The following is a 131,334-nucleotide window of genomic DNA, read 5'->3' as shown; positions in this document are numbered from 1 at the left end:
ACTTAAAAGGTTCATAAGCTGGTATTTGTTTTACTTACGCGTACACATTTTATAATCGATTGAAAGTTTTTTGCAGATTTATTTCAGTCATGGACCAGAGGTGAGTAGTACTAAACCAACAAGAACCAGTCATGTGTGAGAGCTTGAGTTGCTCAGATATAAGGAGAGCCCTAAAACTGTCATGACTGTGAGAGTGACATGGCATTCAAGATATACAGGACATGATGTTATACTCCATGCGAACATTGCAACGGCTGTACACGAAGACCCAGTCCACCCAACAACATGAAGCCACAGAGGACACCATCTAGCCTAGCCAATATATATCTCCATGACCCGAGACCAAGAAGATTAACTACCTTCTCCATCCCACCAACAAATCAAAGCAACAGGGTACCAACATGAGTATTTCGTTGAGGTTCTCAAGTGGGCACCTCCCTTCGTCGGTGTTTCATTGAATTAGGTCCACGACACCTCCAGAAGGCTCAACAGTGCCAAGAAGGCCACACCTTCTTAATCACTGCCAGCTGCTTCCCATTACTGGCCACCTGCCACTAATTTTCCACCATTATACATCTCCCTCCAACCTGCAACCCCACCTACGCTGCTCTCTTTTCAACCATAATCACTGACTTGCCTTTTCTGCTGCCTCACACAGCTCCTTCACCACCACCTTTAACGAATGTCCTCTAATATCAAATTCCCCCAACAATGATGTAACTGGTTTAGCCACAAACCCTCTAACACCAACCTCCGATCATCGTGGAGCTCTTGGCGGTCGAGGCGGACTCAAGTGCGAGTGGACTGCCAAGGGAACATGGCCGGTTGGTACCCTAGGAGGGACCGGAAGGGCGACATACCCATGGACAAGTGGGTCAAGAAATTATGGGCATATTTGTCCCACGGTAGGAAGCAAACCCATTGCTGTTGCTTCGAGGCACAGTAGCTGCGGAGATATCGTCCTATGTCTTGCTGTGGCCTCTCCACCTGGCCGTTGGCTTGTGGGTGGTAACCCAATGTAAAGCTGATGGATACTCCGAGGCGTCCCCAAAACGCCTTCCAAACTCGAGAGGTGAACTGGGGACCCCTGTTGGATAAAATGTCCTCGTGAAGCCCAAAGCACTGGAACACCTAGTGAAATAATACTTCTGCGGTTTGAAGTGCGGTTCGGAGTTTTGACGTGGGGATTAACCGACAGGATTTGGAGAATCGATCGATTAGGGAAATAATCACCGTCTTACCCTCTGAGGGGCGAAGGTCCACCAGGAAGTCCACCGCAACATGTGACCAGGGACGTGAGGGCACTGCCAGTGGCTCCAACAGTCCAGCAAGCCTCTGTGTCAGGGTTTTGGCCTAGGCACAGGTGATGCAGGCCTCCACGTATTTTTGGACATCCTTGCGCATCGAAGACCACCAGAACTGGCCCTGGAGTAGGGAGGGAGTATTGCGCGCCCCAGGATGGCCAGCCTCCGGGGTGTCATGAGCCCACCGCAGGATCGCCGGCCGAAGCCAGGTCGGCACATATTCTTTCCCAGGTGGCCGGTTTGAGGGCCCAGGTTCAGTGGCCTGAGTCTCCTGGAGTTCCTGAAAAAAACCCCACCTCACCGGAGCCACAATGCATTGCTGGGGTAGTATAGCGAGGGGTCTGGGCGCCAAAGGATGGGCGTCGAATTGAACCGCGCCTTGAGCTCCTCAAATGCTCGCTGGGCCTCCGTGGCTCATCTCAAGCATTGTCCTTTGCCCGCCGTGAGCACCATCAGGGGGGTGGTGACAGAACTGTAACCCAGAATGAACCGCCTATAAAAATTACCAAAACGCAAAAACCTTTGCACCTCCTTCACCGTCCTTGGTCGCGGCCACTCCATAACTGCCCAGACTTTATCCGGGTCCATCTCCATGCCTTGCCTGCTCAGAATGAAGGACTCTGAAGTCTGACGAAAAAGACATTTTTCCCCTTAATGTACCCCTGTAACGCCTCACATGCTGTTATGAGTTAGAGGAAGACACCAGGATATTGTCTAGATACAAATGAAATCCATTCATTAATCATATCCCCTAGCACATGGCTGACGAAAGCCTGAAAGACCGACAGCGCATTGGGAAGACCAAAGGGCATTACGAGATACTCGTAGTGTCTCTGAGTGGTGCTGAAGGCGGTCTTCCACTCATCTCGTTCCCGTATACAGATGAGATTTTACGCACTTTGGAGATCCAATTTTGTGAACCACGAGGAACCATGAACCTGTTCAAGTGCTGCTATGATCAGGGGTAAAGGGTGTAGGTAATAGACTGTAATCGCATTCAACCCCCAGTACTCTATACAGGGATATAACCCTCCCGTCCTTTTTTGCCACAAAAAAAAGAAAAAAAATCCAGCAGAAGCAGATGATGTGGAGGGCTAGATAATGCCAGCACTGAGAGCTTCCTTGATGTATGCCTCCATAGCTTTTTGCTCCAGCTAGTATAAGGGGTATACACAACCAGGCGGCGGCGTTGTGCCCAGCAGGAGGTCTATAGAGCAGTCCCAGCTACGATGTGGAGGAAGTTCCGCTGCGCAGGACTTACCGAAGGCTTCGCTCAGATCATGATACTCAGGGGGAATAGTCACGGGGTTCTTCACCTCCGGACTTTCTATCGAGGTTGGGTGGCAAGGTAATGTCAGACCGGTTGTAGCACACTGGGGTCCCCAGGCCACCAAGTCCCCAGTGCTCCACCAAAAAACGGGGTCATGTCATGCGAGCCAAGGGAAACCCAAAATAACCAGAGTGTCGGGGGATTAGATGATAAAAAAAAATCATCTCTTTCAGATGGTAAACCCCCACAGTCACCTTTAACAGCTCCGTACGGGAGCTCACCACCTCCGAACTGATAGGTTGTTCATTCAATGCACTGACCTGTAACGTTGTGTCACACTCCTGAACCGGGACCCCGTGGAGTCGCACAAACCTGCGCCCATAAAACTCTCTGCGGCACCTGAATTCACCATTGCAACCATGTGTACTCGCCCCTCCTCCCAGGCAAGTCTCACTGGCAAATCAAGCTGATAGCTGGACCGACGGGCACCACTCACCTAGGAGTCCAGAAGGGAGTCTCGGCCACACTGTTGTGGACCGTCCGTATGAAAAAGACCCGGTTCCCTGCCATGGACACAGGGTCTCTCCATGTCGGGGCATCTGCCTTCTGTGACTGAGAACTGGCTTTGGGCGATCTGTTCTGCCTCCGGACAGCCGTAGGCGGATTCTGGACCAGGAGTAGCCGGCCAAAGTCGGGGGAGGTGTTCCGGGGCTAGGTTATCGCTCCTGAAGGTGTTCTCCACGAATTGGTCCAGAGTCCAGTCCTCCCCACAAAACGCTAGTTCCGCTTGAATCCATGGCTGGAGGCCTGCCTGCAAACTCGCCAAGAGCCCCCGTAGCGTCTCTTCTATCTCGTGTAGAGATTGCTCCTGCCAACCCAGCATAACCCCTTTGGCAGAGACGACTCGGTGAAGGTGATCCAGTACTGCTGAATCCGGTATATAGGCAGAACCTTCTATCATGGTGGAACTCATGACAGTTGAGGCAGACTCAAGTGCGAGTGCTTTTCTTTGTGGGGAATACAGGAAGAATGGTCAGGGACAGGTAGGGGTCAGGCGATTCCTATTCATCATTAACAGGGATAGATAAGAGAAAGAGTCAAAACACAAGCAAGAAGTCAGGGAGCCGGGGTGGGATCTCAAACAGGGAACTAGGAGTAAGGAAAAAGGGAAAAAAAGGAGCAGGTTGAGAGCAGGGCACACAGCACAGGGTAGCAGTTGCTCATCGAAGTTCCGCAGTTTGCTTTGGCTCAGCTGGGTCCTTTTATGCTTCCTTCATATATCCTTTTACAAATAGTTTGTTAAACATAGCCCATCTTATCTGCAGTGATGCTCTTTTCTGTTTTGGCTGGCTGTTTTTGTTGTTTGGAATAAATAAATTCTTTGTCATGTCTGTCTATTGTACCACCTTCATTTACTCCAAGCAGTGTCAAAATACAGTTGTGTCCTTTGCCACTGTTTTCCCTGTGTCTTCTGCTACATCACATACATTATGTATTTAACAGAATTTCTGAGCTAATACATTTGTTGTTAACCACTTGTCATTGCAGGGTCATGGTGGTCCATAGCCTATCCCAGAAGCATCAGTTGTCAGACAGGGCAGTCAGTCACAAGGCCACACACTTTACTGGCAATTCAGAGTCACAAGCTCACCTAAAAGATGTCATTTTCCTGTGAGAGGAAACTTAGCTGAAGATGGAGAGAAGATGGAAGTGCCACACTGTCTGAGAGGGATTCAAACCCATGGCTGAATGCAGAGTCCAGGCACTGTGAAACACCAGCACTGCATGCTGTGCCACTATGTGGCCCTGGTGAAACGGAGTTTTGATTTATACACACAGGGTCCTCGCCTTAGAAACACACATAAGACTGGTAGTCTGTTACAATCAATAATAACTTAATAATACAGGAGTCTCTCGATTTTTTCACAGGTGTATTTCTGTGGAATTCTGAAGTTATACAGTCTTCCCCATCTTGTGAAACTAATATGCTTATGAAAAATGCATTGAGAGGTGAATTTCTCATAAATGGAAGACATAATAACCTTTATTTTCGGTAGTATTTCATGTGTTCTTGAGCCTCAAAACTGAGTAGATTGCCTTTAATACTGAAATATCACCAAATCCCTTTAAAATGAACTCCACTAGTTCAATAGTTAACATTAGTTTTTATAACACAGCATAACGATGCAGTTTCCCTTTATTTTTTACTCTATAATACTCCATGGTCATTACCTATGCCCCTTCAGCCCTTTCGTAACCATTATAAGCTCAACACTCAACAAGGTGTGTGTTTTTTCCAGGTGCCTCGTTTTCCCTGAAGTCCAAAAACAAGATTTTCAGTAGAGCCAGTGAGTCAAACTTCCACAGTGTGTGTGTGTGTGTGTGTGTGTGTGTGTGTGTGTGTGTGTGTGTGTGTGTGTGGTATTTCCCCATGTTTTAATAGTTTTCCTGTAAGTGCACCGGTTTCCATCAACAGACACAGTGAATACAGTGTATCAGACGACAGTCTCTTGCAGGACTTCAATTTCCTTCCGCAAATTTAAAACATTACAATTTGCACACATTAAAACAACCGAAAACATCAACTGTTGAGTCATTTGACATTGTCATCTTGTTACTGATCGTAAAAAATCAGGAGCACAAGAACCAAAATGTAAATATTGTACAATCAAACCATATTATCTGTGTTCCATTCTTATTCTTATGGATCTGTTCTGATTGGAGTCATGATACACTGACTCTGCAACAAACAATTTTTTACATAAATCTGAAGAAAGTACAGTCTAAAAAACTGAAAAATGTTTATATCAAAAAATGTTTCGGAAGTTATTAAATAGTAAATTACTACTTCGGGTTGATATTGTAACTTTTTGTCCTTGATCCGTATTTACTTGTGTCTGTATGTATTTGGATTTTCTTGGTTTACCAATTCAGTCTGTGTTGTTTTGACCCAGTTCTGTTCTGTTGTTAATTAAAATTGTGCAAAAATTTCCATCCATCCATCCATAAATAACTTCTTGTCCCAAGCGGGGTCGTGGTGAGCCGGAGCCATACCCAGCACCACAGGGTGCAAGGCCGAAGGGACACAATGAGGACAGGACACCAATATGTCGTCAGGCACCCCAAGCAGGGCTCGAACCCAATACATGTCACAAAGGCCATGCCATGCCACTCCACCATCCCCTGCTGGTGCAAAAATGTATTGTATAAATTAAATTTAACACAGGCTCCACATGTACTCCTGCATGATTCAGCACATTTTGCTTAGAAATGATACACTAGGGTGTAAGACATCCTCAGAAATATGAAACCTGCTCTTGTAAGCACAATGCTTTTATTATGATGACTGCCACTGAGTTGGAAGCTGCACATATTTTTGACGCCTGAACTTTCTCTCAGGACAAACTGTTAATATGTGAACACACTGTAAAACAGTAATGTTGCTGCTCTCTTGGATGACTTCATAAGGAACACACCATTTCTTCCACAATGATGGACCATGAACAATGCAGTCATCAAAGAAAGCATACACCCAGCTTCAGCTGTTGTGGCAACTAAGGATGTTAAGAGGAAGAAGGGCAAGAGGGAAATGTCTGCCACTTGAGTGTAATTAAACCTCAATCACTTCTTAGTGGACTAATGGCAGGTCTTGGGGCTTGCTGACCACTGGGAAATCAGTTGGGGTATAAGAAGGAACAATGCAAACTTTGGAGATCGAGGCAGCTGGAAACTGAGTATATAGCAGAACTGTCCTAACTACTGCTGGACATTAGCATCTGACAAGACATCACACCAAGGTAAGAGTTAATGGAGCTTGATCAACCACATTCAAGGCAGTTCAATGATTTGTATGATTTGATTCACATGAGCTCTAAACTGTAAATGAAGTAAATGTACCCTGAAGGGATTTTAGCTGTAACGGAAAGCAAAATTAGTTCAATACTTTAAACGAAAGATGAGGTATCAGCGAAATCCAGTTCAAAGTGCATTCAGTCGCTGTCAGTTTCTGAAACACACAGCAATGACCATATCTTAGGATCTAACAACAGATCTTCCCTGCAATGGTGAAGATATTTAATCTATTTGTTATGATTTACACGACATCAGACAAACATCTGAAATTTGCACTTTGCACAAATTTAGTTGTACTTGCTCGGTGTAAAATTATGTAAAAGCCAGTTTTAACTGATCTCTTGGAGAATCCTTTTAGAAATGTCTGAAAATAGTTAGATGAGTATAGACATTATTATTATTAAAAGTATGTCGCACTCTTAGATGTGACAGTTTTTGTCAAATGTGTCATTTTACTTTTTAAACACTGAAAGTTCTTAATATTTCTTCTCAAATAAAACTTGTAAAAGTATGATAATTAAGGTTTTGTAAATATAAACCTTTCTGAAAAGACTTGAGTGAACTGCTTTGATAAAGACATTGAAATGATCTAGATTGTGATCTGACTAGTGGTGTTGTACAAGTGTAACACATAGTTACAGATGTGTGACACTTAAGTACTATTGAGTAGCGCTGCTGTCTCACAGCGCCTGGGTAGTGTGAGAGGACGTGGGTTTGATTCCTGCTCAGTCTGTGTGGAGTTGGCATGTTCTTCCCTCGTCTGTGTGGGTGTACTCCGGGTGCTTTGGTTTCGTCCCACAGTCCAAAGACATCCTGTTTAGGTTCCCCATAGTGTATGAGTGACAGAGAGAGTGCGTTCCACTGGTGTATGGATGAGTGACCCATAGTAAGTCGTGTAGCAGTGTAAGTCACCTTGGTGAATAAGGTGTTTGGGCTGGTAACACTACATAGAGTTCTTTGGAAGTTGCTTTGGAGAAAAGCGTCTGCTAAATAAAAAAATGTATATGTATGTACAGTTAGTTTGTTTCTTTCACTAGATCCAACGACATTCATCACACAAGTAGCTGCATAAAACTCTTCCAGAATATCACCGATTTTTAACGATATTCCTAGTGGATTTTTTTTTGTGATACATGTAAACATTTTCTTAGTCTTTCAAAACAAAATGTTGAGCATGTACTTGCATACTATAATTGATTTAATTTGTGAGATATCTCTTTGTTTTTTAAAGGTGAAACGGATTTATCTAAAAGAAGCCATTGATGATGAACTACAGCCATCCCGGGACATCTCAAAACTTGCACTTCTGTTATGAATCCTCCAACAAGTCTTGTCCACAGCATATTTATTCCATGACAGTACGAGTTCCTCTCTACATTTTTTTTTCAGCTGCCATTCTCCTCACAGTCTTTGGAAACCTTCTCGTCATCATCGCAATAGCTCATTTCAAACAGCTCCACACTCCGACTAACTTCCTCGTCCTCTCCCTGGCCATCGCTGACTTCCTTCTTGGAGCCATCATCATGCCACCTAGCATAGTTCGTTCACTGGAGACCTGCTGGTATTTGGGAAATCTATTCTGTAAATTCCACAATAGTACAGCTGTCACTTTAAGCACTGCATCCATTGTAAACCTTTCCTTCATATCTATTGATCGATATTATGCTGTCTGTCAGCCCCTACAGTATCAGACAAAAATCACAAACTGTGTCACAATGGTAATGATCCTGATCTGCTGGAGCCTGTCTGTTGTTACTGGGTTTGGGATGATATTCCTAGAGCTGAATATCTTGGGCATTGAGGGCTTTTATTATGAAAACGTTGAATGTGTTGGAGGCTGTTTTTTGTTCCAAAGTTTTGCATCAAGTTTTACATCTTCCACTGTCTCATTTTACATCCCGGGATTCATTATGATTGGTATCTACCGGAAAATCTTCCTCATAGCAAAGAGACAGGCTCGATCTATTCACACCTCAGGCTATCACAATGAAAACTCTGAAAGGAGCAAAACTCAGAGCAAGATGGAACGGAAGTCTACCAAGACCCTTGCAATTGTTATGGGTGTTTTTCTGTCATGCTGGTCCCCCTTATTTCTGTGCAACATCATTGATCCAGTCATCGGCTATTCCACTCCACCATTACTGCTTGACACACTGGCTTGGATCGGCTATTTAAATTCAGCATTTAATCCCCTGATTTATGCATTCTTCTACAGTTGGTTCAGGAAAGCCTTCATAATGATAATATTTTGCAAAATATATAATCCCAATTCTTCAAGAACAAATTTATTTACTAACTAGAACAAAGCCGTTGTTTTATAACCAATCAATACATTGATGTAGCTGAGGTCTGTAAAAAAAAAAAAATCAATAAATGACAATTAAGTGACTTTAAATGTCACTTTATCCTCAAGATGCTATACTGAACAAAATCCTGTTTCAGGCGGCAAACTACACGAAACAGGAAAACTGCCTGGGAATGAAACAGTCTATGATAGACAAAAACTGTGCACATGTGTACATATAAAGAGTGAAAACAGCTGGAGTCAGACAGTGAGAACTGGACATAAAATTTCACTAAAAAACATTATAATAAGGCAAAAAATACTTTTCATAGATAGTACGTCAGCCTGTGTCATAGTTACCAAAATTGTTATCGGCTGAACTGTGTCGATGTTACTTGGATATTTCTGAATATGAACACTTTGGGCACTCAGCATATCTACAGTGAGTATTTCAGTTGTGAGGGCAATTGTCTTCTCTTTCAAATAAGGATAACCGCTTTCACTTAGTCTGTTCTTGCTTTCTTTTCCTCGGCCCTTCTTTTTAAAAGTGAAAAGAGAAACAGTTAAAAGGTTCATAAGCTGCTACTTGTTTTTCCTTAAGTGTACAAGTTTCATAATCAACTGAAAGTTTTTTGCAGATTTATTTCAGCCATGGAACAGAGGTGAGTTGTACCAAAATATGAACCAGTCATGTGTGAGAGCTTTGGAGTTGCCCAGATATAAGGATAGTTAGTCCTAATGCTGTCATGACTGTGAGAGTGACATGGATGGTAATTGTCCTGTTTTCTTCTGCAGACAACTGATAACATTCAGATTTTCCTTGGACCTGCTGAGAAGTACCTCTGTCTTTCTGAGAGAGCTTGGCATCTTGTTTTTAATGCTTTGGATCACTTGAAGAAATATTTTATTAAACACAGCCCATCTTATCTGCAGTGATGCTCTTTTCTGTTTTGGCTGGCTGTCACATTTTTGTTTGGAATAAATAATTTCTTTGTCATGTCTCTCTGTTGTACCACCTTCATTTACTCCACACAGTGTCGAAATACAGTTGAGTCCTTTGCCACTGTTTTCCCTCTGGCGTTTTATTGTTTTTGAGCATACGTGCAAAAAGAAAAGGACTTGATTATTAAATTTCTCTTTTTCTTTAATCATACAAAGTGTAGAAATAAAAATCTCACAATACCAAATATGATGAATTCTTTTAAGTGCACAATGTTTCCACTCTAACAGGTAGCCTAATCTAGAACAGGAAACAGGGTGAAACATTACATATACATATATGTATCAGCTGTCTGTTGTCAGCGTATGCATTCACTTTCAGAATACAGATTGTCGGTTCTTGCAAAGCATTCCCTTCTCCTGCGTTATTTTTAATGATGTCATCAACGTTTTTCTTTTTTTTTTTTTTAAATATATATTGCAAGTATTTATCTGACTTGTGTTCTGCTGCTGTAACATAATAATTTCCCTTGTGGGATCAATAAAGTATATCTATCTATCTATCTATCTATCTATCTATCTATCTATCTATCTATCTATCAGCGATTAGTCAATGTCGACTCGACTTTCATCACATAACTCTCAACTTTAAAAAATCTGAAATTCGGCAACCCCTATTATGTATTCAGCAGAACTTCTGAGTTGATACATTCGTTGTTAACCACTTATCATTGCACAGTCATGGTGGTCGATGGCCTATGCATCCCGTACTGGGTGTGTCCCCTCCCCCTCCAGCCTTGCACCCTGTGTTGCTGGGTTAGGCTCCGGCTCGCAGCGACCCGGCTCGGGACAAGCGGTTTCTGACAATGTGTGTCCGTGTGCGTGTGTCCGTGTGCGTGTGTCCGTGTGCGTGTGTCCGTGTGTGCGTGTGTCCGTGTGTGTGTGTGTGTGTGTGTGTGTGTGTATTGCTATTACTTGTAAATATTAAAAACGGAACTGTTAACAGACCAATATTCAAAGAATAAATATATTAATAAATCCCTCTCTAGTTTCTCCCCATGTTTTAATCACACACACGCACACACTTTCTGAACCACTTGTCCCATACGGGGTCGCAGGGAACCAGAGCCTAACCTGGCAACTCAGTGCGTGGGGGTGCACCAGTCCGTCACAAGCACCCCAACCCAGACTTGAACCCCACACCCACCGCAGAGAAGGACCTGCTCCAACCCACCGCGCCACTACAGCCCCTCGTGCTTTAGTTATTTCATAGCAACCAACTTCCAAATTCTGTATTCCTGAATGCAAAGAAATGCCATATAAATAAAGGTGAGGTTTTAAATAAATCTCTATTTAAAGCTGAATTCTGGTAACTTCAATCGTTGTCATCTCACAGTATGATTATAATGAATTAAAAATTTGCTGTCAGACTTCATTATTCCATTTTTATCATCCAGTCATCCTATTTAGGTTCTATGTGTTCCAGCAGAACAAAGAGCTTGAGGTTGGGAACACAGTGGATGGGACAACAGTCTGTTGTAAGACTTGAATTTTCTTCTGGGAACTTAAAACATTACAATTAAGATATTAAAATTACTGAAAATGTCAATTGCTCACTGTTTCAACATTGTCACCTTGTGACTGGTCATGAAAACTCAGGAAATCCAGACATAAAATGTGAACATTGTAGAAACATTAATTTTAATATTAAACCATATTAACTGTATCCCATTCTTACTCTTGTGAATTGGTTCTAGTTGGAGTCAGGCTGTAGTGACTCGGCAACAAACATGTTTTTTTTAAATACATCCGAAGAAAGTACAATCTAAATAAACTAAAAAATGTTTGTTTTTTTCTTCAGAAATGTGTCACTTGAATGTTTATAACATGTTTCCTCACCCAGAACCATCTCCTCAATGGATATCAGTCTGGATTCAAAGTTGGTCAGTCCACGAAGAGGGCGCTCCTGGCAGTGTCTGATGCTCTCCAGTCGGTCATTGCGGCCTCCTTCTCCTTGGTCCTCATCCTCCTTGACCTGTCTACAGCATTTTGACCTGTCAATCACCAGATTCTTCACTTCTTTCTTAGTCAGCTTGAGATCAAAGGAACAGCACTAAGATGGTTTGAGTCCTACCTATCTGACAGATCCTATTAAGTGGTCTGGCGGGGCTCCTGTTCTCCGCTGCCCCTCTCAACCGGTGTCCCACAGGGCTTGGTACTGGGTCCTCTGCTCTTCTCAATCTACACCTCCTCCCTCAGCACTGTCATTGCCTCCCATGGATTCAAATACCACTGCTACACTGATGATACCCAGTTCTTCCTTTCTTTTTCACGTGGTGCATCAGACATTTCCGTGTGCATTGTTGCCTGACTGTCGGGCATCTCTGCATGGATGTATGATCAACACCTACAAGTCAACCTCTCCAAAACAAAGGTCCTACACCTCCCAGCTGATCTGTCTTCCTGCCATGATCTCCCGATCAAACTGAACAACTCACTCATTTTGCCTACCACCTCGGCTAAGAGTCTGGGAGTGATTGACTGAAGTTTTGTGTAAGCAGCACAGTGGCACAATCAGTAGTTCTGCTGTTTCATGGTGCAAGAGAATGTGAGTTCAATCTCTGCTTGGTCTGGGTGGAGTTTGCATGTTCTTCCCATGTCTGGGTGGGTTTTCTCTGGGTGCTCTAGATTCCTCCCACAGTCCAAAGACATGCTGCTCATGTTCCTCCATAGTGTGTGAGTGACAGTGAGAGTATGTTCCATTGATGTGTGGATTAGTGACCCAGTGTAAGTAGTGTATCCAGCAGTGTAAGTCACCTTGGTGAATAAGGTGTGTGGGCTGATAACACTACATATTACCCATTGGAAGTTGCTTTGGAGAAATGCATCTAGTAAATATCTATCTTTCTCTCAGCACACTGAAGCCACAACCTGGACCTGCAGATACATCCTGCATAACATCTGCAGGATCTGTCCTAACCTCACAAGAGACTCTGCCCAACTACTTGTCCAGGACATGGTGACATCCCATCTGGACTACTGCAACTATCTCTTGTGTGGCCTTCCCACTACTGCCATCAAACCTCTACAGCTGATACAGAATGCTGCTGCCCGAGTTGTATTTGACTTGCCAAAGTGTTCACATGTATCTCCTGTACTCATTTCTCTGCACTGGCTTCCCATAACTACCCAGATCAAATTTAAGACCCTAGTTATGGCCTACAAATGCATCAATATAACTGCTTCCAGCTATCTACAAGACTTGATCATTCGCTACACGCCAACCAGACTGTTATGCTCTACCACTTCTGTCCACTTAGTGGTCCCATGCACAAAAGGTAAAGCGTGGAGATTCTCGGTTCTGGCTCCGCTGTGGTGGAACAACCTACCTCTCTTGTTCAGAACTGCTGAATCTCTGTTTACATTTGAAAGGGGTCTGAAAACTCATCTCTTCCGAACTCGCTTCGTCCATGATCTTTTAAGTTCATGTAACGTATACTTGTTCATGATCATTCTCGGATCAATCCTCTACAGAGCCACTCCTGCAATGTAACTTAAACGTCTAGAAAGGTGATTAGGAATGGATGATATTATGGTAAAGTTTTACACAGCTACTTGTGTGATGAACGTCGGTGCATATGGTGAAGGAAACAAATTGTACTTCTATGAGATTTACGTCACTTTGGAGAAAAGTGCCTGCTAAAGGAATGCAATGTGTGTTGTTTCACAAGTGTTGGGAGCCGTGGACATCAGGAGCAGAAATGAGGGATTGAGGAGAACAAGGGACTTGGAAGGACGGGTACGGTATCATGGGTTCACTCAAAAGCACTGGAGAGACGGGTTTCTCAAATGAGATTCCACAACCAGGGTTTGTAGGTGCAGCATCTTTATACCCTGCTGCTCTGATTTCGGGCAGATGTGGACGGTCGGGACGAGGTCTCTGGTCTACCTCGGGCCCACGCGCCCATGAGCCGACGAACCGCTGTAGACGTGCAATGTGTTGATATGTGTTGCAAAGTACTGCTCGTTTGTTATTACAGACCATTGTCTGTAACAACAATTTTTTTATATAATAGACTTTACGGGGGGTAGTTCGTTACTACGGGTTATACGCAACGTAATGCCTGTATTCTTGCCTGATTCATGGATTTTTGTTTGGAAATGACACAATACAGTGTAACACAACATGGGCAAAATGAAACCTGTGACCTGCGTAAGCAAAATGCTTTGATTAAGATGACCTCTGCTGTGTCAGAGGGTGTACATCAGCTCCTCAATTTGACATGAATGCCACCAGAAGTCTGTTTGTAAATTGATTTGTATGTAACTCTAAAGTCACATTTAACATTGAGACAAAATCAGTTATTTGAAGCAATTGTTTATATTGCTTAAAGATAAGGAACAATTAAGAAGCAATTTTACTGCTTACTGCTTTTAGTAAGGATAATGATCTAGACACCCTTTTCCAAAAGGTTACATACAGTTCCCAGAAAGCTACTGCCAGATACCCTTTAATATATGTAGTTTATTCTTTAAAACTGCCACGCCCACACCTCCGGGCCGACACGGAACACCTGGGACGCAACGCAGACTACAGCATAAAAGGCTGTGTCAGACCAGCAGCTGATGCGGAACCTTGATCTGCCTCCTCGTTAGCGACCTTCTCTAGACATTTCCTGTTCCCGAACGCCTTCCTTCCCCGAACCCGTCCCTTCTTCCCCCGATCTCCTGCCTCTTTCTGATCATCGACCTCTTGCCTGTGTACTGACCTCGCCTTTTGGATCCTCCCTGTTACGACGTTCGCACCTCGAAGACCCTTTGCCCGCTCTCTGACCTCCTCTCTTGGATTTCCCCGAAGACACCACGATTACTGCTCTGCACTTGGGTCCGCCGCTTCCTTCAAGACCCGACCATGACAAAAACACTGTCCTTAAAAGTTTAACACAGCATGTTTTTCCATAAATCAATGTCAGTGAAAGGCAGGCACCACTAAAGCATTTTATGTAAAAACTTGAAAATGATGACACTGTAGATTAGTGTTGCACCTTCCATATTACAGTCTGAAACCTTCTATAAATGTGATGCAGGATCCAACACACAATAGACTCTGAAAAGGTTGCTTCCTCATTTTTCTGATGTCTGAAGTTCCCTTTCAGTTCAAACCATTAAAATGTAAACACACTGTCAAAGGGTAGCTTTCCTGCTCTCTTGAATGACCTCACAAGAAACGCCCCATTGCTTCCTCTATAATGGACCATGAACAATGCAGTCATCAGACAAAACATACACCCAGCTTCAACTGTTGTAGCAACTAAGGATGTTAAGAGGAAGAAGGGCAAGAGGGAAATGTCTGCCACTTGAGTGTAATTAAACCTCGATCACTTCTTAGTGGACTAATGGCAGGTCTTGGGGCTTGCTGACCACTGGGAAATCACTTGGAGTATAAGAAGGAACGATGCAAACTTAGGAGACCAAGGCAGCTGGAAAGTGAGCTTATAACAGAACTATCCTGACTACTGCTGGACATTAGCATTCAACAAGACCAAGGTAAGAGTTAATAGAACTTATTCAACCGTATTCAACTCAGTTCAATGATTTATATGATTTGATTCACCATGAGCTCTACACTGTAAATGAACTAAGTGCACCCTGAAGGAACTTCAGCTGAAACAAAAAGTGAAAAATAATGACAGACGAGGTATGAGTGAAATTCAGTTCAAAGTGCAATCAGTTGCTGTCAGTTTCTGAAACACCCAGGAATGACAATGTCTTAGGATAGAAGAAAATTTTACTGCTATGATCAACATACTTATTTTTATTTGTTGTCATTTACAGGACTTCAGACACAGAGATTATTTGCACTTTCAACAAATGATGGTGTACCTGTTTGGTATAATATTCAAAGGATAGTTTTAAATGATCTGTTAGAGAGTCCTCTCAGAAGTGTTTGAAATTTAATTATATAGTCATTGGCTGTATATTAAAAATAATTCACACTTAGATATGACAGTTCAATTTATTTTTATAGCACGCTCTTCTCATACAGTGACACAGAGCGCTTGAACACAGGCGAGAGTTTGACAGTTCTGGTCAAAGGTGTAATTTTACTTTTGGAACACTGAAAGTTCTTAATATTTCTTCTCAACTTAAACTTGCAAAAGTATGATTATTAAGGCTTTGTAAATTTTCGCCTTCAGAAAAAGCCTTGAGTGAACTGCTTTGATAAAGACACTGAAATGATCTAGACTGTGATCTGACTAGTGGTGTTGTACAAGTGTAACATAACCTTACCAAAGACTTTGTTTCAGTGATTATTGTGAAGAACTTCTCGGCCCGTGTTTAAACCAACTCACTCCGGATTACCAGCCTTTTGCCTGTTTTTGTCTTGACTTTGATTCCTGTCTCATCCTCTCAATAACATTCGCCGATCGTCTGACCTTTGCCTGTCCCTTGACCATTCTCTTGCCTGCTTCCTGTTTTCCAAATAAAAGGAAAACTCAATCTGCGCTTGAGTCCGTCACCTTCCTGAGTCCCGTCGCCATGACAGTACATATATTACATTTATTATTAACTCAGGTGATACTTTTCTCCAAAGCAACTAACAACGTTAAGCTTATAACAACTATTTATCCATTTATACAGCTCAACATCTTTTTTTACTTGGGCAATTTAGACTAAGTACCTTGCTCTAAGGTAGTAGAGGTGGAGGTACTAGCTACAAATGCATTTAATTTGTAAGTAATCTCTTCCTTTGCCTTTTTTAGGTGAAATGGTTTTATCTAAAAGAAGCCATTGATGATGAACTACAGCCATCCCGGGACATATCAAAACTTACACTTCTGTTATGAATCCTCCAACAAGTCTTGTCCACAGTACATTTATTCATTGGCAGTACGGGTTCCCCTGTACATTTTTTTTGTAGCTGCCATTCTTCTCACAGTCTTTGGAAATCTTCTCATCATCATTGCAATAGCTCATTTCAAACAGCTCCACACACCAACTAACATCCTTGTCCTCTCCCTGGCCATCGCTGACTTCCTTCTTGGAGCAATCATCATGCCACCTAGCATGGTTCGTTCGCTGGAAACCTGCTGGTATTTGGGAAATCTGTTCTGTAAATTCCACAATAGTTCAGCCATCACATTTTGCACAGCATCAATTTTAAACCTTTCCTTCATATCTATTGATCGATATTATGCTGTCTGTCAGCCCCTACAGTATCAGACAAAAATCACAAACTGTGTCGCAATGGTCATGGTCCTGATCTGCTGGAGCCTGTCTGTTCTTACTGGGTTTGGGATGATATTCCTAGAGCTGAATATCTGGGGCATTGAGGACTTTTATTATGAAAACATTGATTGTGTTGGAGGCTGCACTCTGTTCCAAAGTTTTGCATCAAGTTTTATATCTTCTACTATCTCATTTTACATCCCTGGATTCATTATGATTGGTATCTACTGGAAAATCTTCCTCATAGCAAAGAGACAGGCTCGATCTATTCACAACTCAGGTTTTCAAAATGGCAACTTGGAAAGAATGAAAACATGTCAGACCAAAATGGAAAGGAAGTCCACCAAGACCCTCGCAATTGTTATGGGTGTTTTTCTGTCATGCTGGACCCCTTTTTTCCTGTGCAACATCATTGATCCAGTCATCAACTACTCCATTCCACCATTACTTCTTGATACACTTCTTTGGATCGGCTTTTTAAATTCAGCATTTAATCCCCTGATTTATGCATTCTTCTACAGTTGGTTCAGGAAAGCCTTCATAACGATAATATTTTGCGACATATATAGTCGGAACACTTCAAGAACAAATTTATTTACAAACTAGAGCACAACTTTTCTTTTATAGCAATGAATTGATGTACTTGCGGTATGTAATAAAATCACTGAATGACAATTTACTAACTTTAAATGAGCAGTTTATCCTCAACATGCTACACTGAACAAAATCCTGTTTCAGGCAGCAAGCAGCAAACATGGTTGGGCATGAAACAGTCTACAGCACACAAAAAATATGCACACATACAGAAACAGAACGAAAGAATTGGGGGGGTGAGACAATTGGGGCAGCACAGTGAATAGTGCTGCTGTCTCACAGTGCCTGGGTGGTACAAGAGGACATCTTTGCTCAGTCTGTGTGCAGTTTGCATGTTCTCCCCATGTCTGTTCATGTTCACCCGTAGTGTGTGAGTGATAGAATGAGTGTGTTCAACCAATGAATGGATGAATGACCCATTGTAAGTAATGTATCTGGCAGTGTAAGTCACCTTGGTGAATAAGGTGTGTGGACTGATAATACTACATAAAGTTCACTGGAGATCGCTTTCAAGGAAAGCGTCTGGTAAATAAATAGATGCGATGAAAAGAGGAGGAGACAGACAGTGACAAAAAAAAAGATATAAAATTTTACTAAAAAGCATTATAGTAAGGCAATAAATACGGTTCATAGATAGTACATCCACCTGCATCGTGGTTCCAATGAGTGTGATCAGCTGCACTGTGTTGGTAGTACATGGGTATATGATGGTATTTCTGAATCTGAACACTTCGCGCACTGAGAATTTTTCGAGTAAGCAATTCAGTTGTGAGCGAAATTTTCTTCTCTTTCAAATAAGGATAACCAGTTTCACTTACTCTATTCTTGCTTTCTTTACCTCGGCCCTTCTTATTAAAAGTGAAAAGAGAAACAGTTAAAAGGTTCATAAGCTGATATTTGTTTTACTTAAGTGTACAAGTTTAATATCAAATTGAAAGTTTTTCGCAGATTTATTTCAGCCATCCTGCTAGGGTTGCCCCGCGATGGACTGGCTTCCCGTCCTGCGTGTATCCCCTCTCCCTCCAGCCTTGCGCCCTGTGTTGCCGGGTTAGCCTCCAGTTCGCCGCAACCTCGCTTGGGACAATTAGTTTCAGACAATGTGTGTGTGTGTGTATGTATGTGTGGGTGGGTGGGTGTGTGGGTGTATTTCAGTCATGGACCAGAAGTGAGTAGTACCAAAAGGAGAACCAGTCATGTGTGATAGCTTTGAAGTTGCCCAGATTTAAGGACAGTCCGAAAGCTGTCATGACTGTGGGAGTGACATGGACGGTAATTGTTCTGTTTTCTTCTGCAGACAACTGATAACATTCAGTTTTTTCTTTGGTCTAGTAAGGAGCACCTCTGTCTTTCTGAGGGAGCTTGGCATCTTGTTTATAAAATTTAGGCTCACTCGAAGAAATAGTTTATTAAACATAGCCCATCTTTCCTGCAGTGATGCTCTTTTCTGTTTTGGTTGGCTGTGTCCTCTGCTACATCACATACATTATGTGTTCAACAGAACTTCGGAGCTGATACATTCGTTGTTAACCACCTGTCACTGCAGTGTCATGGTGGTCCACAGCCTATCCCAGAAGCATCGGGTGTCAGACAGGGTAGCCAGTCACAGGGCCACATATTAAACTGGCAATTCAGAGTCACAAACTCACTTAAAAGATGTCTTCTTGCTGTGGGAGGAAACTTACAGTAGCTGAAGATGGAGAGAACATGGAATCTCCGCACTGTCTGAGAGGGATTTAAACCCATGGCTGAATGCAGAGTCCAGGCACTGTGAGACACCAGCACCGCATGTTGTACCACTCTGGTAAAACAGAGATTTGATGTATACACACACGGGTCCTCACCTTAGAAACACAAATAAGACTGGTAGTCTGTTACAATCAATAATAACTTAATAATGCATGTGTGTGTATGGCATAAATGCAGAAGTCTGTTTGTATCTCGATTTGTTTGTAATGCTAAAGTGTCCTTTACCATTAAAACAAATATTTGAACCTCCTCGAGGATGTTAAATTCAACTCCCCGAAAGCTAGAGCTGTCACGCAGAACACAGGGAGCCGGGATGGCTGAACCCAAGTGCAGCCTTGTTTGTCCGGAGACGAGGGATGAGGCAAGTTTCCGGTATCGGGGACAGGTGAAGGGTCGGTCGATCGGCGATCAGGGTCAGAGCGAAGATCCATGGACGAGGTCGGGAGACGTAGCAAAGGGTTGGTTGAACGGCGAACAGGACAGGAACGAGGATCCGTGGACATGGTCGGGAAATGAAACACACACACATTTTCAGAACTGCTTGTCCCATACAGGGTCACGGGGAACCGGAGCCTACCTGGTAACACAGGGCATAAGGCCAGAAGGGGAGGGGACACACCCAGGATGGGACTCCAGTCCATCGCAAGGCACCCCAAGCAGGACTTGAACCCCAGACCCACTGGAGAGCAGGACTGTGGTCCAACCCACTGCGCCACTGCGCCACCACACCCCCGAGGAAATGAAACAAGAGTCAAAAACCGGAGGCCGTGAAACGAAGCAATGCCTGTGCAAGAAGTGTCATGGGAAAGGACAGTTGTCCCTGACGAGATTCCCCAGGGGTACGGGAGCTGAAGAGGATCTTTATACGGTGAGTGATTACGTGTAAGTTAGTGCGGAGTCAGGTGCTTGTGCTGTGGGCGTGGACGTGACAAGAGCCAGTCATTGTTAAATTTATGCAGTTTATTCTTTAAAAAGTTGTTGTCACACCTACAACATTGGATTGGACAAGCACACCTGCAATGCATCAGGGAGATGAAGCATAAAAGGGCTGCTCGGATGGACCGGATCACAGAACCTCACTCGAGCCACCACAATCCCAGCAAATACTCACCATGCTTCTGAACTCCCTGTCCTCCATTTCCTGTCTCTTTGTTCCTCTCTTGTACCCCTCGGATCGATATCTCTGTGGCTCCCTGTCTTTCGGTACTGTTTAACCGACTTTGTCTCTGGTTTGCCCTTGTTACTACCGCTGCGCCTCGGTGACCTCTGCCTGTCTTGACTTCGACTTTGCCTGTCCCTTGGATTTCAGCATTGCAATAGACACCTGCAATTGGGTCTGACTACTCCACTCTATGTGTTCAACCGTGACAGAAAGTTTTGCCTCACCATCAGAGCCAACAGTGTGGGATCGACTGCAATGCGCTGTCGCCGACCAAGGTTTTGCTACTGGAAACACATAACCAGACCCTGAACCAGCTTGCGGAATCATTCCAGGGTCTCATCCAGATGCTCCAAGGGTGTTTCACGCATCTGATGACGATGTTGCACATGGAGAGGCTTCGGCATCCCCCATCACCGCCCCGTGGGTTCCCGTCCAGAATCCCCACCTAACAACACCAGAATAGTATGACGGCACTCACCCATACATGTCAAGGTTTCAAAATACAGTGCGACCTTGTTTTCGCCAGCCTGCCTGATGTACATAATACGGAGGAGAGCAAGGTCACCTACCTCATTGTACTGCTGATGGGGCTTGCTCTGAAATGGGCCACGGACGGAAGACCCACACAAACACCACATATGAGGAATTTGAACAATGACTCAAAGTGGTTTTCGATCACTTGCTTTCGACCTGTGCTGCCAGTGACAGGCTGACGTGGATCCAGCAGGGAAATCTTTCGGTGGCCGATTACGCCCTTGAGTTCTGGACGCTGGCTAAGCAGAGGGGGTGGAACAATGTATCTCTCCTGGCCAGCTTCCGGCATGGGCTGAGTCCATGAATCCAAACCAAGCTGGCTTACAGAGGTGAGAAGTGGACCTTCGTCAAGTTTGTTGAGACAGCTATTACTATCGACAACCAGGCTCGAGAACAAACCCTGCAAACCCGCCTCACTCCAACACCCGTCATTGTCACAGAGGAGCCCATGCAGATCGAGCATGGCTGCCTGACGCCGGAGCAGAGGCGGCAGCGCCTTTGGGAAGGATTGTGCCTCTACTGTGAGGACCTCGGGCACTTCCGTGCAACCTGTTCTGTCCAGCCTGGACCAGAGGGAGCTCATTCCACACAAAAGGTTAGTGAACCCCGCCGTCTTGAGACACAACTGATGGTACCTGTAGTTCTGTCCTGGGGTGGAGAGCAAGCCAGCAAGTGTGCTTTGGTGGACTCGGTGGGTTGTTTCAAGGACATTGCCATCACGGAGGAACATAATATCCCACCAGGAGGTGCTAATGTTCTTTTCAATCCAGAATTCCAGATTCCCCGGTTATTCTGGGCTTCCCCTGGCTGGCCAGATATGACCCTGTGTTCACATGGAGCCAGGGAGAGCTTGTGTCCTGGGAATCCCAGTGCATCGAGTTGTGTTTATCCTTTCCCTGTAGTGCCACCTCAGTAAACAGCCCCAAAGTCACTGAACCAGTTTTGATCCCTGTAGAATTCCATGAGGCAAAAATCGGCCGCCCTGCCGCCCCATAGACCCTGGGACTGTGTCACAGATCTCCTTCCCAGGTCTACATCCCCCTGGGGGCGAGTAGATCCCTTGTCATTGCCAGAACAAAAAACCATGCACCAGTATATTTCTGAAGCTCTAACAGCCGAGATTATCAGGCCTTCGACCTCTCTGGTCTCCACGAAATTCTTTTCTATCGATAAGAAGGATGGGGCTCTATGTCCTTGCATTGACTGCCAGTGTTTGAATAGTATCACAGTGAAATATCCCCATCCATTGTTCTTGATCAACGCTGAATTAAAGCAGGTTCATGGTTTCTGCCATCCAAGAAACTCAGCCCCAGGTACATAGGCCCCTTCAAGGTCCTTCGTGCTGCTCTCTTGGATAACTTCATAAGGAGCGCACCACTGCTTCCTCTATGACGGACCATGAACAATGCAGTCATCAAAGAAAGCATACACCCAGCTTCAGCTGTTGTGGCAACTAAGGGTGTTAAGAGGAAGAAGGACAAGAGGGAAATGTCTGCCACTTGAGTGTAATTAAACCTCGATCACTTCTTAGTGGACTAATGGCAGGTCTTGGGGCTTGCTGACCACTGGGAAATCACTTGGAGTATAAGAAGGAACGATGCAAACATAGGAGACCAAGGCAGCTGGAAACTGAGTATATAGCAGAACTGTCCTGACTACTGCTGGGCAATAGCATCTGACAAGACATCGCACCAAGGTAGGCGCTAATGGAGCTTGATCAACCACATTCAGCGCAGTTCAGTGATTTGTATGATTTGAGTCACATGAGCTCTAAACTGTAAATTAAGTAAATGTACCCTGAAGGGATTTTAGCTGTAACGGAAAGGAAAATTAGCTCAATATTTTTAACAAAAGATGAGGTATCAGCGAAATTCAGTTCAAAGTGCATTCAGTCATTCTCGGTTTCTGAATCACACAGCAATGACAGTGTTTTAGGACGTAACAAATCATCCCTGGTATGATGAAGATGTTTAATCTATGTGTTATGATTTACAGGACATCAAACAAACATCTGAAACTCGCACTTTGAATAAATTTTGTTGTACTTGCTTGGTGTAAAATCATGTAAAAGTTGTTTTAGCTGATCTGTAGGAGAATCCTTTTAGAAATGTCTGAAAATAGTTATATGAGTATAGTCATTATTATTAAAAGTAATTCACACACTTAGATGTGACAGTTTCTGTCAAAGGTGTAATTTTACTTTTTAAACATTGAAAGTTCTTAATATTTCTTCTCAGCTTAAACTTGTAAAAGTATGATGTAAGAGACGAGGCAGGAAACAGGAGATGCAGTCGCCCGTAGCTGTGGGCTTTTATTTGCCTAGACAGCGGAGAAGGAAGGAGATGGGAAAGGGGGAGCAGGGAACAGGGAACAGGTAGGGAAAGGTTTCGTGCTGGCCGGGGGGGCTGGGAGAGTCGGGTCGATTGGGACGTGGGCTTCGTATCAGGGTTCGGGTCTGCAGTCGTCTCTGTCTGGTTCTCCTCCTCGGTCTCTTCCTTCTACTGCTGGGCACCGGGGAAGAAATAGGGGATGAAATCAGCCCCAGCTGTGGCTGCTTTAACCCCATCTCTGGCCCCTCCCCGGGCGTGTTACATATTATTATTAAGGTTTTGTAAATATTCACCTTTAGGAAAAGCCTTGACTGAACTGCTTTGATAAAGACATTGAAATGATCTAGACTGTGATCTGATTAGTGGTGTTATACAACTGTAACATAACCTTACCAAAGACTTTGTCTCAGTGAGTACTGTGTCTCAGCTGGTGAACTGAGCCAGATCAGTCACTTGCTTTCAGAGCTTGAAATTTTTCAAGTAACTCACTTGTTTAAAAATTTCATCTATACTGGTACATTATTACACACTGTGTGGTCTCGAAAATGCACTGCTGTTCACCTGATTCCATCAACAGTCCTGTAGATACATAGCTGGTGTAACTCCCTTGGAAGCTGAGTACAAAAGTTTACATTAGGACATATTAGGCCAGTTTCATGGCCAGGCTAGTGTGTGCTCTCACAGGCTCCCCACCACACTTGATTAGTATGGCAAGGTGGAAGTGCACCAATTTCCCACACTTCCTGTCTGCCATGGTCTTTTAATTCTTACTTTTTCACAATAACCAAATTCTAATTCTAATTTAGTACATACAGTACCTTTATTCATTCAAGTGGTGCTTTTCTTCAATGCAACTAACAATGTTAAGTTTCTAACAACTATTTAACAATTGATACAGCTGAACATTTTTTTACTGGACAAATTTGGGGTAAGTTCCTTGCTCAAAGGTAGCATAGCAGGAGGCTGAGATTAGAACCTGAACCTTTGGGTCCAAAGGCAGCTGCTCTAATCACTACAGTACCAGCTGCCCCTGCCAGTAGCTTGTTTATTACAGGTGCAGCGCACACACACACACACACACACACACACACACACACACACACACACACACACACACACACACACACACACACACACACACACACGCACGCACGCACACACACACACACACACACACTGTCCGAAGCCACTTGCCCCAATCAGGGTCGCGCTGAACCAGAACCTTACCCGGCAACACAGGGGGCAAGGCTGGAGGGGGAGGGGACACTCCCTGGACGGGATGCCAGTCCGTCGCAAGACACACCAAGCAAGACTTGAACCCCAGACTCCCCCAGAGAGCAGGACCCAGCCAAGCCCACTGCACCACCGCACCCAGGTGGAGCATGTTCTTGCATATGAACAAATTTGTAAACATTGTTGTGCTGTGTTTTTATAGGTGAAACTGTTTCATCTAAAAGAGCCCATTGATAATGAACTACAGCCACCCTGGGACATCTCAACACTTGCACTTCTGTTATGAATCCTCCAATAAGTCTTGTCCACAGTATATTTATTCATTGGCAGTACGGGTTCCTCTCTACATTTTTTTTGCAGCTGCTATTCTTCTCACAGTCTTTGGAAATCTTCTCGTCATCATTGCAATAGCTCATTTCAAACAGCTCCACACTCCAACTAACATCCTCATCCTCTCCCTGGCCATCGCTGACTTCCTTCTTGGAGCAATCATCATGCCACCTAGCATGGTTCGTTCACTGGAAACCTGCTGGTATTTGGGCAATCTGTTCTGTAAATTCCACAGTAGTTCAGCCGTCACATTATGTACCGCATCCATTGTAAACCTTTCCTTCATATCTATTGATCGATATTATGCTGTCTGTCAGCCCCTACAGTATCAGACAAAAATCACAAACTGTGTCACAGTGGTCATGGTCCTGATGTGCTGGAGCCTGTCTGTTGTTATTGGGTTTGGGATGGTATTCCTAGAGTTGAATATCTGGGGCATTGAGGACTTTTATTATGAAAACATTTATTGTGTTGGAGGCTGTTTTTTGTTCCAAAGTTTTGCATCAGGTTTTATATCTTCTACTATCTCATTTTACATCCCGGGATTCATTATGATTGGTATCTACTGGAAAATCTTTTTCATAGCAAAGAGACAGGCTCGATCTATTCACACCTCAGCTTTTCAAAATGGCAATTTACAAAGAATCAAAACATCTCAGACGAAGATGGAACGGAAGTCCACCAAGACCCTCGCAATTGTTATGGGTGTTTTTCTGTCATGCTGGACCCCCTTCTTTCTGTGCAACATCATTGATCCAGTTACCAACTATTCCATTCCGCAATTACCGCTTGAGACACTGGTTTGGATCGGCTATTTAAATTCAGCATTTAATCCCCTGATTTATGCATTCTTCTACAGTTGGTTCAGGAAAGCCTTCATAATGATAATATTTTGCAAAATATATAATCCCAATTCTTCAAGAACAAATTTATTTACACACTAGAACAAAGCCTTCCTTTTATAGACAATCAATAAATGTATGTACCTGAGGTCTGTAAAAAAATCTATGCATGAAAATTAAGTAACTTTTACTTAGCAGTATATCCTCAAGATGCTACACTGAACAAAATTCTGTTTCAGGCACCAAACAGCACAAAACAAGGAAACTGCCTGGGCATGAAACAGTGTACAGTACACAAAAAATGTGCACACGTACATATAAAGAGTGAAAACAGTTGGACATGGACAGTGAGAACTAGACATGAAATTGCACTAAAAGCATTATACTAATGCAAAAAATACAGTTCATAGATAGTACATACACCTGTGTCCTAGTTACCATGATTGTGATCAGCTGCACTGTGTTGGTATTACATGGGTCTGTGATGGTATTTTTGAATATGAACACTTCTGGCACTGAGAATATTTACAGTAAGCAAATCAGTTGTAAGGGCAATTGTCCGGGATATCCATTTTCGCTTAGTCTGTTCTTGCTTTCTTTACCCCGGCGCTTATTATTAAGAGTGAAAAGAGAAACAGTTAAACGGTTCATAAGCTGGTATTTGATTTACTTAAGTGTACACGTTTTTAATCAATTGAAAGTTTTTTGATGTTTTATTTCAGCCATGGACCACAGGTGAGTGGTACCAAACCAATGAGAACTAGTCGTGTGTGAGAGCTTTTGAGTTTCCCAGATATAAGGACAGTCCTAAAGCTGGCATGACTATGAGAGTGACATAGACGGTAATTGCCCTGTTTTCTTCTGCAGACAACTAATAACATTCAGATTTTCCTCGGGTCTGGTGAGGAGTACCTCTGTCTTTCTAAGAGCTTCACATCTTGTTTATAAAATTTAGGATCACTTGCAGAAATAGTTTCTGTTTTGTCTGGCTGTCACATTTTCGTTTGCAATAAATAAATTCTTTGTCATGTCTGTCTGTTTTACCACCTTCATTTACTCCAAACAGTGTCGAAATACAGTTGTGTCCATTGCCACTTTTTTCCTGTGTCCTCTGCTACATCATATACATTGTGCATTCAACAGAACTTTGGAGCTGATACATTTGTTGTTAACCATGTGTCATTGCAGGGTCATGGTGGACCATAGCCTACCCCAGAAGCATCGTGTGTCAGACAAAGCAGACTGTCAAAGGGCCACACACTTTACTAGCAATTCAGAGTCACAGTCGCACCTAAAAGTTGTCTTTTTCCTGTGAGAGGAAACTGAAGATAGAGAGAACATGGAAGCTCCACACTGTCTGAGAGGGATTCAAACCCATGGCTGAATGCAGAGTCCAGGCACTGTGAGACACCAGCCCTGCATGCTGAGCCCCTGTGTGGCCCTGGTGAAACAGAGTTTTGATTTATACACACAGGGTCCTCACCATAAAAATAGAAATAAGGCTGGTAGTCTGTTACAATCACACACACACACATTTTCCAAGCTGCTTGTCCCATATGCGGTCGCGGGGAACCGGAGCCTAACCCGGCAACTGAGGGCATAAGGCCGGAGGGGGAGGGGACACACCCAGGACGGGACGCCAGTCCGCCACAAGTACCCTTTCCAACCCACTGCGCCACCACGCCCCCCACCTGTTACAATCAATAATAACTTAATAAGTTCAAGTTCAAGGTTTATTGTCACATAAGTACCGTGTACAAAATACTATGAAATTCTTTCTTGAGTGCTTCTCCACACACTATAGGCAACACATTAGCTAATACTACACAAAAAAAACAATAAATAATGCCAGTAACAATAACAATAAATAATAAATTTGCTTCATGATGGCGCCGCGAACGGCGCGAATGGCTGCCTCGGTGTGGAGCTCCACAGTTGTTTTACTGTTTTTGTTAGTTTCCCCTGTCTTTAGTTATACTCCGACAATCAGTTTTACCAGGGAAGAACTGCTGAACATTCGGCAGTACACACCACCCGACATTTTACCGGTTTTCGACTATTCTGACGTTTTGCTGGACATTGTAGTCGGAGGTGCAGCGGCGCTACTCAAGCGCTCCAAGACGCGGAAGCGTGGAAAACGAGCCGGCGCGCTTCTCAAGCTCCGAAAGCGCGGCTTTAGAACAGCGCTGCCTAGTATCCATCTGGCGAACCTCCGCTCCTTACCCAACGAAAATGGATGAACTTTTCCTCCTGTCCCAAAGAAACAAGGACTTCTTAAACTCTGCTGCTCTGTGTTTCACGGAAACCTGGCCGAATGAAGCCATCCCGGACAGCGCGCTACATCTGCCGGGCTTCCAGCTGTTCAGAGCGGATCGCGACGCGGAATCAGGGGGGAAATCACGTGGCGGTGGGACATGCTTCTACATCAACGAAAGGTGGTGTACAGATGTGACAGCGTTGAAGAAGATGTGCTGTCCCGACCTAGAAGAGCTCTTCATCAACTGCAAGCCCTTTCTACTCGCCGCGGGAGTTTTCCTCGTTCATCCTCGTAAGTGTTTACATTCCACCGCAAGCGTGCGTGAACGCAGCGCTGCAACAGCTGGGCGAACAGATCACTGACACAGAGCAACAACACCCGGACTCTGTTATAATCATTCTCGGGGACTTTAATAAAGCAAATCTCTCCTGTGAACTGCCAAAATACAGACAGCATATTACATGTCCCACCAGAGACAGTGATATTTTGGACCACTGCTACACCACAGTGAAGGATGCATATCACTCTGTTCCACGGGCAGCTTTGGGGCTCTCTGATCACTGTCTGGTTCATCTTATACCGACCTACAGGCAGAAACTGAAATCAGCTAAACCTGTAATAAGGACTGTTAAAAGATGGACTGAGGAAGCAGAGCAGGACTTACAAGCCTGCTTCGAGTGCACTGATTGGAGTGTTTTTGAGGCTACTGCTAGCGATCTAGATGAGCTCACAGACTCTGTAATATCATATGTCAGTTTCTGCGAGGATATGTGCATCCCTACCAGGACTCGTTTAACATACAACAACAAACCGTGGTTCGCTGCAAAACTCAGACAGCTTCGTCAGGCCAAAGAAGACGCCTACAAGAACGGGGACGGAGTCTTGTATAAACAGGCCAAAAACACACTGGCAAAGGAGATCAGAGTGACTAAGAGAAACTACTCTGAAAAGCTGAAGAAACAGTTTTCAGCCAACGATCCTGCATCAGTGTGGAAAGGCCTGAAAGACATCACAAATTACAAGACACCACCCCCCGGCACCGTGTCAACTCAACAACTAGCCGACGATTTGAATGAGTTTTATTGCAGGTTTGATAAACCCTGTCTCACACCCTACACCCATTCAAACCCTCTCTCCACGAATCAATTAACACCTCCAGTAACCCCCACCTTCCCCCCCTCCTGCACCTTTGATCTGTGAAGAGGAGGTGCGTCGGGTCTTTGTCAAACAGAAGACAAGGAAAGCACCAGGCCCAGACGGTGTCTCACCGGCCTGCCTAAGAACCTGTGCTGACCAGCTGGTCCCTACCTTCACAAAGATCTTCAACAGATCACTGGAGATGTGCGAAGTTCCTTCCTGCTTCAAACGCTCCACCATCATCCCCATCCCAAAGAAACCCAAAATCACAGGACTTAATGACTACAGACCTGTCGCCTTAACATCTGTGGTCATGAAGTCACTTGAAAAACTGGTGTTGGACTACCTGAAGGACATCACTGGACCTTTGCTGGACCCCCTGCAGTTTGCTTATCGAGCAAACAGGTCTGTGGATGATGCAGTCAACATGGGACTGCACTACATTCTACAACATCTGGACAAACCAGGGACTTATGCGAGAATCCTGTTCGTGGACTTCAGCTCAGCCTTCAACACCGTCATCCCACACCTCCTCCTGTCCAAATTAACCCAACTCTCTGTGCCCTCCTCCATCTGTCGGTGGATCACCAACTTTCTGACAGACAGGCAGCAGATAGTGAGGCTGGGAAAATTCTCATCCAATACTCGCACGATCAGTACTGGCGCCCCCCAGGGATGTGTGCTCTCCCCACTGCTCTTCTCCCTGTACACCAATGACTGCACCGCAAAAGACCCCTCTGTCAAACTCCTGAAGTTTGTAGACGACACCACACTCATCGGCCTCATCCAGGATGGCGACGAGTCTGCTTACAGACAGGAGGTCCAAGAGCTGGCTGTCTGGTGCAGCCATAACAACCTGGAGCTGAACACGCTCAAAACAGTGGAGATGATCGTAGACTTCAGGAGAAACACCTCAGCATTATCCCCACTCACCATCATGAACAACACTGTGGCAACAGTGGAGTCATTCAGGTTCCTGGGCACCACCATCTCACAGGACCTGAAGTGGGAGCCCCACATAGACTCCATTGTGAAGAAGGCCCAGCAGAGGTTGTACTTCCTTCGCCAGCTGAGGAAGTTCAACCTGCCACAGGAGCTACTGATGCAATTCTACTCTGCAGTCATTGAGTCCGTCCTCTGCACCTCTATAACTGTCTGGTTTGGCTCAGCTACGAAGTCAGACATCAGAAGACTGCAGCGGATAGTTCGGACTGCTGGAAGAATCATCGGCACATCCCCCCCAGCTCTCCAAGAACTGCACTCGTCCAGAGTCAGTAAAAGGGCTAGAAAAATCATTCTAGACCCCTCACATCCAGGCCACTTCCTCTTCGAACCGTTGCCATCTGGCCGGCGCTACAGAGCACTGAGCACCAGGACAGCCAGGCATAAGAAAAGTTTCTTTCCTCAGGCTATCTACCTCATGAACACCTAAATCTCTCCCCTAGAGAGTAAACCGTGCAATACATAATGCTATTTATATTTATATTTATAACTATTTATCACATATCTCTTACTCACACTCCCTTGCATTTGTATCTAGTGACTATTTTTGTATGTTGGGTACTTTATATTTTTAAATATTTTTTAACCCTTGCTCACATACTCTATCTTCTCACCTGTCTTGTCACTGTCATTCTGTCTGTGCTGTGGTAGTTCCTGTCACCAAGACAAATTCCTTGTATGTGCGAACATACTTGGCAATAAAGCTCGTTCTGATTCTGATTCTGATTCTGATTCTGATTCTAAATTGACAGAATACTTAAAAGTGACAATGCAGGAGTTATACAGTAATACAGGAGTACTTTAATTTATTACTTGATTTATTCGCAGGTGAATTTCTGTGGAGTTCTTAAGTTACACAGTCTTCCCCCATCTTGTGAAAGCGATAAGTTTATGAAAAATGCATTGTGAGGTGAATTTCCTATAACTAGAAGACATAATAACCTTTATTTTCAATAGTAAGCATTTCATGTGTTCTTAAGCCCCAAACTGATTTGATTGCCTTTTATACTGAAGTTTCACCAACTCCCTTTAAAATAAACATCACTAGTTCAGTAGATAATAGTTTTTCTAACACAACATAACAATGCAGTTTCTCTTCATTTCTTTATAGTCCCGCGTGGTCATTTCCTTCAGCACTTTCGAAGCCATTATGTACTCAACACTTAACAAGGTGTGGGTTTTTTCCAGTTGCCTTGTTTTCCCTACAGTCCAAAAACAAGATTTACAGTAAAGCCAGTTAGTCTAACTTGCACAGCATGTGTGAATTTGTGTATGTGTGACATGTTCCTCTGCTTATTAAACTGCACAAAAAGCCAAAATGTATTTCTGTGTCACCATGTAAATCTTGTGCTACAAGCTGTTGTAAAATCAACTTGCACTTACAGAGAAACTACTAAAACATGCAATACTAAACATGTTTATATATATAAAATAATTTCAATTTCCAATTTCCCCATTCGCCCCTTTTGCGGGTGGTCTTAGTCCTCCAAGCTCGGGTCCTCTACCAGAGGCCTGGGAGCTTGAGGGTTCTGCGCAGTATCTTAGCTGTTCCTAGGACCGCGCTCTTCTGGACAGAGATCTCGGATGTTGTTCCTGGGATCTGCTGGACCCACTCTCCCAGCTTAGGGGTCACAGCCCCAAGTGTTCCGATTACCACGGGGACCACTGTTGCCTTCACCTTCCACATCTTTTCTAGCTCCTCTCTTAGTCCTTGGTATTTCTCAAGCTTCTCATGTTCTTTCTTTCTGATGTTGCCATCGCTTGGAATGGCGACATCTATCACTACGGCCTTCTTCCTCTGTTTGTCCACCACTACTATGTCCGGTTGGTTAGCCATTACCAGTTTGTCAGTCTGGACCTGGAAGTCCCACAGGATCTTACCTTGGTCATTCTCGACCACCCTTGGGGGTGTATCCCACTTTGATCCTGGGACTTCCAGCCCATACTCGGCACAGATGTTCCTGTACACTATGCCAGCCACTTGGTTATGGCGTTCCATGTATGCCTTGCCTGCTAGCATCTTACACCCTGCTGTTATGTGCTGGATTGTCTCAGGGGCATCTTTGCACAGCCTGCACCTGGGGTCCTGCCTGGTGTGGTAGACCCCGGCCTCTATTGATCTTGTACTTAGAGCTTGTTCCTGTGCTGCTATGATTAGTGCCTCTGTGCTGTCTTTCAGTCCAGCTTTGTCCAGCCACTGGTATGATTTTTTGATATCAGCCACTTCTTCAATCTGCCGGTGGTACATACCGTGTAGGGGTTTGTCCTTCCATGATGGTTCCTGTTCTTCCTCGTCCTCCTTCTCGGGTTTCTGCTGCCTGAGGTATTCACTAAGTATCTCATCAGTCGGGGCCATCTTCCTGATGTAGCCAAGGATCTTTGTTGTTTCATCCTGGATAGTGGCTCTGATGCTCACTAGTTCTCGGCCTCCTTCTTTCCGCTTAGCGTACAGCCTCAGGGTGCTGGATTTTGGGTGAAACCCTCCATGCATTGTCAGGAGCTTCCTTGTCTTGATGTCAGTGGCTTCTATCTCCTCTTTTGGCCAGCTTATTATGCCAGTGGGGTATCTGATTACCGGCAGGGCATAAGTGTTGATAGCCCGGACCTTGTTCTTCCCATTCAGCTGACTTCTCAGGACTTGCCTTACTCTCTGCAGGTATTTGGCGGTTGCTGCTTTCCTTGCAGCCTCTTCATGATTCCCATGCGCCTGCGGGATTCCAAGGTACTTGTAGCTGTCCTCAACATCTGCTATGTTGCCTTCTGGTAGTACAGTCCCCTCAGTTCTGACTACCTTCCCTCTCTTTGTTACCATCCGACTACACTTATCCAGTCCGAATGACATTCCGATGTCATTGCTGTAGATCCTGGTGGTGTGGATCAGGGAATCGATGTCTCGTTCACTCTTGGCATACAGCTTGATGTCATCCATGTAGAGGAGGTGACTGATGTTTACTCCATTCCGTAGTCGGTATCTGTAGCCAGTCTTGGTGATGATCTGGCTGAGGGGGTTCAGGCCTATGCAGAAAAGCAGTGGGGACAATACATCTCCTTGGTAGATGCTGCACTTGATGGTGACTTACGCAATTTGCTTGGAGTTGGCCTCTAGGGTTATTTTCCACTGCTCCATTGAGTTCCTGATGAAGGCTCTTAGTGTCCTGTTGATCTTGTATAGTTCTAAGCATTCCAGGATCCATGAGTGAGGCATCGAGTCATAGGCTTTCTTGTAGTCAATCCAGGCGGTGCACAAGGTTGGTCTGTCTGGTCTTGCAGTCTCAAGCGACTGTTCTGTCTACCAGTAGCTGGTGTTTTGCTCATGTATTGAGCCATATGCCTGTTCATCTTAGCCGCTATGATACCTGAGAGCAGCTTCCATGTTGTGCAGAGGGAGGTTATCGGGCGATAGTTGGATGGGACTGCTCCTTTCTGGGGGTCCTTCAGGATCAGGACTGTCCAGCCTTCTGTTAACCATTCAGGGTGGGTCCCATCCATTAGCAGCTGGTTCATTTGTGTTGCCAGGCGCTCATGGAGTGCAGTTAGCTTCTTTAGCCAGAAGGCGTGGATCATGTCAGGGCCTGGTGCTGTCCAGTTCTTCATACTTGAGACTCTTTCCTGGATGTCTGCCACTGTGATGGTTACTGGATCTTGTTCAGGGAGGTTGCTGTGGTCTGCTCTTAGATCCACTAGCCACTGGGCTTTGTTGTTATGTGATGCCTCCTTCTCCCATATGTTTTTCCAGTATTGCTCAGTCTCCAACCTTGGTGGGTCCACTCTCATGTTATTACCCTGCCACTGAGAGTACACTTTAGATGGTTCTATGGAGAACATCTGGTTTATTCTTCTGCCCTCTATCTCTCTTGTGTACCTCTTCAGGCAGTTAGCCAAGGCTGTGAGTCTTTGCTTGGCAGTTTCTAAGGCCTCAGGTATAGACAGCTTGCTGTACTTCTTAGGCAGGGTCTTCATCACGCGTTTCTGCAGTTCCAATAGTTGGCTAACTTCCCTTCGTACTGCCTTGATCTTGGCCTCTAGCCTTCTTTTCCATGGAGGATACTACTTCTTATGCTTGGTATTCATCTTGTATCCAAGCATCTCAAGGATCACTGTTGCTGTGTTGTATATCAGCTGGTTGGTCTCAGTAGGGATTGTTCGTAGTGCTGCATTCACATCTTCTAGTAGACTTTCAGTAGGTACTTCACTTGGTCTTGGTCTTGGTAATCAGCCACAGGGGCTCCAGGTGTCCTTCTTATCCATGATCTTATCTCTTAGGTCAGCTGCTCTTGCATTCAGCTTACAAGGGCTCATTGTTCTTGGGGCTTGGTACCCAATCTCAGAGTGTGAGGATGATGATATCTCCCCCCTGACCTGTCCTGGCTTCCCCTTGCCATAGGCATTTGTGTTGTACCTCATCAATTGCTAGTTGCAATAGCAGTTGTTTCTTGCGGATGTTGTAACACTGAGCTACTAGTTGTTTAGGCATTAGTCTTGATGTTGGGTTTCAAAGTATCCATAGGTCCCACATCCTCTTCATGTAACCCCTTTCACTGGGGTTACTTGTGTAGTAGCATTCCAACAGTTCCCTATTCTCATCTCTTGTCTATGCATGCCTTGTTTTAGTTCCAGTAGCCCACTTGTCATCAATATGTCCTGGTTCCCCAACATCTGGCGCAGACCTTGTTAATCCAGGCAACCTCTGAGCCAGCATGATTCTCTTTGTTTGTTTCACTCTCATATCAAGGTAGGCAAAGCCAAGCATAAGGAGGTCTTGCCTAAGGACTCCCTACTGGAGGTAGGCCATGAGCAGGATTCAAACCCCAGTCTCCCATGTGAAAGGCAGCGATCTTACTACTACACTATCCAGCCACTTCATTCGCATTATATGTATAAAGATGCAGATACATCCTGCATAATATTCGTAGGATCCATCCCTACCTCACTACTGACTCCCCCCAACTACTTGTCCAGGCCATGGTGACTTCCCATCTGGACTACTGCAACTCTCTTCAGTGTGTCCGCAGTATGCGGTCATTGTACCAGTCTGTTGTGGTGAAGAGGGAGCTGAGTCGTAAGGCGAAGCTCTCAATTTACCGGTCGATCTACGTTCCTACCCTCACCTATGGTCATGAACTTTGGATCATGATCGAAAGAATGAGATCGTGGATACAAGCGGCAGAAATGAGTTTCCTCCGCAGAGTGGCTGGGCGCACCCTTAGGGATAGGGTGAGGAGCTCAGTCACCCGGGAGGAGCTCGGAGTAGAGCCGCTGCTCCTCTGCATCGAGAGGAGCCAGTTGAAGTGGCTTGGGCATCTGTTCCGGATGCCTCCTGGACGCCTCCCTGGGGAGGTGTTCCGGGCTTGTCCCACTGGGAGGAGGCCTCGGGGCAGACCTAGGACACGTTGGAGAGACTATGTCTCCCGGCTGGCCTGGGAACGCCTTGGGGTTCCCCCAGAGGAACTGGAGGAGGTGTGTGGGGAGATGGAAGTCTGGAGGACTCTGCTCGGACTGCTGCCCCCGCAACCCGGCCCCGGATAAAAGCGGAGGAAGATGGATGGATGGATGGATGAACTGATGATTCACTTGATGTTGTCATCTTGTTACTCATCATGAAAAATCAGGAGGATAAGAAACAAAATGTAAATATTGTACAATCAAACCGTATTATCTGTGTTCCATTCTTACTCATGAATTTGTTCTACTTGGGGTCAGGTTGTACTGACTCTGCACCAAGCGTTGTTTTTTTTTCTTTTTATAAATAAATCTGAAGAAAGTTCAATTTAAAGAAATCTCATAGGCCCCTTCAAGGTCCTTCGTGCTGCTCTCTTGGATAACTTCATAAGGAGCGCACCACTGCTTCCTCTATGACGGACCATGAACAATTCAGTCATCAAAGAAAGCATACACCCAGCTTCAGCTGTTGTGGCAACTAAGGGTGTTAAGGGGAAGAAGGACAAGAGGGAAATGTCTGCCACTTGAGTGTAATTAAACCTCAATCATTTCTTAGTGGACTAATGGCAGGTCTTGGGGCTTGCTGACCACTGGGAAATCAGTTGGAGTATAAGAAGGGACAATGCAAACTTAGGAGACCAAGGCAGCTGGAAAGAAAGCTTATAACAGAACTATCCTGACTGCTGCTGGACGTTAACATCTGACAAGACATTGCACCAAGGTAAGAGTTAATAAAGCTTGATCAACCACATTCAACTCAGTTCAATGATTTGTACTGGAGCGATTAGTATGATTTGATTCACATAAGCTTTAAACTGTAAATGAAGTAAATGTACCCCGAAGGAATTTTAGCTGTAACGGAAAGCAAAATTAGTTCTATATTTTAATGAAAAACTAGGTATGAGTGAAATTCAGTGCAAAGTGCATTCAGTCGCTGTCAGTTTCTGACACACGGAACTTGCACTTTGAACAAATTTAGTTCTACCTGCTTGGTGTAAAATTACATAAAAGTCAGTTTGAACTGATCTGTTGGAGAATCCTTTTAGAAATGTCTGAAAATTATATGAGTTATATGAGTGTAGGCATTATTATTATTAAAAGTGTTTCACACTTAGAAGTGATAGTTTTTGTCAAAGGTGTAATTTTACTTTTGGAGCACTGAAAGTTCTTAATATTTCTTCTCAACTTAAGCTTGTAGAAGTATGAATATCCATCTTTAAGAAAAGCCTTGAGTGAACTGCTTTAATAAAGACATTGAAATGATCTAGACTGTCATCTGACTAGTCGTGTCATACAAGTGTAACATAACCTTACCAAAGACTTTGTCTCAGTGATTATTGCGAAGAACTTCTCAGCTAGTGAACTGAACCAGATCAGTGTCACTGTTTGTTTTCAGATTTTGAAACTTGTCAAGCGAATCACTTATTTAGAAATGTCATCCATACTTCTTTGTTCTTGCACACTGCAAGGTCTGAAATACACACTGCTTTTCAGCTGATTCCATCTGCAGCCCTACCATGGAGGTTGAGAGTATAACATCTTACATTAGAGAATATGGTCCAGTTTGTGCTTCCACGGCCTTCTCACCACACTTGGCTATTATGACAAGGTGGAAGTATTGCCGTTTTACATGGGAGGCCACCACCTTTTAATTTTTGCTTTATAAAATAATCAAATACAAATGTTGTTTATTAACTCTCAGTAGTTTGTTCATTACAGGTGGAGCATGTACTTGCATATTATAATTAATTAAATTAATTTGTAAGTAATGGTGGCGCAGTGGGTTGGACCACAGTCCTGCTGTCCGGTGGGTCTGGGGTTCAAGTCCCGCTTGGGGTGCCTTGCGACGGACTGGCGTCCCGTCCTGGGTGTGTCCCCTCCCCCTCCGGCCTTACGCCCCTGTGTTCCCGGGTAGGCTCCGGTTCCCCGTGACCCCGTATGGGACAAGCGGTTCTGAAAATGTGTGTGTGTGTGTGTGTGTGTGTGTAAGTAATCTCTTCCTTTGCCTTTTTAGGCGCAATGGTTTTAATTCTTGCTTTTTGACATAATCAAATTCTAATGGCATTTAGTCTTTCGTTTAGAAAGTTACTGACAGCGTTAATTATCTAACAACTATTTATACAGCTAAACATTTTTCTTTTTTTTGCTGGACAAATGTGGGGTAAGTACCTTGCTCAAAGGTAGTACAGCTGGAGGTGAGATGTGAACCTGAACCTTTGGGTCCAGAGGCAGCTGACCTAATCACTATAGTACCATCTCCCCCTGCCAGTAGCTTGCTCATTGCACCCAGGTGGAGCATGTACTTGCATATTATAGTTGAATTCATTTGTAAGTAATCTCTTCCTTTGCCTTTTTAGGTGAAACAGTTTTATCTAAAGGAAACCATTAATGATGAACTACAGCCACACTGGGACATCTCAAAATTTATACTTCTGTTATGAATCCTCTAACAAGTCTTGTCCACAGCATGTTTATTCATTGCCAGTACGAGTTCCTCTCTACATTTTTTTTGCAGCTGCCATTCTTATCACGGTCTTTGGAAATCTTCTCGTCATCATTGCAATAGCTCATTTCAAACAGCTCCACACTCCGACTAACTACCTCGTCCTCTCCCTGGCCATCACTGACTTCCTTCTTGGAGCCATCATCATGCCACCTAGCATGGTTCGTTCACTAGAGAACTGCTGGTATCTGGGTAGCCTGTTCTGTAAAATCCACAATAGCACAGATATAACGTTATGTACAGCATCCATTTTAAACCTTTCCTTCATATCTATTGATCGATATTATGCTGTCTGTCACCCCCTACAGTATCAGACAAAAATCACAAACTGTGTCACAGTGGCCATGATCCTGACCTGCTGGAGTGTCTCTGCTCTCATTGGGTTTGGGATAATATTCCTAGAGCTGAATATCTGGGGGATTGAGGACTTTTATTTTGATAACATTGATTGTGTTGGAGGCTGCACTCTGTTCCAAAGTTTTGCATCAAGTTTCACATCCTCCACTCTTTCATTTTACATTCCTGGATTTATTATGCTTGGAATATACCAGAAAATCTTCCTCATAGCAAAGAGACAGGCTCTGTCTATACACACCTCAGGCTGTTACAATGGAAACTCAGAAAGAATCAAAACATCTCAGACGAAGATGGAACGGAAGTCCACCAAGACCCTCGCAATTGTTATGGGTGTTTTTCTGTCATGCTGGACCCCCTTCTTTCTGTGCAATATCATTGATCCAGTCATCGGCTATTCCATTCCACCAGTACTATTTGATGCACTGGTTTGGATTGGTTATTTAAATTCAACATTTAATCCAATGGTGTATGCATTTTTTTACAGTTGGTTCAGGAAGGCCTTCATGACAATAATATTTAGCAAAATATATAAATCTGATTCCTCAAGAATGAATTTATTTAAACACTAGAAAAAAATACAGCTGTCCAATAAGGTTTTGTACTACTTTTAAAAATATAAAAGTGTAATCATTAATTAATTTTCAATTATCAGTTCATCTTCAACAGTTTACTCTCAACAAATCCTTTCATAGCTGGCCCATCAAACAGGATTACTTGTGTATGTGTGCATGTATATATAGTATGGAAAAACACACTCTCTCCTCTGCTTAGAAATGCAGTCAACAATTTGTAGTACAAAAGTGACTTGATTTTCTTACAAGTTACTTTCTGTAAAAATCTTAGGTAAAGCTATACAGCCTTTCCCCATCTTAAGAAGGTAATGTGTTTCAGAAAAACTCTTTCTAAGCGGGTTTCCCATAACTAGAAGACATAATTACCATTATTTTCAATGGTAACAATTTGTGTGTGCTTTAGAGCCCCAAAACTGACTCCAGTTTTTACAAAAACATCACCAAATCCCATTAAACTGGGCACCATTACTACAAAAGTTAACATTAGTTATTATAACAGAACATAACAAAGCAGTTTTAATTCACATTACTGTTACATTTTACATTTATTCATTTAGCAGATGCTTTTGTCCAAAGTGACATACATTTCAGCAAAAGTACAATTTATGCATTACATTAAGAGTTTTCCTTCATTTATTACTCTGTAATAATGCATGGTTGTTTGCCCATGCTCTTTCAGCTCTTTCGTAGCTAATATTCTTGCACTTAAAAAAACTGGTGGTTAACTCCAAGACCCGTTTTCCCCAACAGTCCAATTGACTTTCAGTTAAACCAGTAACCCTTAATAGGCCATAGTGTGTGTGTGTGTGTGTGTGTGTGTGTGTGTGTGTGTGTGTGTGTGTGTGTGTGTGTGTGTGTGTTTCAGGAACATCCTTTGCATACACCATTACTAACCACTTGTCACATAATGCACACAATGTTCCTCATCTTCTGGAGCCTTTTAGCTTACTTTATTATCTATACTGTCAATAAAAGCTTGTTAAAACAAATGTCCCTCAATTCATTTATGGGTTAGTAACACCTTGGATATAGGTCTAATACAGAAAAATACTTTGTAAGAGTTTTAATTTTAAGATATTTGTTAATATTAGATTACATTGCAATGCACTGGGTTACAGTGTAATTTACTCACTGTACATTTTTATGTGAGATGTATGTCGCTTTGGAGAAAAGCGTCTGCTAAATGAATGTATGTAAAATTTAAATGTACATTAAAGTAATACTGAACCATTCAGTGTTGATTTATGACCAATGTATTCTGTAGACACATACAAGGTTTATCATGTTGCTCATAAAGAGCAACACAAAGCTGTAAACATTATGGATTCATGTTGAACCAAGTTAGTTCCAAACTTTTGCTTGTGCACATACCTGACAGCTTTTTCTTTATATCTGCAGTGGAAGAATTTTAGAACCGTGTACAACACACACACACACACACACACACACACACACACACACACACACACACACACACACACACACACACACATTTTCTGAACCACTTGTCCCAGACAGGGTCGCAGGGAGCCAGAGCCTAACCCAGCAACTCGGGGTGTAAGGCTGGAAGGGGAGGGGACACACCCAGGACAGGATACCAGTCCACTGCAAGGCACCCCAAGCGGGACTTGAACCCCACACCCACAGGAGAGTAGGACCTGGTCCAACCCACTGCGCTACCGCACTCCCTCTGTGTACCACATACTATTAAAAATAAATACACCAACTAGAAAATGCATCTTTGAGAATTCCTAACTTGGAAGTTCATAACACGAGTAACCAGTACATTATGTTCCAAAGTTTCATGTCACTTTTTGTCAAGTTCTACTTGTACACTCTGTACTTGTATCTCTTTTTACATTGCAGGATTTATTATACATGGCATGTACCAGACAATGTTTTCTGTAGACCCGTGTGTTTCAAAGCCACTTCTAAAAAAGCAAAAACCTCACAGCAAGAACAGAACATTACAAAAATAATTAGAATATTCACAGGTTTTTTTTTTTTTTTTTTTAATTCCAGAGCCCCTTCTTTGTGTGCAACATCATTCACCCAATCATTTGCCATTCCATTCCACTAGTAACGATGCACTTGTCTGGGTTAGCTATTTAAATTCTACATTTTATCCAATGGTTTACTCATTCTTGTACAGACCCAGGAAACCATTTTCAAATTAAAATTTAGCAAAACTGTTGCATGCAGCACCCTGAATTATCAAAAGGAGGTCCTTGCATGTGCATCATAGCACATCCCATCATACCTGATACCAATCAGTCAGCTATTTAATTTAACAACCTGGCCTGTGCACACCGTCCTACCTGCCTGCTCTGCCGAGAATTCACTGTTCTTGTGATACTGCTTCCCACTTCCAGTGCCTGCTTTCTTGTGTGTACCTCTGTTTGCCTTCTATATGTTCATTATGTCTTATAAGTCTTCAAGTTGCTTTGTTCCCCAAATCTTCCATTGATCTTGCCTTCCAAAATGCTGAGTCGTAATGTTGGACATCTCAAGTCTCCTAGAAGTTCTGAAAGTCTCCCAGAAATCAACATCTCCTCTCACACTCCTGTAAATGATCCAAAGTCTTCTGCAAATCGACCCTGGTTCCCAAATTTTTCCGTTGCTTGAAAAATCACAAGTGAATTATTTAATCATTAATCCACTTTTTTTTTTTTTTAATGGAGAGGTACAACACCTTGGTTGCAATTTTTACAGACTCCCCCTTTCTATAACAGTAATTCACTGTAAATAATGTTGCTGTCTGACCCTTTTTTGTTAGACTACACAAAGGTTTATGCTTGTCTATACCTGTAAAAATAATGTTACATTAGCTACATTAGAGGGGGGTACGGTGGCGCAGTGGGTTGGACCACAGTCCTGCTTTCCGGTGGGTCTGGGGTTCGAGTCCCGCTTGGGGTGCCTTGCGACGGACTGGCGTCCCGTCCTGGGTGTGTCCCCTCCCCCTCCGGCCTTACGCCCTGTGTTACCGGGTAGGCTCCGGTCCCCCGCGACCCTGTATAGGACAAGCGGTTCTGAAGGTGTGTGTGTGTGTGTGTGTATAGCTACATTAGCTCCTCCCTGTAGCAGTGTTTTCTCCATAGCTGGGAGTGGTTTAAATTATTGTAAAAAACAAATTGAGGTAAATCTAGTGAGTTTAGATAATTGAGCTGCTAATTAGTTATTATTTTTTAGAATTCAAAGGTGTGTTTGTGCAGAATCAACAAATTCATTTTTACAGGCTATGCTTATAACAGGCTACGACATCGTTCTACCTTGTATGGCTACATCTATAGAGATCCCAAATGCCAGTGCACCCCTTCACATTCTCCCAAAATATGAGAGTTTGATGAAGCTTCCTACCTCCAGATAGTGGGATTGGACCATAACACTTTCCACCGGACACAAGCTTTCCCCAGGAAAGAAGGTAATCGATCTTCCTATCAGGATAAAACAATGGAGAAGCACATGATTGAAGCACTAGTTTTAGGGATCATTTTAAGGCCCTCCACATCTCCAACATTAGCTGGCGTTTTCTTTGCTGAGAAGGATGACAGGGGCTTATGGCCTTGTATTGACTATAAAGGCTCGAATGTCAATATGCCCTCACCTCTTACCCCAGTTAGACTGCTAAAATATTGGTGAACTAGCCCACATACAGCACACATAATTTAATTCAGATTAGGGATTGTGATGAGTGGAAGATGGCAATTAACACTGCCTTAGAGAACTTTGTGTATCTGTTCATGCCCTTTGGTCTAGCTTATGCACCCTCAGTATTCCAAGCATTAGCCAGCAAAGAATTCAGGTATCAGATTAATTCACTCATATTGCTCTATTTAATTGTTAATGTAATGTAATACAGGGGGTGCGGTGGCGCAGTGGGTTGGACCGCGGTCCTGCTCTCCGGTGGGTTTGGGGTTCAAGTCCCGCTTGGGGTGCCTTGTGGCGGACTGGCGTCCCGTCCTGGGTGTATCCCCTTCCCTCTCCGGCCTTATGCCCTGTGTTGCCGGGTAGGCTCCGGTTCCCTGTGACCCCGTAAGGGACAAGCGGTTCTGAAATGTGTATAATGTAATATAAGGGGCCACAGTGGCGCAGCGAGTTTGGCTGGCGCCTGCTCTCTGGCGGATCTGGTGTTCAGGTCCTGCTTGGGGTGCCTTGTGATGGATTGGTGTCCCGTCCTCAGTGTGTCTCCTCCCCCTCCAGCCATGCTCACTGCGTTGCCAGGCTAGGCTCCGGTTTGCCACGACCACACTCAGGAGAAGATGGTGTGTGTGTGTGTGTGTGTGTGTGTGTGTGTGTGTGTGTAATATAATACTATTGCAATGCAATTGATGGAGTCAAAACATGCAGCATCTAGGCACCTCACTTGGACTGGCATGGCAGTTAGGGCATTTGAGTACCCGAAAAAAATGTTTCACGGCATCATAATCCCTAGTTATGCTTAGTGGTTGAGATGCTTCAGAACAGTGGGAGTAATACATTTGCGGAAGCAAGGTGCTCCTCTGAAGTTATACCCTTGCCCTATTGTGCCTCGCAAGTCAAAGTTGGGATATTAAATTAAACGTCTCGTAAAGTTGCTTGAGAAAATTATGTGAGCGTATCTCAGACCGTCTTGAGTCCCTTAGTCTTTCACATAAAGTAAGATTTACTGAAAAAGTGTTTTAGTCAAGGGAGTGTTGTGTTGCTTGAGAGATTAATTGAACAAATGGGGAAAAATATGCCTCTTGAGGGAGGTGCTAGGAATGATTGGTAACAAGTTTGTGTTGACCCATAAAGACATATATAACAGAATTTTCTTTTGCTGTGGGTAAAGACTGGATAATAACACAGAGAAAAGTTTAATGGGAACAATATGGTACTGAACAGAATGGTCACTGCAGCTGCAAAAGACTGAGGTAAGGTTCGTATGAAAATAATACAACTGAATAAAACATTTCTACATATGACTTAAGAGGATATAAATATATGTATACTAAAACATGGTTAATTTGTTGTTATGCTGATTAACCAGTTTCCTAAAACAGAAAAAAAAAGAGAAATTTATGAATTTATTTTTAATTTTAAAAGTAATGAATGCTGTGTGTAATAAGCTCTAAAGTTGATCATATGTTAAAGAACATTTCTTGTTTTACTTCCTTATAGGTATATGATTTTACCAAAAAATTAATTTTGGAACAATAAAAGATGAATATCAGCCAAACTTGGACTAAAGAAAACATGCATTTTTGTTATGAATACTCAAACAGGTCTTGTCCAAAGTTTGTTTATTCATCTACAGTATGGGCTCCCCTCTATGTTTTATTAGGGTGTATTATAATTTTGACTGTTTTTGGAAATCTTATTGTCATCATTACTATAGCTCATTTCAAACAACTCCACACTCCAACTAATTACCTTGTCCTCTCCCTGGCTATCGCTGACTTCCTTCTGGGGTCAGTCATCATGCCACCTAGCATGGTTCGCTCACTGGAGAGCTGTTGGTATTTGGGTGACCTGTTCTGCAAAATCCATTCCAGTACAGATATCATGTTGTCCACTGCATCCATTTTAAACCTTTCGTTAATTTCCATTGATCGATACTATGCTGTCTGTCAGCCTCTCCATTATCAGACAAAGATCACAAATGGTGTTGTTCTGACCATGGTTGTAATCAGCTGGACTCTGTCTGCATTACATGGGTATATGATGGTATTTATGAATTTGAACACCGTGGGCATTGAAGATATTTACAATGAGCATTTCAACTGTGAGGGAGCTTGTTTTCTGTTACAAAGTAGGATGTCAATTTTGACTTCCTCCATTTTAGCTTTTTTCATACCAGGCTTTCTCATTATTGTCCTGTATCTGAAAATCCTCATTATTGCAAGGAGACAAGCCTGTTCCATTCAAAGCAGAGTCTGTAAAAATGTGACCTTTGAGAAGAACAAAACCAATCTAAACAAGACAGAACCCAAAGCCACAAGGACACTGGGAATTGTGGTTGGTGTTTACCTTATCTGCTGGTCCCCCTTTTTTCTGTGTAACTTGATTGATCCAATTATAGTTTTTTCCTCTCCACTCATCCCAGAATTTTTTGTATGGCTTGCCTATTTGAACTCTGGAATAAATCCAATTATTTATGCTTTCTCTTTCAGTTGGTTTAGGAAGTATTTCAAAACAAATATGGAAAAAATGTTGAACTAGGACTTTTTAATTTTTTCTTTAAAAATCTATGTGAACAATATTATTTTTTTACATATACAGTAACAGTGGTCCTTTTTTTTATTTCACAGCATGACTATAAAGTGAATATAGTCAATTTTTATATTTCTTCTGTTCTTGCAGTGCGAGCAGGTAGCATAGTGATAAGTGCTACTGCTTTTCACCTGAAGGACCAAGATTTGAATCTCACTTCCTGTAGCTGTTACCTTTTTCAAAGTACTTGCCAGAAATTGCTCTCGTAAAGATTAAAGAGTTGTATAATTACTTAAGGTACTTACAATTATCTATCACAATGTACTTTGGAGAAAACCTCCAGCTGAATAAATAAAGGAAATGAATGGAGACGGCAATGAATATGTCATTGGGAGGAGGACTATTCAGGAGACCCCAACCTAACAGCATCAGAATATCTGGCACAAACATGGACAGGTGTGAAGAAATCAAATAATCCAGATACAGGAGCAGCAACTGTGCAAATAATCCAGAGTTATTCACAATATACTTATGAGCTCCACAGATATGTGGAGAATCCTGAACATTAAAATAACTGGCAGTGACATGGATAATACAGTAAATGCTCTATTCTTTTAGAGGAGATGACATTTAGTTAATCTCTGAATGTAGTGAGGAATGGTCAAGTGTCACTGAGTTAACCAGGGGTCTCATTTAAAAGAGAATGGATCAAACTGACATTTTTTTTTTAATTAATAAAAAATACTTGTGTTATCTGTAATGATAGTATTTTCTGTTATTCTCCATGGTTATTACAATTTTTGTTTGGTTTATATAAATGAATTCCTTGTTATGTTGGTCTAGCTCAGACATCTTCATACTGTATACTGCATGCAGTATGAAAATAAAGATCTTCCATCCTTGTTTTCCCCGTGTCCTGAATTGCTGCTCTTACATGACATATTCAACAGAACTGTTAATAATAATAATAATAAGTACAGCACACAGTATTAATGGAAAAATACAAGTTAACTGTGTACAAATTATTTTTTTTTTGCATGAAATGTTTAAGTTGGGAGGATAATATTGCAGTTTTTCCCAATATATTTTTTTTTAAATTTTCTTTAATCTGGTTTCTAAATTTCTGACCACAAAGGAGCAAATTAAAACCTATCTCTCTACTGACAAATGGATGTCAGTAAAGTTTACCAAACTGAATAAAAGCATGAGAGAATATTAATTCAACAGTGTTTACAGCTCCTTTCTGGTGTTTATGAGTCCTGGTGATTTTAGTTTCATAAGTACGAGGAGATGTATTGATACTATTTTATTAAAGGAAAATGAAACTGGGAATATTCCCACCAACACTGCACATGGTAGTGTAATGAATTGGTCTACAACTGGACTGAATAGAGATTAGTGGAAATGACTTGTTCTCATCTGACATAACCTGAAATTTTTTCATTGTAATGTACAGTACAAAGTATCTAAAAACATCAAAATATACTTAAAAAAATTTTATTTATTACTATACAGGTATTGGCAAGATTTTTACTCAGCAAATTAACTGAATAAAGTCTACATTTTTAATCCTTCATTAGAGGGTAAAAGTGATTTTGTGTTTTGACCAAAACAAATTATAAACGATCTCCTCACAATTATATAGTCATTCACAATGTTGTTAATACCAACCATAACCTAAGACAATACAAGCACTGAGTAACTAATATTGTGCTCTGGTGAACTGCCTGAAAGACTTCGGTGCATCTCAATCCCCTTTCTCTGTTGTAAGTTTGTCTTAATTTGGAGTTCCTTTTTTATTTAGTTGTTTATGCTGTTGTTCTTACATGGCATCGGCATCTGTGTGGAGTTTGCATGTTCTAACCGATATCTGTCCAGGTCATCCATTTTCCTCTCACAGTCCAAACACACCTGTTGTGGGTGAACTGGTGAAACTACATTCATTTAGAGACTTGAAAATTTTAATTTTACTACCAGTCAGTAAGATGTTCATGTACCCACCTTTGACACAATGACAAAAATCACAGTATCAGGTAAAAAAAAAAATGAACAGGGATCACTCCATGGTATTTTTTTTTAATTATTAGTCCATACTATGAGGGAAAAGTCCCTTATTTTTTGACATAAGAACTTACTGGAAAATGTGTTGTCCACTGCATCCATTTTAAACCTAACTTTAATTTCCATTGATCGATGCTATGCTGTCTGTCAGCCTCTCCATTACCATACAAAAATCACAAACAGTGTTGTTCTGACCATGATCATAATCAGCTGGACTCTGTCTGCATTACATGGGTATATGATGGTATTTATGAATTTGAACACCTTGGGCATTGAGGACATATACAATCAGCATTTCAACTGTGACGGAAAATGTTTTGTGATAATAAGCAGGATGTCATCTTTGATTTCATCTGTTTTAGCTTTTGTCACCCCAGGCCTTCTTATTATTGTCATTTATCTGAAAATCCTCATTATTGCAAGGAGACAAACCTGTTCTATTCAAAGCAGAGTGTGCGCAAAGGTGAACCTCAAAAAAAGGAAAATCAGTTTGAACAAGACAGAACCCAAAGCCACAAAGACATTTGGAATTGTTGTTGGTGTTTATCTTGTTTCCTGGTCCCCTTTGTTTTTATGTAATTTTGTTGATCCATTTATAGTTTTCTCCTCTCCACTTGTTCCTGAAGTTCTTATGTGGCTTGCCTATTTGAACTCCGGGATAAATCCGATTATTTATGCTTTTTATTTCAGTTGGTTTAGGAAGTCTTTCAGAGCTAGTTTTGAGAAAGTGTTAAAGTAATAATTGATTCATTTGTAAGTTTTTAAGAATGATCTTGTTTACATACAAAGAAAAAATGTCCAGAAAAAAATGTCCTTCCAATGTTTTTCCCAGGATAACTGAACATTACAAATAACAAATACCTGTTTCAATGTTCTCGCTGGGGGGGGGCAATTAGGTTAGTGAGGATAAAATTTACAAAATTTGGTTATTACATTTTTGGTTTAGTTTTAATAAATTAATGTCCTGTCCTGCTGTTTTGTGTAATTACATTTTGACTTATTTAATCTGATATGAAAATAAAGACATTGATCTTTCACCCTTGTTTTCCCTGTGTCCTGATTTATTGCACTTACCTCAGACACTGAATGTGAACTCTAAATGTGGTAACACTAAGTGCAGGAACAGGTATTTTCAGAAAATTGCTAGTGAACAACTGTGTATGAATAAATTTTGTTTTCTGTACGAAATTTTATGAGTTATAGAAATTCTTAAGTATGGTAACTGGTAATATTTCTTCGTAATGTGTTTTAAGGCTGTGCACTATGCGATGAAATGGAAAATCACTGTGAAACAGGCTGTAACAAGCACTAGACTGTGGTGACCTGATAAAGGCAGGAATGTGGGCCTGCTTGCTAACCAAGATATCACAGGCAGATGTTCTTGCATTTTTAACAGCAATTCTTATTATTGTCTTCATTCCTGAAAATCTTCCTTGTTGCACTGAGGCATCCATCCTCAGTTCAGACGAGAGTGTGCGAACAATATGAAGCAAAATGCTACAAAGATGATGTTTTTATGTCATCAACAGGGTCCCCTTGTTTTTCTGCAACTTGATTAATCCAGATATAATTATTTCCTTACTGAGTTTCTCGTATGGCTCCTTTATATGAACTATGGAATAAATCCAATTTTCTGTGCTATTTCCTAGTATTCTCCTTATTGCAGACATTGCAACTTTTAAAAACTGATTTTTTTGGGAGGTGAGGGATCTCCCTAACATGAAAACTTTGCAGACAGGGAAGTTTAATTAAGCAATTCTTATGAGAAAGCTATGGTATTTGAAAAGCAAACTGTAGAACTGCTGGTACAGCATTCCACTGAGTTCTGGCCCACTTCAAGTACTGCTATCTGCTGAAATTTGATTAGGAAGTGTAAAAAGTGTAGAAATGACAAAAGGAGGCATTGTTAACAAGCACCATTCTCCAGAAAGGACATGTGAAGGTCCTAGTTTATTGCTTTTAATTTAATGGAGAAATATGATTTTAATAAATATACTGTCTTTTTTAAAAAAGATTTCTTTACTGGAGAATGTGTGAACAGAAGTGAAAACTGCATGAATAAATATTTTAGTCACAAGGACAGGACTAATAGAGTGGAATTTCTTTGATAGCTACAGATTATTTACTCAACTTAGTGACTGCATCAGAAGTCAGTGTTTAGAATAGCTTTTACTTAATTTGAAAGCACTATTTCGGTCTTTTAGTATTGTCACCCAAGGGCATAATGACATTCAGTAAAGATGGTGCAAAGGTACTGTGTATCTTCTAAAGAAGGGAAACGCCTCAGCAGCTCAAACACAAATCCTTTGCAAGTTGCTCGGTATTGGAAATCACTATGAAGAAAAGCATCCGTCTAATACTGTTTACATTTTATTAGCAACCAAAAGGATTAATTTCAGATTTTTTTTAATTGTGTCCCAGAGCGGATGATGTTGATGATGATGATGATGATGATGATTATTATTATATTTACAGTTGTCACCAAAATATCTTTTCATTGTAATTGCATTAAGAAGCATTTTCTAAATGCCCTATGTAAAATAAAGAGAATTTTCCTTAACTTCTGGATTATCAGGTATGCTACAATTAGGAATCCCAGGCACAAGTTACACTGTCCATATTTCAAATGAAACAAAGTCAGTCAGTTCAGATGCTGGAAATCCAAAGAAAGGTAATCCGTTGTTGACATTCTTTTTTTTTTTTTTTTTTTTTTTTTGACAATCATTCATTTCGGACGTCAGAACTAGACACTAGCATAGCTCAAGTCTCACCCTTAGGTCCATTGGTGGGCTAAGACTTCATCAGATGTCTCATCAGCAAGGCCAACCTAAGAGAAAAACAGTGGTATGGATGTTTGTGTGTTACACGACTGGGAAAGGAAAGAGACCATGTAGTTTCCAAGAGATGTTTGGGACATATCTCCCCCCTTCTCCTTAAAAAGACACGACCTCTCTTCTCACATACTCCTAACTACCCTACCAGACAAGATCAAAAATGTCTCGTGAGGCCTCTTCACACTAAGTGGAGGTACCCTTAAGGGGTAGATACACCTATTGAATGCAATATGCAGAAGGGTGGGAAGAATGTCTACTTTTAAAGCAGAGGTGAGACAGGGGAAACCTCTCAGTCCACAGTCCTCCCTGTGTTCCAGCTGCCAAAGTACTTGGTAACTGACTTGCCAAGGTGCCAAAAATATGTCAAGTGTGACCTTAATAGTTCTGCATTAGACAAGATAATGTACTGTATTTATGGGCCTGAGCTGTAAGAAATTTTAATTCAGATGTACAGCCACATACACACACTCACTCACAAAGGCATAATGTCAACTCAGAGGTGTCATCTGGACAGCACAGCTATGGAAATTACAATATATTGGACAAAAAATGTTGGTCTCAGGAAAACTGCACGAAGGCCAAAATTCAAACCCAGGGCATATGATGTACAATAGTTTTCAGTCAGAAAGAGACATTAATCAATGGAGCAGTTTGATGTTTTGTGGCCATACTAAACAGTTGACCATTTTTGTATATTGTGTACCTTATATTTTTTCTATACTTTCTTGTCCTTTATTCACATATTCTATCTGCTCATCTGTGTCTTGTCAGTGTCATTCTGTCTGTGCTGTGGAAGTTTCTGTCACCAAGACAAATTCCTTGTATGTATGAACATACTTGGCAAAAAGCTTGTTCTGATTCTGATTCTGATTCTGAATAAATGAGCCTCATAAAATGTTTGTGAATTTGGACAGCATTGGAATAAGATGTTTATTTTAATATGGAATTTGTTTTGAATTACACATTTTTTTCTTTGTAGGTAAATCAGATTGAATATTTTGAAGTGGAAAGATGAACAGTCTATCCAAGAGCTATGAAATCCCAGGATTCTGTTATGAATCCTGAAACCGGTCTTGTCCAAAGTATGATTATTCAACCACAGTACGAGCCGCTTAGTATGTTTTTTAGGGGCTGTCATAATTCTAATGGTATTTGGCAATCTTCTTGTCAACATTACTGTAGCTAATTTCAAACAACTCCACACTCCCACCAACTACCTTGTCCTCTCGTTGGCCGTGACTGACTTTTTTGTGGGAGCTATTGTTATGCCACCTAGCATGGTTCGCTCACTGGAGACCTGCTGGTATTTTGGTGAGCTGTTCTGTAAAATCCACACCAGTATAGATATCACACTGTGCAACACATCAGTTTTAAACCTTTCATTAATTTCAGTTGATCGATACTATGCTGTCTGTCAGCCTCTCTATTACCAGACTAAGATCACAAACTCTGTCACAGCGACCATGGTCCTGACCTGCTGGACTCTGTCAGCTGTTATGGCGTTCTTGATGATATATTTGGAACTTAGCATCTGGGGCGTTATTTACAATGAAAGTTCTTATTGTGAGGGGAGTTGCACTGTGTTACAAAGTAGAACATCAAGTATTTCTTCTACCGTTGTTGTTGCTTTTTTCATCCCTGCCCTTATTATTCTTATCCTCTACCTGAAAATCCTCATAACTGCAAGGAGACAAGCCTGTTCCATTCAAAGCCAAGTTTGCGCAAATGTGAGCTTGGAGAAGAGCAAAGGCAATTTCAACAAGACAGAACACAAAGACACTGGGAATTGTTGTTGGTGTTTACCTGTCTTGCTGGTCCCCTTTATTTGTGTGTAACCTGATTGATCCAGCTATAATTCTCTCCTCTCCAATCGTTCCTGAGGTTCTGGCTGTCACGTTCTCCGCATCTGGCACATCTGCGACACCTGCCGTTCCCTGATGGGAGCGACAATAAAGAGGGAAGCCGAGGAAGGCCAGATGCGGAACCTTGTTTTGCCTCCTTGTTTCCTAGCGAACCGTGTTACCAAGAAACCCATCCCGACTTCGACCCTTTGCCTGTTTTTTTCCTGACCACGTTCTGTGCCTAGCCCTATGGACTCCGTTTGCTGATCGCCTGACCCTCGCCTGACCCTCGCCTGCCCCTCGAAACCGATTATGGATTCTGATTCGGCTTCCGTGCACGTCGATCCGAGAACTCTGCACTTGAGTCCCTCCGTGCTACGCGCAACCGTGACACTGGCCTATTTAAATCCTGTGACGAATCCAATTATTTATGCTTTTTCTTTCAGTTGGTTTAAGAAGCCATTCATGATTCAAAAGAGTTTATCAGAAAATATTTAAAATTTGAGAATGATAAGAATTTACGAGTGATATTCTAATAATTTGAAAGCCTGTTCTGTTCATTTACTATTTGTGTATGACAGAAAGCATTTTTAAAGACCTTGATGTCTGTGTCTTACAACTCCACTGTTCAATCAATGTGTGGTATTGTGTATACAAAAGAGTGTCCAAAGGAAATGTGAGAGATTGCAAACTTTATTTATTAACTTTTTTCCAACAGAATATAAAATTTAGAGTCCTTAGATCAGCTAGTTAGCTTAGTTAACATATTTCTTTGTGGTCTAAATGCTAAGACTTCAGTTTTATTAAAACTTCCGTTTCTATTATTTACATGTTTGTTACATCTCAGATCCGAGTCCTCAAATTCCGTTTCCAGTGTGACTCTTGTGGTCTCAGAATTAACCACCAGAGCATGTAAGAAAAAGGAAAAACCCATGTATTTTGCCGCTGGTGATTTTGATATCTGGTTCTTTCACAGTCCAAGAAAACTAAGGTGAATTATTAAAAATAAGTTTTGCTCAAAACAAATTTTAAGCCAGGGAATAATTCATTAAATGGTTTTAATTAGACAAGTGAGAAAAAACATAGCTTAAGAAGAAGATGCAAAGGATAATGGGTAAATAGTTTGTGTTGGGCCAAAACAACAGCACATCATTTTTTACTACCGGAAACTTCTGCAGTTTCAAACAGAGGTAATAACTTTAAAGAAACACCTACTGAAAACTAGAGAAATATACAGCTCATACTTAGAAATAGGGTAAAGAAACAGTTTGGAGTAGTTTTTTTTTTTTATTGAAATCAATTTTAATTTATTAAAGGTTATATTATGATTAAATATTAACAACATATAGTGATTAAAAAGTATACATTCAGAATCTAAATGCTTTTGTATGTTTTTTCCTAAGTCTTTTTTCCTTGTGTCCTCAGTGCAGTGAAAATGGGGACACACCCAGGACAGGATCCAGAAGCACACACACACACCCGCACACTGGCTGAAACCGCTTGTCCAAAGCAGGGTCGCAGCGAGCCGGAGCCTAACCCGGCAACACAGGGTGCAAGGCTAGAGGGGACACACCCAAGACGGAAAGCCAGTCCATCTCAAGGCACCCCTAGCAGGACTTGAACCTCAGACCCAACAGAGAGCAGTACCCAGCCAAACCTCCGTGTCACCCTATATAACAATAAATTGTATTGTAACGACCCGCGTTACTGTTTTGAGCGGGAAATGTGTTTATTGCAATTGGTTCGATTTGGGTGACGTACGGGGAATATAAGGGGGTGTTTGCGTCTGCCAGGGGGAGAAAGAGGAGAGAGCCTGAGGACGCTAAGCAGGCTGGGAAGGCTGGCTAAACGCGCAGGTCCTGAAGGAAACGGGGTCCTCATACCGAGAGCGTTATTTCCCTGTGTGCCTGTGTTCTAATAAAACGTTCAAAATGAACGCTGCCTGTGTGTCATTCTTTGCCCATCCAAACCCATGGCGCTGTGCGCCACAGTATTATAAATGTAAATTGCTAAAAGTTGGGCTATCTTACAGCATTAATGTCAGAATACACCTATGTAATTAGGTTTATACAGTAATTTTGTAGAAGATAATCACAACTGTGTTGGGGGGTGCGGTGGCACAGTGGGTTGGAGCAGGTCCTGCTCTCGGGTGCGTCTGGGGTTTGAGTCCCGCTTGGGGTGCCTTGCGACGGACTGGCGTCCCGTCCTCAGCGTGTCCCCACCCCCTCCACCCATATGCTCTGAGTTGCTGGCTCAGGCTCTATGACCCCGGATGGGACAAGCGGTTCAGAAAGTGTGTGTATGTGTGTGTGTGTGTGTCTGTGTAATATAATACTATTGCAATGCAATTGATGGAGTCAAAACATGCAGCATCTAGGCACCTCACTTGGACTGGCATGGCAGTTAGGGCATTTGAGTACCCGAAAAAAATGTTTCACGGCATCATAATCCCTAGTTATGCTTAGTGGTTGAGATGCTTCAGAACAGTGGGAGTAATACATTTGCGGAAGCAAGGTGCTCCTCTGAAGTTATACCCTTGCCCTATTGTGCCTCGCAAGTCAAAGTTGGGATATTAAATTAAACGTCTCGTAAAGTTGCTTGAGAAAATTATGTGAGCGTATCTCAGACCGTCTTGAGTCCCTTAGTCTTTCACATAAAGTAAGATTTACTGAAAAAGTGTTTCAGTCAAGGGACTGTTGTGTTGCTTGAGAGATTAATTGAACAAATGGGGAAAAATATGCCTCTTGAGGGAGGTGCTAGGAATGATTGGTAACAAGTTTGTGTTGACCCATAAAGACATATATAACAGAATTTTCTTTTGCTGTGGGTAAAGATTGGATAATAACACCGAGAAAAGTTTAATGGGAACAATATGGTACTGAACAGAATGGTCACTGCAGCTGCAAAAGACTGAGGTAAGGTTCGTATGAAAATAATACAACTGAATAAAACATTTCGACATATGACTTAAGAGGATATAAATATATGTATACTAAAACATGGTTAATTTGTTGTTATGCTGATTAACCAGTTTCCTAAAACAGAAAAAAAAGAGAAATTTATGAATTTATTTTTAATTTTAAAAGTAATGAATGCTGTGTGTAATAAGCTCTAAAGTTGATCATATGTTAAAGAACATTTCTTGTTTTACTTCCTTATAGGTATATGATTTTACCAAAAAATTAATTTTGGAACAATAAAAGATGAATATCAGCCAAACTTGGACTAAAGAAAACATACATTTTTGTTATGAATACTCAAACAGGTCTTGTCCAAAGTTTGTTTATTCATCTACAGTATGGGCTCCCCTCTATGTTTTATTAGGGTGTATTATAATTTTGACTGTTTTTGGAAATCTTATTGTCATCATTACTATAGCTCATTTCAAACAACTCCACACTCCAACTAATTACATTGTCCTCTCCCTGGCTATCGCTGACTTCCTTCTGGGGTCAGTCATCATGCCACCTAGCATGGTTCGCTCACTGGAGAGCTGTTGGTATTTGGGTGACCTGTTCTGCAAAATCCATTCCAGAACAGATATCATGTTGTCCACTGCATCCATTTTAAACCTTTCTTTAATTTCCATTGATCGATACTATGCTGTCTGTCAGCCTCTCCATTATCAGACAAAGATCACAAATGGTGTTGTTCTGACCATGGTTGTAATCAGCTGGACTCTGTCTGCATTACATGGGTATATGATGGTATTTATGAATTTGAATACCATGGGCACTGAGGATATTTACAATGAGCATTTCAACTGTGAGGGAGCTTGTTTTCTGTTACGAAGTAGGATGTCAATTTTGACTTCCTCCATTTTAGTTTTTTTCATACCAGGCTTTCTCATTATTGTCCTGTATCTGAAAATCCTCATTATTGCAAGGAAACAAGCCTGTTCCATTCAAAGCAGAGTCTGTAAAAATGTGACCTTTGAGAAGAACAAAACCAATCTAAACAAGACAGAACCCAAAGCCACAAGGACACTGGGAATTGTGGTTGGTGTTTACCTTATCTGCTGGTCCCCCTTTTTTCTGTGTAACTTGATTGACCTATTTCTAGTTTTTCCCTCTCCACTCATCCCTGAATTTTTTGTATGGCTTGCCTATTTGAACTCTGGAATAAATCCAATTATTTATGCTTTCTCTTTCAGTTGGTTTAGGAAGTATTTCAAAACAAATACGGAAAAAATGTTGAACTAGGACTTTTTAAATCTTTATTTAAAAATCTATGTGAACAATATTATTTTTTTACATATACAGTAACAGTGGTCCTTTTTTTTATTTCACAGCATGACTATAAAGTGAATATAGTCAATTTTTATATTTCTTCTGTTCTTGCAGTGCGAGCAGGTAGCATAGTGATAAGTGCTACTGCTTTTCACCTGAAGGACCAAGATTTGAATCTCTCTTTCTGTAGCTGTAACCTTTTTCAAAGTACTTGCCAGAAATTGCTCTCGTAAAGATTAAAGAGTTGTATAATTACTTAAGGTACTTACAATTATCTATCACAATGTACTTTGGAGAAAACCTCCAGCTGAATAAATAAAGGAAATGAATGGAGACGGCAATGAATATGTCATTGGGAGGAGGACTATTCAGGAGACCCCAACCTAACAGCATCAGAATATCTGGCACAAACATGGACAGGTGTGAAGAAATCAAATAATCCAGATACAGGAGCAGCAACTGTGCAAATTATCCAGAGTTATTCACAATATACTTATGAGCTCCACAGATATGTGGAGAATCCTGAACATTAAAATAACTGGCAGTGACATGGATAATACAGTAAATGCTCTATTCTTTTAGAGGAGATGACATTTAGTTAATCTCTGAATGTAGTGAGGAATGGTCAAGTGTCACTGAGTTAACCAGGGGTCTCATTTAAAAGAGAATGGATCAAACTGACATTTTTTTTTTAATTAATAAAAAATACTTGTGTTATCTGTAATGATAGTATTTTCTGTTATTCTCCATGGTTATTACAATTTTTGTTTGGTTTATATAAATGAATTCCTTGTTATGTTGGTCTAGCTCAAACATTTTCATACTGTATACTGCATGCAGTATGAAAATAAAGATCTTCCATCCTTGTTTTCCCCGTGTCCTGAATTGCTGCTCTTACATGACATATTCAACAGAACTGTTAATGTAATAATAATAAGTATAGCACACAGTATTGCCAGGTAGGCTCCGGTTCCCTGTGACCCCGTATGGGACAAGCAGTTCAGAAAATGTGTCTGTATGTGTTCTTATATGGCATCGGCATCTGTGTGGAGTTTGCATGTTCTAACCGATATCTGTCCAGGTCATCCATTTTCCTCTCACAGTCCAAATACACTTGTTGTGGGTGAACTGGTGAAACTACATTCATTTAGAGACTTGAAAATTTTAATTTTACTACCAGTCAGTAACATGTTCATGTACCCAGCTTTGACACAATGACAAAAATCACAGCATAATTACAAATCAGGTAAAAAAAAATGAACAGGGATTAATCCAAAGTATTTATTTTTTTTTATTAGTCCATACTATGAGGGAAAAGTCCCTTATTTTTTGACATAAGAACTTACTGGAAAATGTGTTTTAGTGAAGGGAGTGTCTTGTTTTGAAATTTTAATTGAACAAATGGGAAACACGTTGCTCTAGAGGGTGATGCAAGGTATGGTGGGTAATGAGTTTGTGCTGCACGGCAAAGACATAAAACAGAACTTCCTCTTGCTCTGTGTAGCAACTAATCGGACTGAGTTTTATAGGAACTTAATGGCAGTTAAACGAAGATTCATTAAAGCAGCAAAAGACTGAGGTAAGATTTATATGGATATAATAAAACTAAATAAAACATTTATATAAAAGGTTTCAGAAAAATAGGAAGATTGTTATATGGATACTGAAATATAATTTATTTGTTATCACTGTGGTTAATCCATGCAGCAGCACTACCCAAAAGAGAAAAGAGTGATGCATTAATTAATGTGGAAAAAATTAATAACTTTTAAATGTAGAGCACTTTGATGTTGGTAATTTTCAGAAGAAGAATAATTCTTCTTTTGCTCCCTTATAGGTGTATCCATTTCAGTTCAATTTATTTTGGAAAATTTTAAGATGAATGTCAGCCAAACATTTATTAAGGAAAGCACACATTTCTGTTATGAATCCTCAAACAAGTCATGTCCAAAACATGTTTATTCAACTACAGTATGTGTTCCAATGTATGTTTTATTAGGGAGTATGATACTCCTTACTGTATTTGGAAATCTTCTTGTCATCATTACTATAGCTCATTTCAAAGAACTCCACACTCCCACCAACTACCTTGTCCTCTCCCTGGCTGTCGCTGACTTTCTTCTGGGGGCAGTCATCATGCCACCTAGCATGGTTCGCTCACTGGAGACCTGCTGGTATTTGGGTAACCTGTTCTGTAAAATCCATTCCAGCACAGATATCATGTTGTCCACTGCATCCGTTTTAAACCTTTCTTTAATTTCCATTGATCGATACTATGCTGTCTGTCAGCCTCTCCATTACCATACAAAAATCACAAACAGTGTTGTTCTGACCATGATCATAATCAGCTGGACTCTGTCTGCATTACATGGGTATATGATGGTATTTATGAATTTGAACACCTTGGGCATTGAGGACATATACAATCAGCATTTCAACTGTGACGGAAAATGTTTTGTGATAATAAGCAGGATGTCATCTTTGATTTCATCTGTTTTAGCTTTTGTCACCCCAGGCCTTCTTATTATTGTCATTTATCTGAAAATCCTCATTATTGCAAGGAGACAAACCTGTTCTATTCAAAGCAGAGTGTGTGCAAAGGTGAACCTCAAAAAAAGGAAAATCAGTTTGAACAAGACAGAACCCAAAGCCACAAAGACATTTGGAATTGTTGTTGGTGTTTATCTTGTTTCCTGGTCCCCTTTGTTTTTATGTAATTTTGTTGATCCATTTATAGTTTTCTCCTTTCCATTTGTTTCTGAAGTTCTTATGTGGCTTGCCTATTTGAACTCCGGGATAAATCCGATTATTTATGCTTTTTATTTCAGTTGGTTTAGGAAGTCTTTCAGAGCTAGTTTTGAGAAAGTGTTAAAGTAATAATTGATTCATTTGTAAGTTTTTAAGAATGATCTTGTTTACATACAAAGAAAAAATGTCCAGAAAAAAATGTCCTTCCAATGTTTTTCCCAGGATAACTGAACATTACAAATAACAAATACCTGTTTCAATGTTCTCGCTGGGGGGGGGCAATTAGGTTAGTGAGGATAAAATTTACAAAATTTGGTTATTACATTTTTGGTTTAGTTTTAATAAATTAATGTCCTGTCCTGCTGTTTTGTGTAATTACATTTTGACTTATTTAATCTGATATGAAAATAAAGACATTGATCTTTCACCCTTGTTTTCCCTGTGTCCTGATTTATTGCACTTACCTCAGACACTGAATGTGAACTCTAAATGTGGTAACACTAAGTGCAGGAACAGGTATTTTCAGAAAATTGCTAGTGAACAACTGTGTATGAATAAATTTTGTTTTCTGTACGAAATTTTATGAGTTATAGAAATTCTTAAGTATGGTAACTGGTAATATTTCTTCGTAATGTGTTTTAAGGCTGTGCACTATGCGATGAAATGGAAAATCACTGTGAAACAGGCTGTAACAAGCACTAGACTGTGGTGACCTGATAAAGGCAGGAATGTGGGCCTGCTTGCTAACCAAGATATCACAGGCAGATGTTCTTGCATTTTTAACAGCAATTCTTATTATTGTCTTCATTCCTGAAAATCTTCCTTGTTGCACTGAGGCATCCATCCTCAGTTCAGACGAGAGTGTGCGAACAATATGAAGCAAAATGCTACAAAGATGATGTTTTTATGTCATCAACAGGGTCCCCTTGTTTTTCTGCAACTTGATTAATCCAGATATAATTATTTCCTTACTGAGTTTCTCGTATGGCTCCTTTATATGAACTATGGAATAAATCCAATTTTCTGTGCTATTTCCTAGTATTCTCCTTATTGCAGACATTGCAACTTTTAAAAACTGATTTTTTTGGGAGGTGGGGGGGGATCTCCCTAACATGAAAACTTTGCAGACAGGGAAGTTTAATTAAGCAATTCTTATGAGAAAGCTATGGTATTTGAAAAGCAAACTGTAGAACTGCTGGTACAGCATTCCAGTGAGTTCTGGCCCACTTCAAGTACTGCTATCTGCTGAAATTTGATTAGGAAGTGTAAAAAGTGTAGAAATGACAAAAGGAGGCATTGTTAACAAGCACCATTCTCCAGAAAGGACATGTGAAGGTCCTAGTTTATTGCTTTTAATTTAATGGAGAAATATGATTTTAATAAATATACTGTCTTTTTTAAAAAAGATTTCTTTACTGGAGAATGTGTGAACAGAAGTGAAAACTGCATGAATAAATATTTTAGTCACAAGGACAGGACTAATAGAGTGGAATTTCTTTGATAGCTACAGATTATTTACTCAACTTAGTGACTGCATCAGAAGTCAGTGTTTAGAATACACACACACACACACACTTTCAGAACCGCTTGTCCCATACAGGGTCACGGGGAACCGGAGCCTACCCGGCAACACAGGGCGTAAGGCCAGAGGGGGAGGGGACACACCCAGGACGGGACGCCAGTCCGTCACAAGGCACCCCAAGCGGGACTCGAACCCCAGACCTACCAGACAGCAGGACTGTGGTCCAACCCACTGCGTCACCGCACCCCCATTGTGTTTAGAATAGCTTTTACTTAATTTGAAAGCACTATTTCGGTCTTTTAGTATTGTCACCCAAGGGCATAATGACATTCAGTAAAGATGGTGCAAAGGTACTGTGTATCTTCTAAAGAAGGGAAACGCCTCAGCAGCTCAAACACAAATCCTTTGTAAGTTGCTCGGTATTGGAAATCACTATGAAGAAAAGCATCGGTCTAATACTGTTTACATTTTATTAGCAACCAAAAGGATTAATTTCAGATTTTTTTAAATTGTGTCCCAGAGCGGATGATGTTGATGATGATGATGATGATGATGATTATTATTATATTTACAGTTGTCACCAAAATATCTTTTCATTGTAATTGCATTAAGAAGCATTTTCTAAATGCCCTATGTAAAATAAAGAGAATTTTCCTTAACTTCTGGATTATCAGGTATGCTACAATTAGGAATCCCAGACACAAGTAACACTGTCCATATTTCAAATGAAACAAAGTCAGTCAGTTCAGATGCTGGAAATCCAAAGAAAGGTAATCCCCTATGGGGTTAGTCACATTCTTTTTTTTTTTTTTTTTTGACAATCATTCATTTCGGACATCAGAACTAGACACTAGCATAGCTAAAGTCTCACCCTTAGGTCCATTGGTGGGCTAAGACTTCATCAGATGTCTCACCAGCAAGGCCAACCTAAGAGAAAAACAGTGGTATGGATGTTTGTGTGTTACACGACTGGGAAAGGAAAGAGACCATGTAGTTTCCAAGAGATGTTTGGGACATATCTCCCCCCTTCTCCTTAAAAAGACACGACCTCTCTTCTCACATACTCCTAACTACCCTACCAGACAAGATCAAAAATGTCTCGTGAGGCCTCTTCACACTAAGTGGAGGTACCCTTAAGGGGTAGATACACCTATTGAATGCAATATGCAGAAGGGTGGGAAGAATGTCTACTTTTAAAGCAGAGGTGAGACAGGGGAAACCTCTCAGTCCACAGTCCTCCCTGTGTTCCAGCTGCCAAAGTACTTGGTAACTGACTTGCCAAGGTGCCAAAAATATGTCAAGTGTGACCTTAATAGTTCTGCATTAGACAAGATAATGTACTGTATTTATGGGCCTGAGCTGTAAGAAATTTTAATTCAGATGTACAGCCACATACACACACTCACTCACAAAGGCATAATGTCAACTCAGAGGTGTCATCTGGACAGCACAGCTATGGAAATTACAATATATTGGACAAAAAATGTTGGTCTCAGGAAAACTGCACGAAGGCCAAAATTCAAACCCAGGGCATATGATGTACAATAGTTTTCAGTCAGAAAGAGACATTAATCAATGGAGCAGTTTGATGTTTTGTGGCCATACTAAACAGTTGACCATTTTTGTATATTGTGTACCTTATATTTTTTCTATACTTTCTTGTCCTTTATTCACATATTCTATCTGCTCATCTGTGTCTTGTCAGTGTCATTCTGTCTGTGCTGTGGAAGTTTCTGTCACCAAGACAAATTCCTTGTATGTATGAACATACTTGGCAAAAAGCTTGTTCTGATTCTGATTCTGATTCTGAATAAATGAGCCTCATAAAATGTTTGTGAATTTGGACAGCATTGGAATAAGATGTTTATTTTAATATGGAATTTGTTTTGAATTACACATTTTTTTCTTTGTAGGTAAATCAGATTGAATATTTTGAAGTGGAAAGATGAACAGTCTATCCAAGAGCTATGAAATCCCAGGATTCTGTTATGAATCCTGAAACCGGTCTTGTCCAAAGTATGATTATTCAACCACAGTACGAGCCGCTTAGTATGTTTTTTTAGGGGCTGTCATAATTCTAATGGTATTTGGCAATCTTCTTGTCAACATTACTGTAGCTAATTTCAAACAACTCCACACTCCCACCAACTACCTTGTCCTCTCGTTGGCCGTGACTGACTTTTTTGTGGGAGCTATTGTTATGCCACCTAGCATGGTTCGCTCACTGGAGACCTGCTGGTATTTTGGTGAGCTGTTCTGTAAAATCCACACCAGTATAGATATCACACTGTGCAACACATCAGTTTTAAACCTTTCATTAATTTCAGTTGATCGATACTATGCTGTCTGTCAGCCTCTCTATTACCAGACTAAGATCACAAACTCTGTCACAGCGACCATGGTCCTGACCTGCTGGACTCTGTCAGCTGTTATGGCGTTCTTGATGATATATTTGGAACTTAGCATCTGGGGCGTTATTTACAATGAAAGTTCTTATTGTGAGGGGAGTCGCACTGTGTTACAAAGTAGAACATCAAGTATTTCTTCTACCGTTGTTGTTGCTTTTTTCATCCCTGCCCTTATTATTCTTATCCTCTACCTGAAAATCCTCATAACTGCAAGGAGACAAGCCTGTTCCATTCAAAGCCAAGTTTGCGCAAATGTGAGCTTGGAGAAGAGCAAAGGCAATTTCAACAAGACAGAACACAAAGACACTGGGAATTGTTGTTGGTGTTTACCTGTCTTGCTGGTCCCCTTTATTTGTGTGTAACCTGATTGATCCAGCTATAATTCTCTCCTCTCCAATCGTTCCTGAGGTTCTGGCTGTCACGTTCTCCGCATCTGGCACATCTGCGACACCTGCCGTTCCCTGATGGGAGCGACAATAAAGAGGGAAGCCGAGGAAGGCCAGATGTGGAACCTTGTTTTGCTTCCTTGTTTCCTAGCGAACCGTGTTACCAAGAAACCCATTCCGACTTCGACCCTTTGCCTGTTCCCCCCCCCGACCACGTTCTGTGCCTAGCCCTTTGGACTCCGTTTGCTGATCGCCTGACCCTCGCCTGCCCCTCGACACCGATAATGGATTCTGATTCGGCTTCCGTGCACGTCGATCCGAGAACTCTGCACTTGAGTCCGTCCGTGCTACGCGCAACCGTGACACTGGCCTATTTAAATCCTGGGACGAATCCAATTATTTATGCTTTTTCTTTCAGTTGGTTTAAGAAGCCATTCAAAAGAGTTTATCAGAAAATATTTAAAATTTGAGAATGATAAGAATTTACGAGTGATATTCTAATAATTTGAAAGCCTGTTCTGTTCATTTACTATTTGTGTATGACAGAAAGCATTTTTAAAGACCTTGATGTCTGTGTATTACAACTCCACTGTTCAATGTGTGGTATTGGGTATACAAAAGAGAGTGTCCAAAGGAAATGTGAGAGATTGCAAACTTTATTTATTAACTTTTTTCCAACAGAATATAAAATTGAGTCCTTAGATCAGCTAGTTAGCTTAGTTTAACATATTTCTTTGTGGTCTAAATGCTAAGACTTCAGTTTTATTAAAACTTCCGTTTCTATTATTTACATGTTTGTTACATCTCAGATCCGAGTCCTCAAATTCCGTTTCCAGTGTGACTCTTGTGGTCTCAGAATTAACCACCAGGGCATGTAAGAAAAAGGAAAAACCCATGTATTTTGCCGCTGGTGATTTTGATATCTGGTTCTTTCACAGTCCAAGAAAACTAAGGTGAATTATTAAAAATAAGTTTTGCTCAAAACAAATTTTAAGCCAGGGAATAATTTATTAAATGGTTTTAATTAGACAAGTGAGAAAAAACATAGCTTAAGAAGAAGATGCAAAGGATAATGGGTAAATAGTTTGTGTTGGGCCAAAACAACAGCACATCATTTTTTACTACCGGAAACTTATGCAGTTTCAAACAGAGGTAATAACTTTAAAGAAACACCTACTGAAAACTAGAGAAATATACAGCTCATACTTAGAAATAGGGTAAAGAAACAGTTTGGAGTAGTTTTTTTTTTTTTATTGAAATCAATTTTAATTTATTAAAGGTTATATTATGATTAAATATTAACAACATATAGTGATTAAAAAGTATACATTCAGAATCTAAATGCTTTTGTATGTTTTTTCCTAAGTCTTTTTTCCTTGTGTCCTCAGTGCAGTGAAAATGGGGACACACCCAGGACAGGATCCAGAAGCACACACACACACCCGCACACTGGCTGAAACCGCTTGTCCAAAGCAGGGTCGCAGCGAGCCGGAGCCTAACCCGGCAACACAGGGTGCAAGGCTAGAGGGGACACACCCAAGACGGAAAGCCAGTCCATCTCAAGGCACCCCTAGCAGGACTTGAACCTCAGACCCAACAGAGAGCAGTACCCAGCCAAACCTCCGTGTCACCCTATATAACAATAAATTGTATTGTAACGACCCGCGTTACTGTTTTGAGCGGGAAATGTGTTTATTGCAATTGGTTCGATTTGGGTGACGTACGGGGAATATAAGGGGGTGTTTGCGTCTGCCAGGGGGAGAAAGAGGAGAGAGCCTGAGGGCGCTAAGCAGGCTGGGAAGGCTGGCTAAACGCGCAGGTCCTGAAGGAAACGGGGTCCTCATACCGAGAGTGTTATTTCCCTGTGTGCCTGTGTTCTAATAAAACGTTCAAAATGAACGCTGCCTGTGTGTCATTCTTTGCCCCATCCAAACCCACGGCGCTGTGCGCCACAGTATTATAAATGTAAATTGCTAAAAGTTGGGCTATCTTACAGCATTAATGTCAGAATACACCTATGTAATTAGGTTTATACAGTAATTTTGTAGAAGATAATCACAACTGTGTTGGGGGGTGCGGTGGCGCAGTGGGTTGGAGCAGGTCCTGCTCTCAGGTGCGTCTGGGGTTTGAGTCCCGCTTGGGGTGCCTTGCGACGGACTGGCGTCCCGTCCTCAGCGTGTCCCCACCCCCTCCACCCATATGCTCTGAGTTGCTGGCTCAGGCTCTATGACCCCGGATGGGACAAGCGGTTCAGAAAGTGTGTGTATGTGTGTGTGTGTGTGTCTGTGTAATATAATACTATTGCAATGCAATTGATGGAGTCAAAACATGCAGCATCTAGGCACCTCACTTGGACTGGCATGGCAGTTAGGGCATTTGAGTACCCGAAAAAAATGTTTCACGGCATCATAATCCCTAGTTATGCTTAGTGGTTGAGATGCTTCAGAACAGTGGGAGTAATACATTTGCGGAAGCAAGGTGCTCCTCTGAAGTTATACCCTTGCCCTATTGTGCCTCGCAAGTCAAAGTTGGGATATTAAATTAAACGTCTCGTAAAGTTGCTTGAGAAAATTATGTGAGCGTATCTCAGACCGTCTTGAGTCCCTTAGTCTTTCACATAAAGTAAGATTTACTGAAAAAGTGTTTTAGTCAAGGGAGTGTTGTGTTGCTTGAGAGATTAATTGAACAAATGGGGAAAAATATGCCTCTTGAGGGAGGTGCTAGGAATGATTGGTAACAAGTTTGTGTTGACCCATAAAGACATATATAACAGAATTTTCTTTTGCTGTGGGTAAAGATTGGATAATAACACAGAGAAAAGTTTAATGGGAACAATATGGTACTGAACAGAATGGTCACTGCAGCTGCAAAAGACTGAGGTAAGGTTCGTATGAAAATAATACAACTGAATAAAACATTTCGACATATGACTTAAGAGGATATAAATATATGTATACTAAAACATGGTTAATTTGTTGTTATGCTGATTAACCAGTTTCCTAAAACAGAAAAAAAAAAAGAGAAATTTATAAATTTATTTTTAATTTTAAAAGTAATGAATGCTGTGTGTAATAAGCTCTAAAGTTGATCATATGTTAAAGAACATTTCTTGTTTTACTTCCTTATAGGTATATGATTTTACCAAAAAATTAATTTTGGAACAATAAAAGATGAATATCAGCCAAACTTGGACTAAAGAAAACATACATTTTTGTTATGAATACTCAAACAGGTCTTGTCCAAAGTTTGTTTATTCATCTACAGTATGGGCTCCCCTCTATGTTTTATTAGGGTGTATTATAATTTTGACTGTTTTTGGAAATCTTATTGTCATCATTACTATAGCTCATTTCAAACAACTCCACACTCCAACTAATTACATTGTCCTCTCCCTGGCTATCGCTGACTTCCTTCTGGGGTCAGTCATCATGCCACCTAGCATGGTTCGCTCACTGGAGAGCTGTTGGTATTTGGGTGACCTGTTCTGCAAAATCCATTCCAGAACAGATATCATGTTGTCCACTGCATCCATTTTAAACCTTTCTTTAATTTCCATTGATCGATACTATGCTGTCTGTCAGCCTCTCCATTATCAGACAAAGATCACAAATGGTGTTGTTCTGACCATGGTTGTAATCAGCTGGACTCTGTCTGCATTACATGGGTATATGATGGTATTTATGAATTTGAATACCATGGGCACTGAGGATATTTACAATGAGCATTTCAACTGTGAGGGAGCTTGTTTTCTGTTACGAAGTAGGATGTCAATTTTGACTTCCTCCATTTTAGTTTTTTTCATACCAGGCTTTCTCATTATTGTCCTGTATCTGAAAATCCTCATTATTGCAAGGAGACAAGCCTGTTCCATTCAAAGCAGAGTCTGTAGAAATGTGACCTTTGAGAAGAACAAAACCAACCTAAACAAGACAGAACCCAAAGCCACAAGGACACTGGGAATTGTGGTTGGTGTTTACCTTATCTGCTGGTCCCCCTTTTTTCTGTGTAACTTGATTGACCTATTTATAGTTTTTCCCTCTCCACTCATCCCTGAATTTTTTGTATGGCTTGCCTATTTGAACTCTGGAATAAATCCAATTATTTATGCTTTCTCTTTCAGTTGGTTTAGGAAGTATTTCAAAACAAATATGGAAAAAATGTTGAACTAGGACTTTTTAATTTTTTCTTTAAAAATCTATGTGAACAATATTATTTTTTTACATATACAGTAACAGTGGTCCTTTTTTTTATTTCACAGCATGACTATAAAGTGAATATAGTCAATTTTTATATTTCTTCTGTTCTTGCAGTGCGAGCAGGTAGCATAGTGATAAGTGCTACTGCTTTTCACCTGAAGGACCAAGATTTGAATCTCACTTCCTGTAGCTGTTACCTTTTTCAAAGTACTTGCCAGAAATTGCTCTCGTAAAGATTAAAGAGTTGTATAATTACTTAAGGTACTTACAATTATCTATCACAATGTACTTTGGAGAAAACCTCCAGCTGAATAAATAAAGGAAATGAATGGAGACGGCAATGAATATGTCATTGGGAGGAGGACTATGCATGCAGGAGACCCCAACCTAACAGCATCAGAATATCTGGCACAAACATGGACAGGTGTGAAGAAATCAAATAATCCAGATACAGGAGCAGCAACTGTGCAAATTATCCGGAGTTATTCACAATATACTTATGAGCTCCACAGATATGTGGAGAATCCTGAACATTAAAATAACTGGCAGTGACATGGATAATACAGTAAATGCTCTGTTCTTTTAGAGGAGATGACATTTAGTTAATCTCTGAATGTAGTGAGGAATGGTCAAGTGTCACTGAGTTAACCAGGGGTCTCATTTAAAAGAGAATGGATCAAACTGACATTTTTTTTTTAATTAATAAAAAATGCTTGTGTTATCTGTAATGATAGTATTTTCTGTTATTCTCCATGGTTATTACAATTTTTGTTTGGTTTATATAAATGAATTCCTTGTTATGTTGGTCTAGCTCAGACATCTTCATACTGTATACTGCATGCAGTATGAAAATAAAGATCTTCCATCCTTGTTTTCCCCGTGTCCTGAATTGCTGCTCTTACATGACATATTCAACAGAACTGTTAATGTAATAGTAATAAGTATAGCACACAGTATTGCCAGGTAGGCTCCGGTTCCCTGTGACCCCGTATGGGACAAGCAGTTCAGAAAATGTGTCTGTATGTGTTCTTATATGGCATCGGCATCTGTGTGGAGTTTGCGTGTTCTAACCGATATCTGTCCAGGTCATCTATTTTCCTCTCACAGTCCAAATACACCTGTTGTGGGTGAACTGGTGAAACTACACTCATTTAGAGACTTGAAAATTTTAATTTTACTACCAGTCAGTAAGATGTTCATGTACCCAGCTTTGACACAATGACAAAAATCACAGCATAATTACAAATCAGGTAAAAAAAAAATGAACAGGGATTAATCCAAAGTATTTTTTTTTTTTATTAGTCCATACTATGAGGGAAAAGTCCCTTATTTTTTGACATAAGAACTTACTGGAAAATGTGTTTTAGTGAAGGGAGTGTCTTGTTTTGAAATTTTAATTGAACAAATGGGAAACACGTTGCTCTAGAGGGTGATGCAAGGTATGGTGGGTAATGAGTTTGTGCTGCACGGCAAAGACATAAAACAGAACTTCCTCTTGCTCTGTGTAGCAACTAATCGGACTGAGTTTTATAGGAACTTAATGGCAGTTAAACGAAGATTCATTAAAGCAGCAAAAGACTGAGGTAAGATTTATATGGATATAATAAAACTAAATAAAACATTTATATAAAAGGTTTCAGAAAAATAGGAAGATTGTTATATGGATACTGAAATATAATTTATTTGTTATCACTGTGGTTAATCCATGCAGCAGCACTACCCAAAAGAGAAAAGAGTGATGCATTAATTAATGTGGAAAAAATTAATAACTTTTAAATGTAGAACACTTTGATGTTGGTAATTTTCAGAAGAAGAATAATTCTTCTTTTGCTCCCTTATAGGTGTATCCATTTCAGTTCAATTTATTTTGGAAAATTTTAAGATGAATGTCAGCCAAACATTTATTAAGGAAAGCATACATTTCTGTTATGAATCCTCAAACAAGTCATGTCCAAAACATGTTTATTCAACTACAGTATGTGTTCCAATGTATGTTTTATTAGGGAGTATGATACTCCTTACTGTATTTGGAAATCTTCTTGTCATCATTACTATAGCTCATTTCAAAGAACTCCACACTCCCACCAACTATCTTGTCCTCTCCCTGGCTGTCGCTGACTTTCTCCTGGGGGCAGTCATCATGCCACCTAGCATGGTTCGCTCACTGGAGACCTGCTGGTATTTGGGTAACCTGTTCTGTAAAATCCATTCCAGCACAGATATCATGTTGTCCACTGCATCCATTTTAAACCTTTCTTTAATTTCCATTGATCGATACTATGCTGTCTGTCAGCCTCTCCATTACCATACAAAAATCACAAACAGTGTTGTTCTGACCATGATCATAATCAGCTGGACTCTGTCTGCATTACATGGGTATATGATGGTATTTATGAATTTGAACACCTTGGGCATTGAGGACATATACAATCAGCATTTCAACTGTGACGGAAAATGTTTTGTGATAATAAGCAGGATGTCATCTTTGATTTCATCTGTTTTAGCTTTTGTCACCCCAGGCCTTCTTATTATTGTCATTTATCTGAAAATCCTCATTATTGCAAGGAGACAAACCTGTTCTATTCAAAGCAGAGTGTGCGCAAAGGTGAACCTCAAAAAAAGGAAAATCAGTTTGAACAAGACAGAACCCAAAGCCACAAAGACATTTGGAATTGTTGTTGGTGTTTATCTTGTTTCCTGGTCCCCTTTGTTTTTATGTAATTTTGTTGATCCATTTATAGTTTTCTCCTCTCCACTTGTTCCTGAAGTTCTTATGTGGCTTGCCTATTTGAACTCCGGGATAAATCCGATTATTTATGCTTTTTATTTCAGTTGGTTTAGGAAGTCTTTCAGAGCTAGTTTTGAGAAAGTGTTAAGGTAATAATTGATTCATTTGTAAGTTTTTAAGAATGATCTTGTTTACATACAAAGAAAAAATGTCCAGAAAAAATGTCCTTCCAATGTTTTTCCCAGGATAACTGAACACTACAAATAACAAATACCTGTTTCAATGTTCTCGCTGGGGGGGGGGGCAATTAGGTTAGTGAGGATAAAATTTACAATATTTGGTTATTACATTTTTGGTTTAGTTTTAATAAATTAATGTCCTGTCCTGCTGTTTTGTGTAATTACATTTTGACTTATTTAATCTGATATGAAAATAAAGACATTGATCTTTCACCCTTGTTTTCCCTGTGTCCTGATTTATTGCACTTACCTCAGACACTGAATGTGAACTCTAAATGTGGTAACACTAAGTACAGGAACAGGTATTTTCAGAAAATTGCTAGTGAACAACTGTGTATGAATAAATTTTGTTTTCTGTACGAAATTTTATGAGTTATAGAAATTCTTAAGTATGGTAACTGGTAATATTTCTTCGTAATGTGTTTTAAGGCTGTGCACTATGCGATGAAATGGAAAATCACTGTGAAACAGGCTGTAACAAGCACTAGACTGTGGTGACCTGATAAAGGCAGGAATGTGGGCCTGCTTGCTAACCAAGATATCACAGGCAGATGTTCTTGCATTTTTAACAGCAATTCTTATTATTGTCTTCATTCCTGAAAATCTTCCTTGTTGCACTGAGGCATCCATCCTCAGTTCAGACGAGAGTGTGCGAACAATATGAAGCAAAATGCTACAAAGATGATGTTTTTATGTCATCAACAGGGTCCCCTTGTTTTTCTGCAACTTGATTAACACACACACATTTTCAGAACCGCTTGTCCCATACGGGGTGGCGGGGAACCGGAGCCTACCCGGTGACACAGGGCGTAAGGCCGGAGGGGGAGTGGACATACCCAGGACAGGACGCCAGTCCATCGCAAGGCACCCCAAGCGGGACTCGAACCCCAGACCCACCAGAAAGCAGGACTGTGGCCCAACCCACTGCGCCACTGCACCCCCCCAACTTGATTAATCCAGATATAATTATTTCCTTACTGAGTTTCTCATATGGCTCCTTTATATGAACTATGGAATAAATCCAATTTTCTGTGCTATTTCCTAGTATTCACCTTATTGCAGACATTGCAACTTTTAAAAACTGATTTTTTTGGGAGGTGGGGGGGATCTCCCTAACATGAAAACTTTGCAGACAGGGAAGTTTAATTAAGCAATTCTTATGAGAAAGCTATGGTATTTGAAAAGCAAACTGTAGAACTGCTGGTACAGCATTCCACTGAGTTCTGGCCCACTTCAAGTACTGCTATCTGCTGAAATTTGATTAGGAAGTGTAAAAAGTGTAGAAATGACAAAAGGAGGCATTGTTAACAAGCACCATTCTCCAGAAAGGACATGTGAAGGTCCTAGTTTATTGCTTTTAATTTAATGGAGAAATATGATTTTAATAAATATACTGTCTTTTTTAAAAAAGATTTCTTTACTGGAGAATGTGTGAACAGAAGTGAAAACTGCATGAATAAATATTTTAGTCACAAGGACAGGACTGGTAGAGTGGAATTTCTTTGATAGCTACAGATTATTTACTCAACTTAGTGACTGCATCAGAAGTCAGTGTTTAGAATACACACACACACACACTTTCAGAACCGCTTGTCCCATACAGGGTCACGGGGAACCGGAGCCTACCCGGCAACACAGGGCGTAAGGCCAGAGGGGGAGGGGACACACCCAGGACGGGACGCCAGTCCGTCACAAGGCACCCCAAGCGGGACTCGAACCCCAGACCTACCAGACAGCAGGACTGTGGTCCAACCCACTGCGTCACCGCACCCCCATTGTGTTTAGAATAGCTTTTACTTAATTTGAAAGCACTATTTCGGTCTTTTAGTATTGTCACCCAAGGGCATAATGACATTCAGTAAAGATGGTGCAAAGGTACTGTGTATCTTCTAAAGAAGGGAAACGCCTCAGCAGCTCAAACACAAATCCTTTGCAAGTTGCTCGGTATTGGAAATCACTATGAAGAAAAGCATCCGTCTAATACTGTTTACATTTTATTAGCAACCAAAAGGATTAATTTCAGATTTATTTTAACTGTGTCCCAGAGCAGATGATGTTGATGATGTTGATGATGATGATGATGATTATTATTATATTTACAGTTGTCACCAAAATATCTTTTCATTGTAATTGCATTAAGAAGCATTTTCTAAATGCCCTATGTAAAATAAAGAGAATTTTCCTTAACTTCTGGATTATCAGGTATGCTACAATTAGGAATCCCAGACACAAGTAACACTGTCCATATTTCAAATGAAACAAAGTCAGTCAGTTCAGATGCTGGAAATCCAAAGAAAGGTAATCCCCTATGGGGTTAGTCACATTCTTTTTTTTTTTTTTTGACAATCATTCATTTCGGACATCAGAACTAGACACTAGCATAGCTAAAGTCTCACCCTTAGGTCCATTGGTGGGCTAAGACTTCATCAGATGTCTCACCAGCAAGGCCAACCTAAGAGAAAAACAGTGGTATGGATGTTTGTGTGTTACACGACTGGGAAAGAAAAGAGACCATGCAGTTTCCAAGAGATGTTTGGGACATATCTCTCCCCTTCTCCTTAAGAAGACACATGACCTCTCTTCTCACATACTCCTAACTACCCTACCAGACAAGATCAAAAATGTCTCGTGAGGCCTCTTCACACTAAGTGGAGGTACCCTTAAGGGGTAGATACACCTATTGAATGCAATATGCAGAAGGGTGGGAAGAATGTCTACTTTTAAAGCAGAGGTGAGACAGGGGAAACCTCTCAGTCCACAGTCCTCCCTGTGTTCCAGCTGCCAAAGTACTTGGTAACTGACTTGCCAAGGTGCCAAAAATATGTCAAGTGTGACCTTAATAGTTCTGCATTAGACAAGATAATGTACTGTATTTATGGGCCTGAGCTGTAAGAAATTTTAATTCAAATGTACAGCCACATAGACACACTCACTGGGAATTGTTGTTGGTGTTTACCTGTCTTGCTGGTCCCCTTTATTTGTGTGTAACCTGATTGATCCAGCTATAATTCTCTCCTCTCCAATCGTTCCTGAGGTTCTGGCCTTTTTAAATCCTGGGACGAATCCAATTATTTATGCTTTTTCTTTCAGTTGGTTTAAGAAGCCATTCAAAAGAATTTTTCAGAAAATATTTAAAATTTGAGAATGATCTTAAGAATTTGAAAGCCTGTTCTGTTCATTTACTATTTGTGTATGACAGAAAGCATTTTTAAAGACCTTGATGTCTGTGTATTACATCTCCACTGTTCAATGTGTGAGGGGGGTGTGGTGGCGCAGTGGGTTTGGCCAGGTCCCACTTTCTGGTGGGTCTGGGGTTCGAGTCCGCTTGGGGTGACTTGCGACGGACTGGCGTCCCGTCCTGGGTGTGTCCCCTCTCCCTCCAGCCTTCCACCCTGTGTTGCCGGGTTAGGCTCCGGTTCCCCGCGACCCCATATGGGACAAGCGGTTCAGAAGGTGTGTGTGTGTGTTCAATGTGTGGTATTGGGTATACAAAAGAGAGTGTCCAAAGGAAATGTGAGAGATTGCAAACTTTATTTATTAACTTTTTTCCAACAGAATATAAAATTTAGAGTCCTTAGATCAGCTAGTTAGCTTAGTTAACATATTTCTTTGTGGTCTAAATGCTAAGACTTCAGTTTTATTAAAACTTCCGTTTCTATTATTTACATGTTTGTTACATCTCAGATCTGAGTCCTCAAATTCCGTTTCCAGTGTGACTCTTGTGGTCTCAGAATTAACCACCAGGGCATGTAAGAAAAAGAAAAAGCCATGTATTTTGCCGCTGGTGATTTTGATATCTGGTTCTTTCACAGTCCAAGAAAACTAAGGTGAATAATTAAAAATAAGTTTTGCTCAAAACAAATTTTAAGCCAGGGAATAATTTATTAAATGGTTTTAATTAGACAAGTGAGAAAAGACATAGCTTAAGAAGACGATGCAAAGGATAATGGGTAAATAGTTTGTGTTGGGCCAAAACAACAGCACATCATTTTTTACTACCGGAAACTTCTGCAGTTTCAAACAGAGGTAATAACTTTAAAGAAACACCTACTGAAAACTAGAGAAATATACAGCTCATACTTAGAAATAGGGTAAAGAAACAGTTTGGAGTAGTTTTTTTTTTTTTATTATTGAAATCAATTTTAATTTATTAAAGGTTATATTACGATTAAATATTAACAACATATAGTGATTAAAAAGTATACATTCAGAATCTAAATGCTTTTGTATTTTTTTTCCTAAGTCTTTTTTCCTTGTGTCCTCAGTGCAGTGAAAATGGGGACACACCCAGGACAGGATCCAGAAGCGCACACACACACCCGCACACACTGGCTGAAACCGCTTGTCCAAAGCAGGGTCGCAGCGAGCCGGAGCCTAACCCGGCAACACAGGGTGCAAGGCTAGAGGGGACACACCCAAGACGGAAAGCCAGTCCATCTCAAGGCACCCCTAGCAGGACTTGAACCTCAGACCCAACAGAGAGCAGTACCCAGCCAAACCTCCGTGTCACCCTATATAACAATAAATTGTATTGTAACGACCCGCGTTACTGTTTTGAGCGGGAAATGTGTTTATTGCAATTGGTTCGATTTGGGTGACGTACGGGGAATATAAGGGGGTGTTTGCGTCTGCCAGGGGGAGAAAGAGGAGAGAGCCTGAGGGCGCTAAGCAGGCTGGGAAGGCTGGCTAGACGCGCAGGTCCTGAAGGAAACGGGGTCCTCATACCGAGAGTGTTATTTCCCTGTGTGCCTGTGCTCTAATAAAACGTTCAAAATGAACGCTGCCTGTGTGTCCTTCTTTGCGCCATCCAAATCCACGGCGCTGCGCGCCACAGTATTATAAGTATGAACTGCTATAAATTGAGCTGTCTTACAGCATTAATGTCAGAATACACCTATGTAATTAGGTTTATACAGTAATTTTGTAGAAGATAAATACAAGACCCATTTAATCATTTAACACTGTAAGGGTTGTACATAACTGTGATCTTAAAGATATTCCTTAAGCATTCCTGATTTTTAATGTATCCGTTTCCAACCACACACACACACACACACACACACACACACATTTTCAGAACCGCTCGTCCCATACGGGGTCGCGTGGAACCAGAGCCTACCCGGTAACACAGGGCGTATGGCCAGAAGGGGAGGGGGCACACCCAGGACGGGGTCCCATACGGGGTTGCAGGGGACCAGAGCCTACCCCGCAACACAGGCCGTAAGGGAGGGGACACACCCAGGACGGGACGCCAGTCCGTCGCAAGGCACCCCAAGCGGGACTCGAATCCCAGACCCAGCAGAGAGCAGGACTTGGTCCAACCCACTGCACCACCTCACCCCCCCTTATGTGAGAATACACCTATGTAATCAGATTTATACAGTAATTCTGAAGAAGATAAACACAACTGCGTCGTATTATATGGGCCCGCAGCTGAGGTTTTTAAAATTAAGACATTCGGATAGAGAAGACCCATTTAATCATTTGATACTGTAAGGGTTGTACATAACTGTGATCTTAAAGATATTCCTTAAGCATTCCTGATTTTTAATGCATCGGTTTCCAAACAAATACCGCTATTGTGGCCACGACAGTCCTCTCTCTCTCACACACAAATAACACACACGGTTAGCTCCAATGTCAACATTCTAAGTAGTAAAAATAAGAAAACTACAGTATACTGAAGAAATTAGCTGATATGTGGCTACATTCAAACTTGGGGCCCCTGACAAAGTACAGACTTCAGTCGAGGGAATGGTTTGACAGTTTTAATTAAACAATTGGGTAAAAAGGGTGCTCCAGGGGTTAATTCAAGATTTGCTGGGCAACTAGTTTGTGTCAGACTGTAACGGTATATAACACAGTCTTACCTTGCTAGTCAACACTTCTCCGCAACTTCCAGACTAAGGTAAAGTTTATTAGAATATAATGACACTGAATACAATAGCTACTTAAGGAAGGAGAATATACAAGTACAAAGAAACAAGGTAAAGGTTACATAGATTCAAATTTTATAATTTGTAGTTCCTTGGAAAATAGCCTTAATACATGACTATTAAGAATATAGAAACCCAATTTCTTAATTCTCTAATGTAAGTAAATTTTTTTAAAACTAACTTAAAAAATCGTGAACAATTAATATTAGTCAGTTTGATAGAAAGAAAATGTAATTCTTCCAAAAAAATTCCTGCTGCAGTTTTCCAGAGCATATCTAACCAATGAACATTTTTAAAATACATGTCATGAATAACTTAATAGCAGAAGTTATTAAGAAAAATCTAAAGAACTTTTGAAATATCTTAGTTAGGCTATTAGCACATTAACACTTCAGTACTATAAAGATTATGAAATCATACAAAATTTAAAAATTTAAGAATAAACAATTGGAATTAATATCATGTAAGGTATAAATGTTCATGCCCGTAAGGTATACATGTTCATGATCATGCTTGGATCAGTCCTTTACAGACCCACTCCTGCAATGTAACATAAATGTTTATATGTACAGTATCTCAAAAAAAAGAATTACTAGGAAGGTGATTAGGAATCGGCAATATTCTGGCAAAGTTTTATGCAGCTACCTGTGTGATGAACGTCAGTGCATATGGTGAACGAAAAAAACTAACTATACTTAATAATTACAAATCTGCTATGTCTCTTTCCCCTAAGGTAATGCACATTGTATTTTACATGAGATGTACATTGCTTTGGGGAAAAGCATCTACTAAATGAATAAATGTAAATGTAAATGTGAATGTAATATGACATGAAAGGTAAATAATATTTTCTTTTTGTAGGTATAACAGTTTCCATTACTTCAAAGCGAAAAGATGATGACTCAATCCAGAACCTATGACAACATCTACTTCTGTTATGAATCCTCAAACAAGTCTTGTACAAAACAAAATTATTCCACCACAGTAAGAGCCCCTTTGTATGTTTTGTTAGGGGCTGTCACATTTCTAACTGTATTTGGCAATCTTCTCGTCATCATTACTGTAGCACATTTCAAACAGCTCCACAGTCCTACCAACTACCTCATCCTCTCTCTGGCTGTAGCTGACTTCCTTGTGGGAGCTGTGGTAATGCCACCTAGCATTGTTCGCTCCCTGGAGACCTGCTGGTATTTGGGTAACCTGTTCTGCAAAATACACTCCAGTGCAGATGTCACACTGTGTAGCACATCAATTTTAAATCTTTCATTAATCTCAATTGATCGATACTACGCTGTCTGTCAGCCTCTCCGATACCAGACTAAAATCACAAACTCTGTGACAATGACCATGATTCTGACCTGTTGGAGTCTTTCTGCTGTTTTTGGGTTTGGAATTGTGTTTTTGGATCTGACCACCTGGGACACCGAAGACATTTACATAAAAAATTTTCTTTGTGAGGGAAGTTGTACTGTGTTACAAAGCAGGATGTCTAGTATAATTGCCTCTGTACCTGCTTTCTTCATCCCAGCCATTCTTATTGTTGTCCTCTATCTGAAAATCCTCAGCATTGCAAGGAGACAAGCCTGTTCCATTCAAAACAGAGTTTGTGCAAATGTAAACTTAAATAAGTGCAAAAGCACTTTAAATAAGACAGAGCACAAAGCCACAAAGACACTAGGAATTGTTGTTGGTGTTTATCTTGCCTGCTGGGCTCCCTGGTTTATATGTAATCTTAATGATCCAATAATAGCTTTTTCCTCACCAGTCCTTACAGAACTTTTCATATGGCTTGGCTATTTGAACTCTGGGATAAATCCAGTTATTTATGCTTTCTCTTTCAGTTGGTTTAGGAAGCCGTTCAAAAGAGTTTTTCAGAAAATCTTCAAATTTTAACCATTATATTTGTATAATTCTATATGTTTCCTGAAAAACATTTTCAAAGTTTGTCTTTTATCTGTGGAATATCTACTGTTCAATGGTAGAAATAAAACTAACTGAAAGATAGCATCCTTTGATAGCATCCTAATATGACCATGAGAGTTAAAATAGCAAAGGACTGTTTAACAATATTATTTATAATTACTTAGTATCATTTGTTTTACTTTATTTGGATTAGTTATTTACTTATTGTTTCTAGTTAACATGATAATGTAATTTTAAATAAATTACTGTAACATTCAGAACTGTCTGCTAAATTTAATGAATTTTCTTCCTTTCACAGGTTTGTCATTTTGAGACTATAAAGACTATGCATAAAGGAACATTTTAAAAAATGAAGCACACGCTTGAGGGTCTCTGGAGGTTCCCTGACATTGCACAAATAGAATGAGTTAAAAACATGGAGTCTTTTCATGCTTTAGTACTATCATTTTCTCCCACAACTACTTGTTTGCAATCCAAATGTTACATTACAATGAGTAAAAAGGGCAACAAAGATGTGCAAAAGGATGAACTTACTATCATTACACCTTTAACAGCTGGTGTTTCAAATGTGATTGACATGCAGCTGCAATGGATGTCAAAATCAGAACAGAGTCATAAAGAAATTTGTTGACGGACCTCCACTGGCTGCTTGCATTAATAAAACTCCACAAACTGAAGGATAGGGACATCATTAAAATTTCTTGCGCTTTGGTTTTGGAACGAGTCCAGTAGCGCCGCGGGTTTGGTCAGGTCCTGCTCTCTGGTGGGTCTGGGGTTTGAGTCCTGCTTGGGGTGCCTTGGGATGGACTGGCATCCTGTCCTGGGTGTGTCCCCTCCCCCTCGAGCGTTATGCCCTGTGTTACCGGGTTAGGCTCCAGTTCACCACAACCCTGTATGGGACAAGCGGTTCAGATGGTGTGTGTGTGTGTGTGTGTGTGTGTGTGTGTGTGTGTGTGTGTGTGTGTGTGTGTGTGTTGGGGGGTTTTGGAGAGTTTTAAATTGTATTCTAAATACCTTATTTTCCAGTTTTCAGTCAAAGGGCCAAGGGAACCAGTGTAGATAGAGAAGAGTAAAGGACTCAGCATTGAGCCAATGGAGTCCCAGCTGAGAACAAGTGAAATGAAGACAAAGGACCACACAAAACCTTGAAAAAAAGGATATACATTTTTTCAGCTGATGAGTCAAAAAAAAAACATTGATTTCCATGTGGCAACAAATTATGCAAATGCAAAAATGGCAGAATGCAAGAGTTAGTTATTTAAGACTTTTGCACCTTTTACTGGGCACTAATTCCACACATATCCACAGTCAATAACAACCTTTAGTCAAGGGAGCAGTTTGTTGTTTAACAATTGTAATTAAACAAATGGGAAAAGGCATTGCTCATGAGGGTAATGCAAAGTATGATGGGCAACAAATTTGTACTGGACCAAAAAGACATATATCAGAGCTCCCCTTTTCCAGCAGATAGTGTGCGGAAATTCTTTCTTAGGTAAGGTAAAGAACAAAATATTATTTACTTTATTTACTTTCCCTTGCATTCTATATAACATACCTGTACAAACATATAATGTCTAGTGTCTATTTTGTATATTGTGTACTTTATACTTTATATATATATTTTTTTATCTTTATTAGCCCACTCTACTTTTATTATCTGTGTCTTGTCACTGTCATTCTGTCTGTGCTGTGGAAGTTCCTGTCACCAAGACAAATTCCTTGTATGTGTAAACATACTTGCAATAAAGCTCATTTATTCATTGATTCATTCATTTTCATTCAAAAAAAAAATTATAGATTAAAAATATTCAACATGCTAAGGAACAGGGTCACGGATACTGACTTCTGAATTTTATGACAAATCTTTCTCTTGATCTTTACTATGTATTATGAATAAATATTGTAAATAATATTATGCTGTAAGGCATAAATTCAGCAACTGTGTGTATAATTCTGCATTCTTTTCTCAAGAACAGTAAAACAATTTTAAAAACTACCTAAAATAGTAATATTAATGTTGGTCATTCAGACTGCCACACCCACAAGCCAAGCAGCCGCACCTGATGGTAATCAAGGCCAGGGATAAAGGCAGCGCCATCCCACCACAAGGTTGAGGAATCTTGCAATGCCCTAGCTAGCAAATTCAGCATTTCATCCCTTGTACCCTGTTCCTCATTCTCGTGTCTACCTGGCTTTCTACCTCTGCTTGCTTTCTCTTGTTTTGAGTACTGTCTTGCCCTCCCAACAATATTTGCACCTCAATCGACCTATGCCTGTCCCTGAGCATCGATTTTGCCTGCCTCTCTGTGTTGAATGGAATCCGGGATGACCTCACCTGCGCTTGGGTCCGAACCACCTACCTCCTGTCTCCCGTCACTGACTGTGACACAGATACTGCAGTTATGTATATTTTTCACAGATCAGTTACAATTGATCTCAGAATATGTGACCTAGGTAATGTTCTTTTTCAAAAGGCAATGCAATAAAATCCTTCATTATTTCGACACAGTTGAAATTATATGACTAATAGAATTAAACTAGCCAAGGATTGCTTAAAATATTATTTATAGTTTTTTAATACATGTGTACCATACCATTTCAGTAAAATTTACTGATTCATTTTAAGAATTAGCTGACATATTCACAATATGAATGTATGTTCATTATGGTTGTATAATATGATAATGTAATTTAAAAGACATTAACATTAGGGGGGTGTGGTGGCACAGGGGGTTGGACCAAGTCCTGCTCTCCAGTGGGTCTGGGGTTTGAGTCCCGCTTGGGGTGCCTTGCGGCAGACTGGCGTCCCGTCCTGGGTGTGTCCCCTCCCCCTCCGGCCTTATGCCCTGTGTTGCCAGGTAGGCTCCGGTTCCCCGTGACCCCATATGGGACAAGCGGTTCAGAATGTGTGTGTGTGTACTCTAACATTAGAAGTGTGTACTAATTTTAATATATTTTCTCCTTTCACAGGTTTATCATTTTTAAATTTTCTGACCCGAAAGGATTATGACTCAGTCCAGGACCAATGACAACACACACTTTTGTTATGAATCCTCAAACAAGTCTTGTACAAAGCATGATTATTCAACCACAATAAGGGCTCCTCTGTATCTTTTATTAGGGTGCATCATAATTCTCACTGTATTTGGCAATCTGTTTGTCACCATTACCATAGCTCATTTTAAACAGCTCCACACTCCTACCAACTACCTTGTCCTCTCTCTGGCTGTGACTGACTTCCTTCTTGGAGCAGTCATCATGCCCCCTAGCATGGTTCGCTCTCTGGAGACTTGCTGGTATCTTGGAAATATTTTCTGTAAAATACACACCAGCACTGATACTATGCTTAGCACTATATCCATTCTAAACCTTTCATTAATTTCTGTCGATCGATATTATGCCGTCTGTCACCCTCTGCACTATCACACTAAGATAACAAACTGTGTCACAACAACAGTGATCCTAATATGTTGGAGTCTTTCTGCTTTCATTGGGTTTGGAATGATATTTTCTGGGTTTAATAGCTGGGGCACTGATACTCACAATGAAACTTTTAACTGTGAGGGTAGTTGCATTGTGCTGCAAAACAGGATGTCAAGTGTTTTTTCTTCTGTTATTGCTTTTATCATCCCTGCCCTTTTTATTATTGTGCTCTATCTGAAAATTCTCCTTGTTGCAAGGAGACAAGCCTCTTCCATTCAAAGCAGAGTTGGTGCAAATGTGAATTTGCAAAAGAGCAAAGGCAATTTCAACAAGACAGAACCAAAAGCCACAAGGACACTGGGAATTGTTGTTGGTGTTTACTTGTCTTGCTGGGCCCCTTTGTTCATGTGTACCTTGATTGATCCAGTTAGTCCCTCACTTCTCCTTCCTGAGATTCTTATGTGGCTCGCCTATTTGAACTCTGGAATAAACCCAATTATTTATGCTTTCTCTTTCAGTTGGTTTAGGAAACCATTCAAAAGAGTTTTTCTCAGAATATTTAAATGTTATTAATTACTCTTGCAAAGTATATTTCATGCTAAAAAATACTACTGTAAATGTATCTTAGACACCCTTTTCAAAGAATCTGAGCCTACAGCAGTTCTTTTTTTCTTAGTAATACTTCACTGTTTAATGAGAAAGGAGAGTATGAAGTCCATTAAAGTCTGATATGTTTCAAAACCAGTATATAAAATAAAAATGTTTTGTGGAAAAAACTTAATTTCTGGAGTAGCTAAACTATGCACATTCTTCAATACATTGTATAAACAGTCAATTAAAAAAAAATCTGATCTTGTCATTTAAACCACCCATAAAACATACATTTTCACTATCATCTCACACACACACACACACACACACACACACACACACACACACACACACTGAACCACTTGTCCCCTATGAGGTTGCAGGGAGCTGGAGACTAGCCCAGCAACACAGGGCGTTAGGCTGGAGAGAGGGGACACACCTAGGACAGGACGCTAGTCTGTTGCAAGGCACCCCAAGTGGGACTCGAACCCCAGACCCACCAGAAAGCAGAACCCAGTCCAACCCACTGCGCCATCAGACCCCCCCCTACCACTGTCCTTTCTTCCACAACTATTTATTTTGCAGTCCAGGCAAATCTAATCAGTGACAAAGGATCAATGTTATATTAAATGTAAATAAACAGTTCTTTTTTATCGCTGACTGTACCTTTGACAGCAGATATTTTACTTGTTACTGAAAGGCAGCTGTTAGAGAAGCACTCCCAGTTAACTTCATGCACTGTGTGCGCTATCCACCATTCATCTACTGTAAATCAGGGTGTGAGCAAACAAGCAAATATCCTCAAAATGATATACATTGCATGATTTAAATCCCTCCATAAACAACACTACCAATGGTAATGTTTTCTTAAATTTTGAATGGTCTTTTCCATAACCACGGGGGATAACATCTGCACAGCCAGTAGTGCTGGTGTCTCATCACTCCTGTGCTGTGCGTTTAGATGTGGGTTTGAATTTAGCTGTCTATTTCTCTGTGTGAAGTGTCATGATTTCACACGTTCACACTGGCTCATTCAGTTGCCCTGGTTCCCTTCCACAGTTCAAGAATGAATATTTCAGGTGAACTGGTAACTCTAAATTGCCCTTAAAGGCACGTCATTGTGTGTGTGTGTGTGTGTGTGTGTGTGTGTGTGTGTGTGTGTGTGTGTGTGTGTGTGTGTGTGTGTGTGTGTGTGTGTGTGTGAGAGAGGTCTGCCTGTGATGGACTGGCATCCTGTTCATGATGTGTTCTGCCTTACAACCTATGCTTCTTGGATTGGTTCTAGACAACTGTGGCCCTGTATTGAACAAGCAGTTGCGTGTATTTAATGTTCGACTAAAAACAGTCAACCTACAGGGGAAGGAAATATTTTAAAAATTCATTAAAGTTTCAAGAAAAAATAAAATATGAAATAAATGGTATACAAAGCATTTGGATTTTAAAGCATGGAAAGAAACTAATAAAGTTTTTAGCATATAATAGGTTTTACTCAAAAACGGCCTTTAGTCAAGGGAGCAGTTTGTTTTTCAGCAGTTGTAATTAAACAAATGGGAAAAGACATTGCTCAGGACAGCTATGCAAGGAATGATGGTCAACAAGTTTTTATTGGACTAAAAATGCATATAAAAGAGCTCTCCTTTGCCGATGAACAGTGTGCACAATTTCAATGTTAGGTAAGGTTCATAAGAAAATAATAATATTAAAGGGTAGAAATACTATCCATGGTTACTGCCGAGGAATAAGGTAATGGATGTATGGATACCAATTTCAAAATCCTGTTGCTTATTGTAGAAAAAATCCATAATTTCATTATTAGTATATATTATGAATAAGTATTAATGACAAGGTTACAATAAAAGCATAAATGCAGTAACTGTGTAGTTAGACAATTTTGAAATCTAAATGAAAAACTGATTAATATTGCTCAGTCAGACATTAAAAATATTTTTTTTCCACAGATCAGTCACGACTGAATAGGGAACATTTAACTAAGGTGAGGATCATTTTCAATAGACAAGGCATTAAAAATCTGTCATCATTTGGATACAACTGATATTTTATGAACATGACATGGAAATTTTTACCAAGGATTTTTAAAAAATATAGTTTATTATATATGTATACATGGGGGTGCGGTGGCGCAGTGGGTTGGACCACAGTCCTGCTCTCCAGGGGGTCTGGGGTTCAAGTCCCGCTTGGGGTGCCTTGCGACGGACTGGCGTCCCGTCCTGGGTGTGTCCCCTTCCCCCTCCGGCCTTACGCCCTGTGTTGCCGGGTAGGCTCCGGTTCCCCGTGACCCCGTAAGGGACAAGCGGTTCTGAAAATGTGTGTGTGTGTGTGTGTATATGTATACAGCAGCATTCCAGTAAAGTTTACTGATACCTTACTTGAAATATGAGCAACATAAAGGTATGTTCATTCTGACTATTTAACATGATATACAAGTGAAAACAAACAACTTTAACATTGGTTAGTGTATTTCATTTTGATATATTATTCTTCCTATTACAGGTGTATTATTTTCAGATTTTCTGTCCTAAAAGGATCATGATTCAATCCAAGACCTGTGACAACACACACTTTTGTTATGAATCCTCAAACAAGTCTTGTGCAAAGCATGACTATTCAGCCACAGTACGGGTGCCATTGTATTTTTTATTAGGGACTGTCATAATTTTCACCGTATTTGGCAATCTGTTTGTCATCATTACCATAGCTCATTTTAAACAGCTCCACACTCCCACCAACTTTCTCATCCTCTCCCTGGCTGCGACTGACTTCCTTCTTGGAGCAGTCATCATGCCCCCTAGCATGGTTCGCTCTCTGGAGACTTGCTGGTATCTTGGAAATATTTTCTGTAAAATACACACCAGCACTGATACTATGCTTAGCACTATATCCATTCTAAACCTTTCATTAATTTCTGTCGATCGATATTATGCCGTCTGTCACCCTCTGCACTATCACACTAAGATGACAACCTGTGTCACAACAACAATGATCCTAATATGTTGGAGTCTTTCTGCTTTTATTGGGTTTGGAATGTTATTTTCTGGGTTTAATAGCTGGGGCACTGATACTCACATTGAAATGTATAACTGTGACGGTAGCTGCATTTTGCTGCAAAGCAGGATGTCAAGTGTTTTTTTTTCTGTTATTGCTTTTATCATCCCTGCCTTTTTTATTATTGTGCTCTATCTGAAAATTCTCCTTGTTGCAAGGAGACAAGCCTCTTCCATTCAAAGCAGAGTTGGTGCAAATGTGAATTTGCAAAAGAGCAAAGGCAATTTCAACAAGACAGAACCAAAAGCCACAAGGACACTGGGAACTGTTGTTGGTATTTATTTTGCCTGTTGGGCTCCTTGGTTTCTGTGTAGCCTTAATGATCCAGTAATATTTTTTTCCTTACCAATCTTTTCAGAAGTTCTTATATGGCTTGGTTATTTGAACTCTGGTATAAATCCAATTCTGTATGCTTTCTCTTTCGGCTGGTTTAGGAAGCCATTCAAAACAGTTTTTCTGAAAATATTTTAATGTTATTGATGACGATTGCAAAATATATATTTTTTTAAAATATGCTGTAAATGTAACACAGATACCCTTTCCATAGAATTTGACCTCATCACTTATTTCTAGTACTATGTAATTGTTTAATGACATGAAAAATTAATTTAATGAATAACAGAAATGAAAATATGCAATTCATTAAAATCTGAGATGTTTAAAACTGTATGAATAAAAATGTTTTGGGAAGTAAAAAAACTTAAGATTCTGTGGAGTAGATAATTAAACTGGGTTTCAATACATTGTACAATCGGACAGGTTTTTAAATGTTCAGGTCTTGACATTTACAGCTTCCATAAAATGTGTTCTTACTACTACTTTCTTCCGCAATTATTTCTTTTTCATTTGCAAGCAAATACAGTCAGTGAAAAGGGGTCCATGTTACATGGGACATCTGGTAGCGTGGTTAGTGGTTAGAGCTGCTGCCTTTGGAACCGCAGGTTTGAACCCCACCTCTAGCTGCTGTATCCTTGAGTAAGGTACTTACCCTAAATTACTCAGGTGAATAAATGTGTAATGTAGTTTAACAGGTTGCTTTGGAGAAAAGCAGTGTGAAATAAATCCAATTTTTTTTAATCACTGTGTCTTTTACAAGAGATATTTCATTTGTTACTGAAACGCAGCTGTCAGGGAAGCACTCCCAAGGAACTTCATACACGATGTGCATTATGCAACAGTCACCACCTGTAAATCAGTGTGTGAGCAAACAAGCGTATATCCCCAAAACGATGCATTACACATGAATTTTAAATGGCATTTTCCGTTACAGAAGAGAACAGCTGTGCACCAAGAAGTGCCGGTGTGTCATCACCCTTGTGCTCTGCATTTGAATGCAGCTCAGTCTGAGTCGAGTGTGCATGAGCTCACCATGTTCACACTGGTTCATTTGGTTGTGCTGGTTTCCTTCCACATTTCAAGAAGGTATATTTCAGATGTACGTGTAACTCTGAATTGCTCTTAATGCATTTGTGTGTGTGTGTGTGTGTGTGTGTGTGTGTGTGTGTGTGTGTGTGTGTGTGTGTGTGTGGTCCTCGGACTGAAATCACTATTTCCCTGTGTGCCGGTGTTCTAATAAAACGTTTGTTATGAATGCTGCCTGTGTGTCCATCTTCACCCCATCCAAACTCTGAGTGCTGCGTGCTACAATACAGCAAGACTTATGACCCCAAGATTGCCCATGGGTTTGGTGGCAATGTAAGTCTCTGAGAAAAATACGAGTGCATTATATTAACAGAAGGACTGTTATAATGTCTATTACAATTGTTTCTAAATAGAGTAAACAGTAACTGCTGTAAAGGGAACCATCAAATTCATGTCAGAATATAGCTCTCTAATGAATTTCTACTGTAGTCCCACAGAAGACATAGGTCTCACAGGTTTGAATCCCACCTCCAGCTGTAGTTGCTTTGAACAAGGTACTTACCCTAAATTGCTCCAGTAAAGTTACCCAGCTGTATAAAAGCATAAATCACTGAAAGGAGCTTTGAAGAAAACTGTCAGTTAAATAAATGTAAAAACACTTTATTAACCACCATCACTGACATTTTTATCTCCCGTTTATTAGTTCCACAGCTTTATAGTGAGCCGCTCCCAGGGTTACAAAAACTGTCATGTAAACTTAGAGGACAAAATTCAAACAGCAACTAGACTCATAAAACACAAGGCAACCTCGTTTTTCAGAGTGAACCCAGCTGGATGAAGTGGCCTATCCAACCACCAGGCACTTGAGAGCAAATAACACTGCTACCCCATCTCGAGGGGTAAACCCCAGTAACCTCAGTGCAGGGGAGATACTTTTAATACTATTTCTTACATTCACAGAAGTGCTCCATTTGGATCACTGTTTGTCTGAACCCTCTCTGTTGACCAGTCAGCCAAAGGTCACCACACCAGGAGTATGACGCTTCAGACAGCACAATCCTCAAAACCCCTGGCTTATTCAAAAAAATGAAGAAATGCTAACTGTTAATAGGGTGGCATGGTGAGTAGCACTGCTGTATCACAGCACCTGGGTGGTGCAAGAGGATGTGGGTTTGACCCCTGCTCAGTCTGTATGCTCTTCTGCTCAGTCTGTATGCTCTTCCCATGTCTGTTTCATCTAGGTGCTCTGGTTTCCTCCCAAAGTCTAAAGACATGCTGTTCAGGTTCACCGATGATGTGTGAGTGACAGAGAGAGTGTGTTTCGCTGATGTATGGATGAGGGATCCATTGTAAGTAGGTTACAGTACTAGCAGTGTAAGTCTCACTCACACACAGTGTCTGAACCACTTGTCCCATTTGGGGTCACAGGGGGCTAGAGCCTAACCCAACAACACAGGGCATAAGGCTGGAGGGGAAGGGGACACACCCAGGACAGGATGGCAGTCTGTCGCAAGGCACCCCAAGCAGCACTCGAACCCCAAACCCACCAGAGAGCAGGACCCGGTGCAACCCACTGCGCCACCACACCCCCACAGTGTAAGTCACCTTAGTGAATAAGGTATGGACTGGTAACACTACATAGAGTTTGCTGGAAGTTGCTTTAGAGAAAAGTGTCTGCTAAATGCATAAATGTAGATTGCTGTATGGTCTGATGAAACATGACAATGTTTACATTAAACTGGTCATGACTGACTTCCATCTGGAGGCAATCACATCACCTACACTGGGAGAAGCAGTTGTACATAGTAACACAACCTGTTGTATAACATAGTTTCCAGGCAATATAAGCTGATATACATTCTTTCCATCCTAAGGAGAAAATACACTATGTCACAGAAAGGGTGTTACTGTGGCACAATGAGTAGTGCTGCTGTCTCACAGTGCCTGGGTGGTGCAAGAGAATGTGGGTTTGATCCCTCCTCAGTTTGTGTGGCATTTGCAAAGCGTTTGCATGTTCTCCCTGTGCCTGTGTGGATTTCCTCTGGGTGCTCTGGTTTCCTCCCACAGTCCAAAGACATGCTGTTCATGTTTCCCCCATATTGTGTGAGTGTCACAGAGTGAGTGTGTTTCACTGATGCATGGATGAGTAACCCGTTGTAAGTAGTGTATCTAGCAATGTAGTCACCTTGGTGAATAAGGTGTGTGGGCTAGTAACACTACATAGTATTTGTAAATACATAGTAAGTTACTTTGGACAAAAGCATCTACTAAGTAAATAAATATACATGTAAATATGAGTTTGAATTCAGTAGCCATTGTACCTCTGGGGGGCATGGTGATCAAGTCTCCTCCAACAGCTTGAAAGGAGACAATGCAAGAAATCCATGTAAACTCTTACCAGGCCACAAAACAAAAAGATACACATTGTCTGAACTGCTTGTCCCCTACAGGTTTGCAGGGAACTGGAGCCTAACCCGACAGCTCAGGGTGTAAGGCTGGAGGGGGAGGGGACACACCCAGGACAGGACGCCAGTCCATCGCAAGGCACCCCAAACGGGACTCAAACCCCAGACCCACCAGAAAGCAGGACCCGGTCCAACCCGCTGCGCTACCGCACTGTAAAGATACACACGCAGATATATATATATATATATAAATTCCCCACTCGCCCCCTTTTGCGGGCGGTCTTACTGCTGCAAGCTCGGGTCCTCTACCAGAGGCCTGGGAGCTTGAGGGTTCTGTGCAGTATCTTAGCTGTTCCTAGGACTGCGCTCTTCTGGACAGAGATCTCGGATGTTGTTCCTGGGATCTGCTGGACCCACTCTCCCAGCTTAGGGGTCACAGCCCCAAGTGTTCGAATTACCATGGGGACCACTGTTGCCTTCACCTTCTACATCTTTTCTAGCTCCTCTCTCAGTCCTTGGTATTTCTCAAGCTTCTTATGTTCTTTCTTTCTGATGTTGCCATCGCTTGGGATGGCAACATCTATCACTACGGCCTTCTTCCTCTGTTTGTCCACCACTACTATGTTCGGTTGGTTAGCCATTACCAGTTTGTCAGTCTGGATCTGGAAGTCCCACAGGATCTTAGCTTGGTCATTCTCGACCACCCTTGTGGGTGTATCCCACTTTGATCCTGGGACTGCCAGCCCATACTCGGCACAGACGTTCCTGTACACTATGCCAGCCACTTGGTTATGGCGTTCCATGTATGCCTTGCCTGCTAGCATCTTACACCCTGCTGTTATGTGCTGGATTGTCTCAGGGGCATCTTTGCACAGTCTGCACCTGGGGTCATGCCTGGTGTGGTAGACCCCGGCCTCTATTGATCTTGTACTTAGAGCTTGTTCCTGTGCTGCTATGATTAGTGCCTCTGTGCTGTCTTTCAGTCCAGCTTTGTCCAGCCACTGGTATGATTTTTTGATATCAGCCACTTCTTCAATCTGCCGGTGGTACATACCGTGTAGGGGTTTGTCCTTCCATGACGGTTCCTGTTCTTCCTTGTCCTCCTTCTCGGGTTTCTGCTGCCTGAGGTATTCACTAAGTATCTCATCAGTCGGGGCCATCTTCCTGATGTAGCCAAGGATCTTTGTTGTTTCATCCTGGATAGTGGCTCTGATGCTCACTAGTCCTCGGCCTCCTTCTTTCCGCTTAGCGTACAGCCTCAGGGTGCTGGATTTTGGGTGAAACCCTCCATGCATTGTCAGGAGCTTCCTTGTCTTGATGTCAGTGGCTTCTATCTCCTCTTTTGGCCAGCTTATTATGCCAGCGGGGTACCTGATGACCGGCAGGGCATAAGTGTTGATAGCCCGGACCTCGTTCTTCCCATTCAGCTGACTTCTCAGGACTTGCCTTACTCTCTGCAGGTATTTGGCGGTTGCTGCTTTCCTTGCAGCCTCTTCATGATTCCCATGCGCCTGCGGGATTCCAAGGTACTTGTAGCTGTCCTCAACATCTGCTATGTTGCCTTCTGGTAGTACAATCCCCTCAATTCTGACTACCTTCCCTCTCTTTGTTACCATCCGACTACACTTATCCAGTCCGAATGACATTCCGATGTCATTGCTGTAGATCCTGGTGGTGTGGATCAGGGAATCGATGTCGCGTTCACTCTTGGCATACAGCTTGATGTCATCCATGTAGAGAAGGTGACTGATGTTTACTCCATTCCGTAGTCGGTATCCGTAGCCAGTCTTGGTGATGATCTGGCTGAGGGGGTTCAGGCCTATGCAGAAAAGCAGTGGGGACAATACATCTCCTTGGTAGATGCTGCACTTGATGGTGACTTACGCAATTTGCTTGGAGTTGGCCTCTAGGGTTATTTTCCACTGCTCCATTGAGTTCCTGATGAAGGCTCTTAGTGTCCTGTTGATCTTGTATAGTTCTAAGCATTCCAGGATCCATGAGTGAGGCATCGAGTCATAGGCTTTCTTGTAGTCAATCCAGGCGGTGCACAAGGTTGGTCTGTCTGGTCTTGCAGTCTCAAGCGACTGTTCTGTCTACCAGTAGCTGGTGTTTTGCTCATGTATTGAGCCATATGCCTGTTCATCTTAGCCGCTATGATACCTGAGAGCAGCTTCCATGTTGTGCAGAGGGAGGTTATCGGGCGATAGTTGGATGGGACTGCTCCTTTCTGGGGGTCCTTCAGGATCAGGACTGTCCGGCCTTCTGTTAACCATTCAGGGTGGGTCCCATCCATTAGCAGCTGGTTCATTTGTGTTGCCAGGCGCTCATGGAGTGCAGTTAGCTTCTTTAGCCAGAAGGCGTGGATCATGTCAGGGCCTGGTGCTGTCCAGTTCTTCATACTTGAGACTCTTTCCTGGATGTCTGCCACTGTGATGGTTACTGGATCCTGTTCAGGGAGGTTGCTGTGGTCTGCTCTTAGATCCACTAGCCACTGGGCTTTGTTGTTATGTGATGCCTCCTTCTCCTATATGTTTTTCCAGTATTGCTCAGTCTCCAACCTTGGTGGGTCCACTCTCATGTTATTACCTTGCCACTGACAGTACACTTTAGATGGTTCTATGGAGAACATCTGGTTTATTCTTCTGCCCTCTATCTCTCTTGTGTACCTCTTCAGGCGGTTAGCCAAGGCTGTGAGTCTTTGCTTGGCAGTTTCTAAGGCCTCAGGTATAGACAGCTTGCTGTACTTCTCAGGCAGGGTCTTCATCACGCCTTTCTGCAGTTCCGATAGCTGGTTAACTTCCCTTCGTGCTGCCTTGATCTTGGCCTCTAGTCTTCTTTTCCATGGAGGATACTGCTTCTTATGCTTGGTATTCATCTTGTATCCAAGCATCTCAAGGATCACTGTTGCTGTGTTGTATATCAGCTGGTTGGTCTCAGTAGGGATTGTTCATAGTGCTGCATTCACATCTTCTAGTAGACTTTCACTTCGTCTTGGTAATCGGCCACAGGGGCTCCAGGTGTCCTTCTTATCCATGATCTTATCTCTTAGGTCAGCTGCTCTTGCATTCAGCTTACAAGGGCTCATTGTTCTTGGGGCTTGGTACCCAATCTTGGAGTGTGGGGATGATGATATCTCCCCCCTGACCTGTCCTGGCTCCCCCTTGCCATAACATTTGTGTTGTACCTCATCAATCTCTAGTTATGATAGCAGTTGTTTCTTGCGGATGTTGTAACACTGAGCTACTAGTTGTTTAGGCGTTAGTCTTGATGCTGGGTTTCGCAGTCTATTGTAGCTCAGAAATATAGAAAAATTCACAAAGGAATATAACACAAAAGGCAGGATAGTCTCCGGGAGAGAGCACTATAAATTAATTCTGTCAATTTATTTGGTAGTTGATTTTTTTATCACAATTAATTGCATATTTGAATTTAATTAATCATAATTAGGGGGCGCGGTGGCGCAGTGGGTTGGACCACAGTCCTGCTCTCCGGTGGGTCTGGGGTCCGAGTCCCGCTTGGGGTACCTTGCAACGGATTGGCGTCCCATCCTGGGTGTGTCCCCTCCCCCTTCAGCCTTACGCCCTGAGTTGCCGGGTTAGGCTTCGGTTCCCCGCGACCCTATATGGGACAAGCGGTTCTGAAAATGTGTGTGTGTGTGTGTGTGTGTGTGTGTGTGTGTGTAATCATAATTAATCTCACATTTAATACACAATTAAATTCAAGGGTGCCAATGCTCACGAATAACTATTATTTAAGTATTAAAATACCAATTAATACAAGTTTTAAAAATGTCAGTATTTGATGTAACTTTTCTGAATAATATAATTGTAGAGATGTGCTGCTAATGAGGACATCTTTGACAAACTAAAGGAATCAACAAAAGCTTAAATTCATTGAATAAAAGCTCAGCTTTATTTATCTTTAGTGAATGTAGCTTACTAATGTAGCGAATAAATAGGTATCAAGTCGGAAGCTTCAAATAGGAAGTGCTGCAGAGATAGGACAATTAAGCAATGCAATGAAAGGATTTCAAATTAATGTGCTTAACACTCTAATTTTGTATATAAAAATGTATTTACATAGGTCCAACTTCCAGACAATAAATTTGTGAATATGGAGAATATTACATTGAGAGCAGACTACAATGAAGCCTAGAGTCTATGAGATAAAGAAAATTCACACACACAGTTTGAAGCCACTTGTCCCAAGTAGGGTTGCAGCAAGCCAGAGCCTAACCAAACAACACAGGACACAAGGGTGCAGGGGGAGGGGACACACCCAGGACAGGACATCAGTCCATCACAAGGAACCCTAAGCAGTACTTGAACCCCAGACCCACCAGAGAGCAGGCCTGGGCCAAACCCACTGCACCACCATGCTTCGTGTAACAAAAACTTAACTGTGAAATTTACTTTAGTGTGCTTTACTCAGGGGTGCGGTGGCACAGTGGGTTGGACCGCAGTCCTGCTCTCCGGTGGGTCTGGGGTTTGAGTCCTGCTTGGGGTGCCTTGCGATGGACTGGCGTCCCATCCTGGGTGTGTCCCCTCCCCCTCCGGCCTTATGCCCTGTGTTGCTGGGTAGGCTCCGGTTCCCCGTATGGGATGAGCGGTTCTGGAGTGAGTGTGAGTGTGTGTGTGTGTGTGTGTGTGTGTGTGTGTGTGTGTGTGTGTGTGTGTGTGTGTGTGTGTGTGTGTGTGTGTGTGCTTTACTCAAAGGGATGGAGATGGTAGTGCCCTCTGTGTCACCGGTCTGGGGTTAGGGCCCTGCTTGGAGCACCTTGTGACAGACTGGCATCTCATCCTGGGTGTGTCCCCTCCCCCTTCAGCCTTGCACCCTGTGTTGCCAGGTAAGGATTCAGCTTGCCGGCCCCCACAAAGGACAAGCTGTTGTTAACGATGGATGGATGGATTCTTTACTCCAGGGAGCTGTTTAAGAGTGTAATTAAATAAAAAAGCTTCAGAAGGTGGTGCAAGGGATGATGGGTAATAAATATATCTGACCATAAAATATAAGAGCCTCCCTGTGACACTTGGTTTACTTTATGGTTACTGCAGCACTTCAGACTGAGGTAAGATTAAGAACAATTACATCAACACTGATTAGCCTTTCATGTGGCAAGATGTATTGTACATAGTAGTTCTGCAAAGTAAGTCAAAATTTTACTAGTGCAAAGTTGACACTACAACAGATATATATAGATATATAAATACATTATATATACATATATGCAACAAAAAAACTAAAGTTTAAAAGGGTTCCAGGGCCATTTAATACATGACAAGTCAGTAGAAGTTTTCATAAAATATTTTTAAAATTACAACTGCAAGAATAAAGTATTTCAATCTGTTAATGGTCCATTACACACTAAATAATTTGCTTTCTCTCATCTCTTTCCTGCAATCTGTCTTCTAACTTCACTGGTTCTAGTTATCTGAAAATAACAGACTGTTCTTCGAGGGAAATGACGGCTATAAAACTGAACTTCATGTAAAAATTATCATGTGGGAAAGTAATACAGTTCAAGGCTGGAGAACTCAAAGATGCTGAAATATTGTATTAAAGGGAAAAAAATCAGCCTGTTCACAATCTGAAGTCTTGTGATGGACCTTTTTCTTTATAATGACTTATTTGTGGATTTTTTTAGAGATATTTTATAAGGGGGTTTTCCTCTTCACAGCGCTTCAGTAAAAGCCACTCATATTTTGATTAATGAATTAATTGATGTAGCATGCCAGTTATGATAATATAACATGATAATGTAATTTAAAACCAATAACAAATACTGAGAATTGCATGCTAATTTTCATATATTTGTTTCCTTTCACAGATTTATCATTTTAAAATTCTGACCACAAATTATGACAACTCAGTCCAGGACCTATAACAACGCACACTTCTGTTATGAATCCTCAAACAAGTCTTGTGCAAAGCATGACTATTCAGCTACAGTAAGAGCTCCTCTCTATGTTGTATTAGGGGCTGTCATAATTCTCACCGTTTTTGGCAATCTTCTTGTCATCATTACTATAGCTCATTTCAAACAGCTCCACACTCCCACCAACTACCTTGTCCTCTCCCTGGCTGTCACTGACTTTCTCCTGGGGGCAGTCATCATGCCACCTAGCATGGTTCGCTCACTGGAGACCTGCTGGTATTTGGGTAAGCTGTTCTGTAAAATCCACACCAGTGCAGATATCACACTGTGTAACACATCAATTTTAAATCTTTCATTAATTTCAGTTGATCGGTACTATGCTGTCTGTCAGCCACTCCGTTACCATAGCAAGATCACAAACTATGTCACAATGACCATGATCTTGACCTGTTGGAGTCTGTCTGCCTTGTTAGGTTTTGGGATGATATTTTCGGACTTAAACACCTGGGCTACAGCAGAAATTTACACGGAAAATTTTCTCTGTGAGGGAGGTTGTACTGTGTTACAAAGCAGAATGTCAAGTACTTTTTATTCTGTTGTATTTTTTTTTCTCCCAGCCCTTCTTATTATTGTCCTCTATCTAAAAATCATCTTTATCGCAAGGAAACAATCAAGTTCCATTCAAAAGAGAGTCTGTGCAAATGTGAACTTGGAAAATAGCAAAACATCATTGAACAAGACGGAACCCAAAGCCACAAAAACATTGGGAATCGTTGTTGGTGTTTATCTTGCTTGCTGGGGCCCCTGGTTTGTGTGTAACCTAAATGATCCAGTTATAGCTTTTTCCTCTCCAGTCTTAACTGAAATTGTTATGTGGCTTGGCTATTTGAATTCTGCAATCAACCCTGTAATATATGCTTTCTCTTTCACTTGGTTTAGGAAACCATTCAAAAGAGTATTCCAAAAAATAATTTAAGAATGACACCTGTAGAATCATGTGTGGATCTTAAGTAACGGAATCTATTTTTTGGTGCAACACTTTGGATGAATGTGAGGCCCAGAAGTAAGCAAAAATACAAAGATCAATAAAATATCCATGACTTAACTGTTTCCTGAGTGGTGAAATTCTGAAGCAGTTTTCTTCAAAACGAGGAAGCATGTTTTAGCTCTGCACCTGCTATTCCTTATTGAAGCTACAAGGTGCTGCATTTCTTTGTTATGGAAGTTAGGGTAGGTGTGGTGGGCCTACCCTGGTATTCCTGGGGCTAATTATTGTTTTTAGTGCAGTGAAGCGACATGTGACACCGTGTATAGGCTGCAGTATCAAGACAGAAGCAGCCCCATCAAAATCAAGCCAAAAGCAACAAAGTCAAGAAGAAAAAAAAAATTGAATATGTACTACGAATGATTATGTATTTCATCTCAAATGTAGTCTGATGTATCCAGGAGAGAATCACAATGGTGAAAAAAATAAAACCATGATGACAGCTATCAAAAAATCATGATTTCTCATTAATATAATAAATTATGTTGTCATTGGCAAATTTGTCTTTTTTTCTTAAACCAAGTCTATCCTCTGGACACTGTCATGAGGAAACACAGACTCCGTCATACAGGCACAAAGGCAGGACATCACCTAGCATGCTGTTGGTGGTGTCACAGACAAAAAGGCACACACAAAGTCAATGTCATTTTGAGGATTCCAGTTAGTACCCACACACACTGACTGAAACCGTTTATGCCAAATGGGGTCTCGGCAAACCAGAACCTAACCCATCAACACAGGGCATAAGGCTGTAGGGAGAGGGGACACACCCAGAACAGGACACCAGTCCATCTCAAGGCACCCCAAGCGGGACTCGAACTCCAAACCCACTGGAGAGCAGGACCCGGTGCAACCCACCACACCCCCTCTCCGCTTAGTATGTGTATGAAAATCCATACAAAAATACCTATTTTAAAACCCTGAGCCTGTGATTTTTTTTTCGCTCTCAAAAGTGGGCTATTGTCAACGGACAATTTTGTTTTCCAGAGGTTTAATTAAACAAAAGTGAAAAAACATGGCTCTAGGAGGTGACAAATTATGATGGGTAATGATTATGTTTGATCAGAAATATGCATATATCAGAGTTTTCCTTTGCTACTGGCACTTGTGCAGTGTTACAGAGTGAGGTAGGTTTCATAAGAACGCCATACAGGACAGATACTGTCATTTGAGTGAATACAGCATTTTGCAAAAAAAAAAAATTTGATTTTTAGGGTACACGGAAATAAATTGTGCTGCAGTTCCAAGAACACAACTTGAAGTTATTAGTTTATATTATGAATAAATATTAACCAGGACAATACATTTGAAAGAAGTACATCTAAAATTTTGGTTAATAATTTTTTAAAGTTAAAACCTTACTTTAAGAATCAAATCAATACTAATTAGTTACCATGCGATGGACTGACAACTCATTCAGGGTTTTCCCTTCCTGGGCCTTGCTCCCTGAAATTCTGGTATAGGCTCTATACCACCGCAACCTTGACCAGAACAAGTAGTTAATGAAAATGGATGATACTACACACACACACACACACACTTTCAGAACCGCTTGTCCCATACGGGGTCGCGGAGGAACCGGAGCCTACCCAGCAACACAGGGCGTAAGGCCAGAGGGAGAGGGGACACACCCAGGACAGGACGCCAGTCCGTCGCAAGGCACCCCAAGTGGGACTCGAACCCCAGACCCACCAGAAAGCAGGACTGTGGTCCAACCCACTGCGCCACCGCGACCCCTTTGGATGATACTAATAAAATAAAATTTACTTCCACAAATTAATTTTTACTGGAATATTCAGCAACACAGCAGTGGCTGAGCGTCAAACATATACTATTTTTCAATAGACAAGTCTTTCAAAATATCTCTGGAGGGAGATGATATTCTGGGGGGAGAATTGGACCTTTGACACCTTTATTGAGACGGCCGTCACACTGGACAACCTTGCTTGGGACCTGGAGCCGTGGGCAAAGCCCTCCCAGGAGCACAGTGGGCCCCTACAAGAGGAGCCTGAATCCATGCAGCTGGGGCCTGGCCGCTTGAACCCTGTCGAACGCCAACTCCGGATCCAGGAACGCCTGTGCCTCTATTATGGGAACCCTGGCCATTTCCGGCTGTTCTGCCCTGCGCAATAGTCCAAGCGCAGACCTCCGAACCTGAACCTCCAGGCAAGCCCTTAGAAAGGCATTATGTGCCCCCAGGGATGAGAACCGCCCTCCTTCAGTGGGCACGTGACCACCCCGAGGTAGGACACCCGGGGTACGGTAAGACACTGGCACTGCTGCAAAAACAATTCTGGTGGCCTTCCATCCCTGATGACGTCCGAGATTATGTCCAGGCCTGCCAGACTTGCGCTCAGACCAAGCCCTCCTGCCAGAAACCCACCGGATTACTGGTGCCCTTGCCAGTTCCGAACCGCCCTTGGTCACACATCGCCATTGATTTTGTGGTAGATATCCCGGCTTCGGAAGGTAAGACCACCATTATGACCGTTCCTAGACAGATTCTCTAAGGGTTGTCGTTTGATACCTCTCCCAAAACTCCTGACCGCCCTGGAAACTGCTGAACTATTGTTTCAACATGTCTTCCGCCTTTTTGGGATACCCAAGGATATTGTGTCTGAGCGCGGGCCCCAATTCACCTCTTGTCTCTGGAAGGCCTTTTGGAAGAAATTGGGGGTGACTGTAAGCCTAACTTCCGCTTTCCATCCTCAGTCTAACGGACAGGTAGAGGGGTTACAACAAGACGTAGGATGCTTCTTATGCAGTAACTGTATGGGAAATCCCCATCACTGGGTCAGGTATCTCCCATGGGCTGAATATGCGCACAACACTTTGACTCATATCTCCACAGGATTTTCCCCTTTCCAGTGTGTTTTAGGATACCAGCCGCCCTTGTTCCAGTGGCACCCCCGGTCAAGTGAGTTTCCCGCTGTGGATGTGTGGTACCGTTAATAGCGGAAAGGTGTGGCAAGCTGTCAAGGAGTACCTTCTTCGCTGTCAAGCCCAGGTAAAACAGCAAGAAGATCACCATCGGAGACACCTCTCCTTTGTACCGGGCCAACGGGTATGGTTGTCCACCCAGGGTATCCATGGTCCCTATATGTCAAAGAAGTTAAGCCCCAAATTCCTTTGTCCTATTAAGATCCTCCATAAAGTGACCCCCGTATCTTATCGCCTTCAGTTCACTTTGCACTTACGTGTTCACCCGACCTTCCACGTCTCCTTCCTTAAGCCAGGTGCCACCTTTTTGCTCCAGCCCACACCTGCCTCACCTGACCCACTCCCGTTACAGGACGGAGGTGCACCTGCTTATGCAGTGAAAGCCTTGCTAGACTCCCGGTGCAGGGGTGGCACACCTTTAGTATCTTGTCGATTGGGAAGGTTATGGGCCAGAAGAACAATGCTGGGTGGCTGCAAAAGATATCCTTGATCCTGACCTGATCTCTGATTTCCATAGGAACCACCCTGATCGCCCCGCATCTCAGACCCGGGGCCGCCTACCGGGCCCTCGCAGACCGGGGGGGAGTGCCACGCCCGCGCCATCATCTCAACGAGGAGCACCTGACACTCAGCCCAGGGAGAGGCATAAAAGGGCGCAGACGAACATCGCCCAACGCGGCACCTAGTTCAGCAGACATTCTCGCTGTAGCTCGCACTCAACTATTTGCCTTTCCCCTGATCTCCCTTCCTTGTTCCTGTCCCTTCATTGTACCCTCGAACCCCATTGCCTTGCTTCCTGTGTTTGACCACCGCTTGTCCTTCGACATCGATCTCGGAATGTCCTGGAACCCCGTTTGCATCTCGACTGACCTGCCCCGTACAACGACTACGATTTCTGGATTTCCCCTCTAAAAAAAGTCTGGAGCTCTGCGTATTGTGTCTGCCATCTTCCTTCAGACAACTGCCATGGCAAAGTGTATGTGACCCTTAAGTGACTATTTGAAGAACATAACAACTGTGGTGAAAAAATGGAGTTGAAATATTCCATCTTCAAGTATGAATATAAAAAATATCTTTTCCCCACAAATTTTTTGTTACTGGAACCTTCTGCAGCACATCTGACTGAGGTGAATTTCACAGTTCTCTAATGATACAAAGGCGTTACTTAACTAGTTACAATGCTGTGAATTGACAACCTACATCAGAATATTTTGTGAAATATTATTTACATTATAAGGGTGGCGCAGTGGGTTGGACCAGGTCCTGCTCTCCGGTGGGACTGGGGTTTGAGTACCACTTGGAGTGCCTTGAGATAGACTGACATCCCGTCCTGGGTGTGTCCCCTCCCCCTCCGGCCTTTTGCCCTGTGTTGCCAGATTAGGCTCTGGCTCCCTGCAACCCCATATGGGACAAGCCGTTTCAGAAGGTGTGTGTGTGTGTGTGTGTGTGTGTGTGTGTGTGTGTTTGCATTGTTTAAAACAAATATATAAGAGAAAAAAAGAAATGTCCAGAGGTTCTTTTACAGAATTATGCTTATCAGTGTTTAGGACAAGCAGGACAGAAGATGAGATGAGATGAGATTGTTTAAAAGAAATGTATAAGAGAAAAAAAAATTGTCCAGTGGTTGATCTACAGAATTATGCTTATCAGTGTTTGTTTCTATACAAAAATTTGATATTGCCACGGTATTTTTCGGCAAAGCAGTACACTTTCACTCGCAGAAGCACAATTCACCACAGCAGAATGTTAGAAAAAAAGAAAATGGCATGAAAGAACGAAGGAGTATTTACTGTTTAAATCTCGGAAAATTGTGACAGAGCCAACTAAGCAACAATAACTGCATTTCAATGACAGTAAGGCCAACCACAAATTCTAATTTGCTGTTGAGGTGTATTTATTACTTAGAATTGGTGTAAATGTATATTTGCTAGGGGGCGCAGTGGGTTGGGCCGCAGTCCTGCTCTCTGGTGGGTCTGGAGTTCCAGTCCCACTTGGGGTACCTTGCGGCAGACTGGCGTCCCGTCCTGGGTGTGTCCCCCTCCCCTTCCGGCCTTACGCCCTGTGTTACCGGGTAGGCTCCAGTTCCCTGCGACCCCGTGTGGGACAAGCGGTTCTGAAAATGTTTGTGTGTTTGTGTGTGTGTGCGTGTGTGTATATTAGCTAAATAAATAGTGTCAAGACCACATGTGTAAAGTGAACCCAAGTGTGGAGATTTTACAAACATTTTCAGTAATACTCTGTGAACATGAAGAGAAACTTCCCAAGAAGTGGCTAGACAACAAGAGATGGAGCAAGAAGCTATTCTGCAGATTCTGCAGGACTGTGTGATGTAAAGAAAGATTTCCTGAAAAAAAAAACCTTGCTTTAGTCAAGGGAACAATTTGTTGCTTGATGGGTTTAATTAAACATATGGGAAAATGTATAGCTCAAGAGGGTGACACAGGGTATTATGGGTAATATTTTTTTGGGATTATAAATATATATAACAGTTTCCCTTTACTACAAGATACTCCTGCAAGATTAAAGAGTAAGGTAAGGTTCATAAAAATAAAATTAAACTGAAGACAAACAGGCTTTTTAAGAGAGCAACTAACATATGTGGAGGCTCAGTGCCACAGAATATAATAGAAAACAACCTTAATTCGTTAATTTGTACTATGGGGAAATTTAACAAATCCCTATTTTTTCTTAGTTAAAATGATGTACAAATTGTTTAACTCCAACTGTGACTAATTAATTGAAAGAAAAAGAAAACTAAAAGAAAACACATTCTACTCAGATTCTTTGCTGTTCATATTGACATCAGCTTGCAATTATAAAAAAACAAAATAAAAAAAAAACAACAGGTAGGAGTTAGTAGTGTTAAAAAAAGAACCACAGCTAGAAGTTAGTAATGCTTTTCTGACTCAACTAATTTTTTTCTAACATCTAACTAATGTTTTCTCAGAGCACTTTTCAGTCAACACCGGAACAGAAGAATGCTATTAAAATCAACAGATCTGACAGTAAGACATTCTCTTTGGTAATGGATGCTTGTTTCTTCTCTTAGGTTTATCGGTTTCTAATTTTGTGAAAGATATGATCAACCAATCCAAGACCAGTGACACACACTTCTGCTTTGAATCCTCAAACACATCATGTCCTAAGTATATTTATTCAACTGCAGTTCGTGCTTCTCTCTATATCTTATTAGGGGCTGTTATAATTATGACAGTATTTGGAAATCTTCTCGTCATTATTACTATAGCTCAAATGAAACAGCTCCACACTCCCACCAACTTCCTCGTCCTCTCTCTGGCTGTAGCTGACTTTCTTCTGGGAGCCATGGTAATGCCACCTAGCATGGTTCGCTCACTGGAGACCTGCTGGTATCTGGGAAATGTGTTCTGTCGAATCCACTCAAGCACAGATGTCATGCTGTGTTGTGCATCCATTTTAAACCTTTTATTAATTTCAATTGATCGATACTATGCTGTCTGTCAGCCTCTCCATTACCACACTAGGGTCACAAATTGTGTCACAGTTATCATGATCCTGACCTTCTGGAGTTTGTCTGCTTTTATTTTGTTCGGGATGATGCTTTTCAATATGAGCACCAGGAATGCTGAAGATATTTACAGAAACAGTTTTCAATGTGAGGGAAGTTGTTCTGTGTTGCAAAGCAGAATGTCAAGTGTCATATCATCTGTTTTAGGATTCTTCACCCCAGCCCTTGTTATTATTGTCCTCTATCTGAAAATTCTTGTTATTGCAAGAAGACAAGCCTGTTCCATTCAAAGCAGAATGTGTGCAAATGTGAACTTAGAAAAGAATAAACCCTCAAGGAACAAGGGAGAACACAAAGCCACAAGGACACTGGCAATTGTTGTTGGTGTTTATCTTGCTTGTTGGGCTCCCTGGTTTTTGTGCAATTTGATCAGTCCGGATGTAGTGATTACATCTCCTATCTTTACAGAGATGCTTATATGGCTTGCCTATTTCAACTCAGCAATAAATCCTGTAATTTATGCTTTCTCTTTCAGTTGGTTTAGAAAGCCCTTTAATTTTTTTTTAAAGAAAATATATCAATTTCAAGGAACATTGCAATTTACCATGTAAAAATATGTAATTTTCACATCAAGTGTTTTGTGTCTGTATCTGACGTTGTATATGATATATTTCTGGAGGGAAGAAAATGATATTTAGTCACAAAGTATTTGATAACTTAAACATGATCACATAATACAGACCCTACTGCCTTTTTAATTTAAATCTGCAGCCTGAAATGTGCTGCATAATGAACACCTTTGATATAAATATATCTGACCATAGAATATATAAGAGCCTCCCTTTGATACTTGATTTACTTTGTGGTTACTGCAGCACTTCAGACTGAGGTAAGATTAAGAACAATCACATCAACACTGATCAGCCTTTCATGTGGCAATATGTACTGTACATAGTAGTTCTGCAAAGTAAGTCAAAATTAACAGTGCAAAGTGGACACTACAACAGATATATGTATGGATGTGCAACAAAAACACTAAAGTTTAAAAGGGTTCCAGGGCCATTTAATACATGACAAGTCAGTAGAAGTTTTCATAAAATATTTTTAAAATTACAACTGCAAAAATAAAGTATTTCAATCTGTTAATGGTCCATTACACACTAAATAATTTGCTTTCTCTCATCTCTTTCCTTCAATCTGTCTTCTAACTTCACTGGTTCTAGTTATCTGAAAATAACAGACTGTTCTTCGAGGGAAATGACGGCTATAAAACTGAACTTCATGTAAAAATTATCATGTGGGAAAGTAATACAGTTCAAGGCTGGAGAACTCAAAGATGCTGAAATATTGCATTAAAGGGAAAAAAATCAGTCTGTTCACAATATGAAGTCTTGTGTTGGACCTTTTTCTTTTTAATGACTTAATTGTGGATTTTTTTAGAGATATTTTATAAGGGGGTTTTCCTCTTCACAGCACTTCAGTAAAAGCCACTCATATTTTCATTAGTGAATTAATTGACGTAGCATGCCAGTTATGATAATATAACATGATAATGTAATTTAAAACCAAGAACAAACATTGAGAATTGCATGCTAATTTTAATATATTTGTTTCCTTTCACAGATTTATCATTTTAAAATTCTGACCACAAATTATGACAACTCAGTCCAGGACCTATAACAACGCACACTTCTGTTATGAATCCTCAAACAAGTCTTTGCAAAGCATGACTATTCAGCTACAGTAAGAGCTCCTCTCTATGTTGTATTAGAGGCTGTCATAATTCTCACCGTTTTTGGCAATCTTCTTGTCATCATTACTATAGCTCATTTCAAACAGCTCCACACTCCCACCAACTACCTTGTCCTCTCCCTGGCTGTCACTGACTTTCTCCTGGGGGCAGTCATCATACCACCTAGCATGGTTCGCTCACTGGAGACCTGCTGGTATTTGGGTAACCTGTTCTGTAAAATCCACACCAGTGCAGATATCACACTGTGTAACACATCAATTTTAAATCTTTCATTAATTTCAATTGATTGGTACTATGCTGTCTGTCAGCCACTCCGTTACCATAGCAAGATCACAAACTATGTCACAATGACCATGATCTTGACCTGTTGGAGTCTGTCTGCCTTGTTAGGTTTTGGGATGATATTTTCGGACTTAAACACCTGGGCTACAGCAGAAATTTACACGGAAAATTTTCTCTGTGAGGGAAGTTGTACTGTGTTACAAAGCAGAATGTCAAGTACTTTTTATTCTGTTGTATCTTTTTTTCTCCCAGCCCTTCTTATTATTGTCCTCTATCTAAAAATCATCTTTATCGCAAGGAAACAATCAAGTTCCATTCAAAAGAGAGTCTGTGCAAATGTGAACTTGGAAAATAGCAAAACATCATTGAACAAGACAGAACCCAAAGCCACAGGACGGGACACCAGTCCATCTCAAGGCACCCCAAGCAGGACTCGAACCCCAGACCCATCAGAGAGCAGGACCCCGTCAAACCCGCTGCACCACCACAGCACACCGCACCGTGCTACCCCTACAACCCCTCTCCACTTAGTATGTGTATGAAAATCCATACAAAATACCTATTTTAAAACCCTGAGCATGTGATTTTTTTCGCTCTCAAAAGTGGGCTATTGTCAAGGACAATTTTGTTTTCCAGAGGTTTAATTAAACAAAAGTGAAAAAACATGGCTCAAGGAGGTGACAAATTATGATGGGTAATGATTATGTTTGATCAGAAATATGTATATATCAGAGTTTTCCTTTGCTACTGGCACTTGTGCAGTATTACAGAGTGAGCCAGGTTTCATAAGAATGCCATACAGGACAGATACTGTCATTTGGGTGAATACAGCATTTTGAAAAAAAAAATTTGATTTTTAGAGTATATGGAAACAAAATGTGCTGCAGTTCCAAGAACACAACTTGAAGTTATTAGTTTATATTATGAATAAATATTAACCAGGACAATACATTTTGAAAGAAGTACATCTAAAATTTCGGTTCATGATTTTTTGAAGTTAAAACCTTACTTTAAGAATCAAATCAATACTAATTAGCTATCATGCGATGGACTGACAACTCATTCAGGGTTTTCCCTTCCTGGGCCTTGCTCCCCGAAATTCTGGTATAGGCTCTATACCACCGCAACCCTGACCAGAACAAGTAGTTAATGGATGGATGGATGGATGATACTATTCCATTCCATTCCATTCCATTCCATCTTCCTCCGCTATCCGGGGCCGGGTCGCGGGGGCAGCAGTCCAAGCAGAGTCCTCCAGACTTCCCTCTCCCCGCACACCTCCTCCAGTTCCTCTGGGGAAACCCCAAGGCGTTCCAGGCCAGCCGGGAGACGTAGTCTCTCCAACGTGTCCTGGGTCTGCCCCGAGGCCTTTTCCCAGTGGGACATGCCCGGAACACCTCACCAGGGAGGCGTCCAGGAGGCATCCGGAACCAATGCCCGAGCCACCTCAACTGGCTCCTCTCGATGCGGAGGAGCAGCGGTTCTACTCCGAGCTCCTCCCGGGTGACTGAGCTCCTCACCCTATCCCTAAGGGTGCGCCCAGCCACCCTGCGGAGGAAACTCATTTCTGCCGCATGTATCCGCGATCTCATTGTTTCGGTCATGATGCCGAGTTCATGACCAGAGGTGAGGGTAGGAACGTAAATTGACTGGTAAATTGAGAGCTTCACCTTACGACTCAGCTCCTTCTTCACCACAACAGACCAGTACAATGACCGCATTACTGCGGACGCCTCACCGATCCGTCCATCAACCTGCCGCTCCATTTTTCCCTCACTCGTGAACAAGACCCCGAGATACTTAAACTCCTCCACTTGAGGGAGCAACTCCCCCCTAACCCGGAGGGGGCAATCCACCTTTTTCCGACTGAGAACCATGGCCTCGGATTTGGAGGTGCTGATTCTCATCCCCGCTGCTTCATACTCGGCTGCAAACCTCCCCAGTGCATGCTGCAAGTCTTGATTCGATGAAGCCAACAGGACCACATCATCCGCAAAAAGCAGAGACGAGATCCTGCACCCACCAAAACAGATACCCTCCGTTCCCTGGCTGCGCCTAGAAATTCTGTCCATGAAGATAATGAACAGAATCGGTGACAAAGGGCAGCCCTGGCGGAGTCCAACATGCACCGGGAACAGGTCTGACTTACTGCCGGCAATGCGAACCAAGCTCTTGCTCCGGTCATACAGGGAACGAACAGCCTGTAGCAGCAAGCCCTGAACCCCATAATCCCGAAGCACCCCCTACAGGATGCCACGAGGGACACAGTCGAATGCCTTCTCCAGGTCCACAAAACACATATGGACTGGTTGGGCAAACTCCCATGAACCCTCCAACACCCTAGTGAGGGTATAGAGCTGGTCCAGTGTTCCACGGCCAGGGCGAAAACCGCATTGCTCCTCCTGAATCCGAGGTTCGACTATCGGTCGGATTCTCCTCTCCAGTACCCTGGCATAGACTTTCCCAGGGAGGCTAAGGAGTGTGATCCCCCTGTAGTTGGAACACAATCTCCGGGCCCCCTTCTTAAAAAGAGGGACCACCACCCCGGTCTGCCAGTCCAGAGGCACCGTTCCCGAGCTCCACGCAATGCTGCAGAGGTGTGTCAGCCAAGACAGCCCCACAACATCCAGAGACTTGAGAAACTCGGGGCGGATCTCATCCACCCCCGGAGCCTTGCCACCGAGGAGTTTTTTGACTACCTCAGCAACTTCAGCCAGGGTAATGAACTAGTCCCCCTCCAAGTCCCCAGCCTCAGCTTCCTCTGCAGAAGGCATGTCGGAGGGATTGAGGAGATCCTCAAAGTACTCCTTCCACCGCCCGACGACATCCTCAGTTGAGGTCAGCAGCACACCACTTCCACTGTAAACAGTGTTTGTGGAACACCGCTTCCCCCTTCTGAGTCGCCGGACGGTTTGCCAGAATCTCTTCGAGGCCGACCGAAAGTCTTCCTCCATGGCCTCACCGAACTCCTCCCAAGCCTGAGTTTTTGCCACGGCGACTGCCAGAGCCACGTTCCGTCTGGCCCGTTGGTACCCGTCAGCTGCTTCAGGAGTCCCATGAGCCAGCCAGGCCCGATAGAACTCCTTCTTCAGCTTGACGGCATCCCTTACCTGCGGTGTCCACCACCGTGTTCGGGGATTGCCGCCGCGACAGGCGCCGGAGACCTTATGGCCGCAGTGCCGAACCGCCGCCCCGACAATGGAGGTGTGGAACATAGTCCATTCAGACTCAATGTCCCCCATCTCCCTCGGGACCTGGTTGAAGCTCTGTCGGAGGTGGGAGTTGAAGACCTCTCTGACAGGGGCCTCCGCCAAACGTTCCCAACAGACCCTCACTATGCGTTTGGGCCTGCCAGGTCTGTCCAGCTTTTTCCCCCGCCATTGAATCCAACTCACCACCAGGTGGTGATCAGTTGACAGCTCAGCCCCTCTCTTCACCCGAGTGTCCAAGACATATGGCCAAAGGTCAGAAGGAACGACTACAAAGTCGATCATCAACCTCCGACCTAGGGTGTCCTGGTGCCAAGTGCACTGATGGACACCCTTATGCATGAACATGGTGTTCGTTATGGACAAACCATGACTAGCACAGAAATCCAATAACAACTCACCGCTCGGGTTCAGATCAGGGAGGCCGTTCCTCCCAATCACGCCCCTCCAGGTGTCACTGTCGCTGCCCACGTGGGCGTTAAAGTCCCCCAGTAGAACGACAAGAGTCCCCAGTGGGAGCGCTTTCCAGCACGTTCCCCAGGGACTCCAAAAAGGCCGGGTACTCTACACTGCCGCTAGGCGCATAAGCACAAACAACGGTGAGAGACCGTTCCCTGACCCGAAGGCACAGGGAGATGACCCTTTCATTCACCGGGGTAGACTCCAACACATGGCGGCTGAACTGGGGGGCAATTAATAAGCCCACACCCGCCCGCTGCCTCTCACCCTGGGCAACTCCAGAATAGTGGAGAGTCCACCCTTGGTCGAGAAGAGTGGTTCCAGAACCCAGGCTGTGAGTGGAAGTGAGCCCGACTATATCGAGACGGTATCTCTCAACCTCCCGCACCAGCTCAGGCACCTTCCCCCCCAGTGAGGTGACATTCCAAGTCCCAAAAACCAGACTTGAGGTTTGGGTCGGCCAGGCACTCGGCCCCGACCACCGCCCAAATCACAACGCACCGGCCCCTTACGGTCTCTCCGGCAGGTGGTGAGCCCACTGAAGAGCAGCTCCACGTCATGGCTTAGGGCTGAGCCCAGCCAGGGCCCGTGGGCATAGACCTGGCCACGAGGCGCTCGTATGCGAGCCCCCCCCCCCCATGCCTGGCTTCAGGGTGGGGCACCAGTGACCACATACCGGGCGGGGTAAACGAAAGCCTTGGTTTAATTGTCATCATAAGGGGCTTTTGAACCGCACTTTGTCTCGTCTGTCATCCAGGACCTGTTTGCCATGTGAGACCCTACCAGGGGCATATAGCCCCAGGCAGCATAGCTCCCAGAATCATTCAGGCACTCAAACCCCTCCACCATGGTAAGGTGGCGGTTCAAGGAGGGGTGGATGATACTAATAAAATAAAATTTACTTCCACAATTTAATTTTTACTGGAATATTCAGCAGCACAGCTGCAGCTGAGCGTCAAACATATACTATTTTTCAATAGACAAGTCTTTCAAAATATTTTGTGATTTGTGTATGAATTAGTCACTAAATTGCTCGTAGTGTGCAATGCTCTGGTATATGGATGGGTCAATGATTGTAGGAAGCTTAAGGTTGTGTGTTGACGTTGTAAGTTGCCTTTGACAAAGGTATCATCTAAATATTTCATAATAGGCACTGTAGACTCTTTGGAGAAAAGTGTCTGAAAAAGTACAGTATTAATGAAACACAAACACAGCACACTGATAACAGAAATACAAGAGAGAGCTGAGTTGATGTGCTATGTGTTTGTGTATTGTCATGGTGTCAGACGAAGAAGGGTGACCGACTCAAGTGCAGTGCTCAAAGGGATAGGACGAAAGAGTAGTCAGAGGGCAGGCGAGGGTCAGGTGAGGAACGAATGTCATCGACGGAAGTAATCAAAACTGTTGACGGGAAAGCAAGGAGAAAGATCAACAATCCGGAAAGACAAGGCACGAAGGCACGAAGAGACGAAGAGGTGCCGCATTGAAGGGCTTCCGGGGCACCCTTTTGTCCTGCCATCTCTTAACGAGCCGCAGGTGGCACTGATGGTCCGGCGGCTGTGACAGTGTATAATCTAAAGAATATAGTCAACTCGCTGTGGGAACCCACTAAATTAGCTTAACTTTGAATGAATTTCCTGTTGACCCCAAACTACCACAGGGTTCTTGTCTCTTGGTAATGAAGCAGACACTAGGTATACTATGAAAAACTGGATTCAATAAAATCTGAGCAACTTCTCAGTTAGAAGGTTATCTTTGTGTGCAAAAGAATATTATTGTCAGTGTCAAACTCTGCAGTCACTCTAAAAAAAACATTACAGTATGTTTTTGCACTTCCTGTATAATTGAAGTACTAATGTGTATTAATTTAGCATATGCTGTTCTCCAAAGTGTATATCTCAGAGAGCGATACAAAATGTGCAATACATCTATAAATAATTGTTAACTATTAGGTAATCGGGTTAGCTGACCCCACAACTATTAGTTCAACTACTAATTAGGTGAGAATCTTTGTGTGCTTTCTGATTAGACCTTAAATGTCAACTTTCAAAATATTACTTATATAGTAGCTACGTTTGCTACTGATTTTGGTGTTCTAGATGGACCATTGCCCAGTTAGATTGCTACCAAACAAGGAAGACTGAGTAAAGGAAATCTATAGAATGTGAGTATATGGAGTTTTCGCTTTATTTCGATTTTAAGGATTTAAACTGAATGGCCTTTTTCAATTCTTAGTTATTTTGGTTGTGTTTGTGTGACGCTTTTCATATTATAGGGCAATCAGTACTGTAACAGTTAGCGGTAATGACCAGTAACCTAGCGGTTGTAAGTTTTAATTGTACAAATACAAGCAATAAGAATCTACTTTTACCTGACTATTGCTTTTGGGGGGGGCGCAGTGGGTTGGACCGGTTCCTGCTCTCCAGTGGGTCTGGAGTTCGAATCCCGCTTGGGGTGCCTTGCGACGGACTGGCGTCCCGTCCTGGGTGTGTCCCCTCCCCCTCCAGTCTTATGCCCTGTGTTGCCGGGTAGGCTCCGGTTCCCCGCGACCCCGCATGGGACAAGCGGTTCAGAAAATGTGCGTGTGTATTGTTTCTGACTACTTTTTCCAGTTCTACAGCAACATCCAAAACTTTTCAGAATGTAACCTCTAAATAACTTTTCAGGATTTAAATCAAAGTAGGTCTTTATTGCCGAGCTTTTAATGATTGCGTAGATATTAAACAAAAGTAGAACAGGCCAGCAAATGACAAATTATTGTCAACAGTTGTAAGTCACAAATCACTTATACTGTAATTTTATTAACCAAAAGGACATATAAACAATTAACATGCATGAATGCTACACTGTATAATAAGACATTGTTATATTTTTCCTAAGGGGGTGCGGTGGCGCAGTGGGTTGAGCCACAGTCCTGCTCTCTGGTGGGTCTGGGGTTCGAGTCCCGCTTGGGGTGCCTTGCGGCAGACTGGCGTCCCGTCCTGGGTGTGTCCCCTTCCCCCTCTGGCCTTACGCCCTGTGTTGCCGGGTAGGCTCCGGTTCCCCGTGACCCCCGTATGGGACAAGCGGTTCTGAAAATGTGTGTGTGTGTGTATATCTTTCCATAAATGTTACACATTATTCATTTAAAAAAATAATACCAATACACACACACATTTTCAGAACCGCTTGTCCCATACGGGGAACCGGAGCCTATCCGGTAACACAGGGCGTAAGGCCGGAGGGGGAGGGGACACACCCAGGACAGGACACCAGTCCGTCGCAAAGCACCCCAAGCGGGACTCAAACCGCAGACCCACCGGAGAGCAGGACTGTGGTCCAACCCACTGCGCCACCACACCCCCCTAATACCAACATAAAATGATATAATAATACCAATATAAAAAGGTAGTACAAATTAAGTGATTTTTGTATAGTTTAGGTTTGAACAAGCCACTTCATTGCAGATTTTTCCTTTTTTTATATCTGGACAAATTTGATACGCTTTTGACAGTAATGTTATGATGCAGCGGTGGCGCAGTGGGTTGGACCACAGTCCTGCTGTCCGGTAGGTCTGGGGTTCAAGTCCCGCTTGGGGTGCCTTGCGACGGACTGGCGTCCCGTCCTGGGTGTGTTCCCTCCCCCTCTGGCCTTACGCCCTGTGTTGCCGGGTAGGCTCCGGTTCCCCGTGACCCTGTATGGGACGAGCGGTTCTGAAAATGTGTGTGTGTGTTATGATGCACTGAACTGTCTGGTCATTCAGATATGTAGTCACCTGAGGTCCAGTCACGGGCCTTTGAAAAAGTTCCATTTTAATAATTAGTTTATTGTCAAGGGGTTACAGTACCTAAAAGCTCGTTCCCGTTGGCACAGGAAACAAAGCAGAAAACTTACCTGGTCAAGGATCAGTTCATAGTAGGACAAAATAATACATTTGTACACATGGAGGGAGCAAGACAGAACATCAGTTCACTGCTGACCAAAATATATCAACTATATAACGGAGATAATGGAGATAATTGCACATACAAGGCTAGATGCAAGCCCAGAGTCTTTAACTTGAAGCAAGTTGTACTGTAACAAATGCTTTAGTCAAGGAAGAGTTTTTTTTTTTTGTGGCGGAGGGGGGGATTAATTAAACAAATGAGGAAAACATGGCACTAGAGGGTAATGCAAGGCAGGATGGGTAACAGGTTTGTCAAACCATAAAGGTATATAACAGAGCCATCCTTTGCTACTGGACGCTTCTGCAAAACTTTAGACTGAGGTAAGCTTCACAAGATCCTAAACATAACATTAATTCTTAGCATTAAACAGAACAGCAATTTAAAGCAAGAAGATGCATATACACATTTACTGCTGTATTACTTTAGTGCAGTGTATCTGCCTTTGGTGAGCTTTACATTATATTCATGCTGTTAATGTGAATGGATGAGTCACATAAGAGTAAATTCATATTTGTGTAAAGCTACAGTAATTCACATATAAAATGACAAAAAACAACAGACAATACAATTCACTGGAATACCTTAACATTGTAAGTTGCTTTGGAGAAAAGCTTGAACTAAATTAAAAAATGTTAATATAAATGTAAATGTAATGCACAGCCATTTTAGAGTCACAAACCATTTGATAACCAAAACATTTTAATTTACCTTAATATTTATTTTATTGGCCCTACTGCCTATTACAACCTTTTACTGCTTCTAAAACTTCTGTTGTTGGAGTGCACAGATTTTGGAGATACTGACTAAAGAAAACTCAGTGTAAGATGTAAAGATTACACTGGGTATTAGATTGAACTGTTACTGAGCACAAATGTACAACTACAACAGGACTTCTTAGTTAATGTTACTTATTTTGATGCACCCATCCATCCCTTATGTAACAGGTAAAATCAAAAACTTTTTCAATGGCTTATGAAAATACATACCCTTTCTAACATGACAGGTTTTTTTATTCTGAATAATGAGATTTTAGTCTATTAAACAGTCATTTTATTCCATGTTTGTACAACAACATCAACATTTGTATCATATGACTAAGATATACAGTGTCTAAATGTGAAAGGTTTTAGTCCTTAAGTGAAATATTTGTCAGTGACAAAAGACAGTCCCTAAAATCAAATCAAAAGACACTAGGCAGTGATCTTGTAAACTCAATTTCATTAAAACATGAGTTCTCTGAGCCAGATTACGAATACTTTTGTCCCAAATACACACACACACACATTTTCTGAACCGCTCGTCCCATACAGGGTCGCGGGGAACCGGAGCCTACCCGGCAACACAGGGCGGAAGGCCAGAGGGGGAGGGAACACACCCAGGACGGAGTGTCCCAAATACATCTAGGTATATTCTTTGTCATGCATAAAAAAATTACTTTTTGGTATGCTGATAAATTTAGGTGACATTTTTCATTCAGAAACTGATTTTTTGTACAAAATAACATTAATTCAATCTTCTCTCTTCTGCAATTTGCCTATCTGGGTGATTTCATGGAATAAATGTGAGGGATGGGTGTATTCACAAATATTATGTCACAATTTTGTTAAACAAAACTATGTGTATGCCCAAAAGTTACATATGACAATTTTGTTAAATAGTATCATGGTGTATTGCATGTTTAACTTTACATTTTGTTTTTTTTTACAGGAAAACCTTTTCATTTATGACCTGAAAATATGAACCAACCACAGACTTATAACAACACACACTTCTGTTATGAATCTTCAAACAGATCTTGTCCGAAACATGATTATTCAATCACGATACGGGCTCCTTTCTATCTTGTATTAGGAGCCATAGTATTTCTCACTGTTTTTGGCAATCTTCTTGTCATCATTACTATAGCTCAATTCAAACAGCTTCACACTCCTACCAACTACCTCGTTCTCTCACTGGCTGTGACTGACTTCCTTCTGGGGGTAGTTGTAATGCCACCTAGCATGGTTCGCTCACTGGAGACGTGCTGGTATTTGGGCGAAATATTCTGTAAAATACACTCTAGCACAGATATCACACTATGCAATGCATCAATTTTAAGCCTTTTGTTAATTTCCATCGATCGATACTATGCTGTCTGTCAGCCTCTCCATTACCACATTAAAATCACAAACTGTGTCATGGGGACCATGATCATAATAAATTGGACTGTGTCTCTTCTATGTGGCTTTGGTACAATATTTCTAAGGCTGAACACCTTGGACACTGAGCACATCTACAATGAAATAATTCATTGTGAGGGAAGCTGTATTTTCTTACAAAGCAAACAGTCAAGTATTGCTTTTTCTTTTCTTATGTTCTTTATCCCGTGCTTTTTTATTATTGTCCTTTATCTTAAAATCTTCTTTGTTGCAAGGAGACAAGCCTATTCCATTCAAAGCAGAGTTTGTGCAAATGTGAACTTGAAAAAGAGCAGAAAAACCGTGAACAAGGCAGAGCACAAAGCCACGAGGACACTGGGAATTGTCGTTGGTGTTTACCTCACCTGTTGGACCCCGTTTCTGTGCACCCTTAATGATCCAATTATGTCTGTTTCCACTCCAGTACTTACTGAATGTCTTATGTGGCTTGCCTATTTGAACTCTGGAATAAATCCCATTATTTATGCCTTCTTTTTCAGTTGGTTCCAAAAGCCGTTCAAGTGTGCTTTTCAAAAAATATTGAATTCAAAAGCTGTGCAGTTGTGAAAACATGCTTTTTCCTTTGGTACATTTCTTGCTGCGTGCAGTGTTCGGGACAGGTGCGTATCTTATGCCCTTTTTTCTGTCATTTTCCTTTGTTCACATTTATGTCTGATACTCATCCGGCTATCTGGAGTACTCTCATGAAAGTGCAATATGACCATTAATCCACCCTGGTGTGTCCTCATACTGCCTAATGCACTAATAAAGTCTTCATTATGTTGAACAATCTGGTCTCTTCAGTATCAGCACTTCTCACTTCACTATTGTGACAAGACTCAAGGAATTACATTTGTTTTTAAGCTGCACTTTGCACCTTTGTTTTGTACTCCACAAAGTGTGAAGCAGGCAAAATACTTTGATTGTCCCTCTCGAAACACCTACAAACTAATGAATGACATGAAATGCAGCAGTAAACATACTGACAGTGGCTAACTAAACACTACAAAGTATGCAGAATAATGAATGAACAAATAAATGAGGCTTTATAAATCCCAGTAGGAAATCCTGTTTAGTTGCAGCAGCATACAACACACACACAATGTCTACAGGCGCTTGGCCCAAGCGGGGTCACGGCGAGCCGGATCCTAATCTGGCAAGACAGGGTGCCAGGCTGAAGGGGGAGGGACACATCCCGGATGAGACACCAGTCCGCCGCAAGGCACCCCAAGCAGGACTTAAACCCCAGACCCACCTCAGAGCAGGCCTTTTCCAAACCCGCTGCACCACCGCACCCCCTTCAGTATACAGCAGACTTTTAGTAATTTAGCTCCACAAGCAACTTACAATTATTCACTCATTTATACAGCTGTGTAATTTTTACTGAAGCAGCTTAAAGTAAATACTTTGCACAAGGGTACTACAGTTGGAGGTGGGATTCAAAGCTGTGCCCAAAGGTAGCAGTTCTAAGCACTATGCTGCCAGCTGCCCTTACTGTCCCTACATACGTATTCACAAACATGCATGCAGACATTTAGGTCGATAACCAAGCAAGTGTATAAGTGAGATCTATTGAGATGGCACAAAGCACTGCAATACCACTCAGGCATAGAATGGTCACCCCCCCGGCTGTGTAAGGAGTCACTGTGGAGTGCGATGGCCTCTGGCAGAATCTAGATCGGTACCATACATATGTCCATAGAATACGTACAATATGTAAACCAATAACGGGGGGTGTGGTGGTGCGGTGGTGCAGTGGGTTGGACCGGGTCCTCCTCTCTGGTGGGTCTGGGGTTCGAGTCCCGCTTAGGCTTGCCTTGCGGCGGACTGGCGTCCCGTCCTGGGTATGTCCCTTACTCCCTGAGTTGCCGGGTAGGCTCCGGTTCCCCATGACCCCGTATGGGACAAGCGGTTCAGAAAATGTGTGTGTGTGTGTGTGTGTGTGTGTGTGTGTAAGTGTGTAAACCAATAGAGCAGTGGTGTTAGAAACACAGACTGCATGGTCAAGACAGGATGCTGCAGTATTGTTCTCAAAGTAAAGATGGTCATTTGAATGCTGTTCTGAAGGTTGCCACTGCTCAATCCAGTCCAGATCAGATTGTGAGGAGTGTGCATGTTTTCAACACATATGTATGGGTGTCTTTCGGGAATTTGCCCTTAGTGAGTGAATGTGTGTGTCTGGCTGCCTTGCAATGTACTGGCATCCCATCTATGGTGTATCCCTCCTAGTCCAGCATCTAGTGATTTCAGGACAGGCTCTGGACTGTCATGACCCAGTTAACAAAAATTACCTGTAGTGTGAGTGTGTTACATTGCTCTGCTCTATAAATTGGTAAATGATTGGAGGAAGTTTACTGTAGTGTGTCCAGCAGTGTACGTCACTGTCATGGTCGCGTCAGAGGGAAGCAGCAGACCTAAGTGCAGAGCAGTAATCGTGGTGTCTTCGGGGAAATCCAAGAGAGGAGGTCAGAGGACGGGCAAAGGGTCTTTGAGGTGCGAACGTCGTAACAGGGAGGATCCAAAAGGCGAGGTCAGTGTGCAGGCAAGAGGTCGATAATCCGAAGGAGGCAGTAGATCGGGGGAACAAGGGACGGGTTCGGGGAAGGCGTTCAGGAACAGGAAATGGCTGGAGAAGGTCGCTAATGAGGAGGCAGATCAAGGTTCCGCATCAGCTGGTTGTCCGACGCAGCCTTTTATGCTGCGGTCTGCGTTGGGTCACAGGTGTTCCGTGTTGGTCCGAAGGTGTGGGCGTGGCAGTACCCCCCCCCCCAAGGATCGGTCCCGAACACTCGAGGGCGACCAGGGGGACCACCTCGAGGCCGAAGTGCGGGCCGATCCGGATGACTGCTGTGGAAGTCGGCAATGAGGCTTGGATCAAGGATGTCTCGTGCCGCTACCCAGCACCGTTCCTCAGGTCCGTATCCTTCCCAATCCACCAGATACTGGAGTACCCCTCCACGACGGCGGGAATCCAGGAGCGCCCGTACCGCATACGCTGGTGCACCACTGTCAGGCAGGAGAATTGGGTCTGGAGGCGTGCTTGCGGGCTGGTGTAGGGAGGTGGCCAAGGGTTTGAGGAAGGATACGTGGAACGTCGGGTGTGTGCGTAGGTGTTGGGGCAGTTGCAGGCGATAAGAGACCGAGGTAACTCTGCGGATAATCTTAAAGGGTCCTATGTACCTTGGGCTGAGTTTCTTAGACATATACGGTCCTTGGAGACCCCGGGTTGACAGCCACACCCTCTGTCCGGGTGCAAGGGAGACGTGCCGCCGATGTCGATCGGCTTGATGCTTGATACGGGTTTGTGATTCTTGGAGATGCCGTCTGACAGCTGCCCATACCTCGCCGCTGGTTCGGTACCAAGAGTCCACAGCCGGCACATCGCTGGACCCCGGTTGCCATGGGAACAATGGTGGCTGGTACCCCAAGATGCACTGAAAAGGAGAGACACCTGTAGAGGTATGGGTGAGCGTATTGTGGGCGTACTCTGCCCACGGAAGGTATCGAACCCAGTGAGTTGGGTGTTCAAGACAATAGCTTCTGAGGTACCGACCGATGTCTTGCTGTAGCCGTTCAACCTGCCCATTGGCTTGAGGGTGATACCCCGATGTCATACTCACTGTGACCCCGAGTTTCTTCCAAAAGGCCCTCCACACACGCGATGTGAACTGAGGACCCCTGTCGGACACTATGTCTTCGGGTATACCGTAGAGCCGGAATACATGCTGAAACAGCAACTCTACTGTCTCCAAGGCAGAGGGGAGCTTGGGCAAAGGAATCAAGCGACAGCCCTTGGAAAAACGATCGATCACGGTCAAGATGGTGGTCTTACCATCTGACAGTGGGAGGTCCACTAAGAAATCTAACGCTAGGTGCGTCCAGGGACGGTTGGGTACCGGCAGGGGTTCCAGGAGCCCGGCTGGACTCTGATTTGAAGCCTTGGACTGAGCACAGACTGGACACGCCCGGATGTAGTCCTGTACGTCCTCCCGGAGGGACGGCCACCAGTAGAGCTGCTGGATCCTAGCCTGAGTCTTCCCAAACCCTGGGTGCCCTGCCGCTGGATGGTCATGGGCCCATTGTAGGAGAGTCGTCCTCAGACCTGGTGGAACATATTGTTTTCCAGAAGGTTTACCTGGTGGTTCGGGGTCCCCTTGTTGGGCTTGGGCCAGGTCCTGAGTGAAGTCCCACTGAATGGGTGCTACAAAGCAGGACCTGGGCAGGATGTAGTCCGCTTCCGTTACCTCCTGCGTTTCGTCATGCAGCCGGGAAAGGGCGTCCGCTTTGATGTTCTTGGGACCTGGTCTGTAAGTGACAGTAAAGCTGAACCGAGAAAAGAACAGCGCCCACCTGGCCTGACGCGCGTTGAGGCGCCGGGCTGTCTGCAGATATTGTAAATTCTTATGATCCGTGAATACCAAAAAAGGGTGTTGTGCCCCTTCTAGCCAATGCCTCCACTCTTCTAGGGCTAACTTAATTGCCAGGAGCTCTCTATTTCCTATGTCGTAATTTCGTTCAGCCTCAGACAGTTTCCTGGAAAAGAATGCGCAAGGGTATAATTTCACGGGCTTACCTTGCCTCTGAGAAAGGACAGCGCCTACCCCTGACTCAGAGGCGTCAACCTCCACCACGAATGGCAACTCAGGGTCGGGTTGATGCAGAATGGGGGCTGTAGAGAACTTGGATTTGAGGTTCTCGAAGGCTCGTTGGGCTTCTGGGTTCCACGGGAGACGAGGGGTTTTACTCGCTGTAAGTGCTGTCAATGGTGCGACGATCGTGCTGAAGTTCCTGATGAATCGGCGGTAAAAATTGGAGAACCCCAAAAATCGCTGGAGAGCCTTAGTGGTGGTTGGGCGAGGCCATTGCTGGATGGTCTGGACCTTACCCGGATCCATAGCAATGCCGTCTCGGGTAAGTATGAACCCCAAGAAGGAGACCTTCTGCTTGTGGAATTCACATTTCTCCAACTTCACATATAATCTGTTCTGCAACAGTCTCTGGAGCACCTGTCGGACAGTCAATACATGCTTGGCCAACGTATCAGAATAAATCAGGATATCGTCAAGATATACCAGGACACCTTTGTGGATCATGTCCCCGAGCACATGATTCACAAACGCCTGGAATACACTGGGTGCGTTCGCAAGCCCAAAAGGCATAACCCGGTATTCGTAATGACCCAGGGTGGTACTGAAAGCAGTCTTCCATTCATCACCCTGCCGGATATGGACTAGATTGTACGCACTTCTCAGGTCTAGCTTTGTGAACCATTGCGCCTGCTGAATGTTCTCAAGCGCGGCTGAGATCAAGGGCAGAGGATGTGGATATTTCACACAAATATTATTCAACCCCCGATAGTCAATACAGGGACGTAACCCCCCATCCTTTTTCTCGATGAAAAAAAACCCGGCAGACGCGGGGGACATGGATGGTCGAATAATTCCTGTCTTTAAGGCTTCGGTGATATAAGTCTGGAGGGCGGATTGTTCGGGTCTGGACAACGGGTAAATGCGACTACGCGGAGGCGTGGTACCCGGCAAGAGATCGATTGCACAGTCCCACGGGCGATGCGGTGGGAGCTCGGATGCGCGTTTCTTGCTAAAAACCTCCGCTAGATCCTGATACTCGGGAGGAACTGGCACCTGCAGTGCCGATTCTGAGCCTTCTATAGACGTAGCTCGACAGGGTAGCTGCAAGCAGGTTCTCTCACATTGGGGTCCCCAAGCCACCAACTCCGCAGTACTCCACTGAAACACTGGGTCATGCTTGGAGAGCCAAGGGAACCCGAGAATCAGGGGCAACTCCGGAGACGAAATCAAATAAAAACTCAACATTTCCTGGTGACATACACCTACTCTCACAGTTACAGGGGCTGTCTGGTGGTCCACAAAACCCTTACCGAGGGGCTGGTCATCTAGGGCGGTCACTTTAAGACGCCCCCCAATGGGTTTGGAGGGAATGCTATGAAACCGAGCAAACCCAATGTCCATGAAGCACCCTGCTGCTCCCGAATCCACCAGTGCTTGCGTCTGTACCTGTCCTGCTCCCCAGGATAACATTACAGGTACCGCGAGGTGGTTACAACAGAGGGTGCCACTCACCTTGATCTCAGGGCGGACCGGGCACTGGAGACGGAAGTGACTAGGGTCACCACAGTAAAGACAGAGGCGATTTTGTAGTCTTCGCTGTCGTTCGGGGAGGGGCAGGCGCCCCAGCCCCAGCTGCATCGGCTTTGCTTCCTCCTGTTTGGGACCGCATCTTTCTGTAGCCGGTTCTGAGGCTGGTCCCTGGGTTCTGATCTGATTATCTAAGGTTACCGCGGTTTCTATGAACCGATCAAGGGTCCATCTTTCTCCTCGGAACACCATTTCACCACGGATGAGTGGGTTTAGACCACGGCGAAAACTAGCCAATAAGGCTTTCTCTCCCCAATCGCTGCGTGCTGCGAGAACACGAAATTCTAGGGCGTAATCTGCCACGGGTCGGTTACCTTGCTGTAGATTCAGGAATCTTTCACTTAGCTGTTCCTCCGGTTGAACCAGTCCGAAAACGGCGAGGAAGCGGCTCTTGAACTGCGCATAAGTGCTGGGGAGGCCATTTGTCCAGACCGCTGTCGCCCACTCAAGTGCTTTGCCCGTGAGCAGAGAGAGAACGTAGGCGATCCGGCTTTGTTCTGTGCTGTAAACTGGGGGCATACTGGAAAAAACGAGCTCACATAGAAGCAAGAAGCCTTCACATTGTGCTGGGGTCCTGTCAAAGCGGGTCGGGGGAGACAAGTGGAAACCGCGTGAAGGAGAAGGAGTGGCGTTCGACAAGTCAGGCACTGCAGGACCGGCTGCGCGTTTCTCAATGGGTTGTGTGGGCGCACGCGACGTATTCAGCACGCTTACCACCTGCTTGTAAGAGGCGATGAGGTTCTGCAGCGTCTGTTCCATACCTGCCAAGCGTGCTTCACGCGAGTCCAACTCCGCTTGGAGATGGTTCAGCTCCGCTGGATCCGTATAACAGGCGGAACCTTCTGTCATGGTCGCGTCAGAGGGAAGCGGCGGACCCAAGTGCAGAGCGGTAATCGTGGTGTCTTCGGGGAAATCCAAGAGAGGAGGTCAGAGGACGGGCAAAGGGTCTTCGAGGTGCGAACGTCGTAACAGGGAGGATCCAAAAGGCGAGGTCAGTGTGCAGGCAAGAGGTCAATAATCCGAAGGAGGCAGTAGATCGGGGGAACAAGGGACGGGTTCGGGGAAGGCGTTCAGGAACAGGAAATGGCTGGAGAAGGTCGCTAATGAGGAGGCAGATCAAGGTTCCGCATCAGCTGGTTGTCCGACGCAGCCTTTTATGCTGCGGTCTGCGTTGGGTCACAGGTGTTCCGTGTTGGTCCGAAGGTGTGGGCGTGGCAGTCACCTTAGAAAAATAGGTGTCAGCTAAATACTAATTTTTAATCACTGCGTGTCGCTTTGGAGATAGTTTCTAATAAAGTAATACGAAAAGTTCTGGAGGGTTTTTAGTCAAGGGAGTAGATGGATTTTTGAAGATTAATTAAACAAATACGGGTAAAAGGCTCAAGGGGGTAGTGCAAGGTGGGTAACAAGTTTTACCAAAAGGGTATATACAAAATCAAATGTTCTACCAAACACTGGGGAACTTCAGACTAAAGTAAAATTTATGAAAACTCAAATGGAATTACTATTTGAAGTGTGCCACGCCCACGCCATCGTCTCAGCGAGGAGCACCTGACACTCAGCCCAGGGAGAGGCATAAAAGGGTGCAGATGAACAACGCCCAATGCGGAACCTAGTTCAGCAAACCTTCCCTCTCTAGCTTGCTCTAAGCTACTTACCTTGATCTCGGATTGTCCTGGAACCTCGTTTGCACCTCGACTGACTTGCCCCGTACAGCGACTACGATTTCTGGATTTCCCCTCTAATAAAAGTCGGGAGCTTTGCATATTGTGTCTGCCATCTTCCTTCAGACAAATGCTATGGCAGAAGGTTCCGCCTCCCCGTTGGACACAGCGGAGCAGGACCACTTCCAGCGAGCACTCGCCATGCAGGGAGCGCGCCTAGGTAATTTGGAGCCACATTTACGGAGCTGGTGACTTCCTTGCAAGATCAGGGGATGCTGACACCGGGGGGACTGGCAGTACTCAACGCCCCACCCCTGGCGATGCCCCTGCGAGCAATCGCTCTGCCTTGCAGCTCCTGCTAGGTATGATGGCACTCGTTCTCATTGCACGGGCTTCTTGATGCAGTGTGATGCAGCGTACCTCATCTCCCTTCTCACAGGGTGGGCGCTTGATTCGGCCACAGCGGTGTGGGATTGCCGATCACAGGAGACGTACAAAGAGTTTAAGACACAATTCACGGCGGTGTTCGGGCTTCCACTCCAGGACCAGAATGCAGGGGAATGCATTCTGGACCTCCGTCAAGGTGATCGACCAGTGGTTGATTACGTCAACGAATTCCGGACCCTGGCAGCACGCAGTGGCTGGGGAGACAACGCACTATTACTGTGTTTTACGAGAGGTCTGAACACTCATCTCTGGAGGGAGATGATATTCTGGGGGGAGAATTGGACCTTAGACACCTTTATCGAGACGGCCGTCACACTGGACAACCTTGCTTGGGACCTGGAGCCGTGGGCAAAGCCCTCCCAGGAGCACAAGGGGCCCCCACGAGAGGAGCCTGAATCCATGCAGCTGGGGCCTGGCCGCTTGAACCCTGTCGAACGCCAACGCCGGATCCAGGAACGCCTGTGCCTCTATTGTGGGAACCCTGGCCATTTCCGGCTGTTCTGCCCTGCGCAATAGTCCAAGCGCAGACCTCCGAACCTGAACCTCCAGGCAAGCCCTTAGAAAGGCATTATGTGCCCCCAGGGATGAGAACCGCCCTCCTTCAGTGGGCACGTGACCACCCCGAGGTAGGACACCCGGGGTACGGTAAGACACTGGCACTGCTGCAAAAACAATTCTGGTGGCCTTCCATCCCTGATGACGTCCGAGATTATGTCCAGGCCTGCCAGACTTGCGCTCAGACCAAGCCCTCCTGCCAGAAACCCACCGGATTACTGGTGCCCTTGCCAGTTCCAAACCGCCCTTGGTCACACATCGCCATTGATTTTGTGGTAGATATCCTGGCTTCGGAAGGTAAGACCACCATTATGACCGTTCCTAGACAGATTCTCTAAGGGTTGTCGTTTGATACCTCTCCCAAAACTCCTGACCGCCCTGGAAACTGCTGAACTATTGTTTCAACATGTCTTCCGCCTTTTTGGGATACCCAAGGATATTGTGTCTGAGCGCGGGCCCCAATTCACCTCCTGTCTCTGGAAGGCCTTTTGGAAGAAATTGGGGGTGACTGTAAGCTTAACTTCCGCTTTCCATCCTAAGGCGAACGGACAGGTAGAGGGGTTACAACAAGACGTAGGATGCTTCTTATGCAGTAACTGTATGGGAAATCCCCATCACTGGGTCAGGTATCTCCCATGGGCTGAATATGCGCACAACACTTTGACTCATATCTCCACAGGATTTTCCCCTTTCCAGTGTGTTTTAGGATACCAGCCGCCCTTGTTCCAGTGGCACCCCCGGTCAAGTGAGTTTCCCGCTGTGGATGTGTGGTACCATTAATAGCGGAAAGGTGTGGCAAGCTGTCAAGGAGTACCTTCTTCGCTGTCAAGCCCAGGTAAAACAGCAAGAAGATCACCATCGGAGACACCTCTCCTTTGTACCGGGCCAACGGGTATGGTTGTCCACCCAGGGTATCCATGGTCCCTATATGTCAAAGAAGTTAAGCCCCAAATTCCTTTGTCCTTTTAAGATCCTCCGTAAAGTGACCCCCGTATCTTATCGCCTTCAGTTCACTTTGCACTTACGTGTTCACCCGACCTTCCACGTCTCCTTCCTTAAGCCAGGTGCCACCTTTTTGCTCCAGCCCACACCTGCCTCACCTGACCCACTCCCGTTACAGGACGGAGGTGCACCTGCTTATGCAGTGAGAGCCTTGCTAGACTCCCGGTGCAGGGGTGGCACACCTTCAGTATCTTGTCGATTGGGAAGGTTACGGGACAGAAGAACAATGCTGGGTGGCTGCAAAAGACATCCCTGATCCGATCTCTGATTTCCATAGGAACCACCCTGATCGCCCCACACCTTGGACCCGGGGCCGCCTACCGGGCCCTCGCAGACCGGGGGGGAGTGCCACGCCCATGCCATCGTCTCAATGAGGAGCACCTGACACTAAGCCCAGGGAGAGACACAAAAGGGCGCAGACGAACATCGCCCAACGCGGAACCTAGTTCAGCAGACATTCTCGCTGTAGCTCACGCTCAACTATTTACATTTCCCATGATCTCCCTTCCTTGTTCCTGTCCTTTCGTTGTACCCTCGAACCCCGTTGCCTTGCTTCCTGTGTTTGACCACCGCTTGTCCTTCGACCTTGATCTCGGATTGTCCTGGAACCCCGTTTGCACCTCGACTGACCTGGCCCGTATAACGACCACACACACACACTTTCTGAACCGCTTGTCCCATACAGGATCGCGGGGAACCGGAGCCTACCCGGCAACTCAGGGCGTAAGGCCAGAGGGGGGAAGGGGACACACCCAGGACGGGACGCCAGTCCGCCGCAAGGCACCCCCAAGCAGGACTCAAACCCCAGGCCCACCAGCGAGGAGGACCCGGTCCAACCCACTGCGCCACCGCGCCACCGCACCCCCCTTACAACGACTACGATTTCTGGATTTCCCCTCTAAAAAAAGTCTGGAACTCTGCATATTGTGTCCACCATCTTCCTTCAGACAACTGCCATGGCAAAGTCTATGTGACCCTTAAGAGACTATTTAAAGAACATAACTGTGGTGAAAAAATGGAGTTGAAATATTCCATCTTCAAGTATGAATATAAAAAATATCTTTTCCCCACAAATTTTTTCTTACTGGAACCTTCTGCAGCACATCTGACTGAGGTGAATTTCACAGGTCTCTAATGATACAAAGGCGTTACTTAACTAGTTACAATGCTGTGAATTGACAACCTACATCAGAATATTTTGTGAAATATTATTTACATTATAAGGGTGGCGCAGTGGGTTGGACCAGGTCCTGCTCTCCGGTGGGACTGGGGTTTGAGTATCACTTGGAGTGCCTTGAGATAGACTGACATCCCGTCCTGGGTGTGTCCCCTCCCCCTCCGGCCTTTTGCCCTGTGTTGCCAGATTAGGCTCTGGCTCCCTGCAACCCCATATGGGACAAGCCGTTTCAGAAGGTGTGTGTGTGTGTGTGTGTGTGTGTGTTTGTGTGTGTTTGCATTGTTTAAAACAAATATATAAGAGAAAAAAAGAAATGACCAGAGGTTCTTTTACAGAATTATGCTTATCAGTGTTTAGGACAAGCAGGACAGAAGATGAGATGAGATGAGATTGATTAAAAGAAATGTATAAGAGAAAAAAAAAATGTCCAGTGGTTGATCTACAGAATTATGCTTATCAGTGTTTGTTTCTATACAAAAATTTGATATTGCCACGGAATTTTTCGGCAAAGCAGTACTCGCAGAAGCACAATTCACCACAGCAGAATGTTAAAAAAAAAGAAAATGGCATGAAAGAACGAAGGAGTATTTACTGTTTAAAACTCGGAGAACTGTGACAGAGCCAACTAAGCAAGAATAACTGCATTTCAATGACAGTAAGGCCAACCACAAATTGTAATTTGCTGTTGAGGTGTATTTATTACTTAGAATTGGTGTAAATGTATATTAGCTAAATTAATAGTGTCAAGACCACATGTATAAAGTGAACCCAAGTGTGGAGCTTTTACAAACATTTTCAGTAATACTCTGTGACTAAACATGAAGAGAAACTTCCCAAGAAGTGGCTAGACAACAAGAGATGGAGCAAGAAGCTATTCTGCAGATTCTGCAGGACTGTGTGATGTAAAGAAAGATTTCCTGAAAAAAAAAAACCTTGCTTTAGTCAAGGGAACAATTTGTTGCTTGATGGGTTTAATTAAACATATGGGGAAATGTATAGCTCAAGAGGGTGACACAGGGTATTATGGGTAATATTTTTTTGGGATTATAAATATATATAACAATTTCCCTTTGCTACAAGATACTCCTGCAAGATTAAAGAGTAAGGTAAGGTTCATAAAAATAAAATTAAACTGAAGACAAACAGGCTTTTTAAGAGAGCAACTAACATATGTGGAGGCTCAGTGCCACAGAATATAATAGAAAACAACCTTAATTCGTTAATTTGTACTATGGGGAAATTTAACAAATCCCTATTTTTTCTTAGTTAAAATGATGTACAAATTGTTTAACTCCAACTGTGACTAATTAATTGAAAGAAAAAGAAAACTAAAAGAAAACACATTCTACTCAGATTCTTTGCTGTTCATATTGACATCAGCTTGCAATTATAAAAAAACAAAATAAAAAAAAAAACAACAGGTAGGAGTTAGTAGTGTTAAAAAAAGAACCACAGCTAGAAGTTAGTAATGCTTTTCTGACTCAACTAATTTTTTTCTAACATCAAACTAATGTTTTCTCAGAGCACTTTTCAGTCAACACCGGAACAGAAGAATGCTATTAAAATCAACAGATCTGACAGTAAGACATTCTCTTTGATAACAGATTTTCATTTCCTCTCTTAGGTTTATCAGTTTCTAATTTTGTGAAAGATATGATCAACCAATCCAAGACCAGTGACACACACTTCTGCTTTGAATCCTCAAACACATCATGTCCTAAGTATATTTATTCAACTGCAGTTCGTGCTTCTCTCTATGTCTTATTAGGGGCTGTTATAATTATGACAGTATTTGGAAATCTTCTCGTCATTATTACTATAGCTCAAATGAAACAGCTCCACACTCCCACCAACTTCCTTGTCCTCTCTCTGGCTGTAGCTGACTTTCTTCTGGGAGCCATGGTAATGCCACCTAGCATGGTTCGCTCACTGGAGACCTGCTGGTATCTGGGAAATGTGTTCTGTCGAATCCACTCAAGCACAGATGTCATGCTGTGTTGTGCATCCATTTTAAACCTTTTATTAATTTCAATTGATCGATACTATGCTGTCTGTCAGCCTCTCCATTACCACACTAGGGTCACAAATTGTGTCACAGTTACCATGATCCTGACCTTCTGGAGTTTGTCTGCTTTTATTTTGTTCGGGATGATGCTTTTCGAAATGAGCACCAGGAATGCTGAAGATATTTACAGAAACAGTTCTCATTGTGAGGGAAGTTGTTTTGCGTTGCAAAGCAGAATGTCAAGTGTCATATCATCTGTTTTAGGATTCTTCACCCCAGCCCTTGTTATTATTGTCCTCTATCTGAAAATTCTTGTTATTGCAAGAAGACAAGCCTGTTCCATTCAAAGCAGAATGTGTGCAAATGTGAACTTAGAAAAGAATAAACCCTCAAGGAACAAGACAGAACACAAAGCCACAAGGACACTGGCAATTGTTGTTGGTGTTTATCTTGCTTGTTGGGCTCCCTGGTTTTTGTGCAGTTTGATTAGTCTGGATGTAGTGATTGCATCTCCTATCTTTACAGAGATGCTAATATGGCTTGCCTATTTCAACTCAACAATAAATCCTGTAATTTATGCTTTCTCTTTCAGTTGGTTTAGAAAGCCCCTTAATTTTTTTTTAAAGAAAATATATCAATTTCAAGGAACATTGCAATTTACCATGTAAAAATATGTAATTTTCACATCAAGTTTTTTGTATCTGTATCTCTGAAAAAGTTTCAAAAAAAGACAATTCCCATTAAAAAAACTACACCGTGAAAGCCACGTATGACTTTTTTTTTTAAATATGTATACTTGATGATCAGTGTTGTAACCAAGTAAAAATCAAAACCTGACATTGTATGTTACTTTGCAAAATGACAACACCTACGTAAATATATACTTTCAAATAGTAAATAGGCTATGGATTACTGCATAATGTAAATGGAGTACTGCATTACAGTGATTATTGATAATGAAGAATAGAGTGAATAGTTCTTTTGCAATACAAGAATAACCATTTCATTCAGGAACAGGTTTGTCAAACCATAAAGGTAAATGACAGAGCTTCCCTTTGCTACTGGAGAATAGGAATGGGAATGGGAATGGATGAGCCATTTAAAATGTTCAGCAAATTCATATTTTTTAGAGATGCAATAAATCAGAGACACCTGGAAAAACTACAAACACTAGCTGTTTAGTTTCTTTGTATATGATATATTTCTGGAGGGAAGAAAATGATACACACACACACACACACACACACACACACACACACACACACACACACTTTCAGAACCGCTTGTCCCATACGGGGTCACGGGGAACCGGAGCCTACCCGGTAACACAGGGTGTAAGGCCGGAGGGGGAGGGGACACACCCAGGACGGGACGCCAGTCCGTCGCAAGGCACCCCAAGCGGGACTCGAACCCCAGACCCACCAGAAAGCAGGACTGTGGTCCAACCCACTGTGCCACTGCACCCCCAAGAAAATGATATTTAGTCACAAAGTATTTGATAACTTAAACATGATCACATAATACAGACCCTACTGCCTGTTTAATTTAAATCTGCAGCCTGAAATCCGCTGCATAATGAACACCTTTGATATAAATATATCTGACCATAGAATATTTAAGAGCCTCCCTTTGATACTTGATTTACTTTATGGTTACTGCAGCACTTCAGACTGAGGTAAGATTAATAACAATCACATCAACACTGATCAGCCTTTCATGTGGCAATATGTACTGTACATAGTAGTTCTGCAAAGTAAGTCAAAATTAACAGTGCAAAGTGGACACTACAACAGATATATATATATATATATATATATATATATCGGTATGTGCAACAAAAACACTAAAGTTTAAAAGGGTTCCAGGGCCATTTAATACATGACAAGTCAGTAGAAGTTTTCATAAAATATTTTTAAAATTACAACTGCAAAAATAAAGTATTTCAATCTGTTAATGGTCCATTACACACTAAATAATTTGCTTTCTCTCATCTCTTTCCTTCAATCTGTCTTCTAACTTCACTGGTTCTAGTTATCTGAAAATAACAGACTGTTCTTCGAGGGTAATGACGGCTATAAAACTGAACTTCAAGTGAAAATTATCATGTGGGAAAGTCATACAGTTCAAGGCTGGAGAACTCAAAGATGCTGAAATATTACATTAAAGGGAAAAAAATCAGTCTGTTCACAATCTGAAGTCTTGTGTTGGACCTTTTTCTTTTTAATGACTTAATTGTGGATTTTTTTAGAGATATTTCATAAGGGGGTTTTCCTCTTCACAGCGCTTCAGTAAAAGCCACTCATATTTTCATTAGTGAATTAATTGACATAGCATGCCAGTTATGATTATATAACACACACACACACACACACACACACACACACACACACACACACACACACACACACACACACACACACCTTCTGAACCACTTGTCCCATATGGTGTTGCGGGGAGCTGGAGCCTACCCAGCAACACAGGGCATAAGGCCAGAGGGGGAGGGGACACATCCTGGACGGGACACCAGTCCATCGCAAGGCACCCCCCGCAGGACTCGAACCCCACACCCACTGGAGAGCAGGACCCGGTCCAACCCACCGCGCCACCACACCACCATGCCACCACACCCCCTCTCCGCTTAGTATGTGTATGAAAATCCATACAAAAATACCTATTTTAAAACCCTGAGCCTGTGATTTTTTTTCGCTCTCAGAAGTGGGCTATTGTCAACGGACAATTTTGTTTTCCAGAGGTTTAATTAAACAAAAGTGAAAAAACATGGCTCAAGGAGGTGACAAATTATGATGGGTAATGATTATGTTTGAACAGAAATATGCATATATCAGAGTTTTCCTTTGCTACTGGCACTTGTGCAGTGTTACAGAGTGAGGTAGGTTTCATAAGAATGCCATACAGGACAGATACTGTCATTTGAGTGAATACAGCATTTTGCAAAAAAAAAATTTGATTTTTAGGGTACAGGGAAATAAATTGTGCTGCAGTTCCAAGAACACAACTTGAAGTTATTAGTTTATATTATGAATAAATATTAACCAGGACAATACATTTGAAAAAAGTACATCTAAAATTTTGGTTAATAATTTTTTAAAGTTAAAACCTTACTTTAAGAATCAAAAGTACAGGTAGTACTTAAGTTATGATGGGGTTCTATTCCGATGATGTCGTCGACAGTTGTAAGTCACAAATCACTTATAGTGTATTTTTATTAACCAAAAGAACCTAGATCAGTACCATACATATGTCCATAGAATACATACAATATGTAAACCAATAACAGAGGGGTGTGGTGGCGCAGTGGTGCGGTGGGTTGGACCAGGTCCTCCTCTCTGGTGGGTCTGGGGTTCGAGTCCTGCTTAGGCTTGCCTTGCGGCGGACTGGCGTCCCGTCCTGGGTATGTCCCTTACTCCCTGAGTTGCCGGGTAGGCTCCAGTTCCCCGAGACCCTGTATGGGACAAGCGGTTCTGAAAATGTGTGTGTGTGTGTGTGTGTGTGTGTGTGTGTGTATGTATGTAAACCAATAGAGCAGTGGTGTTAGAAACACAGACTGCATGGTCAAGACAGGATGCTGCAGTATTGTTCTCAAAGTAAAGATGGTCATTTGAATGCTGTTCTGAAGGTTGCCACTGCTCAATCCAGTCCAGATCAGATTGTGAGGAGTGTGCATGTTTTCAACACATATGTATGGGTGTCTTTTGGGAATTTGCCCTTAGTGAGTGAATGTGTGTGTCTGGCTGCCTTGCAATGTACTGGCATCCCATCTATGGTGTATCCCTCCTAGTCCAGCATCTAGTGATTTCAGGACAGGCTCTGGACTGTCATGACCCAGTTAACAAAAATTACCTGTAGTGTGAGTGTGTTACATTGCTCTGCTCTATAAATTGGTAAATGATTAGAGTGTATGTGACCCTTGAGTGACTATTTAAAGAACATAACAACTGTGGTGAAAAATGGGATTGAAATATTCCATCTTCAAGTATGAATATAAAAAATTTCTTTTTTCCCCACAAATTCTTTGTTACTGGAATCTTCGGCAGCACATGTGACTGAGGTGAATTTCACAGGTGCCTAATGATACAAGGGCATTACTTAACTAGTTACAATGCTCTGAACTGACAACCTACATCAGAATATTTTGTGAAATACTATTTATG

At 42.5% G+C, this 131,334-nt stretch overlaps 16 protein-coding genes across 16 annotated transcripts; all 16 read left to right on the top strand.

Moving 5' to 3' along the window:
* The first annotated feature begins 6,329 nt into the window (after positions 1 to 6,329).
* Positions 6,330 to 8,726, top strand: LOC114911913 (trace amine-associated receptor 1-like). Its single transcript, XM_029256409.1, has 2 exons — positions 6,330 to 6,371; positions 7,658 to 8,726. Exon 2 carries the CDS (start codon positions 7,689 to 7,691, stop codon positions 8,724 to 8,726), a length of 1,038 nt encoding a protein of 345 aa, XP_029112242.1. The 5' UTR covers positions 6,330 to 6,371; positions 7,658 to 7,688.
* Positions 8,727 to 15,159: 6,433 nt separating this feature from the next.
* LOC108933939 (trace amine-associated receptor 1-like) lies at positions 15,160 to 17,485 on the top strand. The gene is made up of 2 exons (XM_029256468.1): positions 15,160 to 15,196; positions 16,414 to 17,485. The coding sequence occupies exon 2, from the start codon at positions 16,445 to 16,447 to the stop codon at positions 17,483 to 17,485; it is 1,041 nt and encodes a 346-aa protein (XP_029112301.1). The 5' UTR covers positions 15,160 to 15,196; positions 16,414 to 16,444.
* Positions 17,486 to 24,714: 7,229 nt separating this feature from the next.
* LOC114910964 (trace amine-associated receptor 1-like) lies at positions 24,715 to 25,752 on the top strand. Its single transcript, XM_029253616.1, has one exon. It carries the CDS (start codon positions 24,715 to 24,717, stop codon positions 25,750 to 25,752), a length of 1,038 nt encoding a protein of 345 aa, XP_029109449.1.
* A 12,121-nt stretch (positions 25,753 to 37,873) lies between these two features.
* On the top strand, positions 37,874 to 38,914 carry LOC108930106 (trace amine-associated receptor 1-like). Its single transcript, XM_029253615.1, has one exon. The coding sequence runs from the start codon at positions 37,874 to 37,876 to the stop codon at positions 38,912 to 38,914; it is 1,041 nt and encodes a 346-aa protein (XP_029109448.1).
* A 5,184-nt stretch (positions 38,915 to 44,098) lies between these two features.
* LOC114911095 (trace amine-associated receptor 1-like) lies at positions 44,099 to 45,251 on the top strand. Its single transcript, XM_029254371.1, has 3 exons — positions 44,099 to 44,414; positions 44,487 to 45,060; positions 45,239 to 45,251. Exons 1-3 carry the CDS (start codon positions 44,099 to 44,101, stop codon positions 45,249 to 45,251), a joined length of 903 nt encoding a protein of 300 aa, XP_029110204.1.
* Positions 45,252 to 55,027: 9,776 nt separating this feature from the next.
* Positions 55,028 to 55,993, top strand: LOC114912236 (trace amine-associated receptor 1-like; the record flags this gene model as incomplete). The annotated part of the gene is made up of 1 exon (XM_029258212.1): positions 55,028 to 55,993. A coding segment is annotated over exon 1 (966 nt), but the record flags the coding sequence as incomplete, so codon positions are not given.
* Positions 55,994 to 57,931: 1,938 nt separating this feature from the next.
* Positions 57,932 to 58,930, top strand: LOC114911088 (trace amine-associated receptor 1-like). The gene is made up of 2 exons (XM_029254347.1): positions 57,932 to 58,247; positions 58,320 to 58,930. Exons 1-2 carry the CDS (start codon positions 57,932 to 57,934, stop codon positions 58,928 to 58,930), a joined length of 927 nt encoding a protein of 308 aa, XP_029110180.1.
* Positions 58,931 to 66,287: 7,357 nt separating this feature from the next.
* LOC114911086 (trace amine-associated receptor 1-like) lies at positions 66,288 to 67,440 on the top strand. Its single transcript, XM_029254314.1, has 3 exons — positions 66,288 to 66,603; positions 66,676 to 67,249; positions 67,428 to 67,440. Exons 1-3 carry the CDS (start codon positions 66,288 to 66,290, stop codon positions 67,438 to 67,440), a joined length of 903 nt encoding a protein of 300 aa, XP_029110147.1.
* A 1,755-nt stretch (positions 67,441 to 69,195) lies between these two features.
* LOC114911083 (trace amine-associated receptor 1-like) lies at positions 69,196 to 70,194 on the top strand. Its single transcript, XM_029254294.1, has 2 exons — positions 69,196 to 69,511; positions 69,584 to 70,194. The coding sequence occupies exons 1-2, from the start codon at positions 69,196 to 69,198 to the stop codon at positions 70,192 to 70,194; spliced, it is 927 nt and encodes a 308-aa protein (XP_029110127.1).
* A 6,916-nt stretch (positions 70,195 to 77,110) lies between these two features.
* On the top strand, positions 77,111 to 78,109 carry LOC108930103 (trace amine-associated receptor 1-like). The gene is made up of 2 exons (XM_029254209.1): positions 77,111 to 77,423; positions 77,496 to 78,109. The coding sequence occupies exons 1-2, from the start codon at positions 77,111 to 77,113 to the stop codon at positions 78,107 to 78,109; spliced, it is 927 nt and encodes a 308-aa protein (XP_029110042.1).
* Positions 78,110 to 81,145: 3,036 nt separating this feature from the next.
* Positions 81,146 to 82,135, top strand: LOC108930102 (trace amine-associated receptor 1-like). The gene has a single exon (XM_018745166.2). It carries the CDS (start codon positions 81,146 to 81,148, stop codon positions 82,133 to 82,135), a length of 990 nt encoding a protein of 329 aa, XP_018600682.2.
* Positions 82,136 to 84,700: 2,565 nt separating this feature from the next.
* LOC108930101 (trace amine-associated receptor 1-like) lies at positions 84,701 to 85,687 on the top strand. Its single transcript, XM_029254127.1, has one exon. The coding sequence runs from the start codon at positions 84,701 to 84,703 to the stop codon at positions 85,685 to 85,687; it is 987 nt and encodes a 328-aa protein (XP_029109960.1).
* Positions 85,688 to 94,841: 9,154 nt separating this feature from the next.
* LOC108930100 (trace amine-associated receptor 1-like) lies at positions 94,842 to 98,036 on the top strand. Its single transcript, XM_029254091.1, has 3 exons — positions 94,842 to 95,154; positions 95,224 to 95,813; positions 97,749 to 98,036. Exons 1-3 carry the CDS (start codon positions 94,842 to 94,844, stop codon positions 98,034 to 98,036), a joined length of 1,191 nt encoding a protein of 396 aa, XP_029109924.1.
* A 3,885-nt stretch (positions 98,037 to 101,921) lies between these two features.
* LOC114911052 (trace amine-associated receptor 1-like) lies at positions 101,922 to 102,941 on the top strand. The gene has a single exon (XM_029254062.1). The coding sequence runs from the start codon at positions 101,922 to 101,924 to the stop codon at positions 102,939 to 102,941; it is 1,020 nt and encodes a 339-aa protein (XP_029109895.1).
* Positions 102,942 to 103,625: 684 nt separating this feature from the next.
* On the top strand, positions 103,626 to 109,376 carry LOC114911047 (trace amine-associated receptor 1-like). Its single transcript, XM_029254014.1, has 3 exons — positions 103,626 to 103,635; positions 104,102 to 104,691; positions 109,320 to 109,376. Exons 1-3 carry the CDS (start codon positions 103,626 to 103,628, stop codon positions 109,374 to 109,376), a joined length of 657 nt encoding a protein of 218 aa, XP_029109847.1.
* Positions 109,377 to 113,695: 4,319 nt separating this feature from the next.
* Positions 113,696 to 114,703, top strand: LOC114911045 (trace amine-associated receptor 1-like). Its single transcript, XM_029253981.1, has one exon. The coding sequence runs from the start codon at positions 113,696 to 113,698 to the stop codon at positions 114,701 to 114,703; it is 1,008 nt and encodes a 335-aa protein (XP_029109814.1).
* Positions 114,704 to 131,334: the final 16,631 nt, after the last annotated feature.

This window comes from Scleropages formosus, chromosome 1 (genome assembly GCF_900964775.1).
Source record: "Scleropages formosus chromosome 1, fSclFor1.1, whole genome shotgun sequence".
NCBI lineage: Eukaryota > Metazoa > Chordata > Actinopteri > Osteoglossiformes > Osteoglossidae > Scleropages > Scleropages formosus.
This window is presented reverse-complemented; position numbering and strand designations above follow the sequence as displayed.

Excerpts from the sequence above, each read along its gene's own strand:
- LOC114911913 (XM_029256409.1), top strand. The coding sequence starts at position 7,689 with ATGATGAACTACAGCCATCCCGGGACATCTCAAAACTTGCACTTCTGT.
- LOC108933939 (XM_029256468.1), top strand. The coding sequence starts at position 16,445 with ATGATGAACTACAGCCATCCCGGGACATATCAAAACTTACACTTCTGT.
- LOC114910964 (XM_029253616.1), top strand. The coding sequence starts at position 24,715 with ATGAACTACAGCCACCCTGGGACATCTCAACACTTGCACTTCTGTTAT.
- LOC108930106 (XM_029253615.1), top strand. The coding sequence starts at position 37,874 with ATGATGAACTACAGCCACACTGGGACATCTCAAAATTTATACTTCTGT.
- LOC114911095 (XM_029254371.1), top strand. The coding sequence starts at position 44,099 with ATGAATATCAGCCAAACTTGGACTAAAGAAAACATGCATTTTTGTTAT. Across the intron at positions 44,415-44,486 it reads GTATTTGGGTGACCTGTTCT|ATCGATACTATGCTGTCTGT; the intron begins GCAAAATCCATT and ends TAATTTCCATTG.
- LOC114911088 (XM_029254347.1), top strand. The coding sequence starts at position 57,932 with ATGAATGTCAGCCAAACATTTATTAAGGAAAGCACACATTTCTGTTAT. Across the intron at positions 58,248-58,319 it reads GTATTTGGGTAACCTGTTCT|ATCGATACTATGCTGTCTGT; the intron begins GTAAAATCCATT and ends TAATTTCCATTG.
- LOC114911086 (XM_029254314.1), top strand. The coding sequence starts at position 66,288 with ATGAATATCAGCCAAACTTGGACTAAAGAAAACATACATTTTTGTTAT. Across the intron at positions 66,604-66,675 it reads GTATTTGGGTGACCTGTTCT|ATCGATACTATGCTGTCTGT; the intron begins GCAAAATCCATT and ends TAATTTCCATTG.
- LOC114911083 (XM_029254294.1), top strand. The coding sequence starts at position 69,196 with ATGAATGTCAGCCAAACATTTATTAAGGAAAGCATACATTTCTGTTAT. Across the intron at positions 69,512-69,583 it reads GTATTTGGGTAACCTGTTCT|ATCGATACTATGCTGTCTGT; the intron begins GTAAAATCCATT and ends TAATTTCCATTG.
- LOC108930103 (XM_029254209.1), top strand. The coding sequence starts at position 77,111 with ATGATGACTCAATCCAGAACCTATGACAACATCTACTTCTGTTATGAA. Across the intron at positions 77,424-77,495 it reads GTATTTGGGTAACCTGTTCT|ATCGATACTACGCTGTCTGT; the intron begins GCAAAATACACT and ends TAATCTCAATTG.
- LOC108930102 (XM_018745166.2), top strand. The coding sequence starts at position 81,146 with ATGACTCAGTCCAGGACCAATGACAACACACACTTTTGTTATGAATCC.
- LOC108930101 (XM_029254127.1), top strand. The coding sequence starts at position 84,701 with ATGATTCAATCCAAGACCTGTGACAACACACACTTTTGTTATGAATCC.
- LOC108930100 (XM_029254091.1), top strand. The coding sequence starts at position 94,842 with ATGACAACTCAGTCCAGGACCTATAACAACGCACACTTCTGTTATGAA. Across the intron at positions 95,155-95,223 it reads GTATTTGGGTAAGCTGTTCT|TTGATCGGTACTATGCTGTC; the intron begins GTAAAATCCACA and ends CATTAATTTCAG. Across the intron at positions 95,814-97,748 it reads TTAGGAAACCATTCAAAAGA|ACAAGTCTTTCAAAATATCT; the intron begins GTATTCCAAAAA and ends ATTTTTCAATAG.
- LOC114911052 (XM_029254062.1), top strand. The coding sequence starts at position 101,922 with ATGATCAACCAATCCAAGACCAGTGACACACACTTCTGCTTTGAATCC.
- LOC114911047 (XM_029254014.1), top strand. Across the intron at positions 104,692-109,319 it reads CAAGTTCCATTCAAAAGAGA|ACGAAGAAGGGTGACCGACT; the intron begins GTCTGTGCAAAT and ends TCATGGTGTCAG.
- LOC114911045 (XM_029253981.1), top strand. The coding sequence starts at position 113,696 with ATGAACCAACCACAGACTTATAACAACACACACTTCTGTTATGAATCT.